The sequence below is a fragment of the Urtica dioica genome, chromosome 9, assembly GCF_054948205.1.
Source record: "Urtica dioica subsp. dioica isolate 48M chromosome 9, U.dioica_male_clone48M_v1_H2, whole genome shotgun sequence".
NCBI classification, from domain to species: Eukaryota; Viridiplantae; Streptophyta; class Magnoliopsida; order Rosales; family Urticaceae; genus Urtica; species Urtica dioica.
Genome location: NC_142764.1, coordinates 30,243,565 through 30,366,172, shown reverse-complemented (window position 1 = coordinate 30,366,172; position 122,608 = coordinate 30,243,565). Strand labels below are relative to the sequence as shown.

Genomic DNA, 122,608 nt, shown 5'->3' with positions numbered 1-122,608 from the left:
GATATATAATATATACATACTTCGTTTTGATTTTTCATGCAAATTATCATTTCTACTCGAATTTAGCAAACAAATTACGAATAAAAAATTCCACATTAAAAAGTCCCGTCTAAGAAAGACAACTAAATAATCAACCCTTGAAACTTAAAACATGTTTGTATATTTGCTCCTTAAAAAACGATTTATTTTGGAGCCTTACCATGCATGTTAATTAAACTTATTATATGAGATGCTTATTTGTATGCTTTTGCAAATAATTAAGGAAGATGTACTCAATTTTCATCAATCTTCAAAATAGGTCAAAATAGGAAATAACGTGCAAGTAATATGTGGTATAAACTTGATGTTTATAACCTCTCTTTAATTTTTCATGTCCCTAACTAGATTTTCACATATTAATATAAATAAAACACAATCAAATGCACTGTAATATTATTTTCGCGATACAATGAATGTTCAATATTCTAATGTTTCCATTTTGTCCAACTCAAAACTGGAACACTAGAGAAAACTTGCCTCAAAGCTGAGAAGAGTCAAAATCATTGTTTAACAATACGTATAAATAGTGCAGTCTATGACATTATTATATCTGACCATTGACTAATTGATTTTCCACTTCTAAATATATTAACTTGAGCTCTACGCACATCACAACTGATCCAACAAAGTCTATCTGATTTATTTAATTAAATTTAAGCAAACAAGACATGAGTAAGACAAGCATACATATTTATAGTGTTGTTGTAAAAAAAACGACACTATAATAGTGTCGGTTTCTCCTCCTCGAGCTCCACGTGGATTGTTTTTGTTCGTCGGTTTTAAAAAAACACTTTAGACTGCGTTTTTTTCATCAAACGCCGTTAAAAATAGTGTCGTTTAAAGCATATTTTGTAGTAGTGATTAATGCTCACTGAAACTCAGAATGAATAAGAGTCTATGTGCAATTCAATTCATTTTTAAATTATTTTTAGAATTTACGCTTTTATTATGATCTTCACGTCTTTATCCCTATTGTCGAAGGCTAACATGAAATTAAGAGTCTATGTGCAATTCAATTCAATTCAATTTACGCTTTTATTAAGAGTCTATGTGCAATTCAATTCATTTTTAAATTATTTTTAGAATTTACGCTTTTATTATGATCTTCACGTCTTTATCCCTATTGTCGAAGGCTAACATGAAACTAGGGGAGTTAATAAGAAAACTGGAAAGCCCTGTTTGTTTCTTGACTTGAAAACTGTTTTTGACTTTTCTAACTTGAACATTTTTATGAAAAAACTAAATTAACTGTTTGTTTGAAGATTCTCAGAATACAACTCAAAAAGTTTTCAAACTGTTTTCTGTTTTAATGAAGAAAATCAGAAAACAGTTTTTAGGTGTTTTCCAATTTTTTCACTCAACTTTTTTAACTTTTTTTTTAATATCTCCTCTTGACATCTCCTTCTCTCCTATCAACATCATTTCATTTTCCTCACTTTTGATTATCGAATTTTTTTTCGTTCCCTGGAAAACTTAAGTTTTACAATTATGGCAAACTTTAAACAATCGGAACTCCATTTTACAAACTGTTAATTGGTTGTGATCCTCTTGTCGAGCACATAAGTTTTCACTATTTTTAGTCAAATTAGGTATCAAAATTTGATATTTGTTGTATTGACTACAAAGACAAACGGTGCTTTCCGATGAACTTATGAACAATGATTATAACTAAAGGTACGACCATTATATTCGCAGCAAAGACTTTCAATTAGTATATATCCCGACGCCTAATTCTTATGTGAATTATTACACTATAATTACAAAAAACTGAATAAAAAAAACTGAAATTCTTACCAAACAGTTATTTGATAACAACTGCAAAAAAAAAAAAAAAAAAAAAAAAAAAAATTAGACTACAATTATATGAAAACAAAAATAGAAAACAAAAACAGTTTGAGTGAACTACATGCCCGAACTTTTAACTTTTATATTGGATTGGGTCACATGGAGGGAGTCTCAAGAGCTCATAATACATTGAATCGGTCAAAAACTACAGTGAATCCGATCCAGCTCTATTTTGAATTTAGGCAACCCGATAACCCAAATCTATTGAATCAGATTGTGACAATAACATCAATTATCTAACCCAGGTCTATTTTGAATTTAGGCAAAAGTAAAAAAAACTACTCGACCGTTTTTAAAACAAAACAGAATCTCGGAGGAAATTGAGATTGAAGTGAGACAAAGGGTTCTTGATTTATGTACTTGACGCTCGTCCGCTTTCCTTTGTATTTCGGTTAAGATTTATATCCGATTTTATGTGATGTAAGTGTGTCGTTTTTTTTTTTGCGTACTATTGTTTGTTTCGTTTATACGTTAATATGTATTATTTAAATATAAATATGATATTTCAAACACTATTTGGTAGCAAGTCAGTAACACCTCTTTGATCCATTATCAGATAAGTACAGTGGTCAAAATACTAGAACAATAAATACATATCATAAAGGATAAATGAATGATATTTATGAATAATGGGAACAAAAGAATTGTTTTATCTTTGTTGTACACGTATGAATAAACAATAAAAAAAATATCATGGCTTAGCTAACCTAGTTTGAATTTCGAAACAACGTTACATGATTCGCAATTTAATAAATAATAACGATCTTCCTTGTCAAATTAATGTAATCAGTGGCCTGGGCCTTTGGGGCTAGGGCCGGAAGCAAGGCGGTTGAGCCAGCACGACACCGCCGATGTATACGTGCGTATGTGATTCGCACGTGCGAACTCCTCCGGCAACACCCTCGTTGCTTCCACTCTTTCCACGCTCAGTATCGCCAAACTAATCAACACGCAAATTATCAAAACACTGCTTGTCTTCATTTTGTTTTTTGGAAATTAAATAATAACAAGCTTTTCTGTTGACAGAGGTTTTTTTTTTTTTTTTTTATCAGATGTCGCGAGAGAGGTTGTGTTGTGTTGTGTTGTGTTTGTTGTGCGTTGTGTGGTGTGAGGTAAGAGTATCAAGTGTTGGGTATTTATAGAGAGAGAGAGAGAGAGAGAGAGAACAGAGATGTTGTAAATGTAGGCGTGTTGACTAAATCACTAAACCACGTGTCCGAGTCATGTCGTGTGATGAAATGGTAAGCAACGAAATCAGCTCCTTCATATTTGAAATTGAATGTGTCAATGTTTGCACGCCATCATATTACCATTATGCCATTCCCCCACAATTTATTGCACACCGTATTGTGTTATCTGTTTTTATTTTGGAATTGGTCGATGTATGTATGTAGCCTTTGATTTTGGAGGAAATTGAATCCAAGTAATTCAGTTTCGGGTCTTCAAATTTGAATGTTGACTCACTACTTGTCTTGATGATCGTTGTATTTGAATATGGACTAAGAATTTTTATTAATGGTCTTGAATTGTTTTAAATAGGAAACCACCAAGATGGCACCTGAACCTAAAACTCAATCTCGGGAGTTCCACTTATTTTTTTTTAGTAGGTCATAAATATATATGAGAGAAAGAGGAAACACTAAAATGCCATGTGTGAACAATATGCCTTCGATAATTGCGGTACTACTTGCAAATGATAGATAGAATCCCAACCAGCACACACATAACACGCAAAGATTATACCCGAGTTCGGTCAAAACGACCTACTCAAGCCTTTGAAACTATATCGTATTAGATTACAATCTACCAAGGTGTTTTCTTGTTTTATGAATCACTCCAATCGATCGACTTAAGAACTCGATCGATTCCTCTCCAATTTACTCGTGTTTACCAAACCTAAACTTTGTGTTTCCCAATCCCCGATCTGAAAAATGTTACCGTTACATTCCATAGAGCCTGTCTTTTATAAAGAAATACATGATAACTCTATTTATAATAATGCCATTGTAGCGTTTAAAACTCATAGAAAAGAAATTGCTTGTACAATGCGTAAGAGTCTAAAAACAACACTAACACCATGTGTCATTCATGCAAGTGTCGGTCCACTCAGAGAAGTTGAAAATGGCTTATCTACTTATGTATTATGGGTCTGATAAAAAAAATTATACGGACTTAGTCACATGAAACGTTAGAATTGCTACATAACCTATGTTTTAAGATATTTGTTTAAATAGCCAATTCTGATGATGTGACAATCAAACCAAATATTTGCTTCCAATTTTGACATTTATTTAAATAATCAAATCTATTTTCGAAATTATAAAATAAATGAAAAAAAAAAAATCAAACTTCTATTAATAATTGATAGGTGTGTTTCGTACGCATTAAACTCTTATTTTTCGGCATGAATTTCACGTGTTCTCGAGTGACTTTTGATGTGTTTGATGTATTTTTGAGTGATTTACAAGTTTGAAAGACCAATTGGGTGTTAAGGAGGTTAGTAAAGCATCACTGACGTTACATAACAATTTTGAAGTGATTCGAAGACTTTTCAAACAAGTTAGAACAGAAACAAGAAACACATAGCCCTATTCTGCATGATATTAAGATTCTCTATAAAAAAAATATGGGATTAATTCTTTCCACCATTGGATAGAGTTTTCTCTTAGCTTTCCAACACATATTTATTTGCAATAATCGGACATCGAAAAAAAAGTTATGGTCATTTTAAGCATCATTGTGCGCCGCGGACACGAGACCGAACCCAAACAGAACGCGCACTCCAACTGCGCGTTTGGCGCCCATTTTGCCTATTTTTAGCTTTCAAGATGTTATTTTCTAATTTTCACGAGTTTTGGACCTTTTGATTAGATCTAAGTGCCCAAGTAGCTTTGAAAATCACTCAAAACCATATATATAGTAGAACCTCTAAAAGCATAAGTTAGGTTTTATTTTAGGTTTTCATTAGTTGTTTCGCTTGTTGAGAGAGCTAGAAATTTGAAAGAGCCGTTCGTCGTCTACGCTACAATTACAGTTTTTATTTTCTTCTCTTGTTCTCTTGAACTCTCATTTTTGTTTATGATAATTATCCTGGCTTTGTTTAATTTTAGTTTTTCTTTTTCTTTATTTCTTCGCTACGTCATGAAATAATCTCCTTAAGGGCTATGACGTATCTAGTCTACAATATGGTTATGGATTCAATCCTTTAATTTTAATTGAAGTATATATTCATTCTATTTTACTTTGCTTAATTCAATTCTACTCTGAATGCTTGTATGAGATTCGCGACCTCGTTCATGATTTTGAATTCAACTTTATGCTTGAAAAAGATTAGGTTGTTAGTGTGCGTGAATTGAATTAACGTGATTCATTCTTAGGCTAGAGATAACTAAGCTGTTACGGAGTCGTTTATATGTTCTTGTGTTCAATGCTTGTCATATTTTTAGGAATTGAGATCGAGAGATAAAATTCCGGCATAGGTTTAGGTTGCTAGATACAAATAATGCTAATTTAGACTCGAAACATGTAGTATACATTATTTTGGGGACTTGTTGTCGTTTTTCTTCATTCAAGTCGTTTTAAGATTTACCTACGGAAAGAGTGATTCGTTGTCCTAACGCTACTTCACTTACTTAGCTAATGTATATCTACAAATACATATATTGAATATCAATTTAATCCTAGTCAATCGTATGATTATGATTCGTAATCAGTGTCTCCGATCAGAAGAGTAATTATTCATAAAAATGGCGGCCAAGTTCTCACCCAGGCATGACGAGATTATCCGCGACTATCTTGTTCCCAGAACTATCGGAGTTCGTAGTGATTTCATTGCCGAAGAAGAAAGACTCTACTCACTCGATCCCATATCTCTCAACTGTAACACATTCTTGCACTTTCTTTCATCTTATATTTATATACGCAATCAGTCGATATATATACATACATATATATATATATACAATTATTTAGCAAAATAGCCAACTCAAACCTTAGAAATTGCTAAATAGCCAAGGTTTTGTAAATATTAAGTAAATAGCCAGTTGTATTTAATTGCACGTCAAAGTTTACGAAAATGCCCATATTGTTTCCCGCCCAATCGTCATTACTGCTGAATATAAAAAAAAAAAAAAAAAATTAAAGGAAATCAGGATTTCCGAGAATCAAGGTCATTAAACACATTTATTTGAAAACCGCTCACCTTCATTGCATTTCTCTCGGCCATAAAAAAAAAAGCTCTCCCAAAATTTTTCCAAAAACGCTACTCTCTTCCCCGACGAAAATCTTTTCTTCTTCCCCGACGAGAAATCTGGCTGCTGAATCTAAATCTGGTATGCATGTGTAGAGGTTCTTGCTTTTTTAACTCGTATTTACTATTTTTCGTCAAAGATTTACACAAAAAATAAAAGAGAAAACATGGTTTTTTGGATCGGTTATTGAATAACATGAATTTTTTCTTGTTCTTCTTCCTCTGGGAATAAGGGTCAATAGTTAATGTTCGTGTATTGCTTATTTTAATCCTAGTTTTTTGCCTTAAACCCTAGGAATTTGCATACAAGATTTGGGGGTTCGATTTTAAATGGCTAGATGTGTAAATCTTTTCGTGTATGGTTATACCGAATATACATACAGGTACGCGTATATAGATTAGTATTTACTTTATTTTGAAAGAGATTTACCCAAAAAAACAAAAAATTGTTGATTCGATTATTGAATACCCACAAATTTGTGTAAATCGGATCCATTTTTCAAGTTTTATCATTTTGTGAAGCGACCATTTTTGTACGTTGACTACATTATATTTACATGAGATTTACAATGTGATGTAGACTTGGATTATAGGAAAGACGGAAAAACACTCTTGATCAAAAGATCGATTTTTCATTCATTCTAAAACTGTATTACAATGAGGTCTAAAAGCCTATTTATAATAAAACCTTAATCTCTACTACGATCCTGAATTCAAAAACTAAATAAAATAAAATATTCAATACTTTAATACGTATATGATACTAAATAAACCTATTTAATTATATATATATATATATATAGAATGTAAGAATTCGAATACATATATATTATAACTAATATTATATATTATTTCTAAATTATATATAGAAAGGATATTAAAACTTACGTATGTAATACTATATATAGGATATAACTAATACTATGATATATTAGTGATATATTTTATCACGTAGAGAATATGCTATATAACTATAGTATCTATTTCTATATAGAGAATACTAATACTTAACTACTACTAATAAAACTAATTCTGATTACAATATATTTAAAAAATAAAAGATTAAGATTTTCTATTAAAATCTCATATTTACTCTGCATCATTCTCCCCGTCTTTGAAAGAATTCGTCCTCGAATTCGAAGCATCTTCAAATGGTGTGGATGGATGATAATCTTCTCAGTGAATTCATGGCATCGAAACTCAACATGTAATAAAATACACACAATCACGAAATCCTTTGGGAATTCATAAGTGTGATCGATCTCCGGATTAAGAGCTTTGGGAAGGTCTTCTTCATCTTCTTCTTCATACACAACGTTGTCGAGCACGAGCTCGTTGTCCATGACGTCGTCATACGTCACCACACCGTAGTCCGACTCGTCGTACACGACCTCGTCGTAACCCGCTTCATCGTACACAGTCTCGTCGTAATCTGCCTCGCCGTACTCCGACTCGTCGTACACGGCCTCGCCGTACTCCGCTTCGTCGTACATGCGCTCGTCGTACTCCGTCTCTCCGTACTCCGACTCGTCGTACACGGGCTCACCGTGTTCCGTTTCATCGTACTTCGACTCGTCGTACTCCGGGATAACCACCTTGAATGCCGACTCCTCATGCCAATTTTCCAGAGCTTCGTCGCGCGAGCGCATCGCGTGGACGTGTCTACCAAAATTACAGGCGAAAAAGTTGTCGTGGCCGTCTTCGGTGTTGGATTCGTCTTGGTGTCGTTGTGCCGGCTGGTTCTGCAACAGCGCAGCCACCTGTCGGGTCAGCATCTCCACCTGAGCGCGCAATCCAGCGTTTTCGTCACATCTATGCACGTCGTCTCGGGAAGCATCATGAACGGTTCGTCTCTTCAGCGTCATCGCGCAAGATCGAATGGCTCTGATACCAACTGATGTAGACTTGGATTATAGGAAAGACGGAAAAACACTCTTGATCAAAAGATCGATTTTTCATTCATTCTAAAACTGTATTACAATGAGGTCTAAAAGCCTATTTATAATAAAACCTTAATCTCTACTACGATCCTGAATTCAAAAACTAAATAAAATAAAATATTCAATACTTTAATACGTATATGATACTAAATAAACCTATTTAATTATATATATATATATATATATATAGAATGTAAGAATTCGAATACATATATATTATAACTAATATTATATATTATTTCTAAATTATATATAGAAAGGATATTAAAACTTACGTATGTAATACTATATATAGGATATAACTAATACTATGATATATTAGTGATATATATTATCACGTAGAGAATATGCTATATAACTATAGTATCTATTTCTATATAGAGAATACTAATACTTAACTACTACTAATAAAACTAATTCTGATTACAATATATTTAAAAAATAAAAGATTAAGATTTTCTATTAAAATCTCATATTTACTCTGCATCACAATGTTATTTACATCTATTTACATGATTCTAGCAAATAGTCTGGAAATGAGTTGTTTACAAATATTTACACAATCTTCATTTTTTTGTGTACACAGAATGATAATATGGCGAGGAAAGTCGGTCAGAGAAAATACCAATCAAAATTACGGGACACCTAAGTAGATGTAGAGACATATTAATTAACAAATTTTGTGCCCCCTACGATTTATAGTTCTGTATATTCGTGTTGCTGTATTTAATGTGACATTGTATTTACACAGTTTTTACTGCAAATTTATATATTGTTGACTATAGTATACGGTTATTTACTTCAAAATGGTATAAATTGTGTGTTATGTGCAAAGTATTTACAGAAAGTTGTATATATTAACACTCATTTACAGTACACTCATTTAAATAGCTTATATGTCTAGTACACGTAATATACTCATATTTGATCAGATATTCTATACCATTAAAGACTAAATACACGTAATCTCATAACTAAATACTAATTAATAGGGAATTATTATTTAGATTGATTGGATAATTCAAATTTAAAACTAAACTGCCTAAAATAAAAAGATTTGAATGTCTTAACTGCTTAAAATACGTAATATATCAATATTCAACCTAAAAATAAAAAAACTGCCACTTTAATTATTGTGATAACTATTTATACTATTATTTACAGTTATTTACAACTGATTACACTATAATTTACAACTATTTACGGATGATTACACTATAATTTACAACTATTTACAGATGATTACACAAAGAATCGGATTAAAGAAAAAAGAAATTAATAGCGCCAGATATATATATATGGAAACAAAATAAGGAATAAATACCCCACGTAATTATTCAGTTGCTAAAAATAAAGATCCGAAATTAACTACCCAATTTTAATCACTCTGAAATTCAGGAAAAAAAAAATTCAAAATTCAAAAAAATTCGGATTCAAAAGATAAAAGGACACAAACTGGAATTGAAAAAAAATCCGATTCGTCTACGTCATCCGAGTGGCTATTTACTTAGTATTTACAAAACCTTGGCTATTTAGCAATGTTAAAGGTTTGATTTGGCTATTTTGCTAATTTACCCATATATATATATATATATATATATATATATATATATATATATATATATCGTGTGTGTAGGGCATGAAGTTGCAGAGTTGGAAAGATATTACTTTGTAAAGAGAGCAAAAGCAAATTCAAATGATAACGACGAAGCGGGAGAGAAACGGTACTACACACGCAACGGCATCGGTTTTTGGAGAACCTTGGGCGACAAGATTCCGATTCAAGATCCAACGGCTAGTAGCAGAGATGTTATTTTGGGTTACTACCAGGACTTGCAGTTTTGCGTGTTCATCGAGATCAAGAAAGACGACACCAAAAAGGATCACAGAAGATTCGTCAAGACTGAATGGCTTATGCGTGACTTCCATCTTCCTCATCATCATCAGGTAATTAATTACTTTGTTGCTCTGTACATGATCATTAATAAAGAGTATGTTTGGACTGAACGAAACTTTTGGTGTAAAACCGGGATGGAATTTGAAATGACACACGTTTGAGTCTCTTGGATCCCTTTGTATTTCCCTCGTAGTTTTCCTTTCAATTTTCCTTGCATTCTAAAGAGGATCTAATTGAAATTAAATTTGGGTGATTTGGGTAGCTTGATGAATGGGTGGTTTGTCTCGTGAAAGATGAACCGGGGATTTCGACGGCAGATAGTAATGATATAAGTGGTATTACTGATGCGAAAGATGATGAGGCATTGTCGCTGCAACAACAACAAGAAGTGACGTCACAAGACAATGATCGCCGAAATCCCGTTGAAGATGAGCCTCAAGAATATCATCATCACAGCTTCGTGGTTTCTCTCAGCAGCGTTGGACCGCCTCCACAAGAAGAAAAAGACGATGATTTGTTGTTCCCTAACTATTACATCACTCGAGGGCTCATCCAAGATCCGGTGAAATCACTCCTATGATCAACAATACGCTATAATATATTCTTCTCCTCTTAAAATTCTTGCATAGATTTTAATTTGAAAACACCATAATATACGAGGTATTCCAGTGTTCTTCAAGTCTACTGAATATAGCATTTATTGTTCACCAGGCCTAGACTTAAGATAAAGTATTTACCATGATATTCAAGTTACATAGTTACTACTTACTCCTAGGTTGATCTTTTACTGAAACTAAATGGGAACAAAAAAGAAACATTGGCTTGACAAAGCGAATTCCAAATGATAGACTTTCCACAATCATGGATCATTATAGTGATTCATGGCAAAGCAGTTTGTATATAGTAACTTCTCTTCTTCTTTTTCTTCAAATCCACTCGAATTTATGGTAGAATCTACAGAAAAATCGCATACAAGTACATGAGTAGTATTAATTTTACAACTAACTCCAAAAAATTTAAATTACAAAATCAACATGAGTAACATTGGTGGGTTGGGTCAAATATACAAAGTCCAGAACTTTGAACCCGGAAATATGACATAACCAGCGGAGAATTATAATATTAATAAATAAATGAAAACCCCACGATTTGACAACAGATTTGGGATATAAAGATTGAATCTTGCTCGTGGTTCAGTTAGCTAAATGGCTAGGAGAGCTGTTGAACATGGAGTGCCACATGTAAGCTCGGGATAGGACCGTCTCGAGTTCTTGGTCGGCCCAGTTTTGCGTCGGAAGATGTTGAAGGAACATCACCAACTCCTGAAAATCTAGCTTCTGAATCTCTTCTGACCACTAAATAACAAGACGCAACAATGTGAATGTAGTGTAATCAAGAAAACTTGAATATGCTTCAATACCAAAATGACTTCAGATCTCACCGTTAAAAGAAAACTGGCAAATATGTATACAAGGAAATCGGGCAACGCATCTCCTTCCGCAAGATAGGTGTCCCACAATCGAGTAACAAGATGAAACGGAATCTGAAACAGACAATTGTTTTTAGGAATTAGCTTACAAATTATATTAGGGCCGGGTATTTCCTTATAAAACAAAATCGGTTAGTCGGAGAAGCGAACCTCGCGTATTAAGAGACAGTTAAACCAGCGAAAAGCAAACTGAAGAAAATCCAGGCCTTGTTCTTCGATATGCCTAGAAACAGGCTCTAGCACGTTTACATGGAAAAATCAGATCAGGATCGGTAACGTAAATTGAATTCCTTAGTGCGAATAGTAAAGGGGTACAGAAAAAAGAAGGGGAAAAAAAAGGAATACCGTCTATGCGGCGGACCAGTTCCTTGAGCTTAAACACGAGCCTTTGGATTCCAGGCTGAGCAAAGGTGTAATGGTCTTGCATACCGTCAAGCAATTTTGATAGGCACCAATAACAATCAGCTTCTATGTCGGTTATTTTCTCTAGAGGAAGATCCGAGATCACCCATTTTTCCACACCTCCGCTCATGTGCTCTGACAAGAAAACAACTAGAAAAGGCGTAACGAGATCGTTTATTCCCTGAACATATCCACTTGCAGGATGCCGAATAGCCCTGAAATGAACAAGAAAAAACACATACCATAACAGCTTTTTAAACGGACAAAAAGAGAGTAACTATTCAATGGTGTTGGTGCTACTTTCGGTCTATCTAACACTCAAGAACTTCTTTTAAGTCGATAAATTGATCAGCGTAAATGTTGTGAAGCACGGCAATCAGAGGAAGCCTTGATACATTCAAATAACATGACTAATGATCTTAAGACTCGAGAGAGCAATTTTACGGGTTCTCGTAAGCTAACCACGTATAAAGGACACGCTCCAAGGATTTCTGAACTTGCGCCTCTTGAAAGAAAGTGACATCGGGTACGGTTCTCGGACAATCGACAGCAATCTGAAATGGGAAAAACAAAAACTCGTTAAGAACAAGAGACAAAATCACAAATCATCAAAATACGATTAGAAGAAGAGACCTGTCGGAGCATGTTAATCTCGTCGTCGGAACGCTCGGTGTCAGGAATGTCGTAATACTGAGAGACAGAGTCGAGATACTCAACGCGCTTCCTTCTCAGAACTCCCTCCCTTCGATCTGAATTAGGTGATGCATATCCCTGTTGTCAGCTCATTCTTAAATTTCAACCAACCAACCAATAATATTTGCAACTTAAAAAAAAAAAAGAAAAAAAAAAAGAAAAAAAGAAGAAGAAGAAGAAGGGGAAACTCGGGTTTAAAGCACAAACAAAAGCCCTTTCATTAGATGGGCTTACCAAAAGAAGTCTCCACACATTTGGGCGCATATAAGGCGGTACGCCACTCCAAGCCAACTCACGCAACTTCTCTACACAAATCAAAATATTATACTCAAAATAGCATAACATACGAGTCCCTTAAAACTTAGACTGTTGAATTCAATGAAACGATACCTAATATGACTGTTGTGTCAGTGAGCGTCTTGGAGAACTTTGCGAGCCTTGCAGTGTCAGTTGCTCTAGCCCCCATGGTGGACTTTTGAGCTTCTTTGGACACATTATCGATCGGCAAAGAGTTTTTCGATTTTGACTTATTTGTACTGGAGTTGCTACTAGGCTTGATCGCACTCTGTTCTTGGTCCTAACAAGGGAACCAAAATTACCACTTTAGTTTACCACCAATCTAATCATGACATCTTACAGAATTTTATCGACGAAGATGAACTACTTACAGCCTTATCAGAGTGATCGCTAGTCTCGGCATCGTTGGACGAGAAGCTTCTCTGATAGCTCGGAGAGTTTAAGCTCGGATCGCCCAGTGGATCGGTTCTTCTTGTTAGCAACACTTTCCCGGGAATCGACCGGCCTTTGAGCAACCTATCACATATAATTTCGCAGATTGTAAAAGAAGAAGCTCGGAATATATAGCTTTCGTCATAAATCACTATGTCTGGTAAGTGATTGAAATTCTTGCGATTTCATGATAGAACGACGATCGCACTCAAAACTTGATTCATACTCTCGTGTCCTAATCTGCCGTGGATGCATAGATCGTTCAAACACAATGTTTCTCTTGTTTGTTTCGTTTCGACATGGAATCAGCCAAAAGCAGGAAAATCCGAATAAGATTTGACGACGAAATCCAAGAATTGCTCAGATCAGAAGCCGTGAATTATAGGCGAAGTTTGGAATCAGAAACCGAGGAATGTGAATGAAAAAGGCAATCAAATCTGGGGAATGTGAAAGTTACCCTTGGACATTTCGGAGGGTTTGGTTGAATCTGGAATCGATGGTCGAAACGGCGGTCTCTTTAGCGGGTTGATCTTCTTCTTTGAAGCTGTGGTTATTATTGTTGTTCTTCATCGTTGCTCTCCAAATACCATGTTCTTCTTCTTCTTCTTCTCACTTAAGCTCTTCCCTTTTTTCACACTTCATTTTTTCTTCGTTTTTCTGAGAGAAATTATAAGAGGAAAGTGGAGCCTGGGAAAGGAAGGTTAAAAAAAAGGTTGTGTCGTATACTTTAAATCGGAAACGACGCATGTCGTTGATATTATTTCCTTTCTCTTTTAAATTTTGCCTTTCGTTTTCTATTTTCTGTCGAACAATTTAATTATTGTGGTGTTTTCATCCGTCATCTTCAGATTGTATAACGAGTCCACCATGATCAAAGTATCAAATGTTTTTCAGTTTTCAACATAATTTCTTATACAAGTTCATAACATAAATAAAGGGTAAAGAAGAGGTTAATAATGAGTTGAAAATAAAATTTCAAAAAAAAAAAAAAAAAAAAAAAAAGGGATTTGGACAAGGTTCCATTTTTCAGCCATAGGCCCATATTTATGTTTTTTTTTTTAGCAAATTAATGCCCTTTTATTATAAAATTAATATAAATATAAGTTATTACCACCATAAAATTATAAAATACGCATAAAAAGTATTTCATTTTAAAATTAATGACAATTAATATCGAATAATACTACTTGTTCTTATTTTGAGAATAAAATTTTTTATATCTTTTCAAATTTTTATCATAAAGATACCCTATATTTACATCAAATTTTACACTGGAAAAAGGAGCATTGATTTAAAAACAGACTTTAAAAAATGAGACATTTCTCCGTTTCTCTTTTTCTTTTTTTGCAAAAAGTGTATTTATTACCCTTATTTTGAGATTGGTCTATACTCATTTCATTTTTTTTCTCTTAAAAATGCTCTATTTTTACATAAAATTTTACACTAAAATAAGACATAGATTTGGAAACAAAAAGAAAAAAGAGCATAGATGTCTACTGCTAAAAAAAAAATGGGACAATTCAATCCATTTCCCTTTTTTTTATATGACTAATCAAAGACGCCAAAAAAACAAGTAAGTCAATTATGAAAGACAGGAAGAAAAAAAAAATGGCAGCAAAAGTTCATTGGATCCTTCAACATCTCCACGTAATTAGATATGATAAGCTAATCTCTCTATATATTATATAATACATGTGCTTTTGAATTTTGATGCATCATTCTTTCTTTGACTAGCAAACAAATCTAATTGTGAAACCAAAAATGAAATTTTGGATTAAGAAGAAAAAAGCTAAATAGGATAATAATATAAAGGATAAGCTGATCGCGATAAACCAAAGAAACTCAGGACAAAAACAATTAAATAATCTCAGAAAAAAAAAAATGAAACAACTCCTAAAAACTATTTATAATTAGAAGGAATTGTTTGAATTAACTTACTAGTTACCCTTTTATAATTAAAAGTATACCAAAGTATTCATGTCTAACCAAGCAAAAATTATATACTAATTTTATAACCAAGCAAAATATAAATATACTAATTTTCTAATCAAAATAAAATATATTAAAAATATAGCATTACTCGTGTCTTACTCTCATATATTATGCAGCATGTGTGTGTATTATATCAATTAATTTATATGTCTAATTCTCCTATATAATCAATTAGATAACTTTTAATCTTATATCAATTTTTACAGTTCAATGTTTTTCTCACCATAAATTTTAGTGTGTAACATTTCCCTAAAGACATTTTGAGTCTCATTAATAAAAAAAATAAAAAATAACACTTGCGGGTTATTTTTTTTTGTAATCATTGTTTTTGGCGTAAAAAAAACATTTGACAAAACGACAGCGTTTAGAGTGGAACCGGGTCGTCCCTTCTAATATTGTCCACAGAAGCAAACAATTCGTTTCAGTATATAATAATTGAAAATAAAAGGAAAAACAGGGGTCAATTGGGTAAAGTTAGGCTCCTCTGTCTGTCGTCCACTTTATCCACCTGTGCTTTCTTTGTGTTGGTTTTTCTAAACACTCATTATTATTATTACCCCAAAACAAAATAAAATAAAAAAAATAAAAAAGAGTCCACCGTTTTCGTCTCGGATTCCAACAACAACAAACAAACAACCTTCTTCCTCCTCTTTCTCACTTGAGTCACTCTCTTACCAACTCACCGATTTAGGGTTTTCTCAATCTCACCTTTCCCTGGTTTCCATGTCCGATGGCTTCCATGTCTTCAGGTACGTAGATACATTCCGTCTGTTTGCTCGCAAACTCTCCAGTTTTTTTTTTTTTTTTTTTTGGTAGAAACCTGAATCTCTCTCTTTTTTTTGTCTTCATTTCTTACTATATTTGGAGCGATTTTCCATTTTCAGCTTCGAGGTTCAGATTTTAAAGTAAGAGAGTAAAAGATTCAGGTTCAATTACTCGATCTGAACAAGCTAATGCGTGTTGTTTCTAAGTTCTCTCGGATTCATTGCAAACGAGTTTATGCTTGCCAACGATCAATTTGAGCTACTCTTTAATCCATAACAAGCTTTTACTTTACAGTTTGACGTTATTAACATTTCATTCTTGACTATAGGCCTGAAACGTGAAGGTGTGATAGGCATCGACGCTTGGGCGTAAAATAATACCGTTGAGGTCACTGGGTTGGGGTAAGATCTCGATGGTACCAGAAGGTTAGCACAGTTATGGAATGCTATCACACGTCTATGCACTTCAAAGGTAACTTCTTAACCTTTATTTATACCCAGAGAGTATTTAGAGAATTCTATAATCAGTGAGGAAGCCAGGAATTTGCTTCACGGAGGGCTAAATTACTACAAATATATAATGTTGGGTTGTATGAGCAAACATAACAAATACCGAGCTCACAAAACACACACTAAAGTTATAATTAATCTCGCTGCGTTGACGCTCGCGGCATGATCATTAATTTTCATTCCAAATTGCTTCATGTGAAGGCATGAACAGATTATTTAGAAGCCCCCACTGAACTTCGGTACGTAAAAAAACGTAGTTCATACCAAAACTTGTACTATAATATTACTTGGTATGAAGTAGTGTTAAGAATTATGTTGTGAACTTCAGATTGCTCCAAAAAACATTATGTATAATCATGGAACTTAAGGGTTTTTACAATGAATTCATATGCTTGAATGCTTCCCCGGACCAAAAGCTGATGGGCCCAAGAAACATGGTTTTTTTTTTTGTACAAGACTTGCTCTAAGCATAATAATGTTCTATGTATCGTTTTATTTGCTTTGGGGATCTAAAGTCGAGATATTTATATAGTGAAAGTGCTAATCTTTGCAGGTTCGTTCCACCATTGGTTATTGTTATTCTTCATATGGTTATCCAGTTTCCGAGACGCTGCAGTGTCGTTGCAGACGCGGATTGAGGACACACACGTTTCTTCAAAGTCGGTGCCGGCCAAACAACCCATCAGTGGATTCTTCGACCCAATTGAAATCTCGCCAGCTGTTCTTCCACATCACCCTTTCCCGGACGAGCCTTTGCCTCCGATGTACCCGACTTTTCCGACCAGATACGAACCCGTCTTGACCGGAAGATGCTCTCTTAATTTTTCAGCCATGTCGACCGTCTTGGACAGAACAGCCTCCGATTGTTCTCAACCCTTGGCAGGACTAGTGGGAAATGTGATATGTTGTCCCCAACTTAACAGCTTAGTCCACATCTTCCAGGGTTTCCACGGCATCTCCTCTAAGAAGCTGGTTTTCAAAAACTCGAGCGCTAATTACTGTTTCCAAGATATCATTAGTATATTAGAAAGCCGAGGCGCAAACAATTCAATCTCCGCGCTCTGTTCCGTGAAGCCATCAAATCTCACGGGCGGGACTTGCCCGGTAAAGGACTCGCTTACATTCGAAAAAATAGTGAATACGAGCAAGTTAATCGAGGCGTGTAGCAGCGTGGACGCTCTTAAAGAGTGTTGCAGACCGGTTTGTCAGCCTGCGGTTATGGAAGCCGCTCTTCAGATCTCAGGATCGCAATTTACGATCAACGATAATAAGAATGTCGCGGGAGAGTTTAATAATCTAGATATTCTTGGTGATTGTAAAGGCGTGGTTTTTGCATATCTTTCGAGTAAACTCTCTATGCTCAAGGCGAACGAAGCGTTTCGGCTATTGTCTTCGTGCAAAGTTAACAAAGGTACGTGGAAAAAAGTATTTTGCGGTCTTATGTTCTCTTTTTATTATATTTTTTAGTTACTATCTAGTGATATTTGAAATATTTAAATGAAACGACATTGTTATATAGAAAAAGGGGTAGATTATGTATGTTCCTTCTGCGTTTAACTTCTGTTTGTGAAGAAAGAATGGTATTTTTTACAAATGATAGTGGTACATGCAGAGGATTGGAGAGAATATTAATGTTGTATAAAAAAAAAAACATAATTCATGAATATCAAGTTTAACATAAATATTTAAGGGGGTTGGAGTAAATCACATTTCCAAATATTATAATGCCGGATGTTCAGTGCTTATGTTCAATATATTTACATGCACAGTTTGTCCGTTGGAGTTCAAGCAGCCCACAGAAGTAATCAAAGCGTGCCAAAATGACCCAAACGCATTTCCGAACCCTTGCTGCGAGTCCTTGAGTTCATACATTGCGGGGATTCAAAAGCAAATGCTGATCACAAATAGGCAGGCTATAATATGCGCAACGGTGTTTGGGTCCATGCTACGAAAAGGAGGGATCACAAGTAATGTGTTCGAGCTCTGCAACGTTGACTTGAAAGATTTTAGCCTCCAAGGTAATTCTGCTACACATTCATAAGTGGATTTACATTTCCCATCTGCCTACTCTTTGCTGAATTAATTTTTATCTATCCATCTGGTGGGTACTGGGAGCAGCATATGGACAACAAGGTATTATTTGATTTCCTCTCTCAACAGCATTTTTACTTTGTACAATGATATGCTGGTCTGATAATAAAATTGAATAGCGAAAGAGAGAGCTTTTTGGGATATTGAAGAAAGAAGATTTGGGTATAATGTGTTGTGTGTGTGTGTGTATAGGTTGTCTGCTTCCGAGCCAGCCGACGGATGTGAGAGTGGATAACGTGACGGGAATCAGTTTCACGTGCGATTGGAGCGACAATGTGGAAGCGCCTTGGCCTTCTTCCTCATCAATCTCATCGATTTCCCTTTGTGCACCCGGTAACTTTTCACACTAATCCTCTGTATGTTTCAATTGCAAACATGATTTCCACTTTAATTACATGTCAACTTTTGCAGAGATGTCCTTGCCTGCACTACCAACATCGGAGACTTTTAGAAACACTGGTGCGTCTGTGTCTTCAATTTGATCATGGAATTTAATTAAAGATGGAATCAATTTAATTAGGGATTATTGCTCACAAATTGCAGGCGGTGGTAGTGATGGGGTGGAGTTAGTGGTACCAATTTTTTCATTATTTATGGTCACTGCTGCGCTTTTCTACCCCAAATGAGATATGTGTAATACCATTTTAGCTCATGGATTTTGCTTTGTATATTTTTTGCTACCCCTCTTTTTCTCTCCTCTTGTATAGCTGTTCCTTTTTTTTTTCTTTCTTTTCTTTAGATCATCTTACCTTGCATTCACAAACTTCAAGAAGTCCCATTCAATTTCAAATTAGTTTATTCCCAAAAAATAAAACGCCACTCGTGATAATCAACCCAGAAACTTGTAAACATGCGACAACCCAAAAACCAGTGTATTTAGTATATCATTTAAAGTTGTTCAAAAAATTATATATTAGTTTTATTTTTGCTTCTTAATTTAATTAAAACAAAAAGGATTCCATAGTTATATAGCCATATTGAAACCTTAAGTTAGCATAGTGATTCTATTAAGAGGTAGTTAGCCCAATAATCACCATTTTTAAAAAAACTAGCCCAAGTTTATATTTATTAAAGAAATGAGGAATGTTATTTGGCACGGGCACGATTACCAAACGATCCACTCAGACAACGCCACGTGTCTCTTTATCACGTGGATCGTTTGGTAATCGTGGCCCGTGCCAACAATCATTTCCCTAAAGAAATAGCTCATCACACTTAATTAATACACAATAGTTACAAAAATGTCCTCACTTCTAAAAATTCTCAACCCCCAAAGCTCCGATGTGTAATCGGAAAAATTCTAATGATTTAATTTTTCGGTCTAGTTGATCCATCGAGTTTATTTGACTACTTGGAAACCTTTTTCTATGAAGTTTCATTTGTTTCAAGTTATATGCCATCGTTTCATTACATCTATAATTAATTATTTTCTTCTTTCGTTGAAGAAAAAGAACTACACTTAAAACAATACTTTTTGTATGAGAGATTTCGTGTTGTACACTTAATAGTTAAAAAAAATATAAAGACCGGACTCGTAATAAGTAGCGGCAGAGAGTGATCATGAATATAAACTTTAAAACCAAGGGGTGACAAATAATATCCAAGTGAAGGGCACAAAATTTACAACAGAAGTGAACAAGTAGAGTATTTACATAGAGCAACCAAAACAATGTTATTTATAAAAGCAAGGAATGGTAAAAAGAGACATGCTATGTATCTATGTTTGCCCAAACCTGAAATGAGAAATAATAGAGAGAGCAACCATGTTTCTAATCTGTGTGTCTGTGGACTCCGGGCGGTGCTGTTGGCCTCGGGAGGCTGTACTCGCCTGGAACCTGTGGGGCCACAACATACGGGCTCTACAAAAACACATTCACATTCACATTCCTATCCATCAAAACTATACATATATATATATATATATATATATATACATATATATATATATATATATATATATATATATATATGTGTATGCATACAAAACAACAATCACGAAGAAGAAGAAGAAGAAGCACCTGCATGGGCTGCGGCTCGAAAGGAATGTTGGAGTTGATTCCATCACTGCTGTCGCCACTTCCATTCAGTTTATGCTGCTCTGCTTTCGGTATCGTTTCACTGTCGTTACCCATTTTAGCCCCCTAAAACGAACGCGAATGACTGGAAGTGAGTGCAATTCAAAACCACGGGTTTTACACGGTGAGAAGCAGAGTCACAGCAAGCACCTGAAAGATTTTACCAAGAGTCTTCAGCCCCTTTGCCCGTGCCCGCAGCTCCTCTTTCTTGGCCGTGCCGTCTTGTAGAACCTATATCTCAATCATTGATTGTCCATGACATGTGTAGAGAGAGAGTGAGAGAGAGAGAGAGAGTGTGACAAGTACCATTTGACAAACGCGGGAAAGAGTGGCCTCGATGTCGGCGACGTTGAGCTTCCAGAGAGAATCGATCATGAGCTTCTTGTGGGACTCCATGTATTCTTCGAGCTCTTCCTCGGTGTAGTTGCCCTCTGAGTTGAGCTGCTTCTTGAGGTCCTCCTGGAGCTGAATGAGGGCAATGGCTCCCGTGGCCGCCGTCACTTGGGATTTTATAAAGTGCCCTTTGTTCCTAAACCACTCCGCTATGAACGGAACCCCCAAATATATCGCCTTCTTTCCCAGCTCCTTGGCCGCTTGCCGTGAGTATATGTACCCGATCGTGCTCAACATGTCCACCCCGTAAGCTGCGGACCCAGACGGTCAAATGAGAGAGAGAGAGAGAGAGAGAGAAATGGTCAATTGAGAGAGAGAGAGAGACGATTCTGATTACCGGCATTGGAGAGCCTCTCGACTTCGGCCCTGGCGTCGGCAGCGATGTCATCTCTGGTGAGGCGAGCCTTGAGAGAGTCGGCGAGCTTTTCCTCTCTCTCGCGCTGGACGCTCTTCATCTTCTCCTGAAGCTTCTTGACGTCGCACTGCTCGTCGCCAATGTCGAGGGAGGCCATGGACGCCATCGCCAGCTGTCCTATGTACTCCTCAAACAGCTCGCTCCCAAACAGCATCGCAAAGATCGCCGCCGGGTCGATGATCGCTTCCCTGCACACCACACCAAATCAAATCAACACGATGACTAACTTAATCGAGAAATCGGGGGATTCGGAACTCACGCGGAGATTCCGGATTTTCCATGAGAGTCATAGGCTTGGCGCTGGGAAGGATCGCTGAGAACCTGATATGCCTCGCCCAGAACCTGAGAGAGAGAGAGAGAGATGTAGATGGGATGAAACAAGAGTGAGAGTGATGGGGGTGAGAGAGAAGACTGACCTGGAAATTCTGAGCAGCGAGAGGGTCGTTGGGGTTTTTGTCTGGGTGGACTTGGCGTGCCTGAGGGTTGGGAATCAGAGTCAACTCTCTCTCCAACAATTGGAAAATGAATAACAGGAAATGGAAATAGTCTTACCCTGATGTAATAGGCTTTTTTGATTTCGGACTCGGAAGCTGAGGGAGTGACTCCAAGAACGTCGTAGTATTCCGTCTCCTTCACCATTCTTCTTCTTATTCTTCTTCACAAACAAATCTCAACTCCTCTTTCCTTTCCATTAATCTAATCAAAACCAATTTCGTTTTGTTATGTATAAAAGAAAAATCGTTAATTGCCTAGCCCGCAATACGCTATATTTGCCCATAATTATTTGTAATTTAAACTAGTGTCCAACGCTCGTAGAAGCAAAGTGAAGAATATTTATTTGATAGCCAAATCCCCTATGTCGATTAATTAATCATTACCCAAGAAAATAACGAAACCTAAGACAAAGAAGTTCCAGAAATTAAAGAAGAACTGAAATCAGCTCAAGCAAAGTGACTCACCCAAATAATCGATTTTGGCTTAAAAGTCACAAACTTACAGGGAATCGTACGAAGTCAAACATCAAAATTGACCAAACAAATACACGATCAACAAAATCTATTAATTGTAAACACAAAGCATCGGGATTAGGGTTTGGGAGACGAACCGGAAGGCTGAGACTGGGAATCCATGGAATTCAGAGATCGTTGACGATGATTAGACTCTACTCGGTGATTGTTTATATCCAGCTCTTTTCCCTTTTTTTCTTTTTAATTTTTCCTCATATATTCTTTATTTTATGCATGTGATTGTGCTGTGCGTCGTCGAATCGGATTGGATCCGAATATTTTGACCCGACACAAGATCTTAAATGTGAGGTTCGTTCTCGAGAGAAATTTTACTTTTTTTTTTATCAAATTAAATCCGATTTCGTTGGTTTAAAACCTTCATAGTGAATTGACCATAACTTGGCCTGCCTTCAAATGCTTGGAATTGGATAGGGGAGACTTTGAATAATCTTAAAAAATAATAGTACCGTATAATTAAAAAACGACATGGTCACTATTCAACTTCATTTTTTATTTTCTTAAGTGGGTAACGTAAGTTCACAGACCAAAGTCACAAAACAAGACTAATAACAAAATAATAGTACAACAAGAAGATTTGAATAACTCGTTCACACTCTCACATCCCTTTTCTCTGTTTCATTCGTTTCCCCAGACGTTGTCCCAGGCACCAGATTTGGGAGCCTCGATCAAGTTCTGGTTGTGGGGCCCGCCGGGAGGACCACCCTGTGGCGGTCGAACCATCCCCGGCTTTGTTTTGATCCCTAATATCCTCAGCACAAACCGAGCCAGCTCTCCGTATAACATCCCCGACCGATCAAACAACTGAAACCACACTCAACCAACCGGCAATCAAACAAAAGGAACGAACATAACATAATAGTAATAGAATAATAACAAGGGAATCATATTTACCTGGAGCATCGCAGTCATGAAAAGGTGAAAGGCTTGCGTGTTCTGGTCGATCAGAATCGAAATCCGCCCGAAGAAATTCACAACACCCGACATCTGTGTCACAACCAACCACACCATAATCAGATATTTCAATTTAAATATTTCCGTGAGACACTGATACGCCCCGTGATATTCTTTGTATTGTTTCGAACAATGAGCTATCGGACATGGAATTTCGCTTTTACAAAATTACTTCAGACTCTTCTTTTCGTGAAGCTCGAGACACACTTGGCTCTCCCAGACCAAACATTCAATGCCTTCCCTCTTTATAATTCCCACTATCTATAGACTAACACGATTCTATTCATTCTATATCAACCCCTTTAACTACCTACTAATTACCACAATTACACGATCAAATATGTACGTGTATATACGATCCAAAGAACATACATACCACTCGGAGGAATGAAATCCAGAATCCGGGAGGGGCAGAAGGAGCTCCGTAGGGATTGTTGGGATCTTCGGGCCCACCAAAAGGTCCGCCCATTCCCATACCACCGCCCATTCCCATACCACCGCCCATTCCATAGCCACCCATCGAGCTTCCGTACATTCCACCGCCGCCGCCGTATAAACCGGACGACCCGTAAAGGCCTCCACCGTAGCCGCCTCCGACTCCTCTATTATACATACTGTTCCCATACATGCTCGACCCGCCGTAAAGTCCTCCGTACGAGCTTGCACCGCCGTACATTCCCGCACCGCCGTACCCGGAATTGTAGTTCATCGTCGAACCATACCCGCCTCCTGTGTAACAAACACATCACCCAATCGAAACGAGATGTCGATCTTCAAGCACAAGACTGATGAATGATAACGAGAACAAGCTATTTACCTGCTCCGTAGGTGTTTCCGGCGCCGTAGCTCTGCTCCCACGGTCTCGTGGGGACGGGCCTGCCTAGAGTGTTGTTGGTATTATTAGGATTGGTGGTCGTAACGATTTCTCCGGGTTTTGCGGTCCCAGAAGCCTCGACGACATCGCTCGTGGCACCGCCCGATGCGGGCCTGAATGGCGTGGGCCCCGACGAGGACGCTCCAGCTCGCTCCCATGGTTTCGGCGGAGGCCCACTTGCTGCAAAAAAAAAAAAAAAAAAAAAATTAACTCTCTCAATATCCAACAGATATTAATAATTCTAGTCCAATTTGAGAAACCGAAATCTAGCTCACTACTAAGCTTGGGATTCAGACTTCAGAAACAATCACAATCCATACACACAGGAAAATTCTAGGGATTAGCAGCTCCTTGATTTTATATTAATTTTGTTTTCGGGAACAATTTGCATGTCCAACGCTTGTAGAAGCAAAGTGAAGAGTATATCCAATTTATCTGATTTCCTATGTCGATTAATTAATCATTAGCTAAAGAAAATAACTAAAACTAAGAAAAAGAGATTCCAGAATTTCCGTCTAAAGAAGAACTGAAATCAGCTCCGGCAAAGGGATTCGTCCAAAAAAAATCGATTTTGGATTAAAGTCACAAACTTATCAGGAATCGTACGAGGTCAAACATCAGAGTTGACCCAAACCAATACACGATCAACAAAATCTATTAATTGTAAACAGAAAGCAAGGGGATAAGGGTTTTGGAGACGAACCGGAAGGCTGAGACTGCGAATCCATGAAATTCAGAGATCGTTGATGATGATGATGATGATGAAACCAGAAGGAAAGAAGGAGAGATTAGAATTGCTCTCTCTCTCTCTCTCTCTCCTCCTCTTCTCGGCGAGCTTATTTTGTCTTATTCGACTCTCCTCGGTGATTGTTTATCTCTTTTCCTTTTTTTAATTTATTTTCTTTTTAACCATTTTATATATCTTTATTTTATGTATGGGATTGTGCTGTGCAACTAATTGGATTGGATCCGAATACTGCTACCCGACCCAAGAATGAAGTTCGTTCTCGAGAGATATTTTACTTTTTTTAACAATTAATTATATTCGATTTTGGTAGGTAAGAGTATTTATTTATTTGCAGTTTCTGATGTTTCAATTTAAGGCTTTAAGCACAGCTATAAATGCAATTCAGGAGAAGTTGGCAAAAAAAAAAAAAAAAATTTAAAGAAGAAGTTGTGGGGGTTAAAAATCTACTTTCAAAAATATTATCTCATATTGGGCTTCAATTCAGACCAAGCTCATTACCATTTTTGCAGGACAGACCGCATATCAGTCTTGGGCCCAGTTCGACTTCGACAAGTCGGCCCAAGATCAGATATGTTCCAGATCGGCCCCGACCTAGTCACACCTTCCAGTTCGACCACGTCATCCTGACCAGAAGAATCGGTCAGTCAAAGGAAAATCGCGCCACGACAGTGCGAAACGGATCAGGCAACACGTGTCTTCAACGAAGGAGTCTTGCCTCGTCTATAAATAGGGGATCAGAGGTATATTTGCGGACACGAGTTCAGAATTTATTTATCAAAATTATCAACAGTTTATTGTTTTTAGTGCCGAATTCGCCTATAAGACTTCGTCACTTCCCCCTACTGTAATTCATTTTTGTGATCAATAAAGATTATTTATAATTCCCTCTTATTATTATCTTTCATCTTTAAATAGTTTCTTATACGACGTCTTCTGGAGCCCCGATAAAATATATATCATATATTAGCATTTTAATATTTGTGATTGTTGGTCGATCCAAAAATCGACATCAACAGAAGTTGGCAAAAAGGCTAAATTATGAAAGATACCTTTATTATTATTTTTTTTTTTTTTGGAAAAGTAATACTTTTATTTTGCAATTGACCAAAATTAATGCTCTAATACTTTAAGTTTCTACAAAATAATACCTTTACTTTCTATTTGTGCAAATTAATACCCTTTATATTTCTTCAAATTTCTATCATATTCTATCATTTTATTACATGAAAAAAGGATTCGTTTAAAAACTATTAAAGTTATAGTTTTCAACTTAAATTATTAGTACTATTTTTAAATGCCAGTATGACTATAGTTTTCTTAGTCTCATACATTCGCTTCTTTATTTAAAAGTTTTTTATATTAAAAAAAAAAAACATAAATGCGTGTTAAGAACTTAAGAGAGGCCTGACTTACGGCCGTTTCAGGCCTCCAATGAAAATGGTCGCACTTAGGAGTAAGACCCTAGACTTAGTTTGGAATCAACCGTATCAACAATATAAGACTTTGATCTAAGCCTAAAGATGGTCAAGTGTAAGTGATTTTAAAAGTAAAATAATGTATGTTAATTAATTAAACTATGTATTCTAATTTGAAAAATTGTTTACTAACACTAAACCATAATTTAGGTGTGTAAGATAATAACTTTAATACGTAAAAATATACCTTATCATTTATTAATTAAAAAAGGTCGGGTCTAATCAAACCTAAGTTATATCCTGGATGAGCTTTTTCGAGGGTCTGTCTTGAGCCCAAACCTGCCACAAATACTTCAATAGGCCTCATTCTCGTGGCTAGGTGGCCCTTCCAATTTGACAACTATACGTCTAAGACGAATTAAAATTTTAAAAAATTTTGTGTATAGATCGAGTTTCGTCGATTATCAGCCGACGAACAACATTTTCTTGTTGAAACAATGTTGTTTTCATTGGCGGAGCCAACTAAGGATTAGGGGTAAATGCCTCTGACTTTTGAATATTTCAACTTTTATTCCAAAAAAAGAAAAAAAAAAAAAATTATTTCGCTCCAAAAATTATATGATTTTTTTTTTAGTTTATCCACCTCCCAATTACAATTCGTAGACGAAATTAGTGGAGGTTCGACTTGAGTTTCTCTCACTCGCTTCACTTCTCTATGTTATCCATCAATGGCGGTGGGACCTCTAAGTCGTACTAATCCCACAATCGAACTACTACTTCGCCCAAAATCCTAACGTCAAGAACTAGGCGAGAGCCACGCCCACCCATAGCTTGCCACATAGAAGGTCATAACTTTCACCAAACAACGAGAAATCTTTCAACCAAGCGCAATGCCGTGCTCCAACGGCTAGCTCGGGAATCTCAAAAGACCCTTGAAGCATGAGCTTTGTAAGACACTTCGCTTCGAGGACCATCAACTTGCCTACTCGCTTTCGTTAAATCTCAAACAATCCAACTAGCTAGAATCATACAAAATTTATACATTATCATTTATTTTGTTATTATTTAGTAGAAATTACCAAAATATATAAACTTGTTACGTTTGCTCCTTTGCTTCGTCTTTACTCATCCCGTTTTCATAAATACGTGAAATCATTCAAAGTGGCTAACTTTGTTATTTCAGTCGATCATCCGCCTGCTACCTCACACCAACGATTCAATATATACATATTTTATGGTTGAAATACAGTCATGTACGTATCTAACAATTGGCTGTGTAATATAATCAATTGATTTGAATGGATTGCATATTTTAAGCCGAACAACCCACAAATGATTCGTTATCATAAGGAACGAGTATATATAAATAATGACGAGATTGATAATTTATGGCCACGGATAGGTGCCCAACGAAAAAGGACTCGTAAATATTCAATATTAATGTAATAATATCATAGAAACGGTCTTTGATCAATTAGATCATTGAGGAGAAAAAATTCGTGATGTATAACATTAAACAACCTAAGCAACTAAAATTACAACTTGGTCATAACAACTGAGTTGGTAACCACCTTTTTTCGGAATTTTATTTAATAAGGCTTAACGGACAAGAATACCCGACTTGGCACTGATCACTGCATGTCGTAGGTCGTCACAATTTTGTTTTCTTCATCCACACAAGATGAAGAAGAAAAAACAAAATTATCACACAAATAGGTCGTTAAGCAAAATTAGTTACCCAATAAACGCTGTATTCAAAAATCGACATAAGAGAAAAAGTTGGAAAGAATGTAGTAGCAAAATAGGTTATCAGTTTCACCCACTTCCCATCCTCTCCACTCTAAATTTCTTCTCTAATCCCAATTCCCACACATTTGTAAAACTTTCCTAAAGTAATCAATAGACGAAAACCTTCCATGTTTGTATATTTATCCCAAATGTAACTAAGAATACTTAAATAAGGTCATACACTCACACTTTTTTAGCTCACCAAATTAAAACTGCCTTGGGTACAATTACAAATCATGCACGCCAACATGCTAGTACAATATATACATATAACTCTCATGTCTCACCCAAATCACCTGTAACTGTCTTAAACCAATCCACCACCGCTATAACTACCATTATTTCCATGCACGTCCATTCACAAACACTCCACAGAATCTCATGATCATGAACTTGAACAACACCACCGCGGTTGATACGGACTCCGCCGGAGCCGGAGCGGCGTGGTTCCTCCGGCACGTCCAGGCGTTGGAGCTCGTGGTGGCGGTGGTGGTCTTCGCGGCCATCCACGCCCTCCGCCAGAAGCGGCGGCGGGGCTTGCCGGAGTGGCCGTTCCTCGGGATGTTGCCGTCGCTGGCGGCGGCGGTCCGGTCCGACAGCGTCTACGAGTGGATTTCCGAGGCGCTCCGGTCCCGCGGCGGGACCTTCCGGTTCCGGGGCCCGTGGCTGAGCAGCCTCAACTGCGTCATCACCGCCGACCCGCGAAACCTCGAGCACCTCCTGAAATCCCGCTTCTCGAATTTCCCAAAAGGCCCTTACTTCCGCGACACCGTCAACGACCTCCTCGGCGCCGGAATCTTCGCCGCCGACGGCGACGCGTGGCGGCAGCAGAGGAAGACCGCCTCCATCGAGTTCCACTCCGCCCGATTTCGAGCCATGACTCTCGACTCGCTGCGAGAGCTCGTCCACGCCCGCCTCGTCCCGGTCCTCGACTCCTCAGCGGATGCTCCGGTGGACCTGCAGGAGATTCTCCTGCGCCTCACTTTCGACAACGTGTGCATCATCGCCTTCGGGGCGGACCCCGGTTGCCTCAGGGAGGGGCTCCCGAGCATCCCGTTCGCCCGCGCCTTCGAGGACGCCACCGAGGCCACGGTCCTCCGCTTCGTGACCCCAGCGTGGCTCTGGCGCGCCATGCGCTGGCTGAGAGTGGGTCCCGAGCGGCGGCTCGCGGCGGCCATCGGGGCGGTGGACGAGTTCGCGGACGGCGTGATCCGCGCCCGGAAGAAAGAGATGGCTCTGGGGACGAGGTCCACGTCGGACCTTCTCACGGTCTTCATCGGGGCGAGGGACGAGCAAGGGAGGGACTTTCCCGAGAAGTTCCTGAGGGACATTTGCGTAAACTTCATCCTCGCCGGACGGGACACCTCATCGGTGGCGCTCACGTGGTTCTTCTGGCTGCTCCACCGCCACCCCGCCGTGGAGGAGCGCATCTTCCGAGAGGTCTGCGCGGTGGCGGCCGAGAGCGACGACGGTCCCGTCTTCGGAGCGGAAGACGTAAAGAAGATGGAGTATCTGCAAGCAGCGATCTCCGAGGCTCTCAGGCTCTACCCCTCCGTCCCCGTCGACCATAAGGAGGTACTTATCGGTCCTGAGTGTCGCACAACAGTAAACTCGTCGCTCATCTCAATCCGTGTACGATGATCTATATATATATACAGGTGATTGAAGATGACATTTTCCCAGACGGGACGGAGCTGAAAAGGGGAACGAAGGTGATCTACGCGATTTACGCGATGGGGAGAATGGAGGCGATCTGGGGAAAGGACTGCAGAGAGTTCAGGCCGGAGAGGTGGTTGAGGGACGGGCGTTACGCGAGCGAATCGGCCTACAAATTCACGGCGTTCAACGGCGGACCGAGACTGTGCCTCGGAAAAGACTTTGCGTACTTTCAGATGAAGTACGTGGCGGCGTCCATAATCCTCCGCTACCGAGTGCAGGTCGTCAAAGACCATCCGGTCGTCCCTAAGCTCGGCCTCACCATGTACATGAAGCACGGTCTCATGGTCCATCTCCACCGCCGCCAACCCCTTTCGCCAAATTAATTAGTGTTATCCTTAATTATAATTATTAGAAAAAAAACGCTTTCTGGGTTTGTTTTGTTCATATATCATACTATGCTCACAATATAGTTTCTATGCTTTAATTCGAGTGTTGAAATCACAGGCAGTTCTAACATTGCTGAATAGACATACGTTAAACTCACAGGGTATTGTTACAACTTTTTCAAGCTTTCCCGTCCCACTCGTCGTAGAACTGGCTCACGAAATCCTCCATCAACTTGTGCCTTCTCTCGGCTCTTCTCTGCCCAGCCTAACCGAATAACAACACGCAAACATGAAAAACATGGCACATAGAAAAGAAAGAAAAAGACTAGCGATCATCAGTTCGAAGCCTTTTGCATACCTTTGTTTTCATGATATACTTGAGCTTGAGAAGCTTCTCGTGGAAGTGGTTTATGGAAGTTTGCTTATGCTTTTCCATGTACTGTTCCTTTGACATGTTCGGTCGCGGCTCGATCTTCGGATCGTGCAGCGCTCTGTTCCTGCTTCCCCCGAACGTAAAGCAACGAGCAATTCCTACAACAAACACACACACACACACATCAATTTTTATAGCTTAATCAGATCTTGAAACAATAAAATCAAATAATTGAATGTATTACCAATGGCACCGATTGCATCAAGACGATCAGCATCTTGAACAACCCCAAATTCTAGGGACGTATCTCTATTCGCGAGCCCCGTGATTTCGTCTTTGAATCCTGAAAAATGTTAAAACACTTATTTTGTGTAAATCTGTTTCTCAATTTCATGACAGAAAACTTAGGGCAATTACAACTCAACTCGCTCACCCATGCTCTTAATGATGCCTAAAATTCTGTTTTTCTTCTCCTCATCTATTCCTTCTTCGTCCAGAAAGTTCTCAACGATTCTCTCCTCCGATGGATCTCTAGAATTCAAAGCAGATAAGTAAGAACTAACTTCTTAGCAAATAAATAAATACTCTGCTCAAATAAAAAACACAATCAAACCTTATGTATTTGTAGTCCCCTGGGATGATCACACAAAACAAGGAATGAAATCATTAATTAGCCGATGATGAACCCACAACCAAACACAATCAGAAAAATGAAATTCAATTTGCTGACCTATATCGTGGAGAAGAGCAGCGAGCTCAACCTGTAAATTGAAGGAACAAACGAATCGTATTTTCCTATTCGCATCGATCATTTGTATATTCAAGTTCAACACAGGTGAGAGGGAGAGAGAGAGAGAGAGAGAGAGGCTTACGATTTGCATGGAGTGAGGGCTTGAAGAGAGGCCTTGTTCGCGGGCGAGAGAGAGAGCGAGGTCTCTGACTCTCCACACGTGCGAGGCGTCGTGAGAAGCGTCGTTGCCGGCCATGGCTTCTTCCACTAGCTTCTCTGCTTTCTTTACCGTCTCTTCCCACCCCATTTCTCTGCTCTTCTTCGTCGATCCACTTCTCAGTCAAGCACAGAGAAGAAGAAGAAAAGATATCATCGAACATGAAGAGTCAACCATAATACAAAAACCAATTTAGTCATCAAATTAGTATTTTTTTTTTTTTTTCTCCAAACTTACGAAGTAGCATTATTGTATGAGAACGGACTCTGTCGTTTTCGTCGTATGTCGTTTGTGTTTTGTTGTCATCTGTCGTTTTTCGTTTTCTGTCGTTTTCGTCGTATATCATTTGTATTTGATGTCGTTTTCAACGTACGTCGTTTGTGTTTCTTGTCATTTTGTGATATGTCGTTTGTCTTTTTCGTCGTTTTCTATTTCTGTCGTTTTCATCGTATGTCGTTTGTGCTTGTTGTCGTTTGTTTGTTTATCTCGCTTATTGCAAAATAAGCGTCGTTGATTCGTACTAGTAACCAGCAGCCGGTTTGTCGTGCAAACCATCAGACCACGCGTTATTTTAATATGTATATATATTTTATATAATTTATATACCCCCTCCCCTACTAAAACGTCTTAATGTAATCTACAATACGATGTGAGATTGAAAATTTTCAACAAAAAGTTAACCATTTGTAGTCCACTTATAAAAGAATTATAAAATATGTATTAAACCGACAAAAAACTAAATTCATATATATGAAACTAAAGTAATAATTACTCTTTGGGAGTTAATTAGTTCAAAACTATGCTCTATCAACTTAAATCGTTATATAATATGACTAGAGTTTAAAATGTCATTTGCCGACGAATTTATTTTACTGATAGTTCAGTGGACGATGAGAATCTCGATGGAAAAAATATATAACACTCATTTATATCATTAAAAGTATAGAAAAGTTTTCACCTGTCGCCATTTATATCAGTTATATCATTTTTTTAAACAAAAATTTAGCGATATAAACTACATAAACATAAGCGTTTGCGTTTTAGTCAACGTTTTGTAAATTTTTCGTAAATAGCAAAAAACTATTGTAAATATTTCGTAAATAGTCATATTTACTAGAAATTTACTATGTGTTTTTTATTATTTTGATAGCATAATTACATTTACTTGGCTATTTAAAAAAAATTAACAAAATGTTGGCTAAATTTCAAAAAATTTAACGTTTCATATGACTAGATAGCAACTGGACCATTTTTTTAACATAACAAATATTCAACTCTCGTTCACGGCCAATTCATAGAAATCGAAAAAATGATTGATTAGTCTTAGATTTCTTAAACCTTGTTTAAGGCCAGGTTCTAATTTATATTGTAGGGTTTTAGAAAGAATTTTATGGGTCCTTTGTATTTATGTGAACCTTAGGCAAAATAATATGGGATAAGGACATAAATACTATTCGTGTTATAATTTTCTGTGTTATTTTTACTATTAGTTGCCGTATAATGTATTCTACAAATTTTCTGTGTTTTTAATACGCCCAAGAATCTCCAATTCCCTAAAAATTAGCTGGTAAAGATGAATGGAAAAATAGAGACTACGGAGAGAATACTCTGAAATTAAAAGATTAGTGGGAAATCGATGTAATTTCTTCAAACAATATTAAAAAAAAAAAAAAAAAAAAAAAAAAAAAAAAACGTTAACCAAAAGCTCTTTTCAGTAAATTTAACTCACGCTTTTTATCGGCCAATCATTTATCAACTTTTTGTTTATCTAATGAAATGGCACGTCTCCGAATTATCTCATTTGACGACTCTCTATCCACTTACATGTTTCGATTTCATTTATATTACTTTTCCAGCTTGGTCATGGAAAATTAATTGCAGTGGATTTACGTGAAAAATAATAATATTGTTTTGATTAGACTTTCATGTGATTCTTGCTCTGGATTCATGGGATTCACGATCATCACTTGGCTATCTGTCAATGCCATCTCACTATCAAACCAAACCTGCATTTACTCTCTCTCTCTCTCTCTCTCATGAACTTACCTTGTCCTTGCATTTAATTTCATTTTTATTAATAAGGACTAGTATGCATAAAGCTTGGACAAGAGAAATTAAAAAGAAAATTGTTAGAAATCATTCATCATTATTTGTTGATAGAGTATATATCACGACCATTCCAATCCATAACAACATGTTTCCTTCTCTTTCTAAGTAGTAACAGCTGTTTGAAATTGACTATGTTATTATCTTTAGAGAACTATCCACTAGGGTACTACTATTTGTTTAACACAAATTTATTTGAATGAGATCTAGCTAATACATTATACTATAAACGTGTTGATAGTTTCCGAGTCGCGAACATATCTTCTTCCAATACATATAAAAATAAATAAATAAATAAATAAACAAGGACTGTTTTTTTTTAAGGGGTGAATCAAGAAGGATTAATTATTCGATGGTATTTATACTGACAGGGGATGTATATTCGATGGTTTACATGGGAAATAAAATAATATGGGTTTATCTGACTCGTGTCTTTTCGTTTTTGGTTCTCGCGTTATTTTATAACTTAACTAGTTTAGTCCTTAATTATTATATAATATTTATGCTCAACTAACTCTTAAATATTAGAAATTAACTAACTCTTGAATATAAATTTGGACAGAAAGTTCAATCTATTCTGCGCTAAATTAGAGGGTTTCGATTTGATGATGATACTAAATTACTAATCACAGTGACCAACTTATATAAGAAAGAATAAATTCATGCTTTAAAATTTTAATAAAAATTTAGTTTTTTTTTTATCTATCATTTTTTAAAATACCAATGTAGTGTATTTTTAATCAACAATAATTATTTGAAGTATACTATGTACATAGGAAAGTAGGTATATACTAGCTAGTGTCAGAATAAATGTTTCATCAAGAGTTTTGCGTATCAGCTATATTAAAAATGGTTGTTCGGATCATTATTGAGGTTGATATTTAAATCATGGCTTTATTTAAAAAAAAATGGGTTTAAATATGTATATGGTTATGTTTAGCATTAATTTTAATTGCTTCAATACTTACCATGTAGTTTATGAATCCAACACCAAAGTTAATTATTGTAACGTTTTTTTTTTACTTGTATAGTACTAAAATTTTTCATAGGTCAATATCCTTCTCCAGTGCTAAATAGCTAATAAGAAATTAATCAACGGCAACTCTGTTGAATTAATAACCAGGGCTCATTTTAATTATTTTATCCTAAATTATACAAATATATGTTTTGGATAGATACTGGTAGACATCGCCATATCCAAGTGCGTACGTATGAATATGATTTATACAATATTTAAATCAATTTCGCTGGAGAAAAATCGATCAGAGTGGGGTAAATATATATACAAAAAGTGGACTTTTTTGGCCTTGCTGATCATAGCAAAAGCATATATATATATATATATATATATATATATATATATATATATATATATATATTATATGAAGCCATGCATGTGGAAATATATATGGAAGATTTAATCACAGATTTTATTATAATTAATCTTCAAAATAATTGTCGGAAACAAATTATGATACTAGCTAATTCCGTGTCGTGGATTGGTGAGTTAGAAAGAACTATAACGTGATTAGCATGTTTCGGTGTAAGAAAACAAATCCCATTAAACAAAAGGAATCCTTCGTGAAAACTACAAAATTTCATTTTCAATTCCTCCTTGATATATATATGTATATATATACACACATATATATATATATATATATATGTGTGTGTGTGTGTATATATAGAGAAGCAGGTTATCTAGCTAAGAGAATTTAATATTGTGATTTGATCCCCTTAATTAAAGTTCAAGGAAGCCAAATATGAATAAAAGTCCAAGACCATATAATTAATAATAATTTGTTTAGTGGCATTTCAATTTTCTCAAATATACGTCATTATGTTCAATTTTACTCCATATTTTTATATAACCGGATCAGTTCATATATATTAATCTAGGGTCTCCATATAAAAAAAACAATTAATATTAAATTGATTACTTAGCCGCAACCGAAATTCTAGAAAGACGCCTATTTTGGCTTTAAAAGATATATAAATATACGAAGGAAAAAAAAAAACTTGAACACTTGCAAAGTTTAAAGCTAATTATTAATCTCTCACTACTCTAGTAGTGGTAGTAATTAGGGTAATATATAAATTACACTTTGTTATCAATCAGTAATTAGGGTTAGTTGTAATCCGTAATTATATAAGACTGAAGCAATTGTATAGTATATTGGCAGGATAAGATTGTTGGTGTTATTTGTTTCCCATATACAAATGGCAGTATAATATTTGTAGATCAAGGCAAAAACTCCTAATACCGTGTGACAATTTCTCGCAACCACCAAAAGTGGCCAAGTCATACTTCTAGGTCCAAGAAAAAAGACCAAAAAAAAAAAAAAATACCCAAGCAAAAATGACCAAAAGTAATACTTAGTTCATTCCTTCTAGGTCCAACTTAGTTGACAGTACTCTATTGAAGAATGCTCGGACCTGAATCGGGTGAGACGGTTCGGTCGACTGATCGTTGAGGAAGAGCACCACAATGGACATGTTTTCGAGGAATTTGCAACGCTTCTAAACTCTCCATAGCTCCTTATTTGCATCATTTAGCAGCCATTCCTAAACCGCTGTCTTTAGCAACTCATGCGCTATTCCCTGGAAACATGAAACGATATTAGAACAAATGGTCTGAATAATTTATAATAATTTGCACAAGTGGTCAAAAGTTTGATTACTCTTCGGGGATGCGCATTCATTGCGATCTCTATGACGTCTTTTGGCGTTGAGGTACTTGCAGAAGTTTTTTTAAGCTAAAATTAGACACTGATCGATATAGGAAAATCATATTAATATATTACTACCAGGTCTAATCTCTTACTAGTGACTAAGTACTAACTATCATCACCTACGAGAATATTAGTACAAAATGTTATTTACAATCAAGTTTGCGTTAACTTAAAAAAAAAAAAAAAAAAAAAAAAAAAAAAAAAAAAAAAAAAATTTAGAAAAAGGATGGGAAATTTAGGAAAGAAAAATCTATTTGTAATATTGAGTGTTCATAATTAATTGGCTTGATCCAAACTCAAATATAGGACCCTGTTTATACTAGTGACATTCCAAAATAAATGCCTAAGATTTTGCCATCACAAACCTAATCTAATAGGTTGCCGTATTCATTGGGATTTTTTTTTAACTAGTTTGTTTGTGAATTTTTTTTTCAGAAATTAAAATTTGGTAGTAGGGAGGCAGTTAGGCATGTTTGGTAGTTTACTCAAACTGTTTTTGTTTTCATATAGTTGTAGTCTAAAAAAATTTTGCAGTTGTTTTCAAATAACTGTTTGATAATGATTTCAGTTTTTTTTTATTCATTTTTTTGTAATCGTAGTGTAATAATGGTCGTACCTTTAGTTATAATGATTGTTCACAAGTTCAGCGGAAAACACTGTTTGTCTTTATAGTCAATACAACAAATATCAAATTTTCATACCTAATGTTGACTAAAAATAGTGAAAACTTATGTGCTCGACGAGAGGATCACGACCAATTAACAGTTTGTAAAATGGAGTTCCGATTATCTAAAGTTTGTCATAATTGTAAAACTTAAGTTTTCTAGGGAACGAAAACAAATTGTATAATCAAAAGTGAGAAAAATGAAATGATGTTGATAAGAGAGAAGGAGATGTCAAGAGGATATATTTATTCAAAAAAAAAAGTGAGAAAAGTTGAGTGAAAAAAATTGGAAAACACCTAAAAACTGTTTTCTGATTTTTTTTCATTAAAACATAAAAAAATTTGAAAACTTTTTGAGTTGTATACTGAGAATCATCAAACAAACAGTGAATTCATTTTTTTCATAAAACGGTTCAAGTTAGAAAAGTCAAAAACAGTTTTCAAGTTAAGAAACAAACATGCAGTTTTAGGATTCTAAACACACTCTTTCTTTTTTTTTTGTGTGAAAAATAATAAATTAAAATGAGCGTTTTTTTAGGTAGGGACAAAATCGGATTTTTTACATGTTAAAAGTTTTGCCAATTCAGCAAATGACTATTTGATTCAAACTTATAAAACGTTGGTTAAATTGAGATTTCAACATGTCATTTTGACTACTTTGCTGGAGCGCCCACATTTAAACCAAACTCACAATATAACACTACTAATAATAGTACAATAAGAACATTTGAATCACTCTTTTCACACTCTCGTATATCCTATTAGACCCTTTTAGGGAATTTTCTTACGTCAAAGATCATTCTTTGGATTTTTTTTTTCGGGCGACCTAAGATAATAGCCCAAATAGTCTAGTTCTTTTAAAATTTTAGCTCAAATATTAGTTTATTTAAATAAATAGCCAATTCAAGCAAGTAACATTTCATTATTCCTATTTACCCCACCCAAATAAAATACCCATAATATTCTCATAAAAACAAACACACGTTTCATATCACCGTGTAACTATAAACCTCAACTCACGTGGCCGATGGAGAGTATCCGAAGACGAGGCGTGCCGGTGGGCAGAGAGCGAGCCGGAGTCATCGCGTGGCCGTGGTTGTAATCAAAGTGGTGGAGCAAATAGGATTCGCCATCAGAGTCGGAGTCTTCGTCGGAGTGAAATTAGAGGCTTGCGTTGGAGTTTTCGTTTTTCTTTCCTGTTGCGATTCCTCGCCACAGCAGCGGAGCCATTCCCTCCTTAGTGCTTCGGCGATGGAGGCTCCGACTCCAACGCAACAGAAAAATTAATGATACTCCGTTAAAAGTGTAATATATGTAAAACCCTATCTCTCTCCCGAGAACCCTCTCTCAGAACCCTCTCCCTCAGAAAGCTCTCAGGCGAGGTTGCGCCGCCGCCGTCCCCTCCGGGGCCCGGACGCCGCTGCAGCGGCAAGTTCCGACCTGGGGGGGAGCCCTTCGAGCCCTCTCTCCTTGCAAGCTTTGTTTCTTTTCCTTTTCTTTGTTTTTTCCCAGATCTGGTGTTTTCTTCAGATCCAGCCTTGACGTCCGGCGGCCTCTCCATGGTGCGCACCTCCGCCGTTCTTCATCGTCTGGGCCCGCTCCTCGCTGTTTCGCAGCCCCCCTCCGCTGCTCTTCCCGGGATGTGGGTTTCGGGTGGCCGTTCGTCGTTCTCCGGCGACGGAAGCTCCGCCCCGCCGCTGGTTTCGGGCTTCCGGCTGGGGCTGTCTCGTCGTGGTGGTGAGCCTGGTCTTTCGGAGAAGAAAAAAACAAACGGCTATTTACCTCGCGAGTGGTCGGCTCTGCCTTCTTCTCCGACCGGGGCTGGTGCAGCGCTGCCGCCGGTGGTTCTTGCAGCAGTTCTTCTCCGTGCTTCACCGGCGAAGGCAGTCGCGGTCCACCGGGGGTCCATGGCTCAGTTCGGCGCCGGCCTCGTCGCGGTCCTTGTGGGGTTTGAGAGCTTTTTCTTGGAAGACAATTTTAATTTAGTTTTGTGTTTTGATTTCTTGGTTTTAGCTCTTGTTGGTTCTGTAGTGAATCGTTATCTTTGTTGTTGTGCTTTGGTTTTTTTGACTTGTTTAGGAGCCGGATTAGCCGTAGTCTCCTTATCCGTAGTGGATTTCCTGTTAGGTTTTGATCTATGCAGGTGGAAGAGTCATCTTCTTCGTGGTCATCGGACCGAGGTTTGTTGGATTTTTCCACCGCCAATCTTTGGGTTTTTGAACGAGCCTATTGTGTGCTCTATTGGTGCTTGTAATTCTTCTCGTTGTCGGAAGGTTGCACATAACGTACTTATACCGGTTCTTAGTGTTAGATTCACTTCGACTTAGGTCTTGGTGTTCCTTGTATTAAGGTGTTTTTCTCCTGTATTGATGAGTTTTTTACCCAATTTTAATAGAAAATCCGTTTATTAAAAAAAAAATAGTAGTAGTAGTAGTACAAGTACACGTGTCATAATTATTCATTTACATATATTACACTTTTAACAGAGTATCATTAATTTTAGTTGTATCAGTAATTACATAAGCTGAAGCGATTGTATAGTATATTGGATAAGATTGGTTGTGTAATGAATTCTCATATTCAAATGGCAGTATAATATTTGCAGTGTAGATCAAGGCAAAAACTTAAATACCGTGTGATAATTTCTCGCAACCACCAAAAGTGGCCAAGTCATCGTTCTCAACTAACCAAACAAAAGTTTATTATTTACCATAAATTAACCCTTTCATTTTACAAATATTAACGAAATAAACCAATTTAATCAACAGCGACGTTACATTTAAAAATAAAATAATAATAAATAGAGAGAGAGAGCTCATAATAATTTAATATAAATTAAAATGTGTATAACTATTAGAGCGACCGAGACAATCGAATCACAAAATTAAGTCTTCATTCATATGAGTAGTTAGCCGAGTTCTTCTTCTCTCTTTCTCTCTCTTCAATGGCCAAATTACAAACCAAAACCTACGACCGTCGAAGAAGAAGTCCCACTTCAAGACTCCTCTGTTGCTTCGGGATCTCCCAAAAGCCAGAAGAGGGATCAGACCCAATCCCGACCGTCGATCCATCGGAGCACCAAAAAGGCAAACACAGGATCACCGTCCGATTGGCCTTCCTCGGGCTGAGGGTACCGAAGAGCAACCGGATCACAAGCGCCAAAACCGTGCCGGTGAGTTTGGAGAAAGATATCAAACTTATTCATTACAAGTCCAAGCCAAAGTCAAAGTCAACGACTGATCAATCATCTCCAACCACCACCACTGTGGTGCCGACTACACCGGATAAAATTCCAAAAGACAAACCTCTTCAGGTATTTTATTTAATGTATATATTGACGACGCTGCTCTTTCTTCTCTTCCCTATTTGTTAGTTCCAAAGCTCTCTCAAGTCTCAACACCATATCGTGGCAGCTAACATTACCACCATTTGTATTAATAAGCTTTTAGTTTATTTATTTATTAAAATTTTGTGTATGATTTGTATTGAGAAATTTGGTAAAATTTGACCAATAACGAATGAAATTTAATTATTATCCAACTAGTGTAAATATTGAGAAAATACGTATTTGATAATAATAATAATAATTTTATTATTATTTGGTCGTTAAAAGTATTTTTGTCCAACAAATCATATTTTAAATTTTTTGATCGAATTTGATATTTTTTTTGGAAATATTTAATCAAAAATTTTGCTGCAGTTTATTTATTTATTTACATATAAACAAAAAAAAATTATTTATTTCGAAGTCGTGAGTTTTGTTAGGGTCCTTTATTACTTGAAGGGTGGAGACAGGCAAATTGAACTAAATATCACAATTGTAACTTTTTTTCCTACCTTTTGTAGTTTTGTATGATGAATTAACTTATGATGGTTTTAATTTTATTTTTTGGAAAAATAATAGTTAATAATTTTGCGCGTGAATATTTAAATATATTGCAGAGCAACAAAAAAATCACCGACATCGATACTAAAAAATATGCATCTCCTAAGGACAACACGTATCAGATTCAAAAGCGGCTCTCATTTGTTCAAAGAATCGAAGCCATTCGATGCAGCTCAAGTCAACCTAATTCGCCGCGTAATAGTCCCAAGCCGACCCGTGTCAACTCAGAACCGACTCCAGTGGTGGTGAACCGGGCGGTGACGCCAACAAAATCGATTGGGAAATTTGAACCGGTGGTGGGGATGTCGGTGGTGATGGTGATGCTCGTGATAATGATTATGTGGGGCCGTCTTTGCGCCATTCTGTGCACGTCAGCATGGCTCTACTTTGTGCCTCGACTGGTGGACCCCGCAATTCGCGCCGGATACGGCTCGGATTTGGGATCCGAAGAGTCTAAAAAGAAAGTGGTTTTCGAAGGCTTTCTAGAGAGACCAAAAAAGCCCTCGAAAACTACCTTGAATTTGCAATGAAGTTTTGTGAGTGAATGATTCCATCGTTTGGATTTTAGAGTTTTGGCAACAAAAGGGTGTGTGTATTTCTTTTTGTGACCCACGTGGCTTTTTCTCTTTATCTTTTTTTTTTTCTTTTTTTTTTTGTTTCTTGGTACTTTGTACATTTGTTGTAGAAACAATTTTAATATTATGAAATGGAAAGAAAAAAGAAAGCAAATTGAGGCTAAGCAAATCGCAAACTTCCACAGATTGTGAAATGAATGATTTAATTAAGGATCCATTAGATATATGGTCATATTTACACTTTGAGATTATTATTTAGTCAGTATTTGATCAATATTTGGTAAATACATCCACGAATTTACACGCTCAAATTGACGTAAACAATTCACTATTTTATTTCAACGAAAATACAAATAAAGAATGACACGTCGTGTTTGTGACTATTTATTAAGTATTTATCAAACATTTATTATATAGCAATCTCAAACATTTAAATTGATTAATTACTTAAATTTTTATTTAATTAATGAATTTGAAGAGAATTATACACTTTACTCTAAGTAAATCTGCTTGGGACTATAAGTACAGATAATCGAAACGTTGCATTTGAGAGATACCAATGATCATTCGTAGTAAATGAAGTAATGATAGTAGTCATATCTATAATTTGTTTGTGAATTCTTCAAATCAAATGGAAGAGAATAGACCCAATATAATGAAACATATGTGGAAAGAGCACTTGGAAGTATCAACATATTCTGGCTGTTGGTTCTCATCAATCATTTGTTCAATGCCATAAATCGATGTGGATCTACTGAACTCCAATATAATTGGTCCACGTCCTAATCGTTACACACCAAATCACGGTGCATTTTGATGGGAAACAGAGACAAATAAATTTTCCTTTTTTTAATTGCTACAAAAGTTATGTTTTTTTTTACCCAAGGCTTGGTTTGGAATTTGAAAAATTGTACGTAAAAAAGATTTGCCCATTTATTTTTTACCTTTATTTATTTAAAAGGAAATAAAATTTTGATGAGATTAAAGTGTATATTTTTAAGTAAAATAAAATGTGTGCGAAAATAGAACTATATTCAAATTTTCTTGGGAAAAATGAGGAAAATTAAACTATAATGGAGATATAATGTTTGTAAGAAAATTATTAGGTTCATGTTCAACACGTCTTCTCCTTTATCTTGAGTATTGCTGTGTTTTAATTTAAAAAAAAAAAATTAAATAAGAATGAAAGAGAATTATAAAGGAATTTTCTTCCTTCAGTTTTTTTTTTTTCACGACTTCTACATTTTTTAATGACTAAGTGAAGTAACTTAAGTGGTGATTCGAGTCCCATTAAGTTAAGATCGTGGTTTTGAATCACAACTTAGACACAAAGAAAATATATAAATCCTTTAATATTTTTTAACTCAACTTTTTTTTTTCCCAATAGTCACGTCCAAGTTACAAATCTAAACCTATAAGTTCAGTTTATCTTGATTTTTAGCTCATTTTAAACTATGACCTAACTAATAATATTCTTGGGGTGGCAAGGTTTATAAGTAAACAGGATTTAATATAGGGTTATTAAGTTATATAGCCATACGGATATAGTGGATTGAGATATAACCCACCTTTGGTTAATTTCTTGTAAATAGCCAAGTAAACTTATTAACAAATTAATAAAAGTCTTATTTAACACAACCAAACATATATTTTAGGTAGTTAATTGGCTGTCACGTATGCAAGTTGGCTATTTACAAATTATTTACCAAAAGTTGGCTAATTTATAATTCCTATAGTTTAGGTGGCTTACGTAGCCAATTTTTTGTTTAATATATTTATGCAACGCTTAGTAAAAAGATAGTTGTTAGCAAGTAACAAAATGTTAATATATACACATTATCTAAATCTAAGACATGGGTCTGGTGAGAACATGTGTAAAAGAAATGACGTATTTAAATGTTTGCATTGCCATTTGGCCACAAAACGAAACAATATTAATATCATCATCTAATCTAATACCGATATATGCTAAAATATTAGGGTCACACAATGCTTTTTTATGTAAGATTTTTCATCATCAAATCCTTGCTAGGTTTTACATCACTTATGTTGGTAAAAGCTTAGTTCTAATTTTAATATATAAGCAACGTACTGGAGAAGATGAACGTTGTTTCAAATTACACCGCATGCAAAACAACAACAAATAATAAATATTTAATATAAGAGATGACATATACGTACGTAATATATAACTTTTTGGTATGGGATTTACTACTTTTTAAAAATAAATATTTTTGACTCTCAACGTTCATTAGGTTTTCCTATCCACTTCGACAAAGAGCAGTTGTATTTATATGCCCATGAGTTTTGAAATAATAGCATAATAGGAAGAGAGCAAATGTTAGTCAAACAAAACCAAATAACACTATTTCTCTAAATAATTTCGCAATGAGAGAGAGAGAGAGGGAGAGAGAGAGAGAGAGAGAGTAAATAAATAAATAAAACTATTCTATAGAAAATTTGATTTTACATTTTTACCCTTAATCTATGTTAAATATTTGACAGTTTTGAGAGAAAATTAACAAGACTAGAGTTGTAAGCGGTCGTTAGTTTTGGATAAATATTTGTCAACAAAATTCACTTATAGGGCATATAGCATTACACGGTAAAAGTCCAGAGGACATTGGTTGTAATTTTTTTTTTCTTCTGTCTTACATAAGTCATATTTGTCTAAAATATTTAGATATCCTTCTATCTACAATCTTTACAGTGTACTTTAATACTCAATCTTTAAAAGTTGCGGGAAAAATATTCATTGTTGAAAAGTTGTGTCTCCGTTGTTATTTCGGTCGTTAAAGTTAAATATAATTACACGGGTAAGAATCTCACAATTTTGATTTAAAAAATTAAAATTTCTTTTTATTTAAATATAGAAAAACAATAATCTCTCTCTCTCTTCTCTCTCTCTCTCTCTCACACACAGACAACAGAAGACTAACCTGCAATAATTCATTTCTTCAGATAAAATCTTTTTCAATTGTTGTTCAGGAATTTTTATTTATTGTTGTTATTGTTAACTCACATCAGCTTCCAATAAAGCCCTCCTATAATATTTCATTTTTCACTCTCCAATTCTACATAACTTGAATCAATTCTGACCGTCCAAATTCACCCCAATGACAAAAATAGTAACGATGACACAAATTATAAACATTAGTGATTTTCCTAGTGATTTTTCCGCAACTTTTAAAGATTAAGAATTAAAGTGTATCAAATCGAAAACTTTTAATATTTTCGTCGTTAATAATTTGTATATATATGATATGATACATGCTCTAATATCCTTCTTTTAATCGGGACTAGTAATTAAAATAAATTCTGTAACATCACTTCCATCTAATATCAAGTTTTAGATTCTATCACACAGCATATATAAGTTTTTATGATGCATAAAATCACTAATCACGTGATAAGACACGTACGTTCTAGAGGGATAAAAGTGTGTAAAAAAAATAGCCCAAATGTCATCCCTACACCTTATCAAGATCTATAATATGGGTTTGGTGGGAACAAAAACGAAAAACGAAAAAACTCATCATCATCTGATCTAATACCACTCCAACACCTTTGGATATATGCTAAAAGATTTCAGTCACACAATGCTTTTTACGTAAGCTTTTTGATCATCAAATCTTTTTGTTACGCCATTGTTATTAGGTTTTACATCAGTTATGTTGGTCAGGCCTATAGATAAGCTTGGTTTTTAAACTCAAATATATGTGTATATATATATATATAATATTATATATACAAGATAAACATTATTGTTTCAGATTACAAGGGAGTTGCACCGCACACAACAAAACAGCAACATATAAGTATTTAATTTAAGAGATGACATGTAACATACGTTATAGCTTTTTATTATGATAGCTTTACTACTTTTTTGATCTCTTGACACAGAGACTAGATAGAGAATTTGGTAAAAGTTGAAGGAAAAAAAATTGAGTTCCTTGAAGATACCCAACTACTTATTTTAATCTTTTGAAAAATATATATTAGAATAAATAGATAAAAAAAAATACTGGTAAAATAAAAGTGTAAAAAATATAAACTATATATCTCAGTGAACATGCTTAATATCATTTGATTAAATAATTTACTTAACTCCTTGCTTATTGATTCAATTGCTTTTTTTTTTCAAGAAAAGCAAACACGAGATAACAAATTCAGTATTTCACTGAGATTTCGAATAAGATAGAAATTATAGGGAAAAGTTTAACAAAAAAAATCCAAATTTAGATGAGTCATAGACTAATTTAATTTGTAAGTAATCTATATTGACCCCTAAATATTAACTAATTATCACAATATCTAAGGTCCTAACCAAAAATCTCCGTGCTAGACGGTGATTTTGTTCACTCCTTCAATCATTCATAGATTATGAAATGATTGATATAGCAATATGGCCCTATTTTATTGTTATTTTATGTTGCATGATATTGAGTTCGCAATGGACGAGAAAGACGTGACAAGATTTGCTGACGTGGTCAAAGAATTCGATAGTTTGGTTCATATTTCAATCTTTTTATTTACGCCATGGCTTATTTCTATTGTTCCTTAAGAAAAGCCATAATTTAATTACCGTTTTCTTGTGTAGTTTGAAGGTAAAAGAAAGACTGAAGGCCAAAGAATTAGAGGATGACGATCCTATATAAATATGATAAAAGAAAGAAAAAAAAAATGGAAGAAGTATAATTGTGAATTTTATGGTTACATTTGATCATTGCATTTGTGATTGGTTTATTTCCATTTTCATTTACAATTACATTTTATCAGAGTGTTATGCATGGATATGAATTCGTAGTTCATCTATCATCAATAATCGTCCCAATGTGTATCTGAAGTCACTTTTTTTTAGAGCAAACCATCACCGTTGTCGAGCAATTTGATTGAACGAGAACTTTATTCTAGCCAATTTTCCGTAGCAAGAGACATACCTTTGAAGATTGCAAGTTCTTCGACAAGTGGATCCGAGATCATCTCTTGCACAACTAACCAAACAGCTAAAAGATGCATATAATTTTTTAGGAACTATTTTCATCGAAAAAGTTTCAAAAGGTGTTCGAACATCTCACATTCAATTCAATGATATCGTTTCCAATAAGCTATAGCCCAAAATAGCGAAGCTTATATTGTAGAATATTCCACTTTGTCACGATTGGACTTGCTATCAGTACTAACAAGAACATAAGAATATAACTTCACAATATGCAAGCTTTTCAACTTAATTAAAAACAAAACATAAAAATTAAAAATTAAAAGTGTGTATATAGATCAAAAGGGCTTCGCTTTGTGCTATTTTCTTTCCAACCCGTTAGAAGCTCAAAAGCTCATCTGTAAAAATGTATAAAGGAAGACAAAAAGTTCTTGAACCACAATTAGACATATAATTGTCATCCTAAAACATATCACATTAGAATTAAATCTAACACTAATTGAATTGCACGAGAATGAAAATTATCTATAATCTCTAGTTTGACGGTGTTACATGAATGACTAACATAATAAAAAGGTTAAATTCTAAATACAATTTTCTTAACAATCTCCTTGTTGCTTCATTTGGGTGTCCACTGCCACTCAACGATATGCACAGGACATCTTCATGAATTTACCATCCATTAGTGCATCATAACCAAAGTGTTTCTCGCCCATGATAAAGGACTTTGTTTTATTCTCCTTGATTTTAAACATTTTGAAGTTGTTACATGGGTGACTAAACTCGTTTGATAATTTTTTATATTGTGTATATTTTTTAATGTATAATTCAACTATATCTCATTCTTTTAGCATCAAAATTGCTTTGTTATTTTTTGTCTTTTGGTGTTTGCAGATTCTTAATGATGATCATTGAAATGGTCGACATGAAAAGAAGACTCATGGACCATATGAGAGGAAATCCTATAAGAGCACCGGGCCTGAACCAGTTGAGGCAGTTTGGTCGGCTGATCATTGAGGAAGAGCACCACAATAGACGTTATCAGGGAATTCGCAACACTTCCAAACTTGACGTAGCTCCTGATTTGCTTGCTTTAGCAGCCCCTCGTGAACTGTCGCCTTTGGCAACTCTTGCGTTATTCCCTGGAGACATGACATCATATTAGAACAAATGGTCTGAATAATTTGCACAAGTCAAAAGTTTAATTACTCTTCGGGGATGTGCGTTTATTTGTAAATACAAAATCCGAAAGAACTAAAATTTGATAAGCATTTTTCACTTATGGTTATTTTGCTTTCAGATAATAATTCTGGAAGACAGAAAAGAGTATCAGATATGCGCCCAACAAGGTGACCAAGGCACAAGACATAAGACTTTTTGATCTTCTCCTGCAAGTGTCAACTTAGTTAATAATCAAAATATTTGATTGTCACATTTGAGTGTTACAAAACATTGTACTAATTCAATTGGTTTGAGCAGGTTTTTATCAACCCGAAGCTTGAGAATACAAGAAAAGACAAAACATGGTTTTTCGCAGGCTGCTCAAGGTAATAATGTAGTATCACTTCTAAGGCAATTTTCAAGATCAGAAGCTGAGTGAAGTGAAATTTCTCTTTAGGCTTTGGCTGGCAAGCCTCTGTTGATGTACTTCCATAAGTTTTTTGAAGCTAAAATTAGACACCGGTCGCGGTTTTTTAGGGGTTTAGTGTAGCAGTTTGGGAAAATTATTAACTGGATCGCCTAGTATAGGAATAAGATGTTATTACATATAAGAAAACATAATCATATTAGTATGTTACTACCAGGGCCTAATCACCTACGAGAATATCATGATCTTAAAGGAATTTACCATCTATTAATTAGTGCTTCATAAACAAAGTGTTTCTCGCCCAAAATGATGGAATTTGGATTACTCTCATTAATTTTAAGCATTTTAAAGGTGTTACATGGGTGATTAAACTCGTTTGATAATTTTTTTATAGTGTATATTCTTAATGTATATATATTTTAATGTAGAATAATTGAAATACCAACCGACTTATCATGACATCACTCAGGTTGCCTAATTCGTTATAATTGAGATAGAATGATTGAAGTTATGGTAACCCGAAAATGTTTAAAGTCTTTAATGTCAATTTTTTCCTGCCTCATCTTCATAGTATCAAACTCCTTTGATAAATTCGGGTTAGACTCAACCCAACTAATGTAAATTGGAGATTTCAAAAGTTTTAGATAGTTAAAAGAAAATTTATTTTCACGATTAGATAAGGTAATTTGATGTATGATAGTTTAATTACAAGCCATTGACAATTAGGGGTGTGAAGATTAGCGCTGTCGTATAGCATATTATTTGACCCCACGAGATATGTCATAAAAATTGAAATTTATTAACTCCCATGATCCGTTAACACGAATGTTAAGTTCTATGGAGGCTATATCTCTTTTTTACAGTCGTTGAAATGCTACCTTTGTATCTGAATCACAATATTTGACCAGTTACAAAAACTATTCATGAGTGAATTGTTTATTTATTTTTAATTGTTAATATACTTACTAAGATTAACATAAGTAGTAGATATTATCATAGTCAATTTTCTCAAACGAATTCCTAATGTTGTTGTAATATAATAATATTAATTATTATTGTGTCTTTTTTTTTTTTTTTTGCAAATTAACACGCACAAATTCTTTAAAATGATGATTAAGAGATAAATTTTAATAAATTTACAAAATATAAGATTAATTTAACAATATACATATATTTGAGAGTATGGCTATGATTGAGTTTGAATTGCAAGGTATATATTATGCAACATTTGATTAAACGTAATGAAATATGAATGCGCGCAAGTTTTTTTTTGCTCTAATCACTTATGAATTTTCATGGGGTGTGTTTGATATTGCTGTTTTGATTACTATATTAATAAAATTAAAAATAAAATTATAATGAATAAAATTGTAAATTAGACACAAATGCTCTGTAATTATATTTTTATTTTATTTTGGATGTGACACTATTTGTCAAAACTACATGATATAGTAACAGTACAAGTGCAAATGACACTATTGGTCAAGATTATATGATTTATGATAAATCTTAAAACGGCATGCATTTTTGTAGTCAGTCCATGAGACTTGAACCTAAGATTTTGAATTTCACAATGTATGTAACAAACAAATAGTTGGCTACTTCGACTATTTGAGTGAAAAATAAGACGTCTATATATTTCAATTCAAATATATAGGAAAACTGGGACTCTATGGGTATATATTTGAAAAGGAATGAGAAGATAGAAAAAGCATCATCGGCTTATTTATTTTTTTCGGTTATATTGAATACGAACTAGGCATTCACGACAAGTGTCAATTTTCCATAAGAATTTAGGACATTGGTCAAGGGGTGGTTGACGTGAGAATTAACGAAGGAAATATTTTACATTGGTTGGACCCAAGCTCAGCCCATCCTAACTCGGCTGTACCCGTCCGACCATTCAACGACAACGCGCACTCGTATGTATGGTTTAGATGGGGTTGTGGCCAACCCAACACCTTATACAAAATCGAGTCACCTTCGAAAATCAAAAAAATTATCCTAAGACCATCTCCAACCCAAAGCTCTATAAATGCAGTTTCTTACATTCTAAAATATAATTTATCTCACTTCAAATAGTATTTCATCTCCAATCCAATAATCCATTTTTTACACCAAAAAATCATAATCCATATTTTTTTTAAATATTTTAAAATAATTTTAAATTTATAGTTATTACATTATAGTTCATATGTATTTAACTTGTATCTTTTGTATCCAATCATGCTATACAATTTTAAACATATTATATAAATTTAAAATAATTATGCGACTCTCCAATAAATACAAAGTAATATTTTTTTTAAGAAAATAAACACACATTACATATAACATTTAAATAATCGCCAACCAATATACTACATGTTGCATATGTATATCATTCTGTAATTTGCAATTGATTGTAACGTATTATATTTTAGAAATTTATTTTTAAAGTTTGAATTTATATATATATGCTATGTACTTTAATGACTTTTGATCAATGTTCATACGAAATTAGAATAATATAACATGCTTTTGTGATGAATTAATATAACTACGTGTAAAATATTAAAATACATTAAATTTTGAGGTCATTTTTTAATTATTTAAATTATTTTAATATGATTAAAATCTCACTCCAAAATGGAGTGGAATAAATAGAGGAACTCCACATATAGAGTTTTTCTATTCACACACTCCAATGAGGGTTGGACGGGAGCAAATTCAATCTTATTTTGTCATTATTCACTCTATAATGGAGTGAGTTAGAGATACTCTAAATAATTTTATATAAACCATACACATCTATTTTTTCTTCATAATATTTTGGTTTTCAAATCATTCATTCAACTTAGCTTTAATTTTGGAAAATAAATATCATATTCGATAAATGGGCCATACTCAAATATTTGTAAAAAATAGATAGCCGAAGGGGAAAAGTGGTATTTGATTCCAGGGTTATAAGGAACCTACTAGACTTAGACCGAAACATTGACAGCGGTATTTTATTTTAATGAGAAATAGACACGGTTGTCATATTTTTTTGCCGGTATACATATATGCCCTATTTTAAGTTTATTTTCAAACGGATACCACTTTGCTAGTACAAAATTTTATATACACGTGGAATATTTCTAGGAGAAAAATATGAAATGAGTATAGAAGCTTAAAATAGACGTAATTACAATCTATATAAAAAAAACAAAAAAAAAACAGATAACTAATTCTGCTCTCCTTTTTTTGGGTAAATTACATCAATGCCTCAAATTTAAAGCACTGTTTCTTAAACATCTTGTATTAAAAGTACCTCGCAAGATAAAAAAAAATCATGACAAAATTATCCTTGAAAATACAGTTAATGCCATCAACGTCGAAGTTTGAAGCTCTTAAGGTAAAAGTTTGTCTAATACTCTTCTTATTCGAGAAACCACCGATTTTTAGGTTTATTGTTTTATTTTGATTTGAGTTTAGATTAATTTCAGCGATGAATGAGGTATACCGAGAAAGAGGTTGAGAATCGAGGTATTTAGAGAAAAAGTTTAGCAAACGAGGTAGCTCTAGTGATTTCGTCTTTTTTTATTTTCTTACTGGACAATCCTTTCTAAAGTCCTTGTTTTAAAAGGCCTGTGCACGGTCCGGTCCGGTCCAAAACCGGCCAAAAAACCGGACCGGACCGTTCAAAACGGTTCAAAAAAATTCAAACCGGACCGGACCAAAAAACTGTAAAAACCGGACCGGACCGGACCGTTTTAAATCATCTAGACCGGACCGGACCGTTTTGAACCGTTTGGACCGTTTTGAACCGTTTAGACCGGACCGGATCGGACCGTTTTGGACCGTTGGACCGTTTTACATAATTAAAAAAAATAAAAACCATTAATTTTCCACCAAAACACAAACATATAGTCATATATGGGAGTTAAATACATGCACAAATGTCTAATTTGGCTAATTGGACATTAATTTATTTTTTTTATAAATAAACCGGTCCGGTCCGGTTTAACGGTTTTTTTTTTAAAAAAAAACCGGACCGGACCGTTTGCATTGAGTAAACCGGACCGGACCGGGAAAACAAAAAACCGTTTTAAAACGGACCGGCGGTCTAAAAATCACCGGTCCGGTCCGGTTTACGGTTTCTACGGTTTTTTTGCGCCGCCCTATTTGAAGATGCCGAAAATACATGGCTTCCGTTTGCATTTCTCGGAAAGGAAGACATGGAAAATGTTAGAGGTTTCTCTTTTCGGATATCCTTAAACCCTCAGTCGGCGATGATGAGAAGTGATTCGGGTGGTGATAGGCATATTCGCTCGGCGGAGCGAATCATTTGCCGCTGAGACTTAATTAGATTTTATTACACCTTTCGACTCATTTGTCATTACGAGTGGTCAAAATGCTTGCCATTGGATTGAATTTTCAATTTTATTTTTATGTTTATTTTCATTTTGGTGTGTGAAGGGATTGAAGTCGAGTTCTGTCTCTCTGTTCACTCGTCTGGGAAATAAAGTGTTGTGGCAAATTTTGAATAGTCTTAATTAAGTGATGATTCTTTTCTTCTTCCATATCCTTTAAAGCTCCAAACCATTACTAGATTTTCAGAACACATCGATTATTAGCTATTCGGAACCGAAGATAACCACTTTGGAATTGTCTGAATCATGTGATGAAAGTTTGTTTGTTGTGTTTTGTTTTTCAAAACTCTAAAGCATGACTAGATTTGAAGAATTACCATATATGCATATAGATTAACAGCTTTTCGAAATCGAAAAGAACGAAACTTAAGAGTCATGAGCTTCCTGCGAAATCTAGCTGCAAAATTTACGGAGGAACATGAGAGTTTTAGAAGAAAAAGATTACTAGTTGATAGCCAAATAATAGTATAGTTTTGTAGTGGTTTTTATACGGAACTGGGTTGCTATTATAATTTTTTAGGAGGGCATGACATTTTTTTTCCTTTCCAAATATGCCTTTTTTCCAGTTTTTTTCTTGTATCTCATTTCTTACATTTTTCGATAAATTAAATATTTTGTTGCATAAAAAATTAAAAGAACAGTTTCTATGCATTCAAAGTTGGGTTCTTTTCGCTCTATATAGAAGTCGGAACAAGTATTTATGCAACAACATTAGATAGGCTTGTTCGAATAATCACGAATGGCCTCACCTGAAGAGTCTAATATCTTTCTTGTGAAAGTGAATTTAGCAAAATCAATACAAGTCATTTTGAATTATACGATACACCGGGACTTCTCATCGTAAATGTTCCGTGTATAATGTAACGAGCAATAATAATAAATTGCTCGTCTAGTTACCCTGGGTAATTCCGTTCTGACTGCCCCAGGATTAATTGAGGCTTTAATCTTACTCATGTTTTGAAATAAATTAATTATCACGACGATATCATATTTTTTGGGTCTTTGTCTGGCGATATACGATGCGATACAATACATAAAGTCGCTGGTGAAGATGTTGTGCCACGTCGATGGATCAGAGCCGGGCCCTAACAAACAATGCAGATTGTTAAGCTATGAGACTCGCTCGACTCACACAGGTCAACCCCTCGAGGTCCGATGCTGACCAAAGATGAAGAATCTTAAAACGATTAGAAGATGGTAAGATTTATTGAAGAATCTATTTATTGACATTTTGTATTTTTATTGACAACGACTCACTCATTCGGTAAATATATCTTATACAACCACTTGAATGAAGAGAACGACAAGAAACTAAAATACTACATTTTAGTATATTGCACATTTTTCTAGTATAAATTAGCATTATTTGTATTTTAGTGAAAACTAAAATTTCTTATGTGAAATAAAAAAAATACTTAAATATAAATAATGATACAATGATGTAAATTTTTGTATTTTTAATTTTTATACGACGTTTTATTATTATTTTCAGAAGACTATCGAAATTTTATCTAAGGTGCCTAAAATTAACTTGCCCAAGCCCTAGCTAATGTTTTAAGTAATGATGGGATGATGAAAAATCACGTATTCACATTCAAACTACCAATCAAAACGCAATACTCTCGCTGATGTACATTTAAAACAACATCAATCGCGCTATTATTGTAGAAACAAACGACAATGCTATTAAATATAAAGTGAATGAAGGAAACGACAACATGACCCCAATAAATTTATTATTTATACACACATTGTAAGAATGAAATTAATTGCCTCTATTTTTAATGCCCTTTTCATATTTTTCCTCTTAGTAATGCCCCACATTTGTGCATAATTTTACACTAAAAATGATCATTGATTTGAAAATAAACTTGAGACAGTTATGTCTAAATCCCTATATATTTGGTCTCTATGTAGTATATTGTTTTACAATATGTTTAGTGTAATTTGGCGTTGTTTAATTTCCATCGTGATACAATGATGTAATTTTTGTTCATCTAGTTTTTATATAAAATGTTATTATTATTTTCAAGAGTATTACAAATTTATTGAAGGTCCCAAATATTAAGATCTAATGTTTATTCCAATTTCCAAAATAATGTTGGAATCAGTGGCGGATCCAGACTCTGAGAAGAGGGGGGGCCAAAAAATGAATTTAGGCTGATTTTTTTTTTTTTAACCCCGAAAATTGGGGCTTAGGGGGGGCCCAGACCACCTGAAGCTTGAACATGGGTCCGCCCCTGGTTGGAATGATGAAAATACATCCAATCTTATCTAAAAAATGCCAAACATATTCAATATCTATCGTCAATGCTAAATATCTTTGGCTGAAAATCTCTATGAGTTTGGTGTTGGTGCATAATGATAATTTGAGAATATATAGTCCATATTTTGGGTGATTTTTGACACCGGTTGCCGTGGCATAGCCTAAGAAGATCGAATAGTATAGCAAGATGAGAATATATGGATTTATGTGTTGTCTATGTGATGTTTTTAGGGTTGAACGACTTGAATATGAACACATGTTTAAGGGTTTTTTCATAGGACTAATCATGTGCCTTAGATCATATGCTTTGATGTTCTATGAATCTTATAGGATCGAGTATCCAAGAGATGGTCCTCGGTTCCTCGAGGACTCGCATGACAAACTAATCTCGATAAATTTATTCGAGAGTCATTGGTTGATCTCTTGAGCCGACCGTCGAGTCAAAGACCTTTAAGACACCAATCCCATGAGGAGTTGGTCTAACTGTGCATATTTGTATAATACTTGGTTTGAATCTTTCACTAGAATCCACAAGTACATCATATTTTCTTTATTGCGTTAGTCTTCTTGAGAGCATAATATTTGCCAAAATCCTCGACGATGGACGGTCACTATACTCATGCAGCTATGCGAATAGATTTAATAGAAATATTAGGCACCTTAAAATATTGCATTTCTTATTACTTTTTATGTCATAGATATCTCGATAATGACTCTCAATACTTGGGAATTTTTATTTTATTTTTTAATTATAGTAGAACGAAGCTATTGCTTTTATTTGTCATATAATTCAGCTTTTATTTTTTTTATCAGACTTATAATTTTTCTCTCGTCACTCCCAAATCATCCTGGCTTGTTGGTACGGAAGCACACGGAAGGACGGTTTTCGAAACTGGTTGCGCGCCTGACGGAAATTCCGAGTTCCGTGTGGCACGGAATTGGCGACTTGATTTTCGTGGATCGACAGAAGTGACGTTGGGGTTCGAAGGAAGACGACGGAATTGGCACAGGTTTGTTTTGTTTTGTTTTTTTTTTTTTTTTTAATCTGGGCCGTTGGGTGTAAAATCCAACGGCGAAGACTTGGTCTGTCATTAAAGACTGAATAAGAGCTTGGAAGCTCTTATTTCCGTCAAGCTTTAATTCGGACGACGAAAATTCTATTGTCGATAGCACGGAACTTCCATCCTGAAGTCCCGGAAATTTTTCTCCCATTTTAACTCGGAAAGGTTGCGTCGTCGGACACGGTTGTACCGATACCGTCCGATAGCAAGGACGACTCCCAAATTAGACCTTTCTCATTATATGCACTTGGGCAGATTACAAAGTACTATTGAATTGGTTATGGAAAGGAAAGAAAACATGGTATATTTTTTAGAATTGAAATAGAGTCATGAACCATTTTTTTTCCTTCTTTAATATTGACCACTTTTTCTTTTTTTACTATTTCGTCAAAAAAACATCTTCATTGAAAAGGGAAATAAGGCTTATATATTTTCTTTTAAATAACTAAATACTAATAACTTAAATAAAGATTAATGGTCAAATTTAGTTAGACTCAGAAATCAATTATTAAGTAGCATTAAATAGTCATTTCACATCTGGGTTGTACATATCTTAGTCTTATTTGCCTATGGTTCCCAATTCCCCTGCTTTGGGTTTCTTTTGGAAATGTTATTATTTTTATTTTTTTGGAATATGGCAGCTATACACTTTATGTTTGTTTAATTAAAATTACGAGTTTATATCATAAAATATATAACAGTGCCACAAGCTTTTGTTGACTTTTTTATTGATGTTGACTCGAATATTTATATGTAAATCTCATTTTACCTTTATTCATTCGCGCCTTATGTGTAATTTATTTAAAAACGAAAAGACAAACTACAATCTCTGAATCGTGGAGAATGCATACAAAAGAAAATGGTAAATATCGACAGTCGATAGTCATCAAAATCACCGATTCGAGCGTGAAATCTAGGATTAAGAGTTGCAATTCGAATACAGAAAGAAGTCATCTATTGGGAGGTATGAATTATTAGTTTATTTTGATTTAGGGCTATTTTTTATTTTAATATTGGAAATTTTGGAGTTAGGGTACTAATTTGGAGTTTGGCTCGGTTTCTGTTATCAGAGTCAGCATCAATGAAAATTCAATAAAAAGTATATTTGTGACGCTATCATTTATTTTAGGGTATAATGTCGTCATTTTAAATAAACAGGAAGTATGAATTCGACAATTTTGAAAATAAATAGTTAAGTTCGACGTTTCACTAAAATACAAGATGTATCGGTCTTATTTTCCATTTTATTTAAAAGGTGAAATTGAAATATCGTTTTTTTGTTCCAACTCCGAATAATTATTATGAATAAAAAGAAAATAGAAATATAAGGAATACCGGATATGTCCCTTGGTCATATAGTTTCGGCCGAAAGCCCCAACCAGAAAACTCTCTCTCTTGAAAGCCCAAACCTTTCTCTCTCCAAAATCCGCACATACTCACACATCACAGGCTCTCTCTCTCTCTCTCTCTCTCTCTTCGACCGCCTTACTTCTCTCTCTACGTTCATACACACTCTCTCTCTCCGACGAGACGAACCAGAATTGCTTAATGCGCCGTCTCTGTCCACCGCCTATGACCTAAGCCCTCCGCCGCCGGGACCTCCAACCGGCTGCAGTAGAGTCGCCGTTCTGGAGATTCGCGGATTTGAGCTAGGGTTTTGATTTCAGAGCGATTCGATCGTTGCGGGAACACGGATAGGGTTTCGTCTCGCTGTCCTAGGGTAAAATTGATCTTTATTTCTTCTTGTAACAGTGGTGTGGTTGCGCTGGCCTTGCCGCCATGGCTGGTGGGCGACGCCGCGGAACGAACAAGACGAAGGCAAAGGGCGATATGAGTCTTGGCGATCTTGTTCTAGCCAAGGTCAAGGGCTTCCCATTCTGGCCTGCCAAGGTTCGCCTTTTGATATCTCTCATTATTTTTATTCTGATTGATTTCATGTTAATAAGATGCGGTTTTAGTTCCCTATCCTTTTTTGCTTGCCTAGCATATTCAATTAGGGATTTGTATGTTTTAGGGTACAGAGAATTGCGTGGATTTTGTTATGTAGATGTAGATGTTTCGAGTGGAATATAACAGTAGCGATTGATTTGTGGCATAACACAGGCTCTTTGTTCCTCGTGAAATAGGAGGATTGGTTTTTATTTATATCTGTTTGTTTTCTTGTATTGATTCGAATAGGGATTTTCTAGGTTTTTGGTGGAAGAACTACTGGTTATTTCTGAACTTACTTTCAAGGTTGAACTCGGGTGTCATTAAATGTTTGTACGAATATATGTTTTTCTCCTTTGGACATGGATAGTTAATGGTGTTAAATTGTAGCTTTTTTGTTGCAACTGACAATTTGAAGCTTTGTAAAACCCAGTGCATTTCATGGCTATGCTCTATCCTTGTTATGAGAGGATGGCTCGATAACTTCATGCCAGTTGGTCAATATGTGTTAGTGGTTGATTTGATTTTTAGCTTGAAAAGGTTTGTTTGTTTGTTTGTTTTGTTTTGTTTTTTGTTTTTTTTTTTTCAGATTAGCCGGCCTGAAGACTGGAAAAAACCTCCTGACCCCAAGAAACATTTTGTTCAATTCTATGGAACAGAGGAAATGTAAGTTATGAACTTTCTCTTGTTGTGTTAGTTTGTATAACTTGAACATACATGTGGCTATTCTACTATATTAAATACTCGTAAACACTTAATTGAATGTTATGAGATTTCTAGCATAGATTAGATCCCTTGCAATAATGATGACATCGACCATTTCAGGATATATTTGATTTTGGTTCCTTACAGCTTTATCTTGCTGTTTTAGTGCTATTGGTTATTTTTTATGTTATAGGGTGTATAGCCTTTTCATTTGTTTACAATATCTTTGTCCAGAGCATTTGTAGCCCCTGCGGACATTCAGGACTTTACCAGCGAGGTAAAGAATAAGTTATTGGCTCGGTGCCAGGGTAAATCAAAGCTGTTCACCCAAGCTGTGAAGGAAATAAGTGAGGCCTTTGATAAGTTGGAAAGTAAAAATTCTGGTGATTCGAGGAATGATAGAGACGAATCAGAAGTTGGAAGCAAGATTCAATCAGCTAATGGGATTGAGGAAAACTTTGAGGCTGATACGAAGGATGGGATCCATAAGATGTGCTCGGATGAGGAAACAGCCAGTGAGGAATTATGCGACTCTGGATCAAAATTAGAGCGGTGTTCACAGAGACGAGATTCTCAGGACGTAAAGCCAATGGTCGATGGTTGTGCTAGTGGTAACGTGTCTCCCGTCTTGTCTCCTGAGAAAAAAGATGTTGGGCATTCGAAGAAGGGTGTAATTGTTAAATCTGAATCAGCAGCAGCGGTTTCGGTTGACAAACAGAGGGCCACAATAAATGGTCAGAAGTCAAAAGTGGGAGCTGTAGCAAAAAGGAGGAACGATGGTGGTGTCGGAGGACATAAAAAGAGTCACTCTGCCACAACGTCAGTGAAGGATAGAAGGTCTCCAAAATCTTCAGAGCGGCTAATAGATGCAACGAAAAATAGAAGTACAACTGCTGGCAATAAAAAAGAACTTATTTCGAAAGATGAGATGAATTCCGAAGCTGGGGGTGATAAGGCCAAGGGCGTGGTGAAAGTAAAAAGTCAGGGCAAAGCTCCAAACGATTCACGCCGCACTAATGTTGATTACGAGGAACATGGCGAGGACAAACATTTGCGAAGGCCAAAAAGGGAGCTAGTACACACCAAGGCTAAAGCAGACACAGATGAGGTTTCACGCCCGGCAAAAAAGTCAAAGCATGTTGATGCAGGGGATGCTAAGAAGGGATTCTCTCCAGGTCCAGTGGTTGGTGACAGCAAGGTGGTTGTGAAATCAGATTCAACAAGGTCAACGTCACGGGTGAAAGCAGAAAATCACCTCACATCAAGATCCCAGAATGTCGTGTCAGAAAATGTTACCGGCGATGAAACTGCTCTTCCTCTGTCAAAACGGCATAGGCGGGCATCGGAATCGTTCTCCAATTCACCCAATCAAGTTTCTGATAGAAGTGTTGTAAAGGACCCTGCAAGGAAGGCTGACATATCCAGTAATGTTAAAGGTGTGGGTACTCCTCTGCAGAAAAAAAGGCGAGCTGTTTGCCTTTATGATGATGATGATGATGAGCCTTCCAAGACTCCTGTTCATGGAGGATCTGCTACAACGGCTAAAGCCTTGCCAATCGTTTCAGATAGTGCCAAAAGTTCCGAGGCAAATGGCAATAAGCACAGAAAGGCTTTAGATGGTAGTATGGATTCCGTAGAAGCTGTAAATAGTCACGCGCAAGAATCTTCGGTGGTGAACGGGTCGCTATCACCTGAGAAACCTCAAGCTGAGGAGAATGAGCATGAACGCCTAGCCAAAAATGCTGAAAACGAATCCGACAGTCAAGCTCAAATTGATGAAAAGAGGTGCGAGAAGGAAGAGAAATTAGAATCTGAACCAATGACACCCAATGTGGCAAAACCAATCCTGGTATCTCCGAAAAATTCACCTTATTTGACTTCTGCTATTAAAGCAGCGGGTGAGCCGTTCAAAGCTACAAAGCCTAAGGCTAAGGTATCCAATCTGGTTATTCAAAAGAAGGTACTGGCACCGAGTACCAAAGTCATGCTCTCTAACAGCTCTCAAAATCAAGCGACAGTCCAAAGAAATAGGCCCACTTCTTCAGAGAGACCTAGACCAACTCCCAAGTCCAACTTTCGAGCTACTGATCCTGCTGTATTGAGAGAAAAATCAACAGAACGTGGGGAAAGGTACATTATTTGAAAATTTGCTCTTATTTCCCTTCATCTAATTTTTTTATCTTTATTTCCTCTAACTTCCTCCATACATTTCCATGACAGAGTGGAAGACCGAAGTAATCTACAGTTGGATTCGAGGACTCCAGAGTCTGCTAATTCTATTAGGAATCTCATCGCTGCCGCACAAGCCAAAAGGAAGCAGTCTCAGACGCAGAGCTTTGTGTTTGGCATTTCCGGTTCTGCTTTCGCATCCGCTGGTGATTTCCATGGGAACACCCCGAGCCCCTCTGCATTTCAACAATATTTCTCCGGAGGCAGCAATGCAATGGCAGCAGATAATATTCACGGATCTTATGCATCCATAACCGTAGGCTCTCCATCAACTCATGCAAATGAGCTGGCATCACAAAGTCAGCCTGATGTTGAAGAGCCCGTGGAGGAGAGAAAAGCCAGCTCCGACAGCAAGCCCGCTGGAAGCTCACCCAGTGGCGGCACAGACGCTGCCGTTGCCCGCGATGCTTTCGAAGGAATGATTGAAACTTTGTCTAGAACTAAAGAAAGTATCGGCCGTGCTACTCGTCTTGCCATTGATTGTGCAAAGTATGGAATTTCCAGTGAGGTATGTGCTTAATTTGCTTCTTGAATTATTCTTATTTCCTTAGGAGGGGGTTGCGCATAGGAAAATGACACAAACGGCATTGGAAAGTAATGCTTCACTGTATAGATGGATAAAAACTTTTCAACAGGTGTGGAAAAGTTTGGCATTTGTTTTTGTGACCGAAATAAACTGGTTTTAGTATAAAATTGTGAATTTTGTAGCTCATTCTATTTATGCAGTTTTATTATTATTATCATCCTTTTGTTGTACAAGCTGATTAGGTAGTAAGGATTAAACATAGTGAGTTATTTGGTTATAGTTGTGGGGTAAACATACCTGATCTGTTGTTTTTCTTTGGGTGCTAAAACCTTTTTGGAGAACTAAAAAAGCTTGTTGCTTGTCTAGAGTTGTATATTGAAATTATAATTTTTCTAGAAAATTATAGGGGATTAAGATTTACAGAGTTCTTGTTAGGAATTAATATTTTATTATTTTTAACTTTTATTTGTCATCATTTCATAGGTTGTGGAGCTACTAATTCGAAAGTTGGAAATAGAGCCCAGTTTTCATCGTAAAGTGGATTTGTTTTTCCTCGTGGATTCCATCACTCAGTGTTCTCATAGCCAGAAAGGTAATTTTCCCTTGGTTTTCACTGTTAAGAATGATTGAAAGTTACTTTGTTTTTTATGTTGATGACATGTTTAAATGTTTCATTCAGGAATCGCAGGAGCTTCCTATGTTCCGACTGTTCAGGCAGCATTGCCTCGCTTAATAGGTGCTGTTGCTCCAGCTGGTACAGCTGCCCGTGAAAATCGCCGTCAGTGTCTTAAGGTAATATTATTACTTGTATATAAGTGCTGGTTGGTAGCAATCTGTTTGCAAAGTTAAATTTACGATCTTACCAACCAGGTCTTAAAGCTCTGGCTTGAGAGGAAAATATTTCCCGAAGCACTTCTTCGTCGTTTCATGGAAGAGATCGGAGGTTCAAATGAAGATACGAGTTCTGGATATTCCCTTAGACGGCCATCACGGTCTGAGCGTGCCGTTGATGATCCAATCAGAGAAATGGAAGGCATGCTCGTTGATGAATATGGCAGGTTTGAGAATTAAATATTCCTGCACCCTCTGTAATTCTGTTAGACTCTGCTTTCTTGTATTCGTCAAAAAGGATTTCAGGAATCAATGTGCATTATACTACTCTTTCCCTACCTTTCGACTCTAGGTTGACAGAAGTGTCTCTGGAACTGGAAAATAATATGTAGTGTATAAGATGACAGTGTGTTGTTCTACTTGTAATTTCTCTATTGATATAGTTAAGACTTGCAATCTCAGCTATGGGCTCCATGTACTTTCTAACCCTCTTTCCTTCTTTCTTTTGTATCAGTAATGCTACATTTCAGATGTCTGGATTTTTCGCTGCTCATGTATTTGAAGAAGATGAAGAAGAAGATCTTCCTAGCACAAGCAAGGAAAATGGGCATTCACTGCTGTTGGATCCCACCAATGCATCTGGAGACACGGAAAACGGTGCAACCGCTGTGAACGACAGACGTCATTGCATCTTGGAAGACGTTGACGGCGAGCTTGAAATGGAAGATGTTTCCGGACATCAGAAGGACGAAAAGGGGGTTTCGTGTGATGTAGAGACGCAGCAGCAAGTATCGTCAGACAGAATTGCAGAGCCGTCTCCGAATCTATCCTCCGAGCTATCTCCCCTTCTTCCAGAGGAGGGTTCTCCGCCATTACCTCTGGACTCTCCTCCCCCGCCTCCCCCGTTGCCGCCTTCACCGCCGCCTCCGCCGCCACCTCCTTCGTCTCCGCCTCCGCCGCCGCCGCCACCGTCAGAGCCGCTGCCACCTTCCGCCTTGTTGGCTACTCAGCCTCCCATATTGCCACCTCCGCATATGATGACACCTCAGCCGCCGCCGCCCATGCAGTCGTCTCCGCAGATGCCTCTCGAGTACGGAACCTCAAACAGTGTAAGACTTTGCTGTTTCATTATCTTCCATATTCGCAAATGATCTTCTGTTTCTGTTTGTGGTGACACGGATTATGTCTTTGTACAGGGTAACCAACACATTCAAAGGGCCGGAAACGCTCCTCCTCACGGGGCTCCTGTCGATAATTCTGCCAAAACAGACGCGTTTCCGCCGCCGCCGCCGCCGCCGCCATGTTACGTTCCTCCTCCTCCTCCCCCTCCTCGGGAACCCTCTGGATTTAACTCTTCGAGGAAGTTGGAGCATGGGCATAGCGAGATGTATCTAAACCCGCAAGTTGGTCAACCAAACCAGCAATTTCCACAGGGTAACCCACCTTACATGCAGAGACCTTTACATCCGCCAAACCCTTCGGGTCATTTCTCTTATGGGGCGAAGCCGCCGATTCAGCAACTTCCTCCGCATCCTTATCACCACCCGCCGTACCCAATGCCGTCCCATCCCGATGGTCGGAGGCCATTTCTCGGCGATGAGCAGTGGAGGATGCCCCCTGCTGATTTCAAGCCAGAAAATCCACGCGGCGTATGGGTCAACGGTGGGATGCCAAATTCAGGCCACCCACCATACGCCCAAGAAGGTACGTACTTATCTTATCTCTGCTCAGACACGTACTCAATCCTTGTCACACATCACAACACTTGGGAGTAGCCACACATTTGGTTCAAAATTGGTTAAATTTCAAATCCTCTGTTATGCACGTAACAGTAGAGCTAGTTGGTGTGATGAAGTTCCAAAAGTTAAGTAGTTATGGGAAATTGTAGTGACAAGTGATGTCGTACTTCTAAAATTATATATCTTACTCTTTGATGTCTACGCATTTACACGAGTAATTCAATAGATAATTTGATGCAGGTTATTTCAGGCCACCCTTTGAAAGGCCGCCATTAAATAATATGGGTTTTGGGCACCCTGCCCCTAATAGTGTACCAGCTGGCGCTCCAATGTCAGGTGTGTTCTGTTTTTACTCTGTGTGATAATGTGTACTCAAATAACATCTAGCTTGGGTGGCACTACCTCCTGTCTGTGAGGTCTCCTCTTGCGTGAGGACATGAGTTCGATTCCTTGAGACAGCGATTTGTCTCTATTATTTGATCTTTACAAGATTTATTTGTAATTTGAGATTAAATGTTCCATGTAATACTATAAGATATGTATGAATGAAAAATAGCAAAAAAGAACTCTTAAAAGTGCTTAAAAAAAACAAGGCTCTGGTAAAAATAATTATTTTTGCAGGTCATAATGGGGCGCCCCAGATGTTGCCAGGTAGACCAGATATGTCTGCACATAATTGTTGGAGGCCAACATAAGGTGAAATTTCTATGCTAGATTCGTTTGCAAATGTGAATTTCCTATACAAGAATTTAATTCCAAGTAAAATAGAGAGGGAAAAAAAAAGAGAATGCCACATCTGTCCTGACTTACTTAGAGATTAGTTGGATTTGTGCGCCTCCTCTTTATAACTTGCTCTTCTCTCACACATATAGTACAATTTGTCTCTTTTATCGGAGAAGATGATATAACTGGTAGTCTGGTCTTATGCTAATCATAGTGCTCCATTTTTATGGTAAGTCAGCAGCGTTTTTTTTCCCTTTCCGATTCTTTCAGTTCTTTGGGTGGAAATTATAGCAGAAGTCCAGTCTAATGGGCATCAAAAGTAACTTGTGTACAAAGTCCAACAAATTTGAAGGCGGTGTTGAGGAGTGGAGGCCTTGGCAGGATTGTGTATATTGTAATTTTTCCTGACAAATGTATCCCGAGAACATTTGCTTCCAAGTTTAAGCTCATGTTTCTGACTTGGTTAGTACCCCCGTTTCTCTTTTAATGTAATTCTTACTCTCAATTTAATAGGAAGTGATCAAGCTATAAAAATGCACATTCTCTCAATAGAAGTTATTACATTCAATCAGTTATGATTGGTTTTGCTGCTAGGTTTTATTTTTACCTATGGTATGTTGGTATTGTTTTTATGTCTTACTTTCTGTTGATCTCTGTTTTAGTAACTGCCTGCTTGTATCTGCTCACTGTTTGGCTTTGATTAAACCTTGCTCTATGCATTCAAATCACAACATGATAATTGGCTTGTTGAGCCTAGCTTTTTACTAAATGAGACGTATGTGTGGAAGTTAAGCAGCTCCTACAGATGGTCGCCCTTTTATCGAGTTTGATCTTCTCCAATATAGAAAATCATACAATAACTTTGCATAATCATCCTTTAGCTAAATTTAAACTCTTATTTTAATCACAAATGTATAAAAGTTCTTTTTGGCCTTAACAAAAGGAAATAAAAAGAAAGAAAGGAACCAAAACAAGTGAAATTGGGCATTTTTTTTCCGTGCTTTTGCCAAGATTCAGATGAAGTTGGCTGTTAAAAAAAGGTTTATGAAGCCTCAGATACTTGAGCAATCTTTGTGAAATAAAAAAGACAAGCCCTACCTCGAGGAAAGCCTGTATTGTGCAATTTTTAAACTATGATATGGAATATGGAGAATACATTTGTTATTATATATATTTTGCATGCATATATGATAGCGTGTCGTGTTGAGGAAAGGAGAGTTATGGATCATTTAGAGCATAGTTAGTCACTGTAAAAGGAAGACAAATTCTAGACGTAACCCTCAAGCATAGCCAATGTGTGAAGGTGTCCTCTGAACTATTTTGGTAAACATCTTAACTCCGCAAGCTATGAATTCACTTTGTTTGAACCGTCCTATTTATAGATCAAACACATCTCAAGTTGGGTTATAAAAAAAGTATGTACTTTTTGAAGTTAAAGACTTGAGACAATCACATTTCACATGTGTTATTATGGAATTATCTCGTGATGACATGTGCCGTGAAGGTGAATTTTTTTAAAGAATTATTATCTTGGTTAGTTTTATAAAAAAAATTGAGAGAAAGTCAGGATCAGTTATTATCTTTTTTAGGACGTGATAGTACAGTCAGTGGCTGTTCATCGTTTGCACTTTGATGGTTGTGTGATTGAAGAGAGTTTTAAGTTATAATGAATTTTCAATTTTTTAAATAATACATAAGGATTTTTTTTAATTTATAATATGTATGCATATATGTATATCATAATTTAATATTGAGGAGCTTATGGGAGTTACTCACACACAGACACACACATATCTCTCTTTATATGTACACACCCACACACATTATTCTGAAAAAGATGAACACACACACATACATATGTAAGCATATAATCTAATTGGAAGTTTAATTGTGGATTCAATACTTCCCCCTTTTTCCCGAGTGCTTGATTGTGTATGTTGCAATAATGAGAATGGATCATAGTTCTGCTTTTCTTTTTAGTGCTAATCACAAAGCTTTACACATCTGTTAAATCTCTAGCTGCATGTAAGACATCTGATGAGTAGTTGGTTTTTAAACTAAGTTCTGTGCTGGCCTTTCATTTATCCAAAGTTAGAAGAAACAGATTTTTGTTGGTTTTTGTTTTCCTTGATGGCTTTGATGTTAGTACTTTGATACTTGATCTGGCCTATTGGACGCGGTTGGTGTTGGATTTTGTTTCGTGAGAATGTAAATGGTTAGATGTCTTTGTCCTTGGTAGGAATTTGTGTCTCTGGTTTATGCTGAAGTCGATAAATTTTGAATTCAGCCCCTGCGGTTTTGAATTTAGCTTCAATTTGAAGTGGTTATTTATTATGTGTGCAAAGACCAACGTTTTTCTTAGCATCATCCACAATCTTTTCACTTTATCTCGAGTTTAGATGGGCAAGTCATTGCAGTGGAACATAATGTGTCCTTGGTTAGAAGAAGATAATTTTGCTTGCATAAAGAACTGATTTATTGAGAGTGGACTATTTTGTTGGCTATGGAACAGTTGTGAGTTGTTTGTAAGCCGCCTCTGAATAGTTGAAAATATTCCATTCTATGCAGTGCGTAGTCCAATGCCTGAGACCCGAGTGATGGGCTTATGGAAGTTTTTATGAAGAAATAGTAGGTTTTATGGAAGTTTTGCCTTGACCTTAATGTGGTGTGTTGGAGAGTTTCTGGTTTTTATTTGCTGTGCTTTGATGATGCATTGGCTTGGGACTTGGTTGTTTGAGAGATTTTGTTTCCATGCTAATGTCGTTGTTGAACAAAGATGAGAACTCCACTTCTTGTTGTCTTTGCAGGTTCTTTGGCAAAAAGGATTTAACAATTTTGAAGTTATTAGTGTGTTCACTTCACTTACAGAGACTTAATGTTCATAGGGTTCTACTACTTTTAGCAGATAAGACTGCTCCAAAATGCTGAGGTAAATACTTTACATGAATTATGGGCAAACGAACACTATGCTCCATTATTATTTCTTAGTCGACTACAGTTTAATGCACCGTTATCAGTTCCTTGTAAAGTACGTTTTCTGATGCTTCAGAACTGCTGAAAAAGAGTCCTTATTTTAACCGTGTCCGTGAATTAATTAGAAACCATATCCAATATTTTCCTACCATTTTTCGTTGATTAAATGGGATTTCAGAATTATGTATAATAATAATAATAATAATAATGATAATAATAATAATAACAATAATAATAATAATGGTGTGCACCCTATTACAGGATGAATAATATTTTTTTTCATTTTTTCTTTTCATGTTTGGTAACTTAATTATTTTTTTCCATGTTAAGTTAAATTTATTTGTTGCTTATTGATAACAAGTATTTGTTGCACTAGCCAATTTTCTACATTTTTAAGGATCTAGTCCAAGTTTCATTTATTAGTAAAATAGTTCGTCACGCCGAAGTTAATTAAATTAATTTAACAAAGTTAATTAATTTACTTTGACCTGAAAAACTATTTTTTGAATTAAATAAAATTAATTTAATCGGTTAATAAAATTAATTTATTTCGGTTCGTTGGGCTGTTTTTTTTAATAAAATGAAATTTTGACGTTATTGGATTCTTGGCCTAATCGTTAGTACGGGTTTGTAAGTTTAGTCGGAGATGGTGCATTGAGATAAACATGGCCAAATGGACAGCAAATCAAATATTTAGGTTGGTAAATGAATTATTCTTTTAACACTTATTACATGTATCGACTTTTTATTATATTTTATATAAAATAGTGGGTTTGGCGATCGGCTAAATTGACTAGGGTATTGTTTGGTTAAATGGTTTTCGCGGTATTGGTCCGTTATAACTTGTTTTATTGACTTTTAAACGGTTCAAAACTGTTCAAAGTTAAAGCTGAGCTACTTGGGGTGCACTATATGTTTAAATTTTAAATGAATGATTAATAATCTATAATTATAATTAATACTATACTTTTTAGTTCTCTTAATTATATATTATTAACGAAGTAAATTTATTGTGACTTCACAGTATAGTTTTAATTAACAAATATGATAATTATTAAGTAAAATTTTTGGATGTAAACGAATAGTAAGTCATTAATATTAAATATAATTTTTTGTTTCACTACAGTGATTAGTTTTGAATTAATTATTAAAATAATATATTTAAAATACGAAGTATGACTATTACGAGTATTGGATTATTTTGTCAACAACTGTTCTCTACAAATTAGGAAGAACCCACTTATAAAAAGGTTACTCTTAGAATCAGATACAGACAACGCTGTTGTACAGGACATTGCAATGCTGCTAATTTTAAACCGGCCAGACTAGTCTAAAGTCTAAACCTTGAAAGCCAATATTTAAAAGCGACACCGTAAAATAAAAATAAATGGTGTAACGCTGCGTTTTTGTGTATATCTAAGCAGTAAAATGATGGAAACATTTTTAAGACACTAGGATGGTAATTCTCACTTGTAGATATAAAAGTAGCAACGGAAAAGAAAAAAGAAAAAGAAAAAACAAATAACTGAGCAGGAAGCTTATAGGACAAATTCAATGAAAGAAGCTACAGATACACCGGAATCTATCATATAATGTCTCAGAAAATTTGTTTGGTTTTTGGCTTTTTCTACGCCTTAAACAAAATAGGTATGGCTTTGCTTGTATCATTTTCTTACCTTTGTAATAACAAGTACAACAAAACTCAAATCATATAACCTCCATCAACTTTTGTTTATTTTTTTTTTTATTTTTATATTTTCATTTCTCTTTCTATTTACTGACCTGACCGACCACCCGAAAAATTTTATAAGGAAAAAAAAAAAAATGAGAAGATAACTTATGAGTCAATCGAGCGCGGCTTTGCTTTTCCGGCCTGTAATTGGCTTCGGCAAGCCATCAAAAATAGGTTTCGCAATGGCGGAAGTTGAAAAGCCTTGTATCTCTGATCTCCATTTTGATGCTGAGCGACTCGAGATCGAAGAGCTACTCTCGGGATCCTGTAAACTTGGAGTGCTCGACGATTTGCGTACCCCAGAAAACCCGTCGGTTATGAACGAATCTCCCAACCCGACAGGAATCGGGTTCAGAATGCTGATTTCGGCGTCGCTGGTCAAAGCGGTGCGACTAGTCGCTTTTTGCCTTAGCGCTAATTGCTTCCCTGTGATTGCAGAGAATCCGCCGCTGTTGCCACTATTGTCTTCCAACAGCATTTCGGGAGTTCGAGAAAAGTCGACTTCTGACTTTTGGCGCCTTCTGATCAGCTTATCGCTCCATCTATCAGTCTCTCCATCTCTGGTCTGCTGCTCTTGCACAGGTGTCGTCGTTTCACCGTTCTCATCCGAGAATCCGTTCATAAAGCTTTTTGACTTCCTATGGCTGCCCAAATTTGGGTCTGAAACTCCCGGGAACGGACCATCTTCTAAATAATTTGGAATCCCTTTTCGATTATACACCGCCATTTCAACGGATTCGGAGCTCGAGTTTCTCTGGGTTGACTTAAGCCCGTAATAACCTTGTAAGGAGCTCATGGCTGGTGAGATCTGCCGCTGTGAAGACCTAACTCTAAGGGTCTGGAATGAATCGAGCAGATCACGATGCAATCGATTTGGTGAAGCCCGGTCAGAACTGCTTGGCCTGTGAAAAGTTATCAAGAGCCTAAGCCACATGGATAGCAAGTAAAATATTTTGGGTATTCAGTCACTGAAACATGTTAATTATGCACTTACTCACTGAAACATGTTAATTATTCTATATGCTGATGAATAGTTGGAAGTATGCGCTGATCAGTGTAACATGTTAATTATGCACTTACTCACCGAACCATGGAGAATGTTTTCAAATATACTATCAACCTAAATCTTTCTCAGAATTTGTGAATCAAAGTTAAATAGGAACTCGCTGTAACATGTTAAATATTCAACTTATTCCCGCGATAAACACATGAATAAGCTGATCAATGGACATGGGTATGATCAACAGCATATTTATGGGAAATCCACACTTCTGCTGGGAGTTTCAAAAGGGTTCCGTATGAAGGGGCTCAATCAGAAATGCCTTTCCTATTATTTACTAGCTAACGATACAAGGTCACTCCATCTTTTTATCAACAAGAGACAATTGGAAGGAGGAACAGTAAACGTCTAGTCTTTTATAACGCTCTAAACTATGGTGGTACTGATGTTATCATAGAACGGAAGGGGAAGTTTTCTGAATCAAAACAAGAACATCTTGGCCCAAGACTAGTCTTGAGATATACTTTAAAAGGCAGACATAGCCAAAAGAGTCAAGTCCCTAGGAAAAGCTACCAGAGAAACAAACAGCCAAAACAAAACAAAATTCTATGCATCAGCCAAGCTAGCTACAGTAGATAGCCCTATTCAAGCATAAAGTGGCGGAAGCGAAACAATGCAGGTTCTTGGTTCTTGGGGTGCTACGAGAAAGAAAATCAACAATGGCATAAAATAAAGAGTGATAATGGATATATAAATGTATATGTGTATGCTTACCCAGGTGTACTGGAGCCGTTTGTTAGGCACGGGGAAGGAGGGTGTCTTCCGGGTAATGGAATCTGTATAGACTTCAGACCAAACATTTGAAGATCAGTCACAAGACCATTCATCTTCTTTATATCCGCAACCTGCAAAACACAGCAAAAAAAAAAAAGGACAAGCTCTTATTTTTGAGATTGCTACATCATAGAAAAGTAACCAGCCTTCAGAAGATAGCTTAGATACAACAATTTCAAGGTCTGGAAATACATGAATTTGAACCAGAAACAATCTCATTCGTACGACAAGGGATGTACTGATTTCCCATTTGATGCTAAAAAAATTTGAATACTTTCACAGAGATCTCCAAAAGACTGGTCATCCAGATGAGCCAGAATTTTCCACAACTCGATGATAATAAAAATCAATTCAAAATATCTCATATTTCGTACCTCAACGCCGTATTTGATGGCCACGCCGGCGAGAGTATCCAATTTGGAAACGACGTGTTCAATGTAACCGACAGCTGGCGGCGGCGGTGATGAAGACGCCGCCGCCGATGAGCTCGCCGAAAACCGGCCGTTGCAATCCATTGCGTCGTTATCGCAACAACGCTCGGGACTGTAAACCCCTATTCCCAAACCATTCAGATTCTGATTCTGATTACGATTCCGAATCTCTCTCTCCATCTGCATTCTCCACCAGTACAACAACCAAGCATTCCCTGCGTCAGATTTGATCGACGAAGATCGACGAAAATCGCCAGAATTTCATAGAAATTTCGGATTCGAAACCAAAATAACAAAATGAAAGGGAAAAAAAAAAGTTTTGGTGGTTGTTGGAGATAGATTGCGAAGAAACCTAGATCTAGCGTTTCGCGTTAGGACAGAGTAGAGAAATGACACGTCGGAATTGAGTTTCGGAGTGAAATTTTCTCACGCTGGATCGACTTTTCATCCAAATTTTCCGGGAAAATGAGTTCCTCTGAATCTCTCTCTCTCTCTCTAGAGAAGAGAAGACCATTAATAATAAATATAAATAATTATTAACAGAAAAATTAAAATGAGAAAAATCTAACCTGAAATTAGTGTCTAATGACTATATTACCCTGAATCTCAACAACGTGTCGGTAGCGCATAAAACCAAAACAGTCTTTTTCGTGAATCAGTCTTTCAGCCAAAACTGGCAGAGTTTTTGTCCTTTGACGTTTTACAGTTTCATTTATTAGTAATTTTATATAGATAGATTAGTATTTTGTCTCTTGTAAATTTCAGTGTCATTGTAAGTTTATTATATTTAGACAGTATTACCCTCAAATTTGAGGTGAATAAACCATAACTTATTCGGTTGAAGCTTACACTTGTTGAATTTATAACAGATAATAATAATGAATGCATTCTCATATCCACGGTAATTTGATATACATTTTCATTTAAAAATATATCGGGGGATACATTTCTTAAGCAGTTGATCTGAGAATTAGCATCGATGATATTGATAACAATATAATAGATAAACTAATTCAGTAATTCACGTGATAAACTATTTTGAGATAACTACACAATATATGTGAATTCATTATCAATATATTTATTGAGAAATTCTTCTTCTTCTTCTTTTTTTTTTTTTTTCTTTAATGAAAGATGAAAAAAAAACTTCTTTGTTACTTATCAAAGTAACTAAGTCCCTAACATTATAAATAATTAAGTTTGCAGGTTAAACAAGGCAAACCTAATGTTGAGCTGAAGAGTTAAGCTATTCAATATTTTAGATTTTTACAACAAAGTTTGAGTACAATTTTCTTTTTTGAAAATTACACGAGGCTTTCCTTTAGAATAGAAATACAACACCCATTGATAAAAGTGAATAACATCTTAATACAATACGAACTCAAGTTGGAATAAATATAACATTAAGTACAAGTGTTCGCTCTTTTTGTGCAAGCTCATATAGAGAGACAAAAAAAAAAAACACAGTAACATTCGAGCACTCATTAGCCTCTTTTGATATCCGCACAATAGTCGGCGGATAGATCCAAACAACTGCGGTCTGGTGACCATGAAAAAGATGACTCTTTGGTCTGTATAGTGGAAAACGGCTAATCTGACTCCAATCCAATACAGAACAAACACCACACAAAATAAAATTTTCGATCTAACAGTCAAATAAGAAATTCAAACAACACTACATAAAAAAAACATATAATAAAGAAATCTTTTCTTCCTTGTGTCCAAAACAAAAGCGACCAAATCCCTCCATCCAACATGATCTACACCAGAGCTATCCTCGGCGCACCAAATCTGAAAAATGGGAGTAGCGAGAGTAGTGGTTGTTGATGTTAGACTTCGTCCGCAATCTAACAAGAGAGAAATTTGACCCAGTACAAGAAAATTGGGCCTAAACCCATGCATTTGCTGTTAACAGGTTCATGTATTACGACAGCTCGCCAGAAGATTCAAATGTCAGCTCGAGATAATCGCCCCCAAAGACCAGGAAATACAGAACTCGTCAACCCGATCAATCCGTGACTGCTCCTCATATGAATAGGTCTCCAACAACAAGCATCCCAAGACGCAGTAGTGAGTCCCAACAGACACACGACGTATGCCTTGCAATCCGGAGCTCGCAACCTCATCTCCCATACTATAAGACAATCAATCCCATATCGGGTATGTTGCTTTTTCATTCGATCTTTCGATTCTTATATTCAAGTTAACATCTTTGTACTGCTTTTGAGCGATCATAATACAAACAGTCCCGAGCTTACTTTATATTCTGCTTTTCATCCTTATTTAATTTCCAATTTGTCAAGAGTAACATTTTGGTTTTGTCACGGAGAATTGAGGCCTATCTACAAATCTAAATCGACCCATTTTCAATCATAAATTTTTAGTGACTGCTTTGGTGTGATTTCTCACATCAACAGTGGTCATGAAGGCACCTCAAGCTTTGTTTTTGTGACTCGAAAATGGCGAGGAACACAGAAAAGAAAAAGCCATTTCCCGACCAAGATCTCCATATCCGAGCTTTAAGAGACAAGCCCTACCATCATCGACGACATTGAGACTCATCCTACCCCCGACGACCTACATAATATCCGGGAAGTATGAGGAGATCAGTCGAAGTCTAACACCTGCGATGAAGACCCAAGGAGGAGAGGACGAGAAGAGAGAGCTCATGTAGAGAGCATACCTCCCTCCAAATCGAAGCCCTGTGTTTTTTGGAGAGAAAATAGTGACGTTAGAGAGAGTTTGAATTTAACAGTTCGTTGAGGAGTAAATAGATATTGTCAATAAAAATATTATTTTGATATGTGTAAATTACGCAGGTCCGATCAACTCACGTGCTACAAGAATGGACTTATAGAAATTACACGCTCTACATTCATAATTCTCACACTATATCAACACCCTCGAGATTATTCTAAATAAATTGATTTCTTTTTAGTTAAAGCTTAATTGTTGGCCGTCGTTGATCTAAGCTCTATAATTAATCTCGGTGGATATTTATACATACCACGCAAAAATAATAATCTCGAGAAGGAATCATATGACAATGAGTGATTAGGCCAAGGACTCAGGATAGCCGATAGCCTGTCGTTGACCTGCGTATGGAATATTTGTTTCTAAGGCTTGAATATATATATATATATATATATATATATATATATATATATTTACATGTTTGTATACCTATGCAACCGCAGAAGAATAAGTAAATCTGCCAACTACATTCATTGTATTGCTGGAAAGTAGTGGCTTTCTTTTTCATTTTATATTTTGTTCCAATAATTTTTTTTGGTATATATATCTATAATATAAAGTTGCATTGTTCATTTTGAGAGGAGTAGTTTCGACCGATATTGCCAGTGACTATCTAAGTCATCATGTGGTGTTGGTTTGCTTTAAGGGAAAGTGTGCGTTTTGAAAAATCCAAAGATATTAAAATTAAAAAATATTAAGAAGGGCAATACAGTAAATTACCTCATATTAGTCATGTAGGGTAACATATTACGCGAACCTTAATATTAAAAATCCACTAGTAAGCCTGTTTATGATATGAATGAAACTGGAAAAAGTTCAAGTTCACTTTTCTTCTTTTCAGTTCCAGGAGGGATTTATTACCAGCTAGGTATAAGACAATAAATAGCCTTTATTAGTTTTCATGGAAAATACAAAATCATAATGAACTTTAAATTGAAAAATATCTATTATTCTTTCCAAGTTGGGAAATGACCTCAATAACAATTTTGATATTTTAGATTAAAATAAGTTAAATTGTATTTTTGGATACTTTTACTAATAATTATAAACCTATGTATTTACAATTATTATTATTTATAAACTTATAAATTTACAATTTATAACAATTGTATACTTTCATGTATACAGTTACTAATAAAAGTGTTCAAAAATATAATTTGATTTATTTTTATTTAAAGTCTCAAAATTGCTATTTTCCTTCCAAGTTCTTCTTGCTTTTGAACAAGCATTTCACATTTGTTATTCTCATTTTTTTTATGCAAAAAATAAAAAGCATTTCACATTATCATATTCCTACCAACTGATTTGACTATCCTAGTAGTATATCCAATTTTTTTTCATTATCAATTACCTAATTTTTGACCACTTATTCTGACAATTAAGTATTAATAGTGAGGTTATATATTTTATATAATTAATAATGCTATAATGAAGCTCCCTTTTCTTTTTGCCAATTTGCATACCATTGGTCCATTACCAAATAGATAGTTAATCATATTGGTTTAAGGATGACGAAGGATAATTCTCGCCAATTCTCATGGATAAAGCTCGCAACACAATGCAAATTCATTACTTTGACTTTTGGAGTTTTATTGGCTCTTTCTCTCCACGACTTTTCTTTATTATTAATTATTATGACCAATCTTCTATTGAATGAATGAATGCCCGACGTAGAGTATAGACAACCTAATAATAATAATATGAATAGTAACTACTCGATTAAATAAGATAAGTTGATCTACGGTATGTATTTGAATAATATATACAATCTACTGGTGGTTCTAATTTTTTTTAATTAACAAATGTAGACAAAGTTATAAGAGAATTTGTAATATGTACAATCTTTGAACATGTTATAAAGGAAAAATACCACTGACCAGGTGATATACCGAATACGTTATATCGATCAAGTAATATACCAAATAGTCATATATATAACGAATAGCTAACTATATGTCGAACAGATATGTCGTAGCAACTTTGAATGACAAACGGACGTGACCATAAGTTATCGGCGAAGTTAGCGGTTACTAAAAGACTAATCAAAATAGAATGTTTACAATGATCACGTAAAGTCCAGATAACCGTCAATTGGTCACGTAAGTCAAAGAAGTTATCAAAATAACTTTTACACACGAAATGAACAATTATCATAATATTTATCAAATCGTATGTCTGACGTTATAGATAATCCAAGTACTATACAAGAGCATCAAGAAAGTGGAAAATGAGGCTCTCATTTTTTCTTAGATCCGCAATGCTTCTGACCTATCATCAACACCCTCAATATTTATTTATTATTATCCTTGTAACTAGATTATTCTATTATATGGATAATCCGGTCCGGCCTAAATCTTCATGTTCGACATATTTCTTAGATCCGCAATAGTAATTCCTAGAACAAATATGTAATTTTATTTATTTATTTTTGGAATCACACACAATATAGAACATAGTCAACTATGTTCTATATTGTGTGTGATTCCAAGTCTTGGAATCGATAGAAGAGTTTGTCACTTAGTGATGGTGATGGTCCGAACATGCATACATACGCGCTTTGATCTTAACCGACTCTTTCTTTATCCAATCATCACTCTCTCTATGGCCTTTTAATCACAATGCAATTATATATAATTAATTTGTAGTTAATTCTTGTTGATGAACTTTATCGCTCAAATTCAATAGCTTTGTTATATATATATATATATATATATATATATATATGTGTGTGTGTGTGTGTGTGTGTGTGTGTGTGAAAGAAAAAAAAAACATTTAGCTCATGATTGTTATACAAAACAAGCCTTCTTCTTCTGAAGAGAAGACTATCACGTTTAATAGAGTAGTTATATTCACATTTAAGAATTACAACAAAATCATATACCATATATTATAACATCGATTCTCTTCCCAGCATTTGATACAAACCATGTTGGTGTAACGCGTTCATACAAAATTGCAGCTTAATTTCTATCCTGCACATGAAAAAAGACATCAATAAAGCAACAATACAAAAATTCAAATTCAGTGGAAATTATGTTCATTAGTTTACCATGTATCAAGTATGGACCACGGATAATTTGATTAAACAATTTTATCCCCATATTTTGACCGGAAAGTCTCGAATCACAATCCTTACCGTGTATTTAATTACAAATTTATCCGAGATACCGGAGCAAGACCCCGTCATTTCCGAGCACGAATCCTTTCTTATCATCGATAAACCTGCAATGTGAAATAACGAATATCACAATTTCTTCTCTATCGGAATTAAAAAAAAAAAAAAAACCAGCTTTTCTTAATCAGTTCCCTAAACTAAAGATTGTTTTCAAGTATTTTATTAACATTGTTAACAGTACGTACTATTTTAGTACCAAGATTCTTCCAATAATTACAATAAGATGAAAAAGCAGGGTATGCTCTCTAAACTGAGACTTTTGAGTAGATGTCTATCTGGATTGCATATATTTCTTTGACCAGACAAGGAATAAGAAACCCCTTTTCACATATAACACAAAACCACAAAAGAAGAAGCGGCACTACTGATAATAATACCCTACGCCGACACTCAGAGAGAAAGACCAATATATTTATTTATTTGAGTAGCTAAGGTTTATAAAGTTTCCATTTTTAATTTGATATTTTTGGTCATTGATGAAGCATCAAACTGTGTGTAAGGTTTGATACTATTTTCCCTCCTCTAACCCAAAAGAAAAAAAAATAAAAAATAAAAAGGAATGAATAAGGGCCTGGAAAACCTTACTTGACAGCGTACAAATTAGCAGCAATGTTATCGGCGGCTTTGTCACGGACCCACGTTTTTCCGCCATTTGTCGTTCTCAGCAATATCCCACTCCCACCGGCCGCCCATGCTTCGTCCTTTCAATTCATCCACGCAAATCAATCCTCACATTATTATTTGTTTTTTTCTTTAATTTTAAGTTGTGATGGGATTTCGATATCTCGCTGACCAAAAGGTAAAAGAGTTACCAGGGAGCGATAACCAACGTCGAGAATGCCAAAGCCGCGGCTCTGCACCGTCACTTCTTCAAACTCCTCTGTGATCTGTAACAATCTCTCTAACCATGTTAGCTTGAACATAAAAAGTAAGCTAAGTTGAAAGAGCAGAGTCAAAAGATTTACCCCGGTACCCTTGCTGAGAAAGAGTCCTCCGCCGCGAACGAGAAGCCAAAGACCTCCGTCGGCTCTCCAACCCATGTTCTGAATCCTTCTCGCCACCGCTCTGTTGTGTGGTTGCCAGAATGGCTGATCATCAGAATCGAACCCATAGTCAAAATCACAGTTGTTAAGAACCAACGAGAATCGAGTCGAGTCAGAATCAAAATTCACCTGCCCAGGTTCCCAAGTCAAGTAAAAGTTTCCGCGGCTCGAGACCGCAACATAGTTTCCCTCCGGAGACCGATTCACCGCGTTGAAAGTTCCCGTGTAGTAACTCGCTCCGCTGATCCCACTCGAAACTGTTCTGCAATTACCCAACAAATATACATATATACATAGAATTAGAATGGACGGTATAGGAAGTAAAATACATGATACTTACAGGCTTAGGACCTAGGAGGTTTAGGGTATTATAATAATTAGTAGATAACTTACGAGTTAATATAGAATATCTAGAAAATATATTAGCCTACAAATAAGAAAGATTAAGAGGGAAAAGGATATGAAAAAACACATATTAGCTTGTTCTGAATATTGGGAGAGCACGGACCTCTCAAATGTCCAATATCATCCATTGTATTTCCTTGCGTTTATACTTCAGTTAATACAAATATCTCGTGGCGTAGTATCAGAGCCTCTTAAGTAATTGATTTCACTATGCAACAGATTCTAATGACAATACTGCCCTTGAAGTCGTAGCGGAAACAAAAGAGAGAAATATAGAAACCTGTTCAAAGTGGCGGAGACAGTCTCTTGAACCGCGGCCTTCCAATTATACCCCTTGTTCGCGGTCACGTAAATGGCTCCTTGGTCCGTCACCATCTCCGCGCTCTCATCGCCCGTTGCCTTAATGTACACCTGTCGCGATCACAGCCACACACACTAAAATTCAAGACCGACCACGCGACTCGTAACTCTGAGATCAGCCACAGCTTACCATATCTCCGGGGAGCTGGGAACTGAGCGGAATCCTCTTCCAGGTGTCACCGGCGTCGGAGGTGTACAAAAGGATGGCCGGTTTTCCGACGATCCAGCCTTCTTTTCCTCTGAAGCTGATGGCATTGAATCTGTAATTGAAATCCTCGTCCTCGGCCGAGGCGATCGACCGCGGGGCCCACGTGTACCCTCCGTCCTTGGTCTCCATTAATGTCTGCCTCGTTCCCAATAGAAACCCTATCATTTTTCGGAAACCCTAATTTTATTCAATTTCAGTTATGAAAATCAGAAAGAGAAGGGAAAAAAAGGAAAAAGAGAATTCCAAACCGTGGTTGGGCTCATCGGGAACAAAGGCGATATCGAGAAGGACGACGCCGGGATCGAGAGGAAGGTACACTCTCTCCCACTCGGAGAGAGCGTCCACGGACCTCGCCGGAAGTACGGAGCCTAGAAACGGCGCGGCAGAGACGGAGAGAGATATCGCGGCTGTGTCGGCGATCAATCGCCTCCGAGACGGCGTCGACGGAGAAGAGGAAGAACAAGCTCTTGGCGGAGCAGAGAAGCGAGACGGACGGTGAGAGATGAGATAGGGTCGTCTGAGGAAAATGAGGGGCTTTGAACAGTCGGAGAGTTGCAGAGAAGACGCCATTGAAGAAGATGAAGATTGTGAGGGTTTGGTTTAGTCTTTTGCTGCTTTTGGTTTCTCTCTCTTTCTTATCCAAATAACGGCTTCGCGGGTGATTTTGAAGCGTTCGTTACTATCTGGGGGACATTTTTGACTTTTCTATATGAGATTATTATAACAAATTTAAGGTGAGAGACCACATGGGGATGTAGCTCAGATGGTAGAGCGCTCGCTTAGCATGCGAGAGGCACGGGGATCGATACCCCGCATCTCCACTTTCTAGCTTTTATTCGCTTTTATTTTTTTTGTCACAGCATATAATAAGAAAAATAATGATAACGAGTACAATAATGGAAGCATTGCATGATATTGTCCCGATATACAACAGTAAATTGCAAAAAGAGTAATAATATGAAATCATGTAAATGGGGATATGTATTTTGTTGGTGTTGACTTTGTACTCGATGAATATTGAGATATATTGGCTTGTAATTTTTGAAATCGTACAAACTTCAACTTTTATTTTTTATTTTTTATTTTATTAAATTGTAAAATAGAAGTTCTTATCTCGATCAGTGATATATCATATACACCATTTACTCAGTTCACTAAATTGTTACTCGATCATTGGCTTTTTTTTGCACTTAATTATTTGTTTCTTTTTTCCTTTATCACAACTCACAACAATAAAATAGTGAAGGATGACATGATATTATTAGAAAGAATCCATCGCAGAAACAAAACCAAAATGCAGTCAATCTTCTCGATCCGATTTAATATAATTGTTTTTTTTTTCCTTTTCTACATATAAGATTCTTATTGCTATACTAGTCAATGAATCGCACAAAATGAGAATTATATATGTCAAAGTTAAATGCTAATGAAACGAGGATAGCATGAAAATGAGAAATCACTACATTTAGAGAGATTTTAGTGAGAAAAGGTCAACTATAGAAATGAATATCTTGATTCACTTTTCGTGCTTGGTCTGATCTTCACTATAAATATGGCTCTTCATTGCCTCACATCACATCACAGTACTTTCTTTGTTTCTGTTTCATTTCTCTTCCACAGATATTCAGTACAATACAAACCATACAATGTCTGGCTTCACAAACAGTGTGTTTTGGCTGGTGATTTTGTCGTCTTCCTTGTTATTCCAAGGAATATTGGGAGCGAATAATATAGATTACAAAGGTGCACTGAGAAAGTCGTTGTTGTTTTATGAAGCTCAACGGTCTGGAAAACTGCCTCCGAATCAGAGAGTCCAATGGCGTGGAGATTCTGGCATTCAAGACGGCAAAGATTCTGGAGTATGATTGATTGGTTTATCTATATAATATATATATATATATATATATATATATATATATATTATTTATATTATTCTATTTATTCTTCACATTTTTTTGACATTTTTCCTAGTAAAAAAGCATGCATATAAAAATAATCTTGACAACATCCTTATTTAGAGTTTTCTTTTTCATTTCTAGACGTTTTTATTTATTTTTAAATATAAGTTTTTGGTTATTGTTAGTTGGCTAGATCTACTAAATAAAAGCATATATACATGCCACCTTGTCTAGCTAAACAAACGGTATTGTGATATGTACATGTGGAATCTATTACATAATTTTATCATTAGTATTTTTGTTTTATCATTTCTAGTTATAGTTTTTCTTTATTTGTTTCAAGTTATAGTTACTCGGCTGTATTAATTTAGCGTTATGAATGCATGCATGCAAACTCCTACTATAGCTACTCTATATATATTCGGATATTCCATTAACAAATAGGCAATATATGTATTTGCAGGTTGATTTATCTGGAGGGTACTACGACGCCGGAGACAATCTGAAATTAGGGTTTCCGTTGGCGTTCACGATAACGATGCTTTCATGGAGCACCGTCGAGTTCGCCGACAAGCTCAAAGCCAACAACGAGCTGGTCAACGCTTTGGATGCCATAAAATGGGGAACAGACTATCTGATCAAAGCTCATCCGAAACCGGACGTGCTTTACGGAGAGATCGGAGACCCAGACTCCGACCACCAGTGCTGGCAGCGACCAGAAGACATGACCACTCCTCGTACGGCCTTCACGATCGACGACCAACATCCCGGCTCCGACCTCGCCGCCGAAACTGCCGCCGCTTTCGCCGCCGCCTCCGTCGCCTTCAAACCCACAAACCCTACTTATGCCGCTACGCTCCTCACCCATGCAAAGCAGGTATACGTTACACATATTTATCGAATAATAAAATTTTAAATTTTTTTTTATATATATAAAAATTTATTGTTTCATTCTAGGTTTATTTATTTATTTCGACTCTTTGACTAATAATTTTTTATACTAAATTTAGTTGTTGCTAGCTGGCTATTAAATTTGCTCTAGTTATTTCTTTTATATATAAAATTTGTCTTCAATTTAGTATTAGTCTCAATGTTATTATTTTGTTATTTTACCCGCTCTAAAACTTAATTTTATCATATTGACCCTCCTCTAATTTTATTTCTGTTTTTGTTGCAGTTGTATGATTTTGCTAAAAGAAGTCCGGGGATTTATTCAAACAGTATTCCAGATGCTGCCAAAATATACTCGAGCAGTGGCTTTGATGTACGTCTTATTTATATATATATATATATGCTCATAAATATAATGACTATATATATATATTTATTAATTAATTTCAGGATGAGTTATTATGGGCGAGTGCATGGCTTCACCGAGCGACGGCGGAGGAAGAATATTTGAGTGCGCTGACAAGCTCCGGCACGGCCACCAAAACCGCCTTCTCTTGGGACGACAAGTTTGTGGGTGCTCAAGTCTTGGCTGCAAAGGTTTGTGTGGTGTCCCAATAATAATAAACAATAGAAAGAGTGTATATATATATATATATATATATATATATATATGTAGTTTTGATTGAAGAGACATGAATGAAATGTAAATGTGTGTAGTTTGCAATGGAGGGCAAAGGTGGGTTGGAAGGGATGAAGGGAAAGGCAGAGGAGTTTATATGCAATTGCGTCCAAAAGGGAAGCAACAATGTCAAGAAGACTCCCGGCGGTTTGCTTTGGTTTATGGAGTGGAACAACGTTCAATACGTGGCCACCGCCTCCTTTGTCACCACCGTCTATTCCAACTATCTCTCGACCAACCACCAAACCCTCAAATGCTCCGCCGGAGACGTTTCCCCCGCCGATCTTCTCGCCGCCGCCAAATCCCAGGTCTCTTTCTCTTATCATTTATATCATTATAAAACCTATAGAATCCGTTGTGTTTCTCTAGCTTTGTTTGACATGAGAACAAATTAATAAGAGAGAAACTTGATTTTCACCATACATACATATATTCTCCTTATACCATTTACATCTTCTTTCAAATTTTCACTTTCTTTCGCATTTTTTCGTTTGTCTTAGAGAACCCGAGTTTGACCCTTAGACCAACGCTTAGCTGGCTAAGGACTAGCTAGGGACATATGCCTCCTTTAATTTTGATAATGAAAATTTAGACTTTAAAGTTTTAGCAATTTTTATATTCTTGGCCCAAAATTATATGATTTTTCAAATATATGCTCTTTTGCCTCCCCTTTGAATGCAACAATTCATGTTATAATTATAATTAAGAGAGCTTGATGTCAACCCGGCCGGGTTTTGAATGTAGGTGGATTACATTTTGGGCGTGAACCCAAAAGGCATGAGTTACATGGTTGGGTTCGGGACGAGCTTCCCTCAGCAGATTCACCATAGAGCGGCCTCCATAATATCGACAAAGAAGGACCCGACACCGGTGACTTGCAAAGGAGGCTTCGACGCTTGGTTCAACAAGAACGAAGCCAACCCTAACGTGTTGGACGGAGCGATGGTTGGCCCCGACGGCAGCGACGGTTACTCTGACTCGCGCACAAATTACCAAACTGCTGAGCCTACCACCGTCACTAACGCTCCCTTTGTCGGTGTCTTAGCCCACTTTGCTTAGATCGTATGTTGTTCTAGATTAGGGTTTACCCATTTTTTATTTTTTATTGCTTGCTTGTTCCTAAAGAAATAAGAATTTTGAGGATAATAAATAAGAATATGCATTTTTTTTTAAAAATTATTACTACGAAATTAACTGCCATTTATATACTATTTTTTTTTGTTGCAATCAATTAACTTTTGTGAATGTATGTTATGTTCACAAGCCCTAATCTTTTGCAAAAACTATTATATTTGTACCCTATAAATAAGTTCCCAATTTTATTCTGGGGCTGAACCCTATGACCGCACGTAAGTTGGGTGTGGTTAAGCTCTTCTCTTCTCGTCGTCTCCGCCTCATCAATGAATCTCCTTCGTTCTTTTCGTGTTCGTCATGCTCTCCGTTCCACGTCAAACACGCGCTCCGACGCTCAACATTAGTCGTTGTACTAGATTCTTAGTGAACGATTTCTGCTCTTCTCTTTATTTTCTATAGAGAGAGAGAGAGAGTCTTGGTCTTCATTGTGTAGAGTTTTGACTAGTTGACAAAAACTTACCTTGTATTGTGAGTGAATGAGGTATTTATACGAGTCAATGAGTTTGGTGGTGACGTGGTGGACAGTCGAGTGGTTACAGATGAGATATCATGGATGAATGGTCATGCTTGAGTGGATGAGTGGTCGAGGCCGAGAGATTATTTTTCTGTCTTGACCGAGTAGTTGGAGTAGTCTCCAAGTGGTTGGAACTGGTGGTCGAGGACCATTTCTCTCTCTCGGCCAATGGTTGGTCTTTTCTTTGGCAGCTGAGTGGTTGGTCACTTTCTTTGGTGACCGAATGGTTAGTCACTTTCCTTCGCGGTCGAGTGGTTGGTCACTTTCCTTAGCGGCCGAGACGTGGTTGATCACTTTCTCATGATGGCCGAGTGGCTATCTCTTTTGGTTGGCTGAGTGCTTACTTTCTTCATGACAGCCGAGTACTTGGTGCCAAAAAATCTTGACGTATAATGTTTTTGAGATTAAATCTTCTAATAACAGGTTCGGGCCCTTGTATTATGGTTTGACTTGTCGTTTTCTTGCTCCCGGGGTGTCATTTTTAACTTGTGAAAATGACGGTATAACAACATTCATGTCACGAACCAAAGGCTGCTGAAGTGCTTCAAGACTAAGCTTTAAGGCTCATCTCTGTCAAGCTTCACAAGCTCCTCTGAATATCCCATCAACACAAAGTTAATGTAAGTTGCTCTCAATTTGGAAAACTATGCCAAAATAGTTTCTCTCAAGCCCTAAATTCTCTCTCCCACTCTCCCTTCACTTTCTCTCTACAAAATATAGAGACGAGCCTAGCTAAACCGCGATCTCACACTTAGGAATCGAATGTGTTGAGCGTCATAGAGCGCGTTCGGGGAAATCTCTTTGCGGCGAGATGAGATTGGTATCTGGAAGGAAGTCAGGAATCTAAACTAGGGGCTAATATGCAAACAAAAAAGTCAGGGAGGCTTATTTGTAAATTATTAAGAAATATCAATTGGGTTTTGATGGGACAATTTTATTAAAGATCGTGATTTGGTTTGAATGATAGCAATTTTATTAACTAATCTAATCAAATCAGGACTTATATAAGAGATCTTAGAGATTTAACTAAATCGAGAAGCAAATAAAAGTAAGATGAACGCAATCTAAAAGAATAAGAGTAGACAATAGATTACTAAATAAAGAGATCATATTAATTGATGAGATTACTGAAATTATTAAATAGAGAATGAAACAAATTAAATAAGCTTAATGAAACAAAAAATTATAATATTTTTTTTCGCCTGAGATTAAGAATGCACTCCTTTTCCTGGTACTCTACGTCTTTTTTTTACCAGTTTAAATTAGTCCCTACAAAATAGTTACCACATTTATTAACTTAATCTAATCAACTTATTAGGAGATGCCTGGTAGAGATTTTAGATAAAACTAAAATGAGAAACAAGTAATTAATGTAATATGAATGTAATCTAAAAAGAATTAGAGTAGAAAAGAGGCTAAAGATACAAAATGTAACGGATAAGATTCCTAAATGAAATACAATAAATCGAGAATCAAATTAATTTAGTTAAATGAAAATTACGTAATTTTCTTTTTCCCCGATACAGAAGTAAAAGGGACTAAGCGTGAACATTAAATCAAAGATTTCTAATTAATATTTTTTTTTCCGATAACATTATTGTATGTGGATATATTCACATATAATTTTCTTCCATTTATATTACGTGCTAATAAAACCAGGCCAGTGGGAGAATGGGAAAGTGCTTCATTTAGAGAGATTCCAGTCATGAATGCGTATTTTGATTCAATTTTCATGCTTAAGTTTTTTTTCCTATAAATATGGCTCTAATTCGCTGCAGCTTCAAGATTTACATCGCACTTGCTCTTTTTCCCTACAAAATATGTCTAGCTTCAAGAATAATTCTGTATTTTGGTTGGTGGTTTTGTCGTCTTCCTTGTTATTCCAAGGAATATTGGGAGCGAATAATATAGACTACAAAGGTGCTCTGAGAAAGTCGCTGTTGTTTTATGAAGCTCAACGCTCTGGAAAATTGCCTCCCAATCAGAGAGTCCAATGGCGTGGAGATTCTGCCCTTCAAGACGGCAAAGATTCTAAAGTATGAATATCACAAACCACTAATTAATTATACATATACTATATATACTAAGCAACTTGTAGTACAAATATTATTTCAACTTTTTAAAAAAAAAAAATTTAGGTTTTATCATCTGTATATGAATCACCACTAATGAATAAAACCTTTATATTATATATTTTGCATAAATTAATTAAGCCAGCATACTTATTCAAGTTTTTTGCCTTTAATGTTGCATGTTTTATCATTTCGTAATTATTTTAGCATATATGCAATGAATTTTATATCCCCATGCATATATAGTATATTCCATTATTTATCATGGTATATATTGGCACAGGTTGATTTATCTGGAGGGTACTACGACGCGGGAGACAATCTGAAATTAGGGTTTCCGTTGGCGTTCACGATAACGATGCTTTCATGGAGCACCGTCGAGTTCGCCGACAAGCTCAAAGCCAACAACGAGCTGGTCAACGCTTTGGATGCCATAAAATGGGGAACAGACTATCTGATCAAAGCTCACCCGAAACCGGACGTGCTTTACGGAGAGATCGGAGACCCAGACTCCGACCACCAGTGTTGGCAGCGACCAGAAGACATGACCACTCCTCGTACGGCCTTCACGATCGACGCCCAACATCCCGGCTCCGACCTCGCCGCCGAAACCGCCGCCGCTTTCGCCGCCGCCTCCGTCGCCTTCAAACCCACAGACCCTACTTATGCCGCTACGCTTCTCACCCATGCAAAGCAAGTACGTGAATCAGGATATTTTAAATCCTTTTGTTTATTGTATCTAACAATAAAAATAAAAAACTATTTATTTCATTTTAAGTTCATTTATTTATTTTGACCGTCTTTAATTACTCGTTTTTGTACTAAAATTGGTGCTCTTAAATTTCCCCCATTTATTTGTTAATTCAAGAATTTCTCTTAAAATTTTAGTTTAGTTTCTTAAAATTATTATTTTGTAATTTTACCCCTCTAAACTCAATCTTATCATTTTCGCCCCCTCTGATCTTATTTCCTGGTGTGTGATTTTGTTGCAGTTGTATAATTTTGCAAAAAGCAGTTCAGGGATTTATTCAGAGAGTATTCCAGCTGCGGCAAAAATATACTCCAGTAGTGGCTTTAATGTACGTATACTAATTTATACGTAATTAATATTCATAATTTAAATACAAATATTTAAATAAATGTATGAATGACTCAGGATGAGCTAATGTGGGCGGCTGCGTGGCTTCACCGTGCAACGGAGGAGCAAATGTATTTGGATGATATGAAAAACGGCGACGGTCCCACCGCCGCCCTAACAGTCTTCTCTTGGGATAACAAGTTCCTTGGTGCCCAAGTTTTGGGTGCAAAGGTATATATAGACTCAATCACTAGTACAATTTTTTTCTATTTTCCCATTATTAATTAATCATCAAACTAATTACTTTATGTGCCCTTAAATATATACACTACAGCTTGCTATGGAGTCAGAAGAAGAAGAAGACGAAGAATTGGTGAGCATGAAGGCGGTGGCGGAGGAATTTATATGCAATTTCATTCAGAAAGGAGAAGAAAATTTCAAGAAAACTCCGGGCGGTTTGGTATGGTTTATGGAGTGGAACAATGTTCAGTACGTCACCACCGCGACTTTTATCACCGCCGTCTATTCCAACTATCTCGTAGCAAATAAGAACACTATCGAGTGCTCCGATGGAGAGGTTCCGCCGGGCGATCTTCTCGCTGCAGCGAAATCACAGGTGGATTACATTTTGGGAGTGAACCCGAGGAACATGAGTTACATGGTTGGGTTTGGGACGAGCTTTCCTCAGCAGATCCACCACAGAGCGGCGTCGATTGTGTCGATAAAGAAGGACCCGAGCCCGGTGAGTTGCAAAGGAGGCTATGATGTTTGGTTCAACAAGAACGAAGCGAACCCGAACGTGCTGGACGGTGCGATGGTCTCTCCGGACGAGAGCGACGGTTACTCGGATTCCAGGGGAAACTTTAAAACTGCCGAGCCTACCATCGTCACTAACGCTCCGTTTGTCGGTGTCTTGGCCCAATTTGCTTAGACTTCTCTTTGGCCGGAGATTAGGATTTTTTATTTTGTATTGCTAGTTTGTTCCTCGAGAAATAAAGAATTCAGAGTAAACAAAAAAAAAATGTGATTTCTTTTTTTGACGTGATTTCGTTTGCTTTGATTTTGTATCTCTTGTTTGTTCCTAGAGAAATTAGAGGTCAGAGCAAAAAAAAAAAAAAAAAAAAATTTACGTGATTTCTTTTGCCTCACTCAATCTTCTTTATGTACAAAAGAAGTTAGGATTCCGCTATATACATCTCCTATACATTAATTAACCCCAGGAAGATACAATGAAACCGTGAAACTCTGTTCACCTACCATGTACCAAAACTTCATGTAATTTCGGATTATCTGTAACTGTTTTTTTTTTCATGGCCGGAAAATCCTCGTAGTTCTTGAGATCTGTTTCCACTGCTTGCACCGTTTCCGCAGCTGTCACTCGCCCGTATCGGACCTCCTTTCCCGGTTTTCAGACATTTTTATTTATTTATTAATGTCTGAAAAGATAAATACATCATGTATCTGAAGAGAAATTTAGGGAAGCAGATAGAGTTTTTCAGGATACACAGTTATCTCAATCACTACATCAGACAGCTTTTCAATCCCCAGAACCGAGCATAATTTGTCCGGGAGATCAGGGTGAATAAACCTTATCTTGGAAGTCTCAATTAATTGGACAAATCTGGAGCCATATGTATCAACGTACACACAAGCAATCGTCTGGGACAATAGCTTCAGATGTCCAACGGGTCACATCAGAGATACTTGATGACCCATCACTTCCTTCGCAGATGAAATACAAAATCTCTAATACCGGTTCGTTTGGATTCAATCTTTGATACCCACAAGCTTTTTGAAGGTTCGAAAGTTCTTTGTATGGTGCAAGGAGTTCGAAAGCAAAAGGGGATAAATTAATCAAGAGGCGTGCAAATAGCAGATTTGCAGTGGGTATAAAAAGGATCTCTCTGCAACTCTGATATATCTACACGCCGTGCTGTCAATTATTTCACCGAACACAGAAGGAAACAAGAAACTAAATCTAATACTCTGTTCAGCTCGGTGTGTCGTGAACACGGCTGATCTTGAGCCTGATGTTCTCTTGTGCTCGTCAAGCATATTAAAATTAAAATAAAGAAGAAATGACATGTACCTGAAGCATAGAGGTAGCCCCAAATTTGATCCAGGTATTTCAGAACTTGCCAAGAAGCTTCATCGATGGGAGGGTTTCAATGGTATTCATATCCTAAAGCGGTTTGTGTTTAATGGGGGTTCAGATGAGGGGATTACGTTTCCGTTCACCTCGCTGGACACCACCTATAGCAATTATGGTTAAACCAAAACCATTTCGATGACAGAGATCATAATGATCGTGAACAAAACAAAGTAAGATACACCAATACCTTCGTCATCATCACTCTTTTTCAGCAAAAATAACCACAATAATGAAATCAATATCAGAAATTTACTGTTCCAAATACTCTGTTGATCCCAGAATGGAAATTATTATTGAGACAACCACAAGAGACCTTGTCCCAGACCAAGACACTGAAAAAAAAAAAAAAAACCCAAATTCCAAAATGAACAAAAAAAAAAGACGTCTCAGAGGAGGGCAAACAAATGAAACTCTCCGATAAAGTCATCATATTCCTCCATTGCCACAGAGGAAACTATCTATAATGAAAAGAAAAAAAAAACAGATTTATAATTAAATAATAATGTTTTTTATTTATTTTATTTTCCCATTTCACCCAACGAGCAGCTTGTCTTCGGTCAAGAAGGTGTAGGTGGGGACTTCGAGATTGTAGGGCGCCGGACCCTTCCGGATTCTTCCGGAGATGTCGTAGTGGGACCCGTGGCAAGGGCAGAACCATCCTCCGAAATCTCCGGCGTTGGGCAAAGGAATACAACCCAAGTGGGTGCAGACGCCGACCACGACGAGCCACTCGGGATTCTTCACTCGGACCGAGTCCTCCTGTGGGTCCCGCAGAGTCGCCACGTCAACGCTGTTGGCGAGCTTGATGTCGTCCTCGGTCCGGCGCCGGATAAAGACGGGTTTGCCCCTCCACTTGACGGTCACGGTGGAGCCGGGCTCGATGTTGCCGAGCTCGACCTCGAGGGAGGCGAGGGCGAGGACGTCTTTGCTCGCCGACATGCTCAGGACGAACTTGAGGACTAGGAGCCGGATGAGAGAGGCGTACACGAACCGGCCTCCGGTGAGGACAAAGTACGCAAACGCCCTTTTGCTCGGGTCCCCGGGAGGGAATCGCTCGTGGTTGTAGTCGTCGTACACGATCTTCGAACTCGGGTTCTTCAGCGCCGCCACCGTTGCCGGGACGACGTCAGAGAGTTCGTTCCCGGGAACGAGCGTAGAGAGCCCTGAAACGAGGAACAAAAATTAAGAAAAAAATGAGTTTTATAGTGATTCAATTTAGGTAAATCATCAATTAAAACCCGGAAGTTTTTTAGTGATTCTCGCAACTGACCGTGAGCCTTGGCAACATTGTCGATAAGCACGGTTTTTCCGACACCAGCGCCTCCGAAGAGACCAATCTTACCTCCCCTCTGGTACGGGGAAAGAAGATCGGGAAAAAAAAAAGTATTGACATCAGATCATGAAAACATTAATTAACAAAAACACAATTCTTCGTTACAAGGCTCTAGTTACGACACAATATAAACAATTTCCGACCTTGATAAGAGTTTGTTGCTTTGTGGCTTGCTCGACGAAAGAAGGGGCTTCTCTGTGAATCGGCAACCTGAGCTCGGTATCTTCACATTGAAACATTCGGAGCATATATTAAGTACCAGGATATAATTTTTTTTCAAAACGAGCCAGTAAAGTAAATGGATTTCATAGAAAAGCAAAAAAGGGGCAGAAAAAAAAAGAAGCAAAAAAATTAATGAGATTCACAAGCTATTCGTAGAACTATCATCAATTTTCACCCATCAACGGCAAAGAATGCATATTTCAAAAAAATACTGCTAAAAAATTTCAAAATTGGAATACTTCAAAGGTCACAAATCCCTACAAAACCAAAAATTAAGAACGTCGAACAACGAACGAACGAGTACGAGACTAAACGCTACGACTTAGGCAAATACAAAAAACGAAAAGCCTAGATAGAGATGTCTGGAGAGAGAGAGAGAGAGAGAGAGAGCGAAACCTAGGTGGTGGTGGAGATAGGGTGACGTGGCGGCGGATCTGGCAAAAGCTTCGTCGACGACGGAAGGGAGTCTGGAGGGGATCGCCGGCCGAGCTCCGCCCTTCGATGCGGCGGCGGAAGATGAGAATCTCTTCGCCGCGATTCTCAACATCGTGTTTGCGACAGAGTTTCGATCGTCGATTTGATCGGAATATCCGTATATCTCTCTCTAGGGCTTTTTTTTATATTGACTAATTTGTTGAATGGAAGCTTTATATATGTACCAAAAATAATCTTCTTATACACAACCTCCTCTAAATTTACACCCCCAATTGAATATTTCAACATAAATTATATTTTCGCCCCTAAACATAATACTACATTTCAGTTCACCCCTTAAAGAAAAAGAAAATACAAAAATACTAGTCTATAAATTATATATTTATTATGCTTGAACAATTCTATTACAAGTGGGGGATTACTTGAGATTCGATACACATCTACACCCATTTATATTTTTTACACACTAATAAAAGGGAAAACTATATATACTAACTACTAAGTGGATCATCCTGGCTATTGGAAGGAAATGGAAATTCCATTTTCACTAAGCCACCTTCCATTTCTTATTGGAAATGGTATTTCCATTAGGTATTTTGATGTCTTCCATTGCTTATTGGAAATGAAATTTCCGTTAAGTTTAATGGAAATCCATATTTCCATTAACTTCCAATAAGGAATTAAAAAAAAATAAAAAAATTAAATTTAAATGGTAAATGAAAGGGATTAAACTGTTAATTTTTTTAAAAAATGGTAAATGAAATGGACTAAACTGTTAATTTTTTATAAAAAAAAGTATAGATATGTAAATTAAATTTCATCTTTATTAATAATTATTAGGTACAATTTTTTGTTCTTGTTCTTTTGTTGCTGTAATATCGGTATAGAATATACATTGATGTGCTGTTTTTTTTTTAATTCAATGAGTAATAAAAACTAACAAGTACTACAGCCCCTGCCATATATGCACGTTACACACACACACACACATCCTCAGTCAATCCAATGGTAATATGCCTTCCGACACCTGCCAACTGCCCCTGCCATTTCCATGTGCCACGCGGAAGAAAACTGCCATTTCCATGCCACGCGGCAGACGGTACTTCCGCGAGGCCCACTTCACGTGCGGAAGCCGTTCCTTCCGTGGGACTCCCGTCCGAGAAGCCAGCATGATGGATAACATATATCCTTTTGAGTTTTCGATTTATCATAAAATTATTCTCAGAGTTTAGAAAAATTTATTGTAACTAACTATTCGACTAATTTCTTTTAAGATTTTAGTTCAAGTTTTATTTTATTAAAAAAAATAGTTCATCAATCCTGTAGTAAATTAAATAAACTACATAGTTAATTTAATTAAAGAGTTAATTAAATTAACTCTTTGATTTATTTAATTTATTGCGGGCTGGTGGTCTATTTTTTTAATAAAATGAAATTTGAGTTATATTTTAAAAAGACGATGGACTATTGGACAGTTGACCTAATTGTCTCTTTTATTTATGTGTAATTTTTTTTCTTTGTTTAATATATTTAGTTGATCGTCCCTCCAAATTTACCTCTTGTTTATTGTTCATTGATGTGAAAAAAATATCTTCATCCAACAAATAAAGGCTCAATCGCATTTGAATTTCTAACAAATAGCGCGTTTGAGAACTAAACAAATGCAATAGTATTTGTTTTAAGTGAGATTACAAAGAAAACAAGAAAAAATCACGATAAACGGGACAATTTTTTGCATAAAATGTTCATATTTATGGTCATTGGTTTGTGATATGATTTGTTATGGCAAGTCAAGTAGGTGTACCACATACGTGATTACGACTTCATTTTTGTGATTGAGCGTCATAGCGCCGACTTCGGTACGATTATTACTCGTTGTTGATCGTTGGGTGTTAACTTCGGTAACGTGCTCAAGCCGAGTCAAACAGTGGCTCAACGTTGAGCACCTAAGCATTGGATTAGGCCGACTTAGGTAAGCACCAAAATGTTACTTGGCTTACGTCTAATTGCGGAACTTGAGATTGGGACTCGGCAATGTCAGTCTTTTGGGATGATTATTGCAGAGGTCGTCGGGCTTTATTATTGTTTGGGTTTTAGTGCGACTAAACAATAATCATAATATTAACACCCTTTATTTAGAGTGCGGTTAAAGTATAGTCAAAACTTTAAATTTTATCTTGTGACAATGGTTACGTGGATATCGAAACTGATCATCGTTTTTGTCGTCAAAACTATGGTCCCTATGAAGCTCTAACTCTTTGTATTTTTTCACCTTGATCAACGTCTGCATAGAATTTCGTGGTGTTGGCGCAAAGTTTGACACATGTCGTGGACGTATCCTTGCACACAGGGGCGGAGCCGAACGTGTTGGACGGTGCGATGGTCTCTCCCGACGAGAGCGTCGGTTACTCTGATTCCAGGGGAAATTTTAAACTGCTGAGCCTACCATTGTCACTAACGCTTCGTTTGTCGGTGCCTTAGCTCAATTTGCTTAAGACTTGTTTTAGGCCGGAGATTAGGACTTTGATTTTGCATTTCTAGTTTGTTCCTAGAGAAATACGAATTCAGAGTAAAACAAAAACAAATAAATATATTTCTTTTTTTTTACGTGATTTCTTTTGCCTCACTCCATCTTCTTTATGTACAAAAGAAGTTGGGATTCCGCTATATACATATCTTAACCCCATTAAAATGCAATGAAACAGAAAAACTCTGATCACCTACAATGTACCAGATCTCGTTGTAAATTCGAAGATCTGTAACTACTATTTTTTTTCATGGCCGGAAGATCCTCATAGTTCTGGAGACGTGTAAACGACAGAAAGGGCATTTAGAAACAGCGGAAGAGCATCTCTTACAGAGGACGTGGCCGCAAGGCACCATTGTCATGTCAACTTCGGCGGTCAAACACACTCTACAAGTCCACGCCGCCTTTGCCGTGTCCGCTTCCTTGGTCGCCACGTCAGCCTTCTCCTGCAATTTTTTTCATTTTCATTTTCAGAAACCGAAAAAGGAGCGAATGAAGAGAATGAATCAAAGCTTTGAAGTGAACAAGAACCGACCTGTTCGAGTAAAAGTGCGGTCTGAGACTCCTTGAGCTGTTCTTGCAGGGAGAGCGTTTTTTGGAGGAGGGATTGCTTCTCTACATCCATGTGTATCCCAACCGCAGACAGCATTTCTTCCACTGCTTGCACCGTTTCCGCAGCTGTCACTCTCCCGTATCGGACCTCATTTCCCGGGTTTGTCTGCCAAAGAAAACCAAGACTTTATAAAGATCGGCTCGAGGAAACGAAGATCGAACGCAACAAAAAGAGATGAGAAGAAGCCAAACCTGGTGGGACGAAGATCCTCTCTCGGGAGAGTCGACGGTGCTAACCCGACTGTCTTCAAGAAGCATCATCGGAGCCTCGCCGCCGCTCATTGATGCGGTTCTGAACGACAAAACCTGGGAAGAGAGAAGAGGCTGTGTCTCTCCGGGAGCCGTTTCCACAGTGAATCTGTAAACCGCTTGTCCCGCCGATGGCCTAACATCCTCTGGGACTCTTCCGTATTTGAGCTTTTCCCCGTTTTGAAGCCGCCACGCCACTATTTCTCCGGCGTAAAACGGCCGTAACGGATGAAATTGGACCTGACGGCCATCTTGGGGTGACACTTCTTTCCCAATTAAACTACATTTTCCAACTGAAGTTTCCGTATCCTTTTTGTCTGAACAGAGTTTCAGTATATCTACCATGGCAGCCTCGGATCCTTCGGGGCAGAGGAATAGAGATCCAATAGGCAACGGGGTTGGAGATCCCAAGACCTGACTAACGACAATTGCAATTACGTCAAGAATCGAAAGAAACGCCGGCGGCTCGGCTACTAAAATACAGGTCTTGGACCAGCTCACAAAATAAAGTCTCTGATGATGATACCCTGCTATACACGCTGGGATTATGGAATCCTTGGCTTCATGGGTGATATCGACTGACATTGGAAGCAGCGAAAAACGAGTGTGGAGACACTTGACAAACTGTATCTTCTCTGCTACTACTTCCAATGAATTTTGAACGGCTCCGAATTTTAAAGTGTTCAGAGCAGGAACGTAACTGGCCATGCTCTGTGCAACGGTCCACAGAGCAGCCTGAAACGATTGGCTCAACAGTTTATCTCTGATGGCTGAGAGCGATACTGATCCAACATGTTCCACAGTTTGTATATGCTCCTCGTGAACTAGTTCCTGCACCCACAACCAACTGTTTTAGATAACTTGAACATTTTTATTTATTTATTAATGTCTGAATAGATATATACATCATGTATCTGAAGAGGAAATTTAGGGAAACAAATAGAGTTTTTCAGGGTACACAGTTACCTCTATCACTACATCGGACAGCTTTTTAATCCCCAGTATCGAGCATAATTTCTCCGGGAGATCGGGGTGAATGAACCTTATCTTGGAAGTTTCAATTAATTTGACAAATCTGGAGCCATATGAATCAACATACACACAAGCTTTTGCATGAACAAGTCTACAGCAATCGTCTGGGACAATAGCTTCAGATGTCCAATGGGTCACATCAGAGATACTTGACGACCCATCACTTCCTTCGCAGATGAAATACAAAATCTCTAATACTGCACGAAGTTCGTTTGGATTCAATCTTTGATACCCACAAGCTTTTTGTAGATTTGATAGAAGTTCTTTGGCTGAAGCAATCGACAGTGTATCTTGGAGTCCCAAATCTTTGAGAATCTTCACGTAAGGTAGATATAGGGCAGGGAGTTCGAAAGCAAAAGGCGATAAATTAATCAAGAGGCGTGCAAATAGCAGATTTGCAGTCACCAAGCGGGTTCCATTTGCAGTGGGTATAAAAGGCACTCTCTGCAACTCTGATATATCTACACACCAAATTAAAATGTGAGGTCAATTATTTCACCGAACACAGAAGGAAACAAGAAACTAAATCTAATACTCCGTTTAACTCGGTGTGTTGTGAACATGGTTGATTTTGAGCCTGATGTTCTCTTGTGCTCGTCAAGCATATTAAAATTAAAATAAAGAAGAAATGACATGTACCTGAAGCAGAGAGGGAGTCCCAAATTTGATCCAGGTATTTTAGAACTTCACAAGAAGCTTCACTGACGGTAATCATTCCCGATGCCGTCGGCCAGTGAGCAAGTGTGTCTTCACCGCCGTTCTTTCCTATGATCTGCTCCGGAATTCAAGGGAACTCAAAACTTCATTCAAGTGAGCTCAGAGTAAAATACAAACAAGGACAGCCAGATTTACCTGCAAATGTTTTAGAACTGTGGAAAAAGCTGGGGGGCTTCTGAGTTGAAGTGAAGCCCAAGAGAAGTCAGGAGGTACAAAGTTTTTCCTTGAGATGATAGGAGCGCAACTCCAAGCCAGAGGCCAATCCTTTGACAGAATAGCATCACTGTAAGAAGTAAGAACTCTTTTGCCACCTTTTCTGCCACCAACTTCCGGGAACCCGAATTCAGAAGGAACGCACGCAATCTTGCCGAGGACACTGCAGAAGCTGTTACTATAAAGGACTGCAAAATTCGATAAAATCGTTTCAACAACTGAACCGGCTAAAGTCCAGATATCCAATGAAACTTCGGCCTGTGAGCCATTTGGGTTTTCAAAATCGTCCGCTTCCCCGCTTTTCATGCATTCCCTACCAAGAAACTCCATTCTTTTGGCGCATTCGAGTATAATATCTGCTTCTGCTGAAGTGCGCAGCCCAGTTTTCCTTAAAATGTGAAGCCAACCATCAGCGAAATATCTCTCTCCTGGAAATTTCTTCCTCTCACCGGAAAACACAGCTGTTAATAAAGAATCGCCGGGATCAAACAAATCCTTGGGCCGAGACAAATCAGTGCAAAATTCATCAGCATTCCTAACAAACTTTGTCTCCTTAAGGGCTTCAACGAGCGAAGGATCTAGTTGGAGATCTTGCCAATTTGCAAAAAGGTATATCAATACATCTTCACGTTCAGCCTCGGGCTTGTCTTCAAACCCAGGCAGCCCAAATCTAAGCAAAATCTGTTGATCACGCAGTTCAGAGACACCAAGAGCTGTAAGTAAAGAGAATTCCGTTGAATCGCTTGAATAAGAAAGGCAATGCTCATCATGAGGTTTAAGGAATGAATTCGAAGAGATCATGCAGTGATCATTTCCGTTCAATCTTGTGTACGACCCAACAATTGTTTTATATATCGGAAGAGAACGCAAAACATCTAGTTCCTCCCTCCTGTAATTTGAACCGTTGGACAAGAAATCTTCAGCAAAAAGTGATAGAAGTTCATCTCGATCGGAAACAGCAAAAGCAGTTAGTTCAGGAAAATAGCCAGCTTGTTTCGCTGCAACCAGCTTGGAAGCAATGACTTGCCCCAATGATTGACCAGATGTTGGTAAGCAATTGCAAGGAGCGGCACAATCCATGTAATCCATATCGAAAACGGGGATGTTGCATTGATTCAACAAAGATAACAACCAAGGGTGATTCTGTTTGGTTACTTCAAAAGCTGACACGAAAGCTTGAACTGAGTCAGAAGTAGAAGTAGAACCAGTTGTCGTTGCATCTCTTTCGGAGGCATCTTCTACGGGGCTCAAATCGGTCAAGGCAGGAGGAACAAAAACCAAATTACGCTCCCTAACACGGCATAGGATTGGTCTACCTAGAAAGGCAGGAATTATAGGCCAGTCTGAGAATAGGATTAGGTCTTCCAAAGAGCCACTGAAAATCTTCCAGAAGAGTCTTATCCATTCGGAGGAAGGACCAGCTTCACCACCTGAACGTGATGTATTCTCCCACGAAAACCAAGGAGTAACATTTGAAGCCATCACATGACTTGCCCACTTTTCGTGAAAAAGTAGCTTCATATGACTGGATAGTAAGTGAAGATTAAAACGCTGCAGTTTCAATAATGTCTGCAATGAATTATTTGCAAAAATCTCACCTAAGATTGGTCTATCCAAAGCTTTTGAGTGCATAAACCTCGCAGCTAGAGGTTTCATGAGGCTTTGTTGCTCCTGATTCCCAATCCAAAGTTCATTAATCCCCAGCTTGGTCAAATGATTTGTAGCAGTTGGAAACGGTAAGCCTTTAAGTTCAAGAGCTACTAAAACAAGATTCTGGTCTACATTTCCAAATCTGCCAATACCCGCATCGGTTTTCCTCTGAGTCAAGGGCCCTCCAGACCTGCCAATGTCCTCAACAACTCCCCGACCAAAATCAAACAAAGCCTTTCCTAAACTCGTCATCATTTCAACAGCATCTCCCGAACTAGGTGGATTATGGGTGGACGATGAAGCAGCATCGCGGATATTCGATGCTGGATCGGACACAGAATTACTCCCAACTACACGATTCTCCGAGTTTCCATAATCGCATACTTCACTAATCTGGATATCAGACAAGCAATACTCCAGAACATCCATATAGGTATCAACTGACCGAAGAACGACGGACATCGAAGAAACTTTCAGAAGATCCCTGACCATTTTAGGTTTCACTTCTCGGGTGGTTATCCCCAGAGCTTGGATTTCTGTCACCAATTCCCACGGCACTGAAAATACAGGATAATGCTCCTTCACAAAGGCACAAACGGTGGCTGGGAGAAGATTACCGCCCACCCCGCTCCCAGGTTGCGAAAGAAACATACCCTCCTCAGCCTTGACTGAATTTCCCGAGTATAGCTGCCACAGCGGAAGATCAACAGCACGGGCATAGAAAGGCTTTATCACCTGCTCTACAAGGCATTCCCAGTCAGCTTTGATAACTCTACCACCCGGTTGACTGATCACATCAGACCTGTAAGACCTCGGCCAAAAGGAATAAATCCCATCCCCATAGGCTTTCAACACGACGCTGATCGCACGCCCTTCTCTAGGCTCAATCGCGGAGCTAGGATAGTCTCCTTTTAACCGGTGTATTTCTGTCACCAACTCAACGTAGGAATCACAAACACAAGACATGAGCTCTCTGTTCCAAGCTTCAACTAACTGATTCCCGGCATCAGAAAATGCCTCTGTTGAATCCTCGTGGTCCTGATATTTGAAGAGATGACGGCCACCATTATGGCAGACCAAGAAGCATCCGAGAACAGCGACGGGTAGTTTTACAGCACTAGAAAGAGGGAGCGGTGACATCACGGAGGCCGTTAAACAGATATCAGCAGGTTGACCGTTTCGCGATACATGCGCTGCAACTCCAGCAACTGGGGTGAGGTTGTATGCCAGATAACGCCTGAAAAAAAATGTAACAGTATTCAAGCGTGTCAGAGATATCATGTAAAAAAATAACTAGGGCATAAGCGATTTACTGACATCGTGGTTGCATCATTGTAGACATAGTGTGTAATCTATCAGGGTTTCAATATAATTATCACCACAATGTTTCACTTGCAATAAATTTTCCTAACTTACCTATCAAGAGCCATATTCCTGGTTTGGCCAGAACCCAGAGTGAGTACCACAAGCCATTGATCAGCAAATCTTTCACCTCCTCGTTTCGTCGCCACGTCTATTACGTGTAATTTCATTGCAGAATTTGAGCTGCTAAACAACCTTGATATTTGGAACTTCCTCCACTTTTTTTCTGAAAATGGGTTCCTCATGATAGCAGATGAAGCATCAATAGAAACTGAATAATCTTCATATGGCTGCGAGCTCTCTTCTTCCCATGTCAAAAGTGAAACCTGGTCATATTAAGACCCAAAAAAAAAATAAATAAATAAAAAAAAAACCTGGTCATAAAATATGCTATAACATTGTTACAGCAGCTAAAAAGAAACTTATAAAGTGACGAAATGCAGGAAAAATAAATAAATAAACTCAGAATATTAAAGTATTGAAGACCTTTGTACTTCTCAAAACAAATTACCTTACCCCTAGCTCATTACTCATGTTAGAAAATGTTCCAATGAGATCAAATTACTAATCATGCACAACAAACTCTAAATGTAGCAGCCACATTATCAGCCCCACAGTGGTAAAGTACAAGGAAAAGTAGAGCCTAGAACATGAAAAATACCTGCAAAACTGACTTTAAGAAAAGAAGAGTTCTACTTCCTTGCTCCAAAAATCTGTCATTAATTTGCTGTATTCGACTTAAACCTAGCTGCATACCATCTTTCAAACAATCTGATGATAGTGGTATACGGATAATTGTTGAATTTGATGAAGACCATGACCGATCCTGACCAAGAAGCATAGGACTGAACTGATCACGAAATCGATCAATCAAGTTAGTACCTGTATCCACAACAGTACATGATCTTTTTAGTATAATCATTCCAAAAGGCAACCTTTAAATGAAAAGCACAGATTTGTTTTCTTTTGATATCAGAGAGTCATCACTAAGCTCGAGAACTAATCTCTAAAACAGAAGCAGATACAAAAGAGAGAATAATAATTGACAACGTTAACAACTTAAACGTGCGCTAGAGAAAGAACTTGCAGTTAAATTATGTCATTACCCGCCAAAGAGAAGACTTTTGCCGCAGGAGAGAGAGATGTTGGCATAGAGAAAGCTAAACCGCGCGGATCAAAGATGTAGAAATGGTCACCAGAAACCACTGAAAGGAGATCACATATGAAAAAGCAGCTCAGTAAACCCAAACCATAGCTAAGAGTATTTCCTCGCAATCTCCACGGAGGTCGAAACTGAAGGCTGCTCACTTCCTCTCTACTCAAGATCGCCCCCTCCAATATGGCAACAAGGGCAGGCCCTTGAAATTCACCTGTATATGGGAACACCTTAAGTATAAAGTCACAACAGAATAAAGCTAAATAACTTTCTCAAACCTATTTATCAAGATTCAGAGAGAAAAAATAAAACAGAGTATGCGCTAAAGATTCCGAAGTTGACTATAGTTTCTCAAGAGAAGTAACTTTGCAGAATGTAACACTCTTCAATATAAACTTCACCTGATACAAATACCAGATTTTTAGGAGCTCTTACAACTTACCTAGATTGTGTTGCAGTAAAGACTGGCGCGGATGTGTCCTCTTGTCAAAGACTAGGTGTAACCTCTTTGCTTTGCAGCAATCTGCCAATTCCAGTAGATCAAATAGAAGGTCATGTTCCCCGTGCGACCTCAACAACTCGCTGATTCTAGCGTAATCCATGCAAGGAACGTCTTTAGTCATGTCCTTGTCCACAAAAGAAAGGCAGCGAAGCGATTGCACTCCCAACCTGTTTGCCAAATCGTTGCTGATACTCGGATGCACAAAATACTTCCCCATCGGAGTATTGTTTTCCATCCATGGTGCATCGTTAAACACAAGATCCCCCACGTGTATGAGAGCTCCAGAAATATCTGGAACTAAGAGCGGAGTGGTGGTAATCTCAGACAATGGCTTGTTCAACTCTGAGGAACAGTCTGCCACGGCTTCAAGGACACAATGTACAAAACTTAGCTGATCAGGTGATAAAGAAAACCCTTTCAAGTCATTTTGTAGCCGATAAAGTACATTCAGATAGTCCAAGATATCGAAACTAATTTTGACACCTAATTCCAAGAGCAATTGCCTGAAGTCTGATAGTTCAGATGGAACAACATACAAATACGGGGAAAACTTCACGGGGGAGTCAAACGCAAGTGCGTTCGGAGCTACAAAATCATCCCCAATCCAAACCCAAGCGACACCATCTAATGCTGATTTGAGATCCACAGATTCGTCACTACGAACATACGCTTGCATACTCGAATACAATGATGGGATTCCTTTCTGCAATGCTTCATCAGTGGCGGTTCGCTCGACCGAATTTGACTCAAGCGTGTTATAGAATTTGGAAAGCTCAATCAACTGAGATGATAGAACATTCGTGTTAAGCTGATTCGTCCAGCCAAGCTTTTCTTGCAAGTAATGTGAGCTGCATTCACCGTCTAGTATATGCATTGAATGTGATACCATCCACATATGCGACTTAGGCCTCACAAGGCTTGGTGGTGCTACTTGAGAACTGGATTTCAACCATGGGAGTCCTTTTATTGGTGGATCAACAGAAACGGGACACCAGGAAATTTCTCTCAGCTCCGACCAAAATGCTTCTTCGGGTTTATCATCATTTAAGTCAACAATAAATTGACTACCACCACCCAAATGATTATTACTCGGAGGAGCGTTGGCATGTACGGAATTAGCACCATCGACATCATTGTTCCCAACTAAGTTGGCATAGTATGATTCATCACGATTTCCTTCATCCTGATTTGACAACCTCAGTGATAGAGCATCTAAGCATAGAAGCAGGTTTCTCCCATAACTTACTGTCTCGGGGTGCCTAGACTCTCGGAACAGAGAAACTGATCTGGCACAGTCAAGTAAACCAGTAAAGCCGAGAGTTCTTCGGAGTCCAACGATAGCCAAAGTCTCTAAAGTGTCAGGGTCTGAGAAATTTTTAGATGGGAAAAAAACTTCAGCATGCAGGACCGCTTGTAGCTCAGGTATGCGAGGATCATAGAGCCTGCAAACATGAACCGGTGAGACATTGAAATATTCGAATACAATAAATAATTTTATAAAAAAAAAAAAAAAAAAGCAAAAAGAGTGCAAATTTGTACCTGGATGGTGGCTGCCAAGATCCATCAGCTGCCAAGACAAAAGCTACAGTTGACAGAGTGGTTTTAACGGAACCATCATCTTCAACAAGAAGTTTCAAATCACGCAAAATGGCCAAAACGACTTCTTGCTGGGATATAAATTTAGACATGCAGTTCAGCACATGATTCTTGTAAAACTCTACCCTGGACGGCTCTCCAATCTCTATATACTTTCTCAGAAGAATGTTCTCTCTCTCTGAATCCGTGCGTACAAAATCATCATCCAAAAGATCCTCACGAACACCGTACGGTTTGAGCCACTTGACAGGGTTGCTCAAACTCACTAGCTTTCTGCTTCTATGTGATTCAAACACAGGGAGGTGCTTGATGATCTCGATGTGTACTTCTTCGAGTTGCCCTTCCAGGAACCATTTTGACTGGAGAACAAAGCTCCGGAGCTCATGAAGCTCGCCTTCGGACGCATCGTGGAAGAGACCCTCGACGTTCTCTACTCCGCCGGAAATAGCGAGAAGTGCGTTCAATATTCCGCTGGCTGTTGGTGGTTGAACAAACCTGTCAAACTGTGGATGGTCCACAGGGAGACCGAGCCTCAAGAAAAGGCAACCTACTTTCAGCAATAAAGAAGACATGTTTTCGCTCCAACCGTCGTCTCTAATCACGTGTGAATTTTCACGTAGTTGCATCAGACAATGGTCGCCAACCGGAAGTAGAGGCCATTTTGAAAAGAGCGACAGATCAGCACAAGAAGACTTGAGATAGCTCCACAGAAGTCGCAACCACTCCACACTCGGTTGGCCTTGATGCTCGGGAACCCACGTCACCTGTTTTGCGTGCTGCCACTCTGCCGGTAATAATCTAAGAAGAATTTTCTCGAGTAACTGGCACGATAATAGAGAAATATTCGAGTCACCCCGTTTCGCCATGTCACAAAGCTTTCCATACAATCCTTCCGGAATATTGCTATCTACGAGCTGATTGGGAACTGAAACCTTGAGGAGACCGTGCTCATCTCCCTGTGCAATATATATTCTCTCGCCGATTCCATTCTTGTCAAACGATGTGAAGGTACCATCAGCAAGTGGAAGCAAAGGCAGCCCGTAAAGAGACGTAGGTTCGACGGGAATTTTTAAGTCGAGTAAGCAGTACTCAAGGGCCAAGATCATTGCATTCCTGTCCTTGAACCCACGCCGTCTCCGAATCAACAGAGTTCTTAACAACTGAGGAGTCAAGAAATGTAACGACGGGCACGCATCCATAAATCTTTCAACAATTGGCTGAGAAACAGTAACGAGTGGCAGACCAGCCTCCGACAATACTTCAATGAGCTCTTGAGCTTTGTCAAACGTAAAATCGGGAAAAATAGCTTGTTTCGTTGAGATCCACTGTCCTCCTCTAGCTTTCGTATAAAGTACACGACGATCAAAATCTGCGATGAATGCATAGAGTTTCCTTACAACTGATTCCCATGGCTGCAATCCTCTTTGTTTGGGCCAAAAGGAAGAAAACAAATCACTTGGACCGATTTCCGATGCAATTTTCTCCAGCATATGTCCATAAGCTGGGGCTACGACATTTTCAAGCAAATAAATATTCCAGTCTGACCGTTTTTTGCCACCACCCGCCATGTCATTACCGAACCAAATGTCTCTGCGGTTTGACGACAATTCAAAATATGCGTTAACATGTGCTGGTAGACCTGTATTAATTGGGAGAGGGAGGAAGCAGAAAGCACGGCCTTCGAAATCCTTCGTATCAAGAACTGAATCCGTTGGAATCTGAAATAAATCAGAAGCAATTCTATTTTCTTCTTCCATTTGCAGACCATCACTCAATGTTCCAGGAACCCTAACAGAATTCAGATGAGCAGCAACACATGCCCAGGGGATAAAAGCACCAGATTTGTCATCCGAGCTTTCGGATTTTTTCTTCGCTTGCCCTCTGGCCAGACACTCCGAGGTGATCCAACAATGCGATAGGTTACCGGACGGGGTTTCCTCTGTGATGACAATCTTTTGAGTCTTATTTGGCAGGTCCTTTTCTATCAACTTGTTCAATCTGTTCACAAACTGATCTTTATCCATTCCATTATGCCGACCTCCATCAAAAAAGCTGAACATACTATGCAAGGAATTCGACTCCACGTGAGGGTCACACATCGAGCGCTTTCTAGCACGATGTAAGAGTTGCATTTCCTGACCCGCTCCTTCCTTGACAAAAACAGACACGGTTTTCACGTTGCGCAGAAAAAGTAGGGCCTCGGAAACGACCTTGAAAAAACAAGCAAAGAGGGACGTAACATCTTCGGATCCATATCTTTCTTTCTTAATTTGGCTTCTGGAAGCAACATTAGCACTCCTAAGCGGGAACCGAAACAGGGTTCCTGGAAATGGATGCTGCAAGTCACAACCAAAGTGTAAGAACGGAGAAAATTGATCTGGAAATTGCTCCAAAATCTTTCTCCCAGCAAATTTAATCCGTAAGCCAGGGTGCGACGGAGAAATCCCAGGCAAATAGGAGGCGTGAGGATCAAACATGACAACGTTCTCACCAGAAACAAACATGGGTATGTCTGTGAAATGATAGACACAATTGAAGCCTAAGCCGAATCTCCCAATCGCAAAAGGCTTCTCCAACTTACTCTCTTGGCCGATGCGCGAGATCGCATAAAGATCTTGGGGAGTGAAAACCGAGTCGTTGAAGCAGTACAACGCCGGGCCTTGCCAGTCTGCCATTTCGGGCGAAAGAAGAGAAGAAGTCCCGTATTGAGTTTTATCCAAGAGAAAGGTCACTTCAGAAGCACCAGCATCCTCTGCGTTTTGCACCAGCTCAAACAGAATCCCGGGGCCGTCTGCGTACATTTCAAGTATGTGCTTGAGTCTAGTTGTCAGGGCTTCGTGTTGCCCAAAAGCTTCTGCGGCTCCGGATAAACTCAAATTCATCGAATCGGCACTCTCAGCCAATAAGGTCCTGCGAAGTGAGCAGACACCGAGCTTTTCCGCAACATCGTTTGATATGTTCCCATGCACAAATTTTTGAATTGTTTTTCTTGCACTCAAAGCTGCCGCAGATGGTACGTTAAAAATGCTACCGGAATCCTCTGAGCCGAGCAACCACGGTGCATCATTGTAAACCAAGTCACTGGCAGGAAAAAGTCTGCTCGACACATCTGGCAAATAAATCTTTGCTTTCTGTTCAGTCAACGGAGCTTCAGCCAGATGCTGGACAATCAATATGGCGGCCCTGAGTTCATGCGCGTCGAGAGGAGAGGAGCTTTTCTTCGCTGACATTCTGCATAAAATATCAGCGTAATCTGCGGGATTCAAGGATTCTCGAATTCCAAGCTCTGAGAACAAGTCCTTGAAAACAGCCAAATCAATTGGTATAACGCGAATATACGGAGCCAAATGAAGGGGACCGCTCAAGACGACCCCGTCCGCGGTCGCGAATCCGTCACCGACCCAAATCCAACGACAACCTTCGAGAACGGCTTTTACGATCTCCATCTCGTCTGAACCAATCAAGCTTTTAAGTATGGAGTATATCCTCGGCATCGCCACGGCTAATTCCTGACGTAGGATCTGATCACCCACGTTCTCGTTGTTTTTTCCGAGCTCGAGTAGTTGAGCGGCGATGACGCTCCCGCCCGGTGGGGCCGACCATCCCAAACCGTGCGATAGCGCGGTGGACGAGCATTCCGCGTCGAGTATCCGCATACTGGCTGAAACAAGCCACATGTCCATTTGCAGCCTCACAAGCTTCGGAGGAGCAACCATGGACGACACAACCGGCCACGGCAAGGCTTGAAACGGAGCACTGACTATCACTGGGCACCAGCTTATCAACCGTAGATCGCTCCAGAATTTTTCGAGGTCGGATTTCGAGTCGCCGGGCCTGAGTACGGTGGCGGCTCGCGAGAATATTCTGTTCATATTTCTCCAATCGCCCTCTGATGGACCCGGCATCCACTTCATCGCATTCACCTCCAAGTAGGACAGAAGCACGTTGCCTCTCGAATGTGCTTTTCCCTGATCCTCGTGCATTAGCCGTTCCACTTGTCGAGCACTCTCTATGACTGCCTCGGTGGATACGGATGTTCTGAGGCCCAAACCTTGTAACATGTCCAGAATCCAGGATTCTTGGAAGATACCAGAAGGGAAGTTCTGAGAATCTGCTAACAATGCATAGAGCTCTTCATTACGAGGATCGTACAGCGTAGATGGACGCCTGAGACCGCCATTGACAGTGGGGACAAATTCCAAGCTTCTCAGATATTCCTTGAACGACGCATCTTCATTACACAACTGTGGAAGAGTCTGCAAAACTGAAACGATTACGCCATCCCGGGCTTCAGCTTGCAAATCTGAAATTCTGTTCAACACGTGCCGTCTGTAGAAACATGCCTTTCCCATTCTCTCGACGCCATAATATCTTAAAAGAATCTCTTGCTCGCCATCTGAAGAGCTAATAATAAATTCTTCTCCCATAAAGCACTCGGGAACATCAAATGGAGGCAAGTACTTTACTGTACTTTCAAGATCAGAGAAGTGAAAATCCGAACTTGATCCTCCTGTATAGACTTTATAAATATGCAACTTTTTGCAATTTCTTATGTGAGACTCGTTCATAGATTTTCCGAAATACCACTTCGGATCAAGTAGAAATCTGCGCAGCTCATTCCTCTCTTCCGCTCCCAAATTGTCGAAAAATGCAGACAATATGCTGCCACTTGACGTGAAGACATCATATATAGACTCCAGAATGCATCCACCATCACTACCAGTTACATAATGAGATAAATCAGCATGCTCAATTTGATAACTAGGGTTTAGAATCTTGCACCCAATTTTGATAAGTATGTTTTGAATATTGTCAGATAGCATTTTCGCATCAACCATTTTTGACTGCCTGGAAGCTCTATAAAGATGCCCGTGTATGGATGGAAGGATGGGCCAATCACCAAACATTGACAGCTTTTCACAGCGTGTTTCGAGATATTTCCAGAATTGCTCCAACCATATTGAAGTAGGATGATTAGAGCAAGACTCTGGTTCCCACAACACTTTGTTCTTCAACTTCCATTCAGTAGGCAGAAATCTGGGGAAAAAATGAAGCAAGTGATGCACATTGAAGTTCAAAATATTGGTCTTCGAAGACTTTGCAATAGAAGAGAGTCTGCTCAGTAGACTGTCCGGAATATTAGCGTCGATAACTCTATCGTACATTCGCGGAAGTAGCATGTACTCTGACTCGTTGCAGATAAAATAAGAAACCCCCTTTGAGGCTTCGCAAAATGATCCGAAATCACCATTTGCCAAAGGAAGTAAACGCATATTACGCATGTGTGAACCGACATCTATGTCAACCAAATCTTCCAGACAGTACTCGAGGAGCACAAGCTTGTGAGACCGACCCAAATTCAAAAGGGATTCACAGTCTCTAATGAAATGACGTACCGAGGCAGGAGTGACCACCTTCTGCTGAAATGTATCGGCGAATTTCAAGAGCGTGTTGGATAAAACGGTGGGCAAACGCACAATAGGCATTCCCAACTGTAATAGAGCCTCTTCGAGTTCCTTGCTCTTTGAAAACTCTTCGTCGTGAAGAAATGCTTCGATAGGCGAAACCCACCTTCCACCCTCGAGGTCCGTATGCAATACAGGAGCGTCGTAAATGTTTCTGTAAATATGTTCGACCAAGTTTTTCCACGGCTCTTCGAAAGTCCCACTAGGCCACAGTGAATAGTACACGGACTTGGAATTTAGTAAACCCTGTACGCCAACCATTAGTTGTCTAAAACTCGGAGCCACGATATCTTCCAAAAGCAGCCTGTTCCAAACAGACCTAATTTTCCCACTTCTGTCCATGTCATCGCCGTACCAAATGCCGCGCCGATTTGATGAGACCTCGAAGTACCCATTAACTTGCACAGACAATCCGGTTCTTACAGGCAAAGGAAGGAAACAAAACGCCTGACCAACCCTAAGAGCATCGTTCTGTCAAAATATCAAATCACGAGAAAATGAGGTTGATGAAATCAAACACTTTAAACATAAGACATCATGAATAATATAGTACGCAGTGAATATGTGATAGAGAAATATTACGTGCAATAAATTATCCGAAGTGCACACAGCGACCGATGCCCATGGAAGCAAGTGAATGTCATATTCCTTGGAGGCCTTCGCAGCAAAAGAACCGATCCTACTCGATGTAGACGCCATTGTTTGCACGATATAAAAGGAATCGGTAACCTTTTCACAGTGGTTCCCATTTTCTGCTTCCCTCGAGAAGCTCAACGAATAACAGTCCATCCGAGTCTCTTTCGGATCCAAAGACTTTGACAGCCTCAAGACGGCTTGCCGGTGCCAGACAACAGTGGGGTCCACAGAGCTCACGGAGCACGAGTAGAGCTTCCGTGGATGGGGTTCCATGGGTTCCCAAACGTATATCTCGACGCACAACACGCTCTTCAGAAAGAGCAATGTGAACACTCCTTCCTCGTAGAGCTGACGAAACATGGACAATATATCGCCCTCCAAATAAGCCTGCCTCGAGAGCTTGCTTCCGGAAGCTTGCTCGGGGTTTCGCAGAGGAAATCGGAAAAGAGTTCCGTCGAAAGAATTAGTCATGTCGCAACCGAACGCGCAATACGGGGAAAACTGGTCTCTGTACGCTGAAATAGCCGAAGTAGTGACAAAGTCAATCCGTTTACCGGGATTCGAAGCGGAAACTTTAGGAAGGTAAATTCCCTGAGGATCGAATAACACGACGTACTTTCCACTAACAAATGAAGGCAAGTCCGTCAAGTGATAAACCGAGTTGAATCCGACCCTAGAACATCGTAGAAAATAGACTAAATGAAACGGAAGTCACACAAAAGTAATCCTTTAAAAGCATCAGAGACGCCACTAAGAGATAACACACTGGCTAAACACAAACAGAGACGCCATTAACGAAAGCTCGAAAGTAATTACCCGAACCGGCCGGTCTTCCAGGCCTGAGAGTGCTTTCCGCTCCCACCGATCCTGGAAATGCTGAGGAAATCTTCCTCTGTGAAAACTGCGTCGTTGAAGGCCAACAAAGCCGGTCCTTGCCACTGAGCTAGAGTTCCGGAGAGAAGAGAATCGGAGCCGTGGCGTCGGCGATCGAGACAGAGACATACCTTGGTAGCTCCGGCGTCGTCGGCGTTCTGAACGAGCTCCTTAATCACCGTGGTTCCCTCGGGGTAGTTCAGAAGAACCTCTCGGATCCGGCGAGTCAGGTCCACTTTCTGGCCGAAATCCTCCAGGAGGATCGCCGACTCCGTCGCCGGAGACGGCAGCGAAGACGACATCACCGATGGTGTTCCGATTCGCCGGAGTTTAATTAGGTCATAGAATTTGGTATAATTACAATAAGAAGAGCTGAAACAGAGGAAAAAATTATGTTAAATTCTCTCTCTCACTCGGTGAAAAAAAAAATTTGCAAATTGTCCCTTATTTGTTCTTTGCGCTTCGAACGCAAGTTTTCTTAACGGTGACAATGGTTAAATTAATTAAAACATTATGTGTGTGATTATAACTCAGCAGAAGATATGACAGACTAGTCTACTCGCATTTTTACAGTAAATTTGTTATCGTTTACCATTAATTAACGACATACATATTATGTCGTTTAGAAATAATGATACGACATATATTGTTTTGTCGTTTACAGATAGTAATACTAGTTTGTTGTCGTTTATAGGTAATAATAAACAACATACATATTTTACAGTAAATTTGTTGTCGTTTAGCGGTAATAAACGACATACATATTTTGTCGTTTAGAAATGATGATACGACATATATTATTTTGTCGTTTAGAGATAGTGATACGACATATACTTGTTGTCGTTTATAGAGAACAATAAACGACATGCATATTTTACAGTAAATTTGTTGTCGTTTAGCGGTAATAAACGACATATATATTTTGTCGTTTATAGTGATACGACATATACTTGTTGTCGTTTATAGAGAACAATAAACGACATGCATATTTTATAGTAAATTTTTTGTCGTTTAGAGGTAATGAACGACATACATATTTTATCGTTTAGAATTATGATACGACATATATTTTTTTGTCGTTTAAATATAGTAATACGACTTATTTAGTGTTGTCGTTTATAGGTAATAATATGACATATATTTGTCATCGTTTTTAACTGACCACAGTCTGCGTCGGTCCATTATAATTGTAATCATCACATGTGCTTCATGGTAATAACTATTTTTTCATATTAAAGTAAATAAAAATATTATTGAAAACAATATAAGTAAATGTTGAAAATAATATATATTAATCTAATAAGAACTTGTAACAGAATGTAAATCAATTAATTAGAAATAATATGGTGCTGCCACCTGATAAAGGAAGATAAGTACCGACCAAAAGCATAAATATATATATATATATATATATGTTAATAATAAAGATTTGTCTATCATTGACAATATATGTATGTGTATCTACTAATTTATTCGCTAATCATAATGTATCATTGATCCAATAAATTCCCGTAACCGAATCATTCGTAACACGACCACAAATCCAAATTACAAATAGAAATAGATCCATCTAACAGTAGTCGAACAACCAACTCATCCCATATTTAAAACAATAGGAAAAGTCAACAAATTTGGAAACCCAGCATTTAGACATGGATCATGAAAAATACAAGTCGACGTGGAGAGACTGGATTGGCTAAGCTCAAGAAACAGACTTCCCTACAAAAAAACATATAAACACAACGTGTGAAGCTCTAACTTTTCATTGTTTGAGAAACGCATTACAAAATGTCAATTCCAACGTGCATGCTACAACTATGACTACTAAGTATTTGTTGTACTTTTTATTAGTCTTGAGAATTATATTTTTCCTATATAAGCAATTTGCTTGTACAAATGGACAAACAATCTTATAAACATAGCAACAAGCCATTAACATTGCAAAGAGTCGGATCATCAAATTCTCACATTTGAATCCAATAATGAAGAACTACTTGCTCTTCCTGGCGGCATTGCTAGTCGGTGGAGTCGCGGCTGAGTTTAATTACGGGGACGCCCTCGACAAGAGCTTCATGTTCTTCGAGGCGCAAAGGTCAGGAAAATTACCAACCAACCGACGAGTCAAGTGGCGTGGAAACTCGGGACTAAAGGACGGATTGGCTCAAGGGGTAAGAAACAGATATATCATCATAATACAAGATAATAACAAACGTTACATTTTTTCAATTTAGTCCTCGTAGTCATTTATATGACTCTTTTGTACTATTGTTTTTCAATTGCCCCTGATGATTGTGTAAACTACCAAATAATATTGAAGACCCTGATGATCTAATCATCACTATTGTGATTGTGTAGGCGAACTTGGTGGGAGGGTATTATGATGCAGGAGATCATGTGAAATTCGGATTACCAATGGCATTCACAGCCACAATGCTTTCATGGGGAGTCATTGAGTTCCGAAAAGAGATGACCAATCTCAACCAAATGGGACAAGCTCTTTGGTCCATCAGATGGGCCACAGACTACTTCATCAAGGCTCACCCACAACCTAATATCCTCTGGGCACAGGTAACCAATCAAATTTTAAAACACCAAAATAAAAAAATAAAAAAATAAAAAATAAAAAAGTTGTCTAAAAATCGTGGTCCGTGTCTCAGGTGGGCGACGGAGATTCGGATCATTATTGCTGGCAAAGACCCGAGGACATGACAACCTCTCGAACGGCTTACAAGCTTGACGAGAACCATCCCGGGTCTGACCTCGCCGGAGAAACCGCGGCGGCTCTGGCCTCGGCCTCCATAGCCTTCAAGCCCTACAACTCCTCGTACTCGGATCTCCTATTGGACCATGCCAAACAGCTTTTCACCTTTGCCGATCGTTACAGAGGCCTCTACGACGACTCCATCGGCAATGCCCAGGAGTTCTATCCCTCCTCCGGCTACGCGGTATAAAGAAAACTTAAGCCACAAGCAACAGAACGTGTGTTACTTGAACCCCAAGCAACCAACAAACAATTAACGGTAACATTTGTGAATATAGGACGAGCTTTTGTGGGCAGCGGCGTGGCTACACAGGGCAACCGGGGACGATTATTACTTGAAGTATGTGGTGAATAACGCGGTGGGCATGGGAGGGACGGGATGGGCTATGAAGGAGTTCTCTTGGGACACCAAGTACGCCGGAATTCAAGTCCTTCTCTCAAAGGTAACTTCACTTTTTAATCTTGTCCTTTCTTGAGGAACAAGTTAGGGTTTAACACTTTGTCTTTGGGCAGGTATTGTTGGAGGGAAAAGGCGGTCCGTACACGGCCACGCTGAAGCAATACCAAGCCAAAGCCAACTACTTTGCTTGTGCCTGTCTCCAGAAGAACGACGGTTACAACGCTTACATGACTCCTGGTACGTCACAATTCACTAACATGGTTTTAACCGGTGAATTCAAATTAAAAACTTGTAGGCTAATCTTAACCGAATTAACGAAAGGTCATATTTTTTTATCGTTATGAACCAGGCGGTTTAATGTACGTGCGTCAATGGAACAACATGCAATACGTGTCGTCCGCGGCTTTTCTAATGGCCGTGTACTCAGACTATCTGTCGGACTCAAACGCGAAACTCGCTTGCCCCGACGGCCAAGTCCAGCCTCAAGAGCTTTTCAAATTCGCCAAGTCGCAAGCCGACTATATCTTGGGCAAGAATCCGAAATCCATGAGCTACTTAGTCGGGTACGGCCCAAAATACCCGACGCGCATACACCACCGCGGCTCCTCGATCCCCTCTGTCTACTCCTCCAACGCTCTTGTCGGGTGCGTCCAAGGCTTCGACTCGTGGTACCGCCGCGTCGAGCCAAACCCAAACGTGGCATACGGAGCCCTCGTGGGCGGGCCCGGCAAGAACGACGACTACTCAGACGACAGGACCGATTACGAGCAAACCGAGCCCACAACCACCGCTTGCGCTCCTCTCATAGGACTCTTCTCCAAGCTCCAAGTCGCCGTTCATGGAAACACCCCAAGTGAGTAGTTTTCGACTTTCGATTCAAAAGGACATAAATACCGGTTTTCAAGTTGAGAATTCCACGTGTTAGGCGTATTTGCTGATTCCATTTTGTTTTTAACTTCCAGGTTCTTACCGTAGAGAAGCTCCAGTTTCTAAGCCGACACCGAAGGGCTACGAACAAGAAAAGAAGACAACACCGAAACCAACATCATCAAGTAGTCCGGATTCAGGTTAGCAACCGACCATCTCTACTTTACATTCACTGAGAAAGAAACATTATTATTAGAGATGAGCTAACATACATGTCTCTGTGGATATATAAATATGTTATCAGGAGACAAACCCGTGAAGTTCATTCACTCGATAACCCACACGTGGAAGATGAAAGGCAAGACGTTGTACAAGCACAAGGTGGTGATAAAGAACACTTCGAACAAGACGATAAAGGGTCTCAAGTTGAGAGTGGATGAGCTCACAGGGTCTCTGTGGGGACTCACTACTCGGTCTGGGTACGGAGCAAAGAACACGTATGAGCTTCCTGAATGGATCAAAGCCTTGAAGCCAGGCCAGCAATACAGCTTCGTGTACGTCCAAGGAGGACCTCAGGCCAAAGTCTCTGTTCTCAGCTACCACTACTAGCCAATCACTCTTGAGAGACTAACACAAAAGAAGAGAAAGAGAAACCATTTTGTAAATGACCGATGGCTTTTTATTTTTTCCTACTCTTCCGATTTTGCTCTTCTTTATCACTTCAAAACCCAATATTTGAGTCGGATAATACACTCCTTTGATGAATATCACAAGAACGTAAAAAAACCATTCTATAACTTTATGCAAGTTACGTCACATTCACGAGGATTAGCTCATCCCTGATAAACGCAATCCTTTTTAAGAAAACCACCAAATATAACGATATTCTTAGAACACCATATATATTTCTTACTAATAATAAACTAGGAGATGAATATAACGATATTCTTAGAACACCATATATATTTCTTACTAATAATAAACTAGGAGATGAATAATCTCATGTGGTTCAGAAAAGCATATGTTTATGTTTCTGTGTCAAACTCATAATAAATAAAACAAAACAAATCCAGTCGAATCCCACCTAGACACATAAAAATGAACGCTACTACATAGAAATAAAAATAAAATAAAAAATAAAAATTACAGGGATGACATCAAATCTCAAAACTCCCTATAGCTGTTTCTCTAATCGTCTCCGAAGGTAGTCTTCTTGCCTGCAGAGCATCAAATTTCGACAGAGAGCAAAAACAATGTCTTAGATATATGCAAGAAACACAACTTAGGAAAACAAATCAAGTATATTCAAATTCATAAATAATCAAATAAAAAAATTACCCGAGAAGGTGGGCTTGTTGGGCGTACGTCCACCTCTGTTGAAACGGCCACCTCCTCCTCTGCCTCCGTCGCTGAATCGGCCGCCGCGGCCACCTCGGCCGCCGCCGCTGAACCGACCACCTCTTCCTCTGCCGCCATCTCGGCCGCCGCTGAACCTTCCTCCTCGGCCGCCACTGTCACCGAAATCCACTCTGGCCTTGGCCTCTTCCACAGTCAGATAGTGCTCGCCGATCTCCGCACCGTTCTTCTCCAACGCCTTGTTGAACGCACCAACGTCTGGGAAGTCCATGTACGCCATTCTGCAATACAAACATCCTTTAGAAAAAAAAACAAAAAAAAACACCACAGAATGTCTTCTCCTGCGTAAATCTCTTTTACGCACCCTTTAGATTCGCCGGTCTCGCGGTCTTTAGGGATGGAGATCCTCGAGATTTCTCCGCATTCACCAAAGACGTCCTGAAGCGAACTCCTGATCTGCAGATTCAAGACGGGTTGGTGGTAATGAATGAGAAACGTGCGACTATACGCGAAAATTAAATGTACAAATAGAGATCAGGCAATGGAAATGTTACATCATCCTCTCCGAGAGATGAATCGAATCCGCGGATGAAACAGGTTTTGACTCCACCGCTCTGGTTGCCTCTCGACTGGAAGCCGCCCTCTCTGGTCTGAGGGGTGTACGCACCTCTCTCCCGGGCAAGGTCGAGCTTCACATCCCGGCCCAACAGATCTTGGCCGTTCATCTTCACGGCCTGTTTTAAACATAGTTAATAATCTATTCTGCAATATATCATTTGATTTTTTTAGCTTCACAAAGAAAAAATGTATACCTCTTGGGCCTGTTCAGGAGTGGCGAATTCAATGTGACCGTAGCCCTTAAATCTGCCAGACTCAGAGTCAGTCGCAAAGCGGACATCGACAACTTCACCGACATCCTTAAAGAAATTTTCCCTGAAAAACAAAGATTAATTATTACTAGTTGAAATTTAGATTTAAATACAAGACAGGTCACGAGTCAGATCAGAGACATACACATCGGCTTGTTCAATGTTGAACGACAAATTTCCAGCAAAGAGAGTCTTTGTTCCACCGGTAGCAGGGGTGGCGGGAGCCTATATCATCGCAAGATTAAGCGACCGTTAGAATATACAATTATGAAAAGTTAATACTATAAATTAGGGAAAAACAAAGTTGGGGGAAAAACTAATTACAGCGTTCTTGTTGCTTTTAGCAGCTGGTGTGACAGCATCAGCCATTTCCACATCGGCATCCTGTTAAAAGTAAAATATGAACAGCTTTAGAACCAAACATTGAAAGGTAAAAATATATTCCACGTCAGCATATCTAGATAACATACAGGCTTCTTGGTTTTTGCAGGTGCCTTTTTGACATCTTCCTCATCAGAGGATTCATCATCGGAATCATCTTCCTCACTGCTGCTACTTTCCTTTGCAGCCTTAGTTGCCTGAAAAGATAACATAAACATAGTAATTTTCGATAAATGAACAGTCCTTAAACACTTGAATATTTGCAGCCTCAATTTGAATAAAGACTGGAAAGATCAACTCACTTCAGCTTTTCCCTTGGGCTTAGGCTCATCATCGGATTCATCTGAATCACTTTCATCATCACTCGACTCGACCTTCTTTGCAGGTTCAGCCTTCTTCGCAACAGCCTTTGGCTTTACCTGAAACGATATTAATGCATAAGAACACGAAATCGAACAGATATAAATAGATAGATGTAAAAAAGCCTATTCAACCTCTTCATCTGTAGATTCTGATTCAAACTCGCTATCATCAGAAGACTCTTCCTTCTTTGCTTTAGCAGCAGCAACAGGAGTTTTCTTAGCAGGCACTTCCTAAAAACACATCAATTCAGAGAAAGACAAAGGCTGTGTAAGAGATATGCATATACTACATCACATACAAACTGATAAAACTATGTCAGACTATAGATATAAACCTCATCTGAATCAGAATCGCTATCGTCGGAGCTGCTCTCGGCTTTCTTGGCAGGCACAACCGGAGCTTTCTTAGTTGTTTTCTACACAGAATAAACAGACCAGACTCAACATCTACAGTTTGAAACACAAGTAAGAATATTTAAAATTCTAACAAACTTTTACGAAGAAAACCCACAGTGTCTTCTTCTTCAGATGAACTGTCATCATCACTTGATTCATCAGAGCTCTCTGCAGCTTTGGCTTTGCCGTTCTTAGCAGCAACAACAGGCTTCTTAGCAACTACGGCAGGTTTCTGATAAACAAAATAATATAGTTAAAACACAGTTCATTTTGATATCATATCTGATTTAGTTTTCAAACATACAGTAATTAATAATTCAAAGCATAAACAGATGCTCACTTCATCATCAGAAGAAGAGTCGTCAGAGGAGTCAGAGTCGCTTGACACTTTTCCGTTCTTGGCAGCCGGTACTACCTTCGCCGGAGCTACCTTCTTGACAGGCTTCTGATGATCATAAACAAGATTAAGTTTATAAAATCTGCGTTTCAAAGAACCCAAAACAAACACTGAGAGTGAAAAAAAAGATTTGACCTCATCTTCAGATTCAGAAGATGAATCATCGGAACTAGATTCCTCCTTCTTCTTCTTCACAATCTTGGCCTCAACCTTCTTCTTCTGAGCAGCTTGTTCAACTGCTACGTTCTTCTTCTGCTTCTTCGTGCTCACAACCACTTTCTCAACTTCCTCCTCTGCTTGCCTCTTGTTACCTTTTTCACATACACGTTTCAGAAAATAAATAACAAAGTACAACAAAATTACAAAAGAAAAACCTAAAAAAATTAAGGACCTAAAAGACTACAAATTAAAGTGTCGGCGAAAGATTTATAACAAAATACGAACAGAAGATAGTACCTTTCTTGGTCGCCGGAGCCGCAACCTGAGTCGAGCGATCGAACGGATAAAAAGATTAAAACACATAACAGACAGAGACGAACAAAACAAAACGGAAAAACGAAGAACGTACCTTGGTGCCTGACTGCTTGCTAGTCTTGGTCATTTCAAAAGAGGCCTAGGGTTTATCGGAGGCGAAAAGTTGAGAGTAAGAAAGAAATGGAACTCTAAAGCCTCCGCAAAACCCTAAGAGGATTTATATAAAGAGATTTTAGGGTTTATGAGTTGCGGTGGGCAGAGAAAAAAGGAGAGGGCTTTTAGGTTAATAGAATTCGCGTTCTATTTATAATACGGCTTCAAATATTTAGGGTTCGGAAATGTGAAAACTCTCTCAAGTGCGAACTCTCTAATTTGGCACGTACGCAACTGCCACCACTACATATTTCCCATGTCGCCTCAATCTTAAAACGACATGTCGTCTGGCCCACTGGGTATTCACGAACACTTTGTAGTAAATGGGCATTTTAGGCCCTCTTTTCCTCTTGGACTTTCTCCCCCGTGAAAAATTAAAATTAAAATTACAAGGCTAACGTTTTTTTAGGCTTTCTTTCCAAAATATATGTGATTTAAAATTATATCCAAAATATTGTTTTTAATTATTTATGCCGATTAAATTTTTCGGTATACAATTTTCAATACATATTATAATTTCGAGTTTCTTTGCACCCTCCGTAGATGATGAGACATAAGAGGAACAAAACTATCCTTAGTGAAAAAACGAGACATAAGTACGCAAGTAACAATGTTTTGCACGAATATCACTCAACACCCATTTAGCCCCCCCACCACAAATGGTTGAAAGAGGTGTAACTCAATTGCGATTAATACTTTGTCGATTCGAAAGACACGTGTGTAGAAGATTCGATTCAGCTGGAAGAGGTGTAACTCAACTGCGATGAGTGCTTTGTCTATCCGACACACGATGTTTCTAATACACATTGTGGTTTCTCTAGCGTCACAATAGAATAGGATGAGACATAAACTCGGTAGCATGAAAGTGATATAATATGACATTTGAAAGCTCAATTGTAATAAATGTTTACTTCAAGTCCATATTCAATTCAACACTACCATATATACGTATATTTAGACACAAAACAAAACAAACTCAACTAATCATGTCTGTTTAGATGTGATAATTTTGGTTTGATCGGATCAATCATTTTGTTAATTTTGAATCAATATAGATGCAACTTATCGCATCTAATTCAAAATTTGATACGCTATGTAAACGACAATTTTGGTCCTTTTAATATTCCACGCTTCTATTTTTTTTACTATGGGTAGTTATTTTTTACTATAAATAAAAATGTAAACAATAAATTCATCTAAATAGAGTCCGAGAGTAATTATATTATATATATATATATATATATATATATTTGTAGTGTAACCGTAAACAAAATTAATTTTTTCGATAAATACTTTAGCAGGCGACTATTACTTTAGAAAATAACAGTATAACACTAACACATAACTTTAACAATAATTAAACTTAATGGAGTTTTTTTTTTAATTTATAAACATTTGCCTATATTTGTTCTATGTACAATCAAGGGAAACAAATAGCATAGGGAAAAAAAAACACACACACCCACTCCGAAGCACAAAAATATTGCAAGCAAGCAACAACCTATACACCTTTTTTCTTCTTCTTCTTCTTCTTCTTCTTCTTAATCAGCCTTCACAACATCACATCACAGAGCAAACAGAGCAAACAATTTTAACCACTAAACGATATCATAACCAATCAAGAACTGATAATATATACAAGGCCAAAAACAATGTGAAATAAATAAATTGAAAGAAGAGATATGATATAAAGACTAAGAAGAGGAACAAGTCTCTCCAGCAAAGCCGAGGCGAGCCAATTTGGTATCATAAACAACCCTCTGATTCTTCTGCTGGTAATTCCCTATTATCCCAATCTCGTACTCGTACGACAGACTCGCCAGAGCCAGACAAACCTGCGACGCGTCGTTTCTGACCATGTACATCATCCCCGTCGTGTCGATGTCCAGCTCAGCACCGCCCTCGAACGTCATCCTCATCGCCGGTACGCTCACTTCCTCGAACCCACTCAGGTCGAAACACGTGTCCAGTATCGAAAACCCAGGCGCTTCAGGATAACCGTTGAATTGCTTCACGAACTCTGCTTTCACCGCCTTGTACATTGAAGGAGCTAGCCTCGATATCACCTAAACACAATTATTTTACACATTACATTTATCTATTTATTTTATTATAAAAAAAGAGTGACGTAGTTAAATAGTTATGAATTTTCAAAATAGCAAAAGTTTGTCCTTCATAGAGTGAAATAGTCAAAATGTGTAGGAAGTTGGTTTAAAAAAAATGATCTAAGATTAATTTTCTTGAAAGTAATAAATTGTTTATAATAATCGTAAAAAAATTTAATCCTGGCTGTGAACAAAATTTTGAAAACGTAAATTTTGTTATTTTAATGAGAAGTTGAAACATTAATTATTTTGCTAAACATTAAATTTCAAATGACTATTTATACAAATTTTCAAAAAAAAAAAAAAATTACATTGCTAATATGGCTATCGAGAGACATATATACTCTAGTTTGACAAATACAGCTACGATTTTGACCGCATAGTTGTCGTCATAATGATGATCGCATAGTTGTCCATTAAAATGTCAACGTTTACTTTTTTACTTTTATATAGTATAGCATATATATTTTCTTAAGGTGATATATAGTAGCATATAATAATAAAGATAGACATCTTTCAAAAAATATATATAAATAATTAACGAAAGTCAAATTCAGACTAATAAAATGTGGAATATCTGAATTTCTATACCAATTAAAATTGGCATAGAAATAAAAGAAAGAAAAAAAAAACTCACCGTTCCGGAGTCAATTAGAATAGAAAAGGCGGTAGCCGAGGTGGAGACACGGGCATCGCCAATGCTGATTCCGGTGAGATTGAGAAAGTAAAAAGTGGGAAGTTGCGGGTTTGAAATCATTGGAGTGTAAGAGATTGGAGTCGAGTTTGCATAGGCCGAGGAGTCAAAGCCCATTACCAACGAGCCCAACGCTCCAGCCTGAGCCGGAGGCAAGCAATAAGAGAAGACTCCCCCGAACACGGACTCGGATTGGGCCACCAACGATAACCCGCTCCTCCCGAGGCCCATAAGCCCAGACGCTCCTCCGAACAAGCCCTTGTTGGCTCGCCCGCAACCAAACACAAAACCCTCCACCGTGGGCCCCGGGGAAACCCCCATGCCCAAAGTCTCCATCCCAAGGTCGCCTCTCGTGCGGGACCCGTCTCCGTACCCTACGTCGTACCTAGAGATTTAGAGAAAAAGCACAAGATTTTAAAATTAATTTTTTTTATCACGATAGTGTCAAAAAATTAGAATATAAATATTCATGCATCCCAAACTAATTGTATTACATTGTGATTCTACGATGTATAAGCTAATCACAAAAAGGGTCATATAGGGCTAAACACATTAATTTTGAAGCTATTTGATCCAACAAGTCAAATTTTTCGGATGAGATCATTTCAATTACCATTTAAAAAAAAAAATTGACCAAAATTTATTAATTTCAAAACTATGAGTAAGTTTGTCAATAAATACAACTGTGTTTATTGACAAATTTGATCATAATTTTGGAATTATAAAAAAAATTAATGGATTTTGGTCCAATTTTTTTTTAATAATCATAGTTTTGGAACTATCCCTTTTCAAATTCATGATGGGTTGAGTTAAATTTCACTTGTGTTATTGATCATAGCTTTCAAATCTTCAAATGAAATAATGAGCACGTAGTAGGAGGTTTAAAAATAAAACA

General features: G+C 37.6%; 17 protein-coding genes and 1 non-coding gene across 24 annotated transcripts in view; 8 read left to right on the top strand and 10 right to left on the bottom strand.

The window, feature by feature from the left end:
* Positions 1-10,889: 10,889 nt before the first annotated feature.
* On the bottom strand, positions 10,890-14,150 carry LOC149386813 (Ypt/Rab-GAP domain of gyp1p superfamily protein). Of its 2 annotated transcripts, none has more exons than XM_089627167.1 (10): positions 13,741-14,150; positions 13,223-13,367; positions 12,945-13,119; positions 12,789-12,859; positions 12,495-12,632; positions 12,324-12,415; positions 11,805-12,076; positions 11,610-11,695; positions 11,412-11,513; positions 10,890-11,325 (listed from the first exon to the last, which is right to left on the bottom strand). In XM_089627167.1, exons 1-10 carry the CDS (start codon positions 13,851-13,853, stop codon positions 11,164-11,166), a joined length of 1,356 nt encoding a protein of 451 aa, XP_089483293.1. In that variant the 5' UTR covers positions 13,854-14,150; the 3' UTR covers positions 10,890-11,163. The 2 variants fall into 2 exon arrangements, with proteins under 2 accessions (XP_089483293.1, XP_089483292.1); XM_089627166.1 differs by having other exon boundaries at positions 12,945-13,131; positions 13,741-14,148.
* A 1,665-nt stretch (positions 14,151-15,815) lies between these two features.
* Positions 15,816-19,322, top strand: LOC149386812 (GPI-anchored protein). 3 transcript variants are annotated; one of them, XM_089627182.1, is made up of 9 exons: positions 15,848-16,024; positions 16,160-16,201; positions 16,369-16,511; positions 17,103-17,960; positions 18,319-18,567; positions 18,668-18,682; positions 18,833-18,973; positions 19,052-19,099; positions 19,184-19,322. In XM_089627182.1, exons 3-9 carry the CDS (start codon positions 16,478-16,480, stop codon positions 19,264-19,266), a joined length of 1,428 nt encoding a protein of 475 aa, XP_089483308.1. In that variant the 5' UTR covers positions 15,848-16,024; positions 16,160-16,201; positions 16,369-16,477; the 3' UTR covers positions 19,267-19,322. The 3 variants fall into 3 exon arrangements, with proteins under 3 accessions (XP_089483309.1, XP_089483310.1, XP_089483308.1); XM_089627183.1 differs by lacking the exon at positions 16,160-16,201 and having other exon boundaries at positions 15,816-16,024; XM_089627184.1 differs by lacking the exon at positions 18,668-18,682 and having other exon boundaries at positions 15,846-16,024.
* Positions 19,323-20,182: 860 nt separating this feature from the next.
* Positions 20,183-22,839, bottom strand: LOC149386811 (chaperone protein dnaJ 10-like). The gene is made up of 9 exons (XM_089627185.1): positions 22,629-22,839; positions 22,076-22,219; positions 21,940-21,999; positions 21,783-21,865; positions 21,446-21,711; positions 21,022-21,359; positions 20,866-20,946; positions 20,659-20,781; positions 20,183-20,499 (listed from the first exon to the last, which is right to left on the bottom strand). The coding sequence occupies exons 2-9, from the start codon at positions 22,160-22,162 to the stop codon at positions 20,410-20,412; spliced, it is 1,128 nt and encodes a 375-aa protein (XP_089483311.1). The 5' UTR covers positions 22,163-22,219; positions 22,629-22,839; the 3' UTR covers positions 20,183-20,409.
* Positions 22,840-22,975: 136 nt separating this feature from the next.
* Positions 22,976-25,271, bottom strand: PEX13 (peroxin 13). Its single transcript, XM_089627186.1, has 5 exons — positions 25,080-25,271; positions 24,320-24,556; positions 23,879-24,231; positions 23,443-23,535; positions 22,976-23,352 (listed from the first exon to the last, which is right to left on the bottom strand). The coding sequence occupies exons 1-5, from the start codon at positions 25,102-25,104 to the stop codon at positions 23,167-23,169; spliced, it is 894 nt and encodes a 297-aa protein (XP_089483312.1). The 5' UTR covers positions 25,105-25,271; the 3' UTR covers positions 22,976-23,166.
* Positions 25,272-28,714: 3,443 nt separating this feature from the next.
* On the top strand, positions 28,715-30,406 carry CYP86B1 (cytochrome P450, family 86, subfamily B, polypeptide 1). Its single transcript, XM_089626560.1, has 2 exons — positions 28,715-29,902; positions 29,986-30,406. Exons 1-2 carry the CDS (start codon positions 28,715-28,717, stop codon positions 30,367-30,369), a joined length of 1,572 nt encoding a protein of 523 aa, XP_089482686.1. The 3' UTR covers positions 30,370-30,406.
* Positions 30,251-31,898, bottom strand: LOC149386808 (Metal-dependent phosphohydrolase). Its single transcript, XM_089626082.1, has 7 exons — positions 31,618-31,898; positions 31,476-31,506; positions 31,359-31,377; positions 31,179-31,276; positions 30,990-31,088; positions 30,731-30,903; positions 30,251-30,637 (listed from the first exon to the last, which is right to left on the bottom strand). Exons 1-7 carry the CDS (start codon positions 31,780-31,782, stop codon positions 30,551-30,553), a joined length of 672 nt encoding a protein of 223 aa, XP_089482208.1. The 5' UTR covers positions 31,783-31,898; the 3' UTR covers positions 30,251-30,550.
* Positions 31,899-40,060: 8,162 nt separating this feature from the next.
* LOC149386807 (uncharacterized) lies at positions 40,061-41,810 on the top strand. Its single transcript, XM_089626891.1, has 2 exons — positions 40,061-40,507; positions 41,137-41,810. Exons 1-2 carry the CDS (start codon positions 40,139-40,141, stop codon positions 41,608-41,610), a joined length of 843 nt encoding a protein of 280 aa, XP_089483017.1. The 5' UTR covers positions 40,061-40,138; the 3' UTR covers positions 41,611-41,810.
* A 15,649-nt stretch (positions 41,811-57,459) lies between these two features.
* HUA2 (Tudor/PWWP/MBT domain-containing protein) lies at positions 57,460-67,666 on the top strand. 2 transcript variants are annotated; one of them, XR_016301169.1, is made up of 13 exons: positions 57,460-57,793; positions 58,422-58,498; positions 58,772-60,667; positions 60,758-61,274; positions 61,776-61,884; positions 61,972-62,084; positions 62,163-62,350; positions 62,638-63,232; positions 63,320-63,827; positions 64,103-64,198; positions 64,484-64,558; positions 64,856-65,047; positions 67,393-67,666. XR_016301169.1 is itself a non-coding variant. In XM_089624986.1 (12 exons), exons 1-11 carry the CDS (start codon positions 57,683-57,685, stop codon positions 64,555-64,557), a joined length of 4,284 nt encoding a protein of 1,427 aa, XP_089481112.1. In that variant the 5' UTR covers positions 57,460-57,682; the 3' UTR covers position 64,558; positions 64,856-65,139. The 2 variants fall into 2 exon arrangements, 1 of the variants encoding a protein (XP_089481112.1); XM_089624986.1 differs by lacking the exon at positions 67,393-67,666 and having other exon boundaries at positions 64,856-65,139.
* Positions 67,667-69,094: 1,428 nt separating this feature from the next.
* LOC149386805 (Peptidoglycan-binding LysM domain-containing protein) lies at positions 69,095-72,070 on the bottom strand. 2 transcript variants are annotated; one of them, XM_089626893.1, is made up of 4 exons: positions 71,908-72,070; positions 71,499-71,770; positions 71,065-71,195; positions 69,095-70,192 (listed from the first exon to the last, which is right to left on the bottom strand). In XM_089626893.1, exons 2-4 carry the CDS (start codon positions 71,739-71,741, stop codon positions 69,403-69,405), a joined length of 1,164 nt encoding a protein of 387 aa, XP_089483019.1. In that variant the 5' UTR covers positions 71,742-71,770; positions 71,908-72,070; the 3' UTR covers positions 69,095-69,402. The 2 variants fall into 2 exon arrangements, with proteins under 2 accessions (XP_089483019.1, XP_089483020.1); XM_089626894.1 differs by having other exon boundaries at positions 71,499-71,735.
* A 4,992-nt stretch (positions 72,071-77,062) lies between these two features.
* HCF136 (photosystem II stability/assembly factor, chloroplast (HCF136)) lies at positions 77,063-80,145 on the bottom strand. Of its 2 annotated transcripts, none has more exons than XM_089627400.1 (9): positions 79,749-80,145; positions 79,423-79,658; positions 79,213-79,343; positions 78,657-78,789; positions 78,450-78,572; positions 78,297-78,371; positions 78,070-78,185; positions 77,446-77,531; positions 77,063-77,281 (listed from the first exon to the last, which is right to left on the bottom strand). In XM_089627400.1, the coding sequence occupies exons 1-8, from the start codon at positions 80,068-80,070 to the stop codon at positions 77,465-77,467; spliced, it is 1,203 nt and encodes a 400-aa protein (XP_089483526.1). In that variant the 5' UTR covers positions 80,071-80,145; the 3' UTR covers positions 77,063-77,281; positions 77,446-77,464. The 2 variants fall into 2 exon arrangements, with proteins under 2 accessions (XP_089483526.1, XP_089483527.1); XM_089627401.1 differs by having other exon boundaries at positions 77,063-77,276.
* Positions 80,146-80,248: 103 nt separating this feature from the next.
* Positions 80,249-80,321, top strand: TRNAA-AGC (transfer RNA alanine (anticodon AGC)). Its single transcript has one exon. It is a non-coding gene; the product is annotated as a tRNA-Ala (tRNA).
* Positions 80,322-81,182: 861 nt separating this feature from the next.
* LOC149386802 (endoglucanase 14-like) lies at positions 81,183-84,027 on the top strand. Its single transcript, XM_089625982.1, has 6 exons — positions 81,183-81,359; positions 81,862-82,275; positions 82,576-82,662; positions 82,740-82,886; positions 83,007-83,276; positions 83,713-84,027. Exons 2-6 carry the CDS (start codon positions 81,937-81,939, stop codon positions 84,025-84,027), a joined length of 1,158 nt encoding a protein of 385 aa, XP_089482108.1. The 5' UTR covers positions 81,183-81,359; positions 81,862-81,936.
* A 2,448-nt stretch (positions 84,028-86,475) lies between these two features.
* On the top strand, positions 86,476-88,697 carry LOC149386801 (endoglucanase 13-like). The gene is made up of 5 exons (XM_089626582.1): positions 86,476-86,652; positions 86,972-87,385; positions 87,681-87,767; positions 87,845-87,997; positions 88,101-88,697. The coding sequence occupies exons 2-5, from the start codon at positions 87,047-87,049 to the stop codon at positions 88,695-88,697; spliced, it is 1,176 nt and encodes a 391-aa protein (XP_089482708.1). The 5' UTR covers positions 86,476-86,652; positions 86,972-87,046.
* A 1,451-nt stretch (positions 88,698-90,148) lies between these two features.
* LOC149386800 (cytochrome b-c1 complex subunit Rieske-4, mitochondrial-like) lies at positions 90,149-92,136 on the bottom strand. Its single transcript, XM_089626734.1, has 4 exons — positions 91,870-92,136; positions 91,395-91,474; positions 91,189-91,267; positions 90,149-91,081 (listed from the first exon to the last, which is right to left on the bottom strand). The coding sequence occupies exons 1-4, from the start codon at positions 92,018-92,020 to the stop codon at positions 90,450-90,452; spliced, it is 942 nt and encodes a 313-aa protein (XP_089482860.1). The 5' UTR covers positions 92,021-92,136; the 3' UTR covers positions 90,149-90,449.
* Positions 92,137-94,478: 2,342 nt separating this feature from the next.
* LOC149386799 (Zinc finger, C3HC4 type (RING finger) family protein) lies at positions 94,479-110,962 on the bottom strand. Its single transcript, XM_089624854.1, has 13 exons — positions 110,442-110,962; positions 109,572-110,298; positions 103,468-109,460; positions 101,869-103,370; positions 101,377-101,640; positions 100,932-101,152; positions 100,325-100,596; positions 97,181-100,145; positions 96,968-97,100; positions 96,263-96,789; positions 95,240-96,127; positions 94,971-95,153; positions 94,479-94,881 (listed from the first exon to the last, which is right to left on the bottom strand). The coding sequence occupies exons 1-13, from the start codon at positions 110,798-110,800 to the stop codon at positions 94,684-94,686; spliced, it is 14,232 nt and encodes a 4,743-aa protein (XP_089480980.1). The 5' UTR covers positions 110,801-110,962; the 3' UTR covers positions 94,479-94,683.
* A 1,518-nt stretch (positions 110,963-112,480) lies between these two features.
* GH9C1 (glycosyl hydrolase 9C1) lies at positions 112,481-115,297 on the top strand. Its single transcript, XM_089626559.1, has 8 exons — positions 112,481-112,666; positions 112,854-113,066; positions 113,156-113,443; positions 113,538-113,702; positions 113,773-113,896; positions 114,009-114,512; positions 114,622-114,726; positions 114,831-115,297. The coding sequence occupies exons 1-8, from the start codon at positions 112,481-112,483 to the stop codon at positions 115,133-115,135; spliced, it is 1,890 nt and encodes a 629-aa protein (XP_089482685.1). The 3' UTR covers positions 115,136-115,297.
* A 174-nt stretch (positions 115,298-115,471) lies between these two features.
* On the bottom strand, positions 115,472-119,059 carry NUC-L1 (nucleolin like 1). The gene is made up of 16 exons (XM_089624855.1): positions 118,856-119,059; positions 118,744-118,768; positions 118,423-118,598; positions 118,231-118,335; positions 118,006-118,122; positions 117,830-117,910; positions 117,627-117,725; positions 117,435-117,551; positions 117,222-117,329; positions 117,076-117,135; positions 116,897-116,976; positions 116,695-116,815; positions 116,437-116,616; positions 116,247-116,338; positions 115,865-116,163; positions 115,472-115,743 (listed from the first exon to the last, which is right to left on the bottom strand). Exons 1-16 carry the CDS (start codon positions 118,886-118,888, stop codon positions 115,715-115,717), a joined length of 1,722 nt encoding a protein of 573 aa, XP_089480981.1. The 5' UTR covers positions 118,889-119,059; the 3' UTR covers positions 115,472-115,714.
* A 1,201-nt stretch (positions 119,060-120,260) lies between these two features.
* Positions 120,261-122,608, bottom strand: part of LOC149386796 (Eukaryotic aspartyl protease family protein) — a 3,585-nt gene continuing 1,237 nt past the window's right edge. The window contains exons 3-4 of the mRNA XM_089624874.1: positions 121,657-122,098; positions 120,261-120,980 (exon numbers count right to left, since the gene is read on the bottom strand). Coding sequence (XP_089481000.1) covers positions 120,609-120,980; positions 121,657-122,098 — 814 coding nt within the window. The 3' untranslated portion in view covers positions 120,261-120,608. The remainder of the gene's footprint in view (positions 120,981-121,656; positions 122,099-122,608) is intronic.

Coding starts and splice junctions, on each gene's coding strand:
- LOC149386813 (XM_089627166.1), bottom strand. CDS start 13,853: ATGAAGAACAACAATAATAACCACAGCTTCAAAGAAGAAGATCAACCC. Junction 13,368..13,740: donor ACCCTCCGAAATGTCCAAGG/GTAACTTTCACA, acceptor TATATGTGATAG/GTTGCTCAAAGGCCGGTCGA. Junction 11,514..11,609: donor ACTGTCTCTTAATACGCGAG/GTTCGCTTCTCC, acceptor TGTCTGTTTCAG/ATTCCGTTTCATCTTGTTAC.
- LOC149386812 (XM_089627183.1), top strand. CDS start 16,478: ATGGAATGCTATCACACGTCTATGCACTTCAAAG. Junction 16,512..17,102: donor CACGTCTATGCACTTCAAAG/GTAACTTCTTAA, acceptor TAATCTTTGCAG/GTTCGTTCCACCATTGGTTA. Junction 19,100..19,183: donor GGAGACTTTTAGAAACACTG/GTGCGTCTGTGT, acceptor CACAAATTGCAG/GCGGTGGTAGTGATGGGGTG.
- LOC149386811 (XM_089627185.1), bottom strand. CDS start 22,162: ATGGTGAAGGAGACGGAATACTACGACGTTCTTGGAGTCACTCCCTCA. Junction 21,712..21,782: donor GGAAAATCCGGAATCTCCGC/GTGAGTTCCGAA, acceptor TGTGGTGTGCAG/GGAAGCGATCATCGACCCGG. Junction 20,500..20,658: donor TCGAGCCGCAGCCCATGCAG/GTGCTTCTTCTT, acceptor GTGTTTTTGTAG/AGCCCGTATGTTGTGGCCCC.
- PEX13 (XM_089627186.1), bottom strand. CDS start 25,104: ATGGATTCGCAGTCTCAGCCTTCCG. Junction 24,557..25,079: donor TTCGCAGTCTCAGCCTTCCG/GTTCGTCTCCAA, acceptor TTTTTTTTGCAG/CAAGTGGGCCTCCGCCGAAA. Junction 23,536..23,878: donor GGATTTCATTCCTCCGAGTG/GTATGTATGTTC, acceptor GTTGTGACACAG/ATGTCGGGTGTTGTGAATTT.
- CYP86B1 (XM_089626560.1), top strand. CDS start 28,715: ATGAACTTGAACAACACCACCGCGGTTGATACGGACTCCGCCGGAGCC. Junction 29,903..29,985: donor TCCCCGTCGACCATAAGGAG/GTACTTATCGGT, acceptor ATATATATACAG/GTGATTGAAGATGACATTTT.
- LOC149386808 (XM_089626082.1), bottom strand. CDS start 31,782: ATGGGGTGGGAAGAGACGGTAAAGAAAGCAGAGAAGCTAGTGGAAGAA. Junction 30,904..30,989: donor TGATGCAATCGGTGCCATTG/GTAATACATTCA, acceptor TGTTTGTTGTAG/GAATTGCTCGTTGCTTTACG. Junction 30,638..30,730: donor AGTATATCATGAAAACAAAG/GTATGCAAAAGG, acceptor TTATTCGGTTAG/GCTGGGCAGAGAAGAGCCGA.
- LOC149386807 (XM_089626891.1), top strand. CDS start 40,139: ATGGCCAAATTACAAACCAAAACCTACGACCGTCGAAGAAGAAGTCCC. Junction 40,508..41,136: donor CAAAAGACAAACCTCTTCAG/GTATTTTATTTA, acceptor AATATATTGCAG/AGCAACAAAAAAATCACCGA.
- HUA2 (XM_089624986.1), top strand. CDS start 57,683: ATGGCTGGTGGGCGACGCCGCGGAACGAACAAGACGAAGGCAAAGGGC. Junction 61,275..61,775: donor AGTATGGAATTTCCAGTGAG/GTATGTGCTTAA, acceptor ATCATTTCATAG/GTTGTGGAGCTACTAATTCG. Junction 64,199..64,483: donor AGCTGGCGCTCCAATGTCAG/GTGTGTTCTGTT, acceptor TTATTTTTGCAG/GTCATAATGGGGCGCCCCAG.
- LOC149386805 (XM_089626893.1), bottom strand. CDS start 71,741: ATGCAGATGGAGAGAGAGATTCGGAATCGTAATCAGAATCAGAATCTG. Junction 71,196..71,498: donor CCATCAAATACGGCGTTGAG/GTACGAAATATG, acceptor TGTGTTTTGCAG/GTTGCGGATATAAAGAAGAT. Junction 70,193..71,064: donor AACGGCTCCAGTACACCTGG/GTAAGCATACAC, acceptor AACTTTTCACAG/GCCAAGCAGTTCTGACCGGG.
- HCF136 (XM_089627400.1), bottom strand. CDS start 80,070: ATGGCGTCTTCTCTGCAACTCTCCGACTGTTCAAAGCCCCTCATTTTC. Junction 78,790..79,212: donor GTCTCCGCCACTTTGAACAG/GTTTCTATATTT, acceptor GGGTAATTGCAG/AACAGTTTCGAGTGGGATCA. Junction 78,186..78,296: donor ACGTTGGTTATCGCTCCCTG/GTAACTCTTTTA, acceptor ATGAATTGAAAG/GACGAAGCATGGGCGGCCGG.
- LOC149386802 (XM_089625982.1), top strand. CDS start 81,937: ATGCTTTCATGGAGCACCGTCGAGTTCGCCGACAAGCTCAAAGCCAAC. Junction 82,887..83,006: donor CTCAAGTCTTGGCTGCAAAG/GTTTGTGTGGTG, acceptor AAATGTGTGTAG/TTTGCAATGGAGGGCAAAGG. Junction 83,277..83,712: donor TCGCCGCCGCCAAATCCCAG/GTCTCTTTCTCT, acceptor TTTTGAATGTAG/GTGGATTACATTTTGGGCGT.
- LOC149386801 (XM_089626582.1), top strand. CDS start 87,047: ATGCTTTCATGGAGCACCGTCGAGTTCGCCGACAAGCTCAAAGCCAAC. Junction 87,386..87,680: donor TTCTCACCCATGCAAAGCAA/GTACGTGAATCA, acceptor ATTTTGTTGCAG/TTGTATAATTTTGCAAAAAG. Junction 87,768..87,844: donor ACTCCAGTAGTGGCTTTAAT/GTACGTATACTA, acceptor TGAATGACTCAG/GATGAGCTAATGTGGGCGGC.
- LOC149386800 (XM_089626734.1), bottom strand. CDS start 92,020: ATGTTGAGAATCGCGGCGAAGAGATTCTCATCTTCCGCCGCCGCATCG. Junction 91,475..91,869: donor CTATCTCCACCACCACCTAG/GTTTCGCTCTCT, acceptor TTCAATGTGAAG/ATACCGAGCTCAGGTTGCCG. Junction 91,082..91,188: donor CAATGTTGCCAAGGCTCACG/GTCAGTTGCGAG, acceptor TCCTCGTTTCAG/GGCTCTCTACGCTCGTTCCC.
- LOC149386799 (XM_089624854.1), bottom strand. CDS start 110,800: ATGTCGTCTTCGCTGCCGTCTCCGGCGACGGAGTCGGCGATCCTCCTG. Junction 103,371..103,467: donor TCTTGGCAGCCACCATCCAG/GTACAAATTTGC, acceptor TCATGTTTGCAG/GCTCTATGATCCTCGCATAC. Junction 94,882..94,970: donor CCGCACTTTTACTCGAACAG/GTCGGTTCTTGT, acceptor AAAAAATTGCAG/GAGAAGGCTGACGTGGCGAC.
- GH9C1 (XM_089626559.1), top strand. CDS start 112,481: ATGAAGAACTACTTGCTCTTCCTGGCGGCATTGCTAGTCGGTGGAGTC. Junction 113,067..113,155: donor CTAATATCCTCTGGGCACAG/GTAACCAATCAA, acceptor TCCGTGTCTCAG/GTGGGCGACGGAGATTCGGA. Junction 114,727..114,830: donor ATCAAGTAGTCCGGATTCAG/GTTAGCAACCGA, acceptor ATATGTTATCAG/GAGACAAACCCGTGAAGTTC.
- NUC-L1 (XM_089624855.1), bottom strand. CDS start 118,888: ATGACCAAGACTAGCAAGCAGTCAGGCACCAAG. Junction 117,330..117,434: donor AGCCCAAGGGAAAAGCTGAA/GTGAGTTGATCT, acceptor TTATCTTTTCAG/GCAACTAAGGCTGCAAAGGA. Junction 115,744..115,864: donor CAACAAGCCCACCTTCTCGG/GTAATTTTTTTA, acceptor GATGCTCTGCAG/GCAAGAAGACTACCTTCGGA.